The sequence below is a fragment of the Alosa sapidissima genome, chromosome 11, assembly GCF_018492685.1.
Source record: "Alosa sapidissima isolate fAloSap1 chromosome 11, fAloSap1.pri, whole genome shotgun sequence".
In the NCBI taxonomy this organism is placed as follows: Eukaryota; Metazoa; Chordata; class Actinopteri; order Clupeiformes; family Clupeidae; genus Alosa; species Alosa sapidissima.
In genome coordinates this window covers 836,957-981,135 of record NC_055967.1, presented here as the reverse complement: position 1 = coordinate 981,135, position 144,179 = coordinate 836,957, and the positions used below count along the sequence as shown (strand labels likewise).

Here is a 144,179-nt window from a genome sequence, read left to right as displayed (position 1 = left end):
TTTGCGCAGCCTACAGTAAATAACAGACCCACCAGAATGTGCGTTATGATGCTTTTTTACGAGCAAGATGTTTTGGTACCCTACGCACACTGCATGTTCTTAAATAACAATGATCATCAGTAATATTCGACCATTAATTTGGGTAAATGGGCAAGCGTGACCACCTTGATTGGCTGATTGGCTGATGATTGTAACGCGGGCATGATTCCAAACACCTCCCTTACGATGATGAGTGACAGGTCTCAGAATGCGTGCGCTACACAAGGACGGAAGATGATGAATAACTGGGGTCGTAGGCTATTCACAAAGGCTTTTATCTTACTACTAGGAGTAGGCTACTCCTAAATCGCACTTAAAGATTTTAGATTGGAGTTTTCTCTTAAAAGTTATTCACAAAGCCTTTCAGACAACTCCTAAACTAGGAGTGAGTCTTCGTGGCTATGGGTGACGTCATTACTCATGCACGAGCTTGACTGAAGTGACCACCTTGATTGGCTGACGATTGTAACGCGGGAATTCCAAACACCTCTCTTCCGATGATGACTGACAGGTGACAGGTCGGAGAATGCGTGCGCTACACAAGTAGTGCGAAGGACGGAAGATGATTAATAACTGAATAAAAAGGCCTAGCCTAAATGAATAAAGAGTAAGGCAAAACAAATAGCTTAGTAGCCTAATGAAACATAGGCCTATGGATTGATGCAGTAGCCTACCTTTGCAACATTATTAAATGAATCTGTCACCATATCCCTAGGCTACGTTTGCAAAGAGGAGAACATTTTAATTTGATTCACAATGAAACGTTACATTTCATTTACATGTTAACAATGAGTAGTTTTGGTTGTTGTTGGTGGCGTTATTGCATCCCTTTTATGAATGCAAAATTGTCCCTTGCGATTGGAAGCTCCTGTTGCGCATAGGCTATTTCAAAACGTAATCGCAACGTAAACTGCCACAAAAAAGCTGTTTATGAATAGGTCTTAGTGAGTTAGGAGTCCTCTCGACTTAAGCTGTCCCAGACTTAGGTGCTACATTTAGGTCTAAAATGCTTCGTGAATTACTTTTTGTGAAAAATTAGGAGTCCTGAAGTTAAGAGTGACACGCCCATTATTTTTAGGAGTTGCTCCTAAATTCGCCAGTTAGGAGCTACTTTTAGCCTTAAAATTCTTTGTGAATATGGCCCCTGAATAAAAAGGCCTAGCCTAAATGAATCAAGGCAAAACAAATAGCCTAGTAGCCCAATGAAACATACGGATTGATGTAGTATCTTGTAACATTATTAAATTATTCTGTTACTATGCCTACGTTTGCAAAAGAGAACATTTTAATTTGATTCACAATAATGTTACATTTAATTTACATGTTGACAATGACTAGCCTAGTTTTGGTTGTTGTTGGCGGCGTTATTGCATGTTAGTTATGCCTACAATGCAAAATTGCTTCCTCGCGATTGGAAGCTCCTGTAGCTGCATAGGATTTCAAAACCGCAGGTTTGTGAATAGGTCTGTGAGTAAGGAGTCCTCTTGACTTCTTTTAAGCTGTCAGAGGTGGGAAGGTGTGATTTTTTGGGGGAAGGGCCGGATTAACTGGGCACAATTGTCTGATGGCCCCCCTTCCCCCCAGCCAACGTGAATCGGGTGGTTAGTTAATAGGCCTATCTTGAAGATTTTTCCTGCCATCTAGGGCACGAGCGCATCTGTGAGGCCAAGCCTCACCAAGTAGCTCGTTTATTTACAACTAACATTCCATTTAATTAAACTGCTTTATAGGCTATGCCGAAATAGTTTTCAACATTTTGAATATTAGTGTCGGGTGAATTGAAATGTTCTCAAAGTAGCCTTATGGCTGAAAGCTGCTTGGGACACCCTCCCCCCTTCCTGCACTCATTGTTTCAAAAGGAGTAATTTTGGCTTTGTCAGAACTGAAGAGCTGTGGACGGCACGGCACGGTATGCCCAATGAAAATAAATTAACGCAACGCAACACAACACAACACAGACCCCGCTTCTCTCGCGTCAGTCACTGACATGAACGAAACACAGAACCCGCTTCTCTCACGGCAGTCACTGACAGTAACCTAGAATAAATGCATGGGGAAAAACACTTCCCCATGACAAAGACATCGTAAAACACTGAAAGTTAATATTTTGTCACTAGCAACATTCATCTGTCCTTTGTCAAATGTATTATGTTCCAAGTACCCTATGCGTAATTCTGCTTCATAAAGTTGAACCAATACATTTGCTTATTTCACAGAAAAATATAAATAGCCAGTCTACAGTGCAGAGTTGGTAAGTTGTGGTAGGCCAACTTGCAGTGAACATACAAAGAGGGGAAATTATTTCTCTTGCAGCTGAGTAGCCTCAGGTGCGCACGTAGACATAAGGCCGAACATGCAAGCGCCAATGAATCGTGCTCTCACGGCAATCGCGCCGTTAAACTTAAATAGGTTAACATCACTCTAAGTTCGCCTTCAAGCAAGGAAAACGATGATTTGAAGACATCTGTTTCGTTGGAAGGGCAATGGGTAGCAACAGGGCAACACAGAGACAGGCCCGATGGCAGGGCTGTTATGAGAGTATTAAAATATAGGATATTCTACGGGAAAACATTAAAACGGCAAGACAGCGGGGAAAGTTAAAATACGTGATAAACACGGAAAAAGTTGGCATGCATTGTTTCGGTCCCCGTGCACAGGGATTATTTGTCATACTATTAATCACATATGATTATTTGTGAAATTGTGCAAACAGGCGCAACACATTTGAAAAGGAAGGACTGGTAGCATGCAAGCTCACGGGAAAGATTGATTTAAGAATGTTATCACAAAGTGTGTGGTTGTGGCGCGGGCGGAAGACAATTGGCAGGGGAGGGTCATGTCTTTTTTTAACAATTCTGTCGGAGGGTCATTGAACAATTTCTAGCAGGCAAGAGAGGGTCATGCAACTTCCAACTGAAGCACTCAAAATTCCTCCGGTGGCCCCTTCAATAAATAACGATCAGTCCCTAGATTGCTGCTGGGCTATATGTCTTGGTTCTGTTAACAACTTATTGTCAAACGCATAGCCTATCTCGCGGTTGCATCCATTACAAACAAACATGCAATGTGAACGTCTGGGATTGGGGAGAGCACTAAATGCTCTTCTGAATAAGCACGAAGTCAAACCTTTAAATGAAAAACACTCTTTAATAATCCAAAAAAATCGCTAAATGAAGTAAACTTGTGACCATCAAAAATCGTTTATCGCTCGTAACTCCGTGATACCAGGACGTAACAGGAAGGCATTTGGCTGAGCAACAGAGGTTAATACTCTATATTTTGTCCAAATGATGTCTGTCTATCATCGTTGCACTCGGAGAAAACCAGAATGTTTCATTTGTCCTGCGTCTCTACGGCTGCAAACGGGATTCACTCGCAGTTAACCAAATATTTCTTTATTAGGGCAGGCATATTTCTGGCTATTACATTATTTCTAAACCAGTCTGCTAAAGTCTGTAGTGAAGTCTGTGTAGGGTTTTCCAGGCTCCATTTCTTTTTACGAGACACCCTGCTCACTTGAGCCATCTACCGGTTGTTTGGGTTGTTGCAGCGTCTCACTGGAAAAATACAAATTAAAGTCGCGTGATACCGCGTGATCCCACGCGCGGACCGCGAGTGAAGCTGGCCAATTCGAAGCACTGCCCACTGTAGGCCCCCCTACTACTGTTCAGCTCAGGATCAGGCAGAAAATCTGCATTAGCTAAGACTAATTACGGTTTGCGGCCCTTGGGTAACAATGACGTAACAGTGCATACCTTGACAGCTCAACATGCCGGTCTATTAGCTGCGCCATTTTTCTGACCCCATGCTGCACGCACACCCAACCTAGGCTTTGGGTGATTACAAACATTGAAGGGGTCTATAGGACAACTGAAAAAACACAAAATAAACAGGGTAACTTTATTGCCTGTTTCTGGAAATATTCCTGTAGGCTATACTACCTACCTATTCTGGTACATTGAACAACATGAACATACAACATGAACTTAAACTTATTCATTACATTACATTACATTACATTAGGCTGACACATTTTTTACCAAAACGACTAACAACATGGTTGTTTAAGTTTTAAAGCAATTCTCTCAACAATTATAGGACAATTTAAAAAAGGTAGAGTACAGTAAGAACTAGAATTGCGGTTCCGAGGAACTGCAAGAGTGGGTTTGATCAGGGGCATGGAACTCGGCCTCATCCAAGGATTCCAACGGTACCTCATTTATAAAAAAAAATCGGACATACGGGTCAAAAGTTACATGCACACACCTTCATATACACAGACAGCCCAGCCCAGCCCATTAGACATTGCCAGATGGCTTAGAACTCTTCCAGGTGCAAGCTTAAACAATTAGAGCTGTAATGTCATAATCGAAATTAGAATCCTGAACATTCCCCCATTCATTTCAATGGGGCCGAAAAATGCAGAAAAACGAGAATAACGTGAAAACGACAAGGGCCAGCGACACGAAAGTAACAAGCTCCCTACACCGGTTTGGGCCTGAATTTTGGATTTTGAACCGCGTCGATAGCTCAAACGGTCTAGGAGCAGTAGTTAGTACAAAAAGTGGGTGAAAAAGAAGATATAATAAGTAAACTTAAGAAGAACAATAGTGGTCTTGCTGGTTCAAACCCACTAATAAGTGCATCATTGAGTGCTGATTTTAAACAGTTGAGTGACAGTTCTAGACGGGTGGTAAGTAGGATCAGTATGACTATTTGTAAGTAGTGCTATGAGAGATGTTCTCTAAAGAGCTGGGTCTTCAGGAGTTTTTTGAAGATGGAGAGGGATGTCCCTGCCCTTGTAGGAACTTGCAGTGCGTTCCACCAACGAGGAACAACAGATGAGAAAAGTTTGGATTGGCCTGAGTGTACTGGTTGCAGAGCTAGACGTTGTTCGTCTGAGGAGGGCATTCAAGTAGGTGGGAGCAGAACCGGAGACTACTTTGTGGGCAAGCGTTAGAGCCTTGAATTTTATGCGGGCAGCCATAGGTAGCCAGTGTAACTGGATGAGCAGCGGAGTAACATGTGCCCTTTTGGGTTGGTTGTAGACCAGGCTCGCCGCCGCGTTCTGGATCATCTGAAGGGGTTTCACTGTGCAGGCTGGGAGTCCTGTCAGGAAGGCGTTGCAGTAGTCAAGTCCAACTGAACCAGGAGTTATTCCCCACTGTCTTCCAGTAGCCTATTGTATAGGTTATAGCTTAGTTAGCTTGTGCATGAATATGACTTGATGTTTTGTAGCCTACGTTTCCGTCAGTCTTTTATCCCATCTTTACCAAGAAAACCCTTTCGACACCCTACTTTAAGAGACCAACCACCACTCATGCTGTTGATGTTGAATTATGGGTATCTGACAGAAACTGATCAATCTGACCAACAATTAACGTCGATTTGACACTTTTTAGCTGTCCGGGTTTGCAAATCTTTCAATTATAAAACTTAAGTTGCGCTATTTGTTATTATGATCACAGCACGGCCTTACTATGATATCATTACATTATCACAATTAAAAAGTCATCATAATCATCATTGTCAGTATGGTATGTCACACATACTGCCCCATCATTTCTTGTTATCATGTAGACTCAACTAGACTACACTCTCCACCACCTGCTCACTGTCCCTCTGCTCTACATGCTTGCTTACTGTACATCTCCTCGTTCAAATTCAACGAACTTCAACATGGGTCGGCGTTGTAAGTGTCAGATTGTCTGTAGTAGCGCAAGTAGGTAGATAATAGGTTATCATGAAAGCAGTTTAATTTAGTAGGGGTTTGACACCCAGGTGGAGTTAATATTAGGCTATTTAGGTATTTATTTATTTGGTGGCATATTCATGGTCCAGTGCATGTAGCCTACTACAGACAATCTGACACTTCCAATGCAGACACATCGCCAGACACCAGACATAATTTCACTGCATTTCTTACTTCCAGTAACTATATGCATGTGACAATAAACTTCCTTGTATCCTTGTAAACCTTTATGAAAAGTGGAGCATCACAAACATTTCCATTTGAACTGGAGTTAAACAGACAAATCTGTGACCAGGTATTAGAGGCTCAACCATCAGCTGAACACATTTGCAAAAAAAGGGGGCAGTTATGTTAACTTCAGTGCCAAAGTCAGCAGTCCAGCCAATTAACATGACAGCCAAATACCGTATAACACTGGCACCTGCCACAATTTCAACATGTAGGCTACTTCCATTAACTATTTTGTTGCGCTCACATAATCCTGGCTCTGAGTCAAAATGGTAGGGGTGGGGCCTGACAAGAGCTGTTATTAGATCAGTCCAGTGTCAGTATTGAAAATGAACCAATTAGCCGCTGACTGTCCTTCCTTTAGTCCGATCGTTGGCCAAATGAATCATAGCCTATTCTATCGGCCCAAAAGGTGTGTTGGCCCACCGGAAAAATGCTAGAGCCGGTATGCCAGAGCTGTTACACTCTCAGACTATGCCCATTCTGTATATTCGTTTAGAAAGACAGGGCAATAACTTCACAGAATCCCCCTTTGCCCAGTTAAGGACAGCAATAGTACTACAAGGAACAATAGTACTCACCCGAAGAGAAAAGTTTGATCTTGAGTCTATATTTGAAACTAGCTACAGTTGGGGCAACTTTGATGTCATCTGAAAGTTGGTTTCAGAGCTGAACTGCATAGCAACTAAAAGCTGCTTCACCATGTTTAGTTCTAACAGCAGATTTTACTAAGAAATATTTCTCCTGAAACCTGAGAGGTCTGAAAGGTGTGTACTGCTGAAGCGTGTCTGCTAGGTAATTTGGTCCCATTCCATTTAGTAATTTATAAACAAGCAGAAGCGCTTTAAAGTCAATTCTGTGACTTACTGCAAGCCAATGCAGTATTGGAGTAATGTGGTCAGTCTTTTTAGGAAGGCCTGTGAAAAGGCTGTTGCAGTAATATTGGAGATTAATGCATGAATAAGTTTTTCTACATCATGTTTTCACATTAGACCTCTAAGTTTGGTTTTTGAAGTGGTATAAAGAATCAGGGAACTGTCCCTAGTAAATAGGTTACATTTCAAAACTTTATACATATGGTTACCATAAGGGCTGCTATAGACTCCAAATGGAATATAAGCAGAATAATGAGAAAAGCCTGGTAAAGGTAATGAATAATAAGTGCAAAGGGGAGTTAAAAAGCTTTGCTGCTTGGCCGCTAATTAAAGAAAATGGTCATGACATTAGTTAGATGGTAACGATTTTTGACAAACATATAACCAATAAAACAGATAGAATTGAACAAAATGAATGTTATATTTATTACATTTTTACCCTCCCACTAACGTAATAACTTTGTAATTATTAGATGATAATGTAAGAATGATTAGAAATTAAGTTATTGCGTTGGTGGTAGGCAACAGTTATTATGTTTGTAGGAAATTATTACATTGGTTCTAATGTAATAATTATAATAATAATAATAATAATAATAATAATAATAACTAGAAAAGCATTTCCTGAAGGAAATACAGTGCATGAAAATGCAAAAATATGATGTAAAATATCATACAGAGTAAAAACAAACTATATTGGTTGCTAGGTAGATGAGGTTTAAAGGGGTACTTGGCAACTATTTCAACGTAATAAACCCATTTAGAAATCATTTGGATGGTTAAATGACCTGTTCCGGTGAAAATGGTGACTTTTCCCGCTGCCCCTAGCGTCCCCAGGTGAAAAAAACAACCTTGCAACATTGAGACTACCATCCCGGAAAGAGAAGTGAGAAACAAGAAACTCGTGTTTCTTACCTTGTAACATCCACATTGTCTGCCGAACTCATGCTAACCGTTTTGCTAGCTTGTAAACAAATCCATGTGCTTTATCGTTACCTTTTTCCAAAGTTTCAAATAGCATAATGCACAATTTCTCCAGCAGAGGGAGTGCCAAGACTGCCAAGTTTCCCTTTAATATAGTTGGAATGACTGAACAGTTAAATAGGTGGATAGTTTATATGGTTAAATTATTTGCTAGGTAGATGAGGTTTAATATAGTTGGAATGAATGAACAGTTAAATAGGTGGATAGATTAAATGGTTAAATTATTTAGGTAGATAGTTGACGATAACTGACAGTTAACAAAGATAATAATGCTAACCAAGTTAGTTAACTTAGTTAATTTAGCTAATGTTTTCTAGCAGTTTTTTTAAAAATGTTAATAATGTTAATGCTGTTAACTATGTTAACAATGCTAACTATGTGACTTAGCTAACTTTGCTAATGATTTATAATAGTTATGCTAAAATATTAAAAATGCTAACATGCTAACCATATGACTTAGTTAACTTAGCTATTCATTTTTAGCAGTTATGCTAACAATGATAACTATGTTAAAGGAGAATTCCGGTGTGATATTGACCTAAAGTGTATTGAAACATGATACCGAGTGTGAACGTATGTCTCATAGCCCATCTCGGCTTGTCCCCTGCACTCCAAAATCTGGCGCTAGTTAGCCGATGCTACCATTTTTTGAATTTAGTCACGATAAGTCGAGCAACGAGTAAGAATGAACAGGTATGATAAGGGATCAGATTCCAAAAATAATTCAGTGGAAATGCATGGATTCCAGTTGCTGCTACTGGAAGAAACTGGAATCCATGCATTTCCACTGAATTATTTTTGGAATCTGATCCCTTATCATACCTGTTCATTCTTACTCGTTGCTCGACTTATCGTGACTAAATTCAAGATGGCTGCAAACGCTAAACTTCGTGAAGATACTGTCTGTATAAATCGTCTTGTAAGTAAACTACCAGTGCTTTTTCAAAGTTCTCAATGTCTCGTTTTAAATGTCAGGGCCCTCGGAAGTCTACCAATGAAGTGTGGAGATACATTGAGCCTCGTAAATGGGTGTAAAACAGTGATTTATTTGCATGGCTAGCCCGATGCCGAAGCACCACTATTGAAAAAGCTGTTGGTAGCATCGGCTAACTAGCGCCAGATTTTGGAGTGCAGGGGACAAGCCGAGATGGGCTATGAGACATACGTTCACACTCGGCATCATGTTTCAATACACTTTAGGTCAATATCACACCGGAATTCTCCTTTACATTACATTACATTACATTACATTTGGCTGACGCTTTTTTAACCAAAGCGACTAACAACATGGTAAACAGTAAGTTTTAGAACAATTCTCACAATTTTAGGACAGTTTAAAAAAAACACATTAGAGTACAGTAAGAATAAGTGCGTCGGTGAGTGCTGTATTTTAACAGTTACTTGTCAGTTTAACGGCTGGTGAGTGCTAGGATCAGTAAGACTTGTTGTAAGTGTTGCTATGAGAGTAGATGTTCTCTAAAGAGCTGGGTCTTCAGGAGTTTTTTGAAAGTGGAAAAGGATGTCCCTGCCCTTGTAGGAACTGGCAGTGTGTTCCACCAACGAGGAACAACAGATGAGAAAAGTTTGGATTGGCTTGAGCGTACCGGTGGTAGAGCTAGACGTCGTTCGTCAGAGGAGCGCAGCGGTCTGGAGGTAGTGTAAGTCTGTATGAGGGCATTCAAGTAGGTGGGAGCAGAACCGGAGACTACTTTGTAGGCAAGCGTTAGAGACTTGAATTTGATGCGGGCTGCCATAGGTAGCCAGTGTAGCTGGATGAGCAGCGGGGGTAACATGTGCCCTTTTGGGTTGGTTGTAGACCAGGCGCGCCGCCGCGTTCTGGATCATCTGAAGTGGTTTCACTGTGCAGGCTGGGAGACCTGTCAGGAGGGCATTGCAGTAGTCGAGTCGTGAGATGACTATTGACTGAACCAGAAGGTTGGTAGCATCTTGAGTCAAGTAAGTCCTGATTTTCCGTATGTTGTAGAGTGCGAAACGGCATGACCGGGCGACTGAGGCAACATGATCTGAGAAGTTTAGTTGGTTGTCGAGAACAACTCCTAGATTTCTTGCAGTCCTGGTCGGTGAAACAGACAGGGAGTCAAATTTGATGTTGATGTCGTGGTGTATGGTAGGTTTAGCTGGGATGACCAGCAGTTCAGTCTTTGAGAGGTTCAGCTGGAGGTGGTGTGCCTTCATCCATGTAGCCATGTCTGAAAGGCAATCCGAGATCCGTGCTGAAACCAGGGGGTCGTCAGGTGGAAAGGACAGATAGAGCTGTGTGTCGTCTGCATAGCAGTGGTATGAGAAGCCGTGCGAACGGATAATCTGTCCCAAGGAGGTGGTGTAGATAGCAAAGAGGAGGTGGCCCAGCACTGAGCCCTGGGGGACCCCTGTGGTGAGATGGTGAGGTGCAGATAGTTGACCAAGCCATGATACGTTAAACGAGCGTCCTGTGAGGTAGGATTCAAACCAGGAGAGAGCAGCTCCGGAGATTCCCATGTCAGCGAGTATAGAGAGAAGGATACGGTGATTAACCGTGTCAAAGGCAGCCGATAAGTCAAGCAGAATGAGTACTGATGATCGAGCGGTCGCCCTGGCTTCTTTTAAGGCTTCTGTTACAGACAGCAGAGCCGTTTCGGTAGAGTGGCCGCTTTTGAACCCAGACTGATTTGGATCCAGAAGGTTGTTCTGTGAAAGGAAGTCAGAGACCTGTTTGGAGACTGCTCGTTCAATGCCTTTGGATAGGAAAGGCAGTAGTGAGACAGGGCGGTAGTTCTCGACTTGAGCAGGGTTGAGAGAAGCTTTCTTAAGTAACGGTGTTACCCGGGCCATTTTGAACGCTGTTGGAAATGTGCCGGAGGTTAGCGAGGCATTGATCACATGTGTGATAGCTGGAGCGATGGTCGGGCTGATGGACTGAAGTAGGCTCGTAGGTATAGAGTCCAGCGAGCATGTGGTAGGACGGCTGCATGTCAGGAGTCTGGACACTTCACTCTCGGAGAGAGGCGTGAATGCTGAAAAAGATGTTCCAGCAGTCCCTAGAGGTTGTAGGAGTGCGGTATCTGAGTCAGATGCGTTGAGTGGGCATGTAGAGAATTGACTGCTGATTGCCGCCACTTTGTTTGTAAAAAAATGAGGCGAGGGTATCTGCAGTAAGGCTGGATGGAGGAGGAGGCAGCTGAGGGTTGAGTAGCGATTTGAAGGTTGAGAAAAGTTTTCGAGTGTCTGTAGCGCTGTTGATTTTGTCATTGTAGAAAGCAGTCTTAGCAGCAGTGATGCTGGCTGAGAAGGAGGTCAGGAGTGTCTGGTAGTTTTTGAGGTCGTCAGCTAGTTTGGATTTGTGCCATTTCCTCTCCGCGGCTCTGAGTTTGGTGCGCTGTGATTGGAGGGTATCATTTAGCCATGGATGAGAATGTTTGGATCGAGCTGGCCTTGTGGTAAGAGGGCACAGCTCGTCTAGACACGAGGTCAGTGTGGAGCAGAGCGAGTCAGTGGCTTCATTAAGTCAAGCTCTTTGCCAGCTTTGTGAGTCGGTGGGCTTTGAACCAGTTCGAGGTCAAAGGAGTGGACCAGGGCCAAAAAGTCCGCTGAGCCTGGGGCATCTAAGTGGATGTTCATATCACCGAGAACAAGAAGCGGACAGTCATGCTCAGGGATGGAGGATAGCAGAGTGTCAAGTTCGTCAATAAAGTCGCCTAGTTGGCCTGGAGGGCGGTAGATGACCAGCACGTAGAGTTTTGCTGGGGCGATCACTGTGATGGCATGGAATTCGAATGAGACATATTTGTTTGAAGGCAGTAGCGGGGTGAATTTCCATTTGTTGGAGATCAGCAGGCCCGTCCCGCCTCCTCGTCCAGATAGGCGAGGGGTGTGGGATAGTGTAAGGTTAGTGGAGAGTGCAGCCGGGGTGGCAGTGTTCTCTGGTTTGATCCAAGTCTCAGTGAGAGCAAGGAGTTCCAATGAAAGGTGGTTGGCATAGCCAGCTATGAAGTCGGTTTTGTTGACTGCGGATTGACAGTTCCACAAGCCCATGGAGAAGGAGGTTTCTGTCAGTGAGGACCGTTTAAGTTCCTGGAGGTTAAGGCGATTTCTGCCCCTTTTGGCATAATGCTGTTTTCTGCAATGGCCGGTGATAACAGATATGGTGGAACGGCACATTTTGCCTTTGTCGGCGCCTGTGCTCGGTGAACTTGCACAGGTAAACTTGCTTGTCTTGACCGCGTCCGTCTTAAACGATGCTGGCTGCAACGAGGGCTGCCGCTTATGCTGACGCTTCAGCAGCAGCCACTATTTTTATGCTGCTAGGAATTGCATGCAGCTGTCCTCCTGTCTCACTAATGATGCATCAGCGTAGACCGCCCTCTGACGTTCGCACAGCTTAGATTGTTCAAAAGGGTGTTAATTACTGTCACCTGAAAGTCCGCTCGCTCACACCGACCGAAACTCACAGTTTCAAGTAGCCTCCTCCCTCAGCTGTTCCCGAACGCCCAGAGTCCAATTCTAACAATTGGAGAGGATTGGCCAGTAGTAGCCTATGTGTTCTTGCTTTCTCTCTCCCAACTCACTGCAGTTGTTGCCTTTAACTATATTAACCATGTTACTTAGCTAACTTAGCTAATCATTTTTAGTAGTTATGCTAACTATGCTAACCATGTGACTTAGCTAATCATTTTTAGCAGTTATGCTAACTATGCTAACCATATGACTTAGCTAACTTAGCTAATCATTTTTAGCAGTTTTGCTAAAAATGCTAACAATGTTAGCAATGCTAACTAGCTACAGTGGGTAGGAGTCATAGTTGATGACAAGTAACAGTTACAATGGCTGAACAGTTAAAAAGTTCAATAGTTTAAAGGGTTACATTGTTTAACAGTGAAATATAGTGAGGACTTTTATTTTGAAACAGTTTTTTGGCAGAGGAAGCAGTTGAACAGGATGTGTAGTCTTAATAGGGCCAGTTTGTATGCTTAAATATGAACTGAACTGAAAGAATCAACATTGATAATGTGTTGATTATGACAATTAAAAATAAATTACACTAAATTTTTAAAAAAAAAACATCAATACGTAGCCTTTTTTAAGCAACACCAAAATTGTGTTTGTTAGTATTAGAACGCTGCCAGTTTCAAAGTTTCATAGTTAAACTCCCTCGCATCAACAATCTGCCCTGAGACAGTGAACAACTGGCTTCAGGGTGAGTAGAAAGGGACATTGGATTCTGTTTACAGACCCGCTGTGGTTTAGTTACCAGCTAGTAAAAGCATTATTATCGATCTGTGATATCGTCGGAGTCATGGTTTATACTCTCTATGGTCGGAGTGCTAGCTTGTGGAGTTTGACATAAGAGTGTTTCCAAGGTGTTTAGCTGCTAGCCCTTTCCTAGGTTGGATCGTATGGTAGCTTATCTAACACTGGACCTCATCTGAGGCTACTTCGAGATATTATTCCAAAGGGGACAGATAGGCTACTGCACTTAAAACTTTAAACGATTGAACGAACCTTCCCGGACTTTGTAATTGCGACCAGTGACTGCATTGGCTGAACGAAGCCGAAGTTGAAACTTAGGCTCCATGGCACATAGACTGTGGGCTCGCCCTTCTATGAATTGAAAAAGACTACAAGCTGCCCCACCGAGTTTGCGATAAAGTAAGCAAGAAAAGGGTTTTTTAAGTCAGGATATGGCAAGTCAATGGCATTTATTCGTCCAAAGTTACAGACCAGTTTCCATAGTGCACATCTTATCAATAGTTTGAATGTCGTGTGTGTTTCTGCTCATTGACAAAATAGCGTTCAGTATGAACCATGCCCAATTATACCCAAATCATGCCCAATTAATTTCCCCTGTTAAAGTGTTCGCCTTTGTTTCACTAGTTTGCTTTCATTTTGTATGAGATTTTGTGATGTAGGCTAGCCTATGATAAATGGCTTATGGCCAATATGTAACTCAGCTAGGCCTAATGTTAGTTTCCTCAGCCATGTCCGCTAGCCTCAGACTCATTATCTGCTATGGCTGCTAGTGCTAGTGCAGAGTAGCTTACCATGCCAGTGACGTAGCCGATTGTTGAAATCCAACATGGCGGCGCCCGTGTAACAACAACACCACTTTCAACGTACAATTTTATCCCTTTTAATAAATTCAGCCATTTTAATCATTGTACCAATGAGAAGAAATAAAATACATCTGTTATATCACCTTTACTTCAAATTCCAGTTCAGTTCATCTTTAAAGCCTGAGGCTGGCAGTTGATCCAGGTGGCCGGAACACCTGCCATAGGATTCTAATTGCTTAACGGCTCTATTGTGATGTCATCAGCCAATGTTAAGTCTATGGGGAAATTTTGAGTAGTTTTTAATTAATAGTTTAAAAAGTATAAAAGTTACAAAGATGAAAAATACATTGCCTGGGTGTCCTAAGTAAGATCTACGTGACAAAGTTTGAATGAAGTTTCTACGTTAAGCGGTTGAAGCTGCATTAATTGCGTTAGAAGAAGAAGAAGAAGAAGAAGAAGAAGCCTAGGAAGAACAGTACAGTGCATTTTCATGCACTGTAACTAGAGAATGTAATTCCAGGGAATTACGAGTGCATGAAAATTAAGCTAGGACAGACATAGCATAGCTTAATAAAAGTTGATAGTTTAAAAGTAGACTATTTAAAAGCTGAATGTAGATAGTTTAAAAGTTGTTGATAGACAGTAGATAGTTTAAAAGTTGTTGATAGGCAGCTAGTTTAATAGATAGTTTAATGATAGTTTAATAGATAGTTTGAAAGTAGACTGTTTAAAAGTTGAAGGTAAATAGTTTAAAAGTTGTTGACAGACTGGAAGTTTAATGAATGTTGATATTCAAATAGTTTAATGGCTGTGTATAGGTAGATATTTGACGATAACTGAAAGTTGGAATGGCTCTAATGTTTGCTAGTAGTTATGCTAAGATTTTTAACTATGCTAACCATGTTACTTAGCTAATGTTTTATAGCAGTGTTAGCAATGCTAACATGCAAACCATGTTACTTAGCTAACGTTTTCTAGTAGTTTTGCTAAACATGCTAACTATGCTAGCAATGCTACTTAGCTAACTTAACTAATGTTTTCTAGCAGTTTTGCTAAACATGCTAACTATGCTAGCAATGCTACTTAGCTAACTTAACTAATGTTTTCTAGCAGTTTTGTTAAACATGCTAACTATGTTAACAATGCTAACATGCTAACTATGTTAACCATGTGACTTAGCTAACCTAGCTTATCATTTTTAGTAGTTATGCTAACGAGCATGCTAACAATGTTAACATGCTAACTATGCTAATTATGTGACTTAGCTAACCTAGATAATCATTTTTAGTAGTTATGTTAACTATGCTAACTAGCATGCTAACAATGTTAACATACAAGGTACAAGGAAGTTTATTGTCACATGCATATAGTTACTGGAAGTAAGAAATGCAGTGAAATTATGTCTGGTGTCAGCCTATTTGTGCATTAATGGGGGGGGGGGGGGGGGTAAAAAGTGCAGTAGAAGAGGGGTTTAGTAGATTAAGTGGCAAGGGCTGCATAAAAAAGGTGGGGGAGGATTGGGATTGGGTGGGGGGCACCAACAAGGAGCACCCAAGAGCAACAGGGGCAAGGAAAAACTCCCTTACCAAGGAAGAAACCTTGGGCAGATCCACGGCTCAAGGGGCTAACCCAACTGCCAGGGGTCTTGGTGTGTGTGTTGGGGGGATGACAGGGGAGATGGGATAGTGTGCTGTGTATGTGGGGAGAGGGCAGTGTGCAATATGTGCATTGGAGAAGCTTCCTCATGAGACAATGTTCTGTGTATTGGGGGGCAGTGTGCTGTAAGTATGTTGGGGATGTGTGTTGGAGAAGCTTCCTGATGAAATAATGTGCTGTGTATGTGGGGGGGGGGCAGGGACTTACTATTGCAAGCAGAATACTGTATGTAATGTATGTGAGTGATGACAGTGAAGATGAGTGTGTGGGCGGGAGGGGAGTGGAGCAGTGACTGTGTGTGTGTGTGTGTGTGTAGTGTGTAGGTGGGTAGGTGGGGGCAGTGTGCTGTAAGTATGTAGAGGATGTGTGTTGGAGAAGATCCTGAAGACAATGTGCTGTGTATGTGGGGTGGGGGGGGGCAGTGTGCAGCAAGTATGTAGAGGAAGCTTACTGTAGCAAGCAGTGTGCTGTATGTATGTGAAGTGATGACAGTGATGATGTAAGTGTGTGTGTTGGGGGGGGGGGGGGGTGGGCAGAAAGGCTAGGCAATCAAGGACATGGGTAGATGGAGGAGAAATCAAAAATAATAAATAAAAAGTGTGCAAAAGTTGGAGAAAGTCAGATATGTGTGTGTGTGTTTTGACGTGTGATGAAATAAGAAAATAAATAAAAGGTCTGTAGCATAGGGAGAGGGATGTAAAAGTGCTAAAAGTCTTGTAGGTGTGTGTGGGTGTGTGTGGGGGGGGGGGGTCATGAGTGCTGAGGAGTGAATGAGTGCAAAGTCAGTATAGTGTGAGTTCAGAGTTGGGAAATGTTTGAGAGTGCTGAGGAGTGAATGTGTGCAAAGTCAGTATAGTGTGAGTTCAGAGTTCGGATGGCCTGGGGATAAAAACTTCTCCTGAGTCTCTCAGTTCTGGCTTTGTGACTACATAGGCGTCTTCTTGATTTCAGCGGTAGGAATAATCCATTGTTAGGATGAGAAGAGTCCTTCAGAATCTTTTGGGCTCTTAGGAGTACTCTTCTGGAATAGATATCTTGTAGAGCAGGGAGTTGAGTTCTTATAGTACGTTCAGCTGAGCGCACTACTCTCTGCAGAGTACTACAATCTCTAACTGTGGAGTTCCCATACCAGGTGATGATGCTACCAGTTAGAACACTCTCAACCGCTGAAGTGTAGAAGGCCTTCATGATGGATGTAGAAACTTTGAATTTCCTTAGCTGACGAAGGAAGTAGAGTCGTTGTCTGGACTTCTTCAGAACATATTGAGTGTTAACAGTCCATGTTAAGTCTTCAGTAATGTGGACACCAAGGTATTTAAAACTTGTGACTCTCTCTACAGGTTGCCCGCTGATCATTAGTGGGGTGTAACTGTAGTTCTGCTGCTGCCTTCTGTAATCCACTACCATTTCCTTGGTTTTATTGATATTCAGTGTCAAGCTGTTAGATTGACACCACTGTGCCACCTCATCAACCTGATCCAAGTAGAACTGTTCATTGTTGTTACTAATCAGGCCCAAGATCACTGTGTCATCTGCAAACTTGATGATGGAGGTATGACTACTGTTGGCTTTGCAGTCATGTGTGTAGATGTTGTACAGCAGTGGACTCAAAACACAGCCTTGGGGAGCACCAGTGCTGATGGTTAACTTGTGAACGGTTGGTGAGGAAGTCAAATATCCAGTGACACAGGGTGGTGTTCAGTCCTAAGGCCTTCATCTTTGTGACCAAGGTGAGAGGTACTATCGTGTTGAATGCTGAACTAAAGTCAATGAACAGCATCCTCACATAATTCCCATTCCCCTCCTCCAGGTGAGTTAAGGTGGTGTGCATAAGGTTTGAGATGGCATCCTCTGTAGACCTGTTGGCTCTGTAAGCAAATTGGAGGGGGTCGAAGGAGGCAGGGAGGGATGAGCAGATAATGTTTTTCACAAGCTTCTCAAAACACTTCATCACTGTAGATGTCAGGGCTACTGGGCGGTAGTCATTCAGACATGATGGACTTTTGTTTTTCGGTACTGGAACAATAACAGACTGCTTGAGGCAAGTAGGAACTGTCTCTTGAGCCAATGATGTGTTAAAGATATAAGTGAACACAGGAGCTAACTGAGCAGCGCAGGATTTCAAAACCCTGTTAGAAATTCCATCCGGTCCAGTAGCTTTTCTACAATTTACCCTCCTAAAGGCATTGCTCACATCGACCTCAGAGACACAGAAAGGTGCATCCTCATTTGCTTCACATGCTGCAGCTAGTCCAATATAGTCTGTGTTTTTCATGTCAAAGCGAGCATAAAAAGCATTAAGTTCATCAGGGAGGGCTTTACTCACATTCATCATAGGAGGGGACTTTCTTTCAAAGCCAGTAATGGTTCGGAGTCCTTTCCACACTCGTGCTGGATCACCCTCCAAGAAATCAGCTTCAACTCTGTCTCTATAGCGCCGCTTAGCATCTTTAATAGCTCTACGTAAACTATAAGATGCTGCTTTGTAATCCGTCATATCCCCTGAAATAAGCCCAGCATTATAAGTCATGGTGCGTGTCTTTAATGCCGTTCTCACTTCTCTATCCACCCATGGCTTCTGGTTAGGGAAGCTTCGGATCTTTACAGTTGGGATGATGGAATCAGTTAGCATATTGATGTAACTCAATGATACTTCCGTAAACTCATTGATGTCAGCAGAGTTCGTCTTGAACATCTCCCAGTCAACGTTGCTAAGGGCGTCCTGTAGCCTGGCTTCCGATTGGTCAGTCCAGCGCTTGACCTCCTTCGTCACTGGGGGGTCCGTCCGACTTTGTACATAGGCAGTAGGAAAACAGCGGCATGATCTGATTTTCCGAAAGCTGGTAGAGACTTCGCTTTGTAACTGTTCTTGAACTGTGTGTAGCAGTGATCCAGTGTGTTGTCACCACGTGTAGGGAAGTGAATGTGTTGAATAAATTCAGGCATGGACCGGTTCAGATGTACTTGATTGAAATCACCGGCCACAATAAGCGCAGCTTCAGGGTGCGTGTGTTGTTGTCTATTTAACACTTCTTGCAATTCTGAAACCGCAGCATCTGTGTTGGCTTGTGGAGGAATGTAGACAGCGTTGAATATTACCGAAGTAAACTCACGGGGCAGGTAGAAGGGTCGACAGGCGATCGCTAGATGTTCTAGATGAGGCGAGCAGGACTTTGACAGAACGGTGACATTTCTAGGATCACACCACTTGCTGTTCGTCATGATGCAAACACCGCCACCTTTCGATTTTCCAGATTCCTCAGTCCTGTCAGAGCGAGCAGCAGAGAAAAACTCCACCGGAGTGATGGCACTGTCCGGTACAAGTTCAGTTAGCCATGTCTCAGTAAAGCATACAGTGGGCAGTGCTTCGAATTGGCCAGCTTCACTCGCGGTCCGCGCGTGGGATCACGCGGTATCACGCGACTTTAATTTGTATTTTTCCAGTGAGACGCTGCAACAACCCAAACAACCGGTAGATGGCTCAAGTGAGCAGGGTGTCTCGTAAAAAGAAATGGAGCCTGGAAAACCCTACACAGACTTCACTACAGACTTTAGCAGACTGGTTTAGAAATAATGTAATAGCCAGAAATATGCCTGCCCTAATAAAGAAATATTTGGTTAACTGCGAGTGAATCCCGTTTGCAGCCGTAGAGACGCAGGACAAATGAAACATTCTGGTTTTCTCCGAGTGCAACGATGATAGACAGACATCATTTGGACAAAATATAGAGTATTAACCTCCGTTGCTCAGCCAAATGCCTTCCTGTTACGTCCTGTTATCACGGAGTTAGGCCTACAGGCGATAAACGATTTTTGATGGTCACAAGTTAAAGTTGAAGTATCATTAGGGACTGTTCGTTATGTGGTGAACTGAGGGGGCAATGCCTGGAGATAATGAGGGAGCGTTTGATGCCTAATTGCCCTAATTGGACTCACCTGGGTAGGAGACAATATGAGCATGCAGAGGAGCAACGTGCGAGAGAGAGAGTCCAAGGTTGATCTGGAGCGTCCAGGCGAAACGCTGGGGGAGCGTTGGTCAAAACCGGGTACGAATTGTGCTGGTCGCGGTCAGTAGGATCGCCGCCAGTGAAGATAGCTGTAGGGGGGGAGGAAACCTTAGTATAAGCCTTTGTTAAAACCTAGACCAACGCCGCGACTGGCGGGCGAGTTGGACTACTGGACTCGTGAGCCCCTGCACGAACTCCTCAGAACTTTCATACTGGAATTACAGACTAGAACTTTCACACTGGAACTACATACTGGAACTTACACACGGGAATTTACATACTGGAACCTCGCTGGCCACCTGAAAGTTCGATTCGCTGTCCCTTGCCATCAGGCCCCCAGGGGAGGGTCTCAGGGAGCAGGGAAGTCTCCCTTTTAATAACTCTCATTTGACTAATATGTATCTGTGTCTGTTTTTATAATTGAAAGTCGGATAGCTTTTGTGCAACATAATTTATTAGTGACAGGGTGGCGGGGAACCTTTTATTGAGAACACTGGAAAGGTGTGCTGTGATACCCGAATGGAGATGTTTTCCTCTTTGTGGTGTTTATGAATTGCTGTGTTTTATTGGATTGCTGTTTTGCACAGATTGGGAGTGAGGATCCCCCAAATCATGTCAGTTGATTAATTATAATGTCCGGAGCTACCTGGCTGTGCCTGTGGAAATAAATAAAGCTACTTTTGTACTGTCCGTGGTGGTGTGGGGTCTACACATTCTCTGAGTTGTCTACCTGGGGGAAGGGACAAAGGGGGTCGCTAGAGGGGGACCTTTTCCTACCCAGCAGATTTATTACACTGGTGGCAGCGGTGGGATCATGTCTGACTCAGAGAGCGTAGAACCATCGGTACCATCGGGCAGTAATCCAGCAACACGAACATCTCGCCCAGTGTTCATGCCTGAAACTTTCACGGGTACTAGCCGGGAGTGGTCCGACTGGGTGGCACAATTCGAAGTAGCCGCTGAGGTGAATGGGTGGGATGACGCTTTAAAAATGAAGTTTATGTCCCTCCTGTTGTCGGGCCGCGCTAGAGAGCTGTATTCAGGGTTACACTCCACTGCCCGTAATGACTATGTGAGTTTAAAAGAAGCACTGGGTAGATGCTTTGAACCGTGCAATAGCGAAGACTGGAATAGGGCTAACTTTTTGTCTCGTAGACGTTTACCAAACGAGTCAGCCCGAGATTTTGGTACAGCCTTGCGCCGTCTCATTTATAAAGCTTACCCTTTGGCAGATAATGTCACTCGTGATATGTTCGCCCGAGACCACTTTGTTGAACATGTGGGGAGTGGCGATTTGAGAATACACCTCCGTAGTCAAAAACCTAACACATTGGAAGAGGCCATTAATATAGCGGCTGAGTTGGAATTGATAAAGAGTTTGGAAATGTCTCAAATCGGTCATGATACCAGGGTGCGATCAGTGGTTGAAAAATCTCCTAGCGATAAACAAATGGAGCTTTTGCTGGGAGTGGTAGAGGGTTTAAGACAAGAAGTTAAAACCCTTCAGCATAGTGTGGCATCTCTGCAGGCCCCTGTGAGCAATAGAGTGACGCGAAATCGCAACGATGACTTGGGGAGGCGTGGCCAGACTAACATACCTGAACGTGCAACAGCAGCACGGGAGAGGGACGCGTGCTGGGAGTGTGGGTGCACTAGGCACCTGCGTCGTAATTGCCCCTACCTGCAGGGAAACTAGAAGGGGTGGGTGTAATGGGCCACATGCCCGCCCCTTTCTGCAGATCTGCAAGACTGGCCTACAATCATCTGGATAGCCCAGGAATCTACCTCAATGCAAAAATAGGTGGGTGTTTAGTGCATATTTTGGTAGATACTGGGGCTCAAGTCTCCATCATCCCTAAGCACAGGTGGTTACAGATAACAAAGGGGATGGGGGAGTTAACAGGGTATCAGGGGACAGCCTCAGCTGCAAATGGGAGTGATATGTGTGTAGTGGGGAGGTGGCAAACTATCTGTCAATTCGACTCATTGGCTCTGGTCATGGAGTTTTTAGTGGTTGATGTGTCGACTGAGATCTTGCTGGGGATTGATTTCCTGACAAAATATGGGGCTGTAGTCGATCTGGCTAATAAATGTTGCTGTTTGATGGGGAAGAAATTACCACTGATATCTATGAATGAGGCTAGTCAGCCGAAATTGGTGACTGTACAGACTGATACTGTGGTGGGACCACGCTCGGAAGCAATTATTTCAGGGGCGGTAGAGGGACTCTTATCCGGTCGGGCCGTCGGGCTGCTGGAGCCGTCTGATTCCCTGTCCTCCTATTGTGATTTGATGGTGGCGCGGGTGGTTTGTAGAGCTCAGCAGGGGAGGGTACCAGTGAGGGTTATAAATGTGACTGAGGAGCCTTGTATTTTGAAGAAGGGTATGAAGGTGGGCACTATGTATACCGATGTAACTATAGAAGACCATACCGTACCAGCGAATAATGGTTGGTCTGTGGAGACTCTCTTTTCCAAGCTTGGGCTGGTGGAAAAACAGCTCTCTCCAGCAGAGTTAAAATCCGTGCGAGAGTTACTCCAGCGTCATAGTGGGGTTTTTAGCCAAAACGATAACGATTTGGGGAGGACTCATAGGACGCAGCATCAGATCGATACTGGAAATGCTAGACCAATTAAAATGCCCCCGCGCCGGGTACCCCTACACTTACAACAGGAGGTCTCAGATCATATCAAACAGATGCTGGATAATGACATCATACGCCCTTCATGTAGTCCCTGGGCTGCCCCAGTAGTCCCGGTCAGAAAAAAGGACGGTAGTCTGCGCTTCTGCGTGGACTACCGTAAATTGAACGAAGTCACAGTAAAGGATGCTTACCCTCTGCCGAGGATCGACGATGCGTTGGATAGTCTGGCAAATGCTCAATGGTTTTCCACCCTCGACCTGGCCAGTGGCTACTGGCAGGTCGAGGTTGACCCTTGTGATAAACCAAAGACTGCGTTTATTACTAGACAGGGGTTATTTGAGTTTAATGTGCTGAGTTTTGGCCTCTGCAACTCACCCAGCACGTTCCAGCGCTTGATGGACTTGGTGCTGGCTGATTTGCAGTGGTCAACATGTTTAGTCTATTTGGACGATATTATTTGTTTTGGCCGGACATTTGACGAACAGCTGCGCAGACTGGATGAGGTTCTCTCAAAGTTGGGTCAAGCTAATTTAAAGGTGAAGCCTGGTAAATGCAATTTATTTGCGACAGAGGTACGCTATCTGGGGCACGTTATTTCAGCTCAGGGGATTATGGCTGACCCCTCGAAAGTAGAGGCCGTGAGGAGCTGGCCGGTTCCAAAAACTCAAACAGAAATTAAAAGTTTTCTTGGTTTGGCGTCGTATTATCGCCGCTTCATTAAGGATTTTGCCCAGATAGCGAGACCATTACATCAACTTACTGAAAAGGGAAGAAAGTACAAGTGGGACCATTCATGTGAAGAGGCTTTTCGGCAATTAAAAACAAGTCTGATTACGGCCCCAGTTTTAGCATATCCAGATCCCAAAAAAACGTTCATTTTGGATACAGACGCAAGTGATTTTGGTATTGGGGCAGTGTTGTCGCAGGAAGGGGATGGGGGTATGGAGAGGGTAGTGGCATATGCCAGTAGAGCACTAACGAAAGAGGAGAGAAAATATGCGGCCACAAAAAAAGAGTTGTTGAGCATGGTGGTTTTTACTAAACATTTTAAACATTATCTACTAGGCAAAGAATTTATTTTACGTACTGACCATAGCTCACTAAGATGGCTACATAATTTCCAGGGCCTTGAAGGACAATTGGCTCGATGGGTGGAGCAGCTGGCAGCGTTTCACTATAAAATCATACACCGGCCTGGCAAATTACACACCAATGCGGATGCGTTGTCTCGCAGGCCCTTACCTTTATCTGAGACCTGGACTATGACAAGTCTTCCTAGTGGTTCTCTAGAGAAACAGAAAATTCCTACGGAGAATATTTGTACAGTTAGAGTGGAGGCTCAGACCCAGACAGGGAGTGTAGGGCTGAGTCCAGGGGATGAATTGACTCAAGCGCAGAAGGATGACCCGGAAATCACTTTAATTATTAAATTAAAATCGGATCCGCAGGGAGGGGTGGATGTGGGGCAGCATCACCCCGAGCTGCAGAAATATCTGACGGTATGGGATCAGCTTCAAGTACAAGGGCAACGCTTGGTCCGGGTGCCACCTGCATATTCTGATGCAGCCTCCTCAGGTACTCAGGTGGTACTTCCCCGCACGATGGTGCAGGCTGCACTGCAAATGCTGCATAGTAGTGTGTTTGGGGCCCACTTAGGGATTCAAAAACTGCAGGCTAAAGTTAAAGATCGTTTTTATTGGCCTGGATGGTTTGGGGATGTTCGGCAGTTTTGTAGAGCATGCCCGGACTGTGCCTCTCGTAAGTCGCAAGGGCCTTCTCCTAGGGCCCCCTTGAACCCTTCTGCTACATTTCGACCGCTAGAGCGCATTGCAGTGGATATAGTGGGTCCCTTGCCCGAAACTCTAGATAAAAATAAATACATTTTAGTAGTGGGTGACTACTTCTCCAAATGGACCGAAGCTTACGCGCTGCCAAATCAGGAAGCAAAATCTGTGGCACGGGTCCTGGTAGAACAGTGGGTGTGTCGGTTTGGGGCTCCACGCAGCATCCATTCTGATCAAGGGAGAAATTTTGAGTCCATACTGTTCAAAGAGGTTTGTCAATTGCTCTGTATACATAAGACACGAACATCTCCCTACCACCCTGAATCGAATGGGATGGTTGAGAGGTTTAATCGCACCCTTTTGTCCATGTTGGCATTGTTTGTAGAGGACAACCAGTGTAATTGGGATGTATTGTTACCCTATGTGCTCATGGCCTACAGGAGTAGTGTTCACGCCTCCACTGGGTTCACACCGCATAAGGTATTGTTTGGGCGGGAGATAATCCTTCCTGTGGATGTGATGTGGGACACAGGCCATAGGAAAAGGTTCTCTGCAGTGACTGATTATGTGGCGGGGCTTACTGACACATTATCTACAGTGGTTGACGCAGTGAAGAGACATCAAGACAGGGCTTCAGTGCAGCAGAAGGCTGCATTTGATTTCAAAGTCAACCATCAGTACTACACTATCGGGGAGTTGGTGTGGGTCCAAAATAAAGCCAGGAAGAGGGGTCGTTGTCCAAAATTGCAGAGGCGTTATAAAGGCCCATATAAAGTGTTGGGATCCATTTCAAATGTGCTCTATAAGTTGGTTTTGCCTGAAGGGGGTCCTGAAATGATAGTACATTTTAACCGACTGAAACCTTTTGTTCGTCTGTCTGCTTCAGGGGAGCCATCGGAAACCCCAAGGGACAACACAGTACCCAATGACCGACCTGCCTCATCAGCATCCCAGGCCAGTCAGGCCACAGGAGGAATGCAGCCTGATGGGGATGATGCTGAGAGGGATGTGCCATCAAGTACGTCTCCCGTGGCTGGAACGTTGCTGGAGGCGGCAGCGGCTGTAGCTGTGTCAGAGCAGCAAGCACAGGAGGGGAATGGAGGCTGGCCTACCGAGCCAGGTTCTGAAACCAGCGGGCAGGACCCAGAGGGAGCCAGTGAGGTGGGGATGGGTGATGGGGCCCATCCCCCCCTCACGGCACCAGCACGTCCACGTCGGGATAGGCGGCGACCTGCCTGGACTAATGATTTTCAGCTAGGATCAGACTGACTCGGGGACGAGTCTCTTTTCATTAGGGAGGGAGAAGTGTGGTGAACTGAGGGGGCAATGCCTGGAGATAATGAGGGAGCGTTTGATGCCTAATTGCCCTAATTGGACTCACCTGGGTAGGAGACAATATGAGCATGCAGAGGAGCAACGTGCGAGAGAGAGAGTCCAAGGTTGATCTGGAGCGTCCAGGCGAAACGCTGGGGGAGCGTTGGTCAAAACCGGGTACGAATTGTGCTGGTCGCGGTCAGTAGGATCGCCGCCAGTGAAGATAGCTGTAGGGGGGGAGGAAACCTTAGTATAAGCCTTTGTTAAAACCTAGACCAACGCCGCGACTGGCGGGCGAGTTGGACTACTGGACTCGTGAGCCCCTGCACGAACTCCTCAGAACTTTCATACTGGAATTACAGACTAGAACTTTCACACTGGAACTACATACTGGAACTTACACACGGGAATTTACATACTGGAACCTCGCTGGCCACCTGAAAGTTCGATTCGCTGTCCCTTGCCATCAGGCCCCCAGGGGAGGGTCTCAGGGAGCAGGGAAGTCTCCCTTTTAATAACTCTCATTTGACTAATATGTATCTGTGTCTGTTTTTATAATTGAAAGTCGGATAGCTTTTGTGCAACATAATTTATTAGTGACAGGGTGGCGGGGAACCTTTTATTGAGAACACTGGAAAGGTGTGCTGTGATACCCGAATGGAGATGTTTTCCTCTTTGTGGTGTTTATGAATTGCTGTGTTTTATTGGATTGCTGTTTTGCACGGATTGGGAGTGAGGATCCCCCAAATCATGTCAGTTGATTAATTATAATGTCCGGAGCTACCTGGCTGTGCCTGTGGAAATAAATAAAGCTACTTTTGTACTGTCCGTGGTGGTGTGGGGTCTACACATTCTCTGAGTTGTCTACCTGGGGGAAGGGACAAAGGGGGTCGCTAGAGGGGGACCTTTTCCTACCCAGCAGATTTATTACAGTTATTTATTTAAGGGGCTACCGGAGGAGTTTGGGGAGCATTAGTCCAAAAAGACGTGACCCTCCCTCGCCAGCAATACATTTTTCTATGACCCTCCAAAGTGATTATGAAAAAATCACTGTCAACTTTTTCCGGGTTTATCGCCTACTGTATTTTAACGTTTTCACATATTTGGCCATAAGCCGTTTATCATAGGCTATCACGAAACCAAACTACAAAGGCGAACACTTTAACAGGGGGAATTAATTGGGCATGAATCATGCTGAACGCTATTTCGCTACCTTAGAATAATAAGGTTCTATCTGCGTTTTGAGTAGGTACAACCGGGACGATTGAAACGGGGACGAATGAAACATTCCGGTTTTCTCCGAGTGCAACGATGATAGACAGTCATCATTTGGACAAAACATGGAGCATATTAACCTCCGTTGCTCAGCCAAATGCCTTCCTGTTACGTCCTGGTATCACGGAGTTACGAGCGATAAACGATTTTTGATGGTCACAAGTTTACTTCATTAGCGGTTTATTTTTTTGGATTATTAAAGAGTGTTTTTCATTTAAAGGTTTGACTTCGTGCTTATTCAGAAGAGCATTTAGTGCTCTCCCCAATCCCAGACGTTCACATTGCATGTTTGTTTGTAATGGATGCAACCGCGAGATAGGCTATGCGTTTGACAATAAGTTGTTAACAGAACCAAGACATATAGCCCAGCAGCAATCTAGGGACTGATCGTTATTTATTGAAGGGGCCACCGGAGGAATTTTGAGTGCTTCAGTTGGAAGTTGCATGACCCTCTCTTGCCTGCTAGAAATTGTTCAATGACCCTCCGACAGAATTGTTAAAAAAAGACATGACCCTCCCCTGCCAATTGTCTTCCGCCCGCGCCACAACCACACACTTTGTGATAACATTCTTAAATCAATCTTTCCCGTGAGCTTGCATGCTACCAGTCCTTCCTTTTCAAATGTGTTGCGCCTGTTTGCACAATTTCACAAATAATCATATGTGATTAATAGTATGACAAATAATCCCTGTGCACGGGGACTGAAACAATGCATGCCAACTTTTTCCGTGTTTATCACGTATTTTAACTTTCCCCGCTGTCTTGCCGTTTTAATGTTTTCCCGTAGAATATCCTATATTTTAATACTCTCATAACAGCCCTGCCATCGGGCCTGTCTCTGTGTTGCCCTGTTGCTACCCCTTGCCCTTCCAACGAAACAGATGTCTTCAAATCATCGTTTTTCTTGCTTGAAGGCGAACTTAGAGTGATGTTAACCTATTTAAGTTTAACGGCGCGATTGCCGTGAGAGCACGATTCATTGGCGCTTGCATGTTCGGCCTTACATAGGACTTATGTCTACGTGCGCACCTGAGGCTACTCAGCTGCAAGAGAAATAATTTCCCCTCTTTGTATGTTCACTGCAAGTTGGCCTACCATAACTTACCAACTCTGCACTGTAGACTGGCTATTTATATTTTTCTGTGAAATAAGCAAATGTATTTGTTCAACTTTATGAAGCAGAATTACGCATAGGGTACTTGGAACATAATACATTTGACAAAGGACAGATGAATGTTGCTAGTGACAAAATATTAACTTTCAGTGTTTTACGATGTCTTTGTCATGTTAGTTGTAAACAAACGAGCTACTTGGTGAGGCTTGGCCTCTCAGATGCGCTCGTGCCTTAGATGGCAGGAAAAATCTTCACGATAGGCCTATTAACTAACCACCCGATTCACGTTGGCTGGGGGGAAGGGGGGCCATCAGACAATTGTGCCCAGTTAATCCGGCCCTTCCCCCAAAAAATCACACCTTCCCACCTCTGACAGCTTAAAAGAAGTCAAGAGGACTCCTTACTCACAGACCTATTCACAAACCTGCGGTTTTGAAATCCTATGCAGCTACAGGAGCTTCCAATCGCGAGGAAGCAATTTTGCATTGTAGGCATAACTAACATGCAATAACGCCGCCAACAACAACCAAAACTAGGCTAGTCATTGTCAACTTGTAAATTAAATGTAAATGAATCAAATTAAAATGTTCTCTTTTGCAAACGTAGGCATAGTAACAGAATAATTTAATAATGTTACAAGATACTACATCAATCCGTATGTTTCATTGGGCTACTAGGCTATTTGTTTTGCCTTGATTCATTTAGGCTAGGCCTTTTTATTCAGGGGCCATATTCACAAAGAATTTTAAGGCTAAAAGTAGCTCCTAACTGGCGAATTTAGGAGCAACTCCTAAAAATAATGGGCGTGTCACTCCTAACTTTAGGACTCCTAATTTTTTCACAAAAAGTAATTCACGAAGCATTTTAGACCTAAAAGTAGCACCTAAGTCTGGGACAGCTTAAGTCGAGAGGACTCCTAACTCACTAAGACCTATTCATAAACAGCTTTTTTGTGGCATTTTACATTGCGATGTTTTGAAATAGCCTATGCTGCAACAGGAGCTTCCAATTGCGAGGGAACAATTTTGCATTCATAAAAGGGATGCAATAACGCCACCAACAACAACACAAACTACTCATTGTTAACATGGAAATGAAATGTAACGTTTCATTGTGAATCAAATTAAAATGTTCTCCTCTTTGCAAACGTAGCCTAGGGATATGGTGACAGATTAATTTAATAAATGTTGCAAAGGTAGGCTACTGCATCAATCCATAGGCCTGTTTCATTAGGCTACTAAGCTATTTGTTTTGCCTTACTCTTTATTCATTTAGGCTAGGCCTTTTTATTCAGTTATTAATCATCTTCCGTCCTTCACACTACTTGTGTAGCGCACGCATTCTCCGACCTGTCACCTGTCAGTCATCATCGGAAGAGAGGTGTTTGGAATTCCCGCGTTACAATCGTCAGCCAATCAAGGTGGTCACTTCAGTCAAGCTCGTGCATGAGTAATGACGTCATCCATAGCCACGAAGACTCACTCCTAGTTTAGGAGTTGTCTGAAAGGCTTTGTGAATAACTTTTAAGAGAAAACTCCAATCTAAAATCTTTAAGTGCGATTTAGGAGTAGCCTACTCCTAGTAGTAAGATAAAAGCCTTTGTGAATAGCCTACGGCCCCAGTTATTCATCATCTTCCGTCCTTGTGTAGCGCACGCATTCTGAGACCTGTCACTCATCATCGTAAGGGAGGTGTTTGGAATCATGCCCGCGTTACAATCATCAGCCAATCAGCCAATCAAGGTGGTCACGCTTGCCCATTTACCCAAATTAATGGTAGAATATTACTGATGATCATTGTTATTTAAGAACATGCAGTGTGCGTAGGGTACCAAAAACATCTTGCTCGTAAAAAAGCATCATAACGCACATTCTGGCGGGTCTGTTATTTACTGTAGGCTGCGCAAACCACATGCCATATTTTGGGCAAGCCTGCATTCATTCATTCATTCAACCTTTATTTATTCTCGGAGGGTCATTGAGGGAAGCCCTCATTTTCAATGAAGCCGAAATTACAGAAGCGAAGCAAAGCGCTCCACAAACAAGACAACATTCGAGGCCTTCTGTTGAAGAATTTTATATAAAGCCTGCGCTGACAGTAATCCTCCTGCCCCTGATAGGCCTACCACAGCTGTGGATAGTGTGGAATGTTCAAGTAATAACACAATCCAATGTGTCTCAATTGTCCCCCGCTGACCACCTCACACATTTTTCTAGATTTTGCAACGAACTTACATGACACAATGCCATAAAATATGCCAGTTTTAGGACACAGAATAATGTTTGTAATGATACCAGGTAGGCCAGGTATTGTCGAAGGTGCATGGTGAAGTGAAATTCTTACTTTGGAAAACAAACATTTGCCGATATCATCGCCGATCATCAGAATATTGCAATAGATTCTGTGTTCTGGACTGCAGGTAACTTGTTAAGCCAGTGGTTATCAAACTTTTATTTCATTCCCCACTTTGATCAAGGGGCATGACTGATGATAGTGGAGATAACGTGTTATCCCGAGGCTTTTGCAAGTCAGCATCTTCGACGGTAGTCTATTAAAAATTAAAAAAAGTTTTCGATGTCCCAAACGGAGAGCCATACTTTATTGTTTTTAACGATCTCTATGCTACTCACAAAAATGTAGGCATGGGGACATGATGAAGTAGGTTATCCAACTGTCGTGTGTTAAATCATTGTGATTACGAGCCAGTGGTTTTCAAACATTATGTGTGACTCGGACATCTAACTAAATGCAACAGGCTCATATCGTCCTCGCATTCGCAAAATGAGGACAAGTGTTTTGTCAAATTGCAAATAGCTATTCGTTTTAACTATTTTTTTTTTTTATGATAGTAGCCTATACAAAAAGCACTTTATACTATCTTAATATTGGAATATGGGGAGGGAAGTGGCGCGTCTGCAGTCAGCCAAATATGAATGTAATTCTGCGGCATAAAGCAGATGTAATTGTTTACAGAAAAATAAAAATGACATGTCAAGCAGTCAATTGACTACATTGCAGTCAAGAAGTAGGGCAAATTAATTTACGAAACCAAAACGTGGGTCATAGTTGTCTAAGCCTCTATTGCGTAGCCTGTTAAAAACGTCGCCAGATAGTATTAAATCGGCAACAACATTGTTTTCTGCAGAAGCCTACCCAAGGCTACAGATTAATTCTGAACAGTTATTTCTCTACTGGCTCAATTATCACACCACTGTTTTGATTTGCGTAGTTGCGTTAACCCCAACACTGACAATAATGTAGACAGCAAATTTCGATTTCGATTTTCGTGTAGTCAAGCCTTAAGCCATACCCAAGTAGCCTAAATCGAGGTAATGTTTAATTATGCATGATTTATTTTGTTATTGAATTCGTAGGCTGGGATTACTCTCGGCAACAATTATGTAAGGGACGGCAGGCAGAGCGATGTACAGTGGCAGAGCGACGCACAGTGGCTGAAAGTGGTACTAAAGCTTCTCGCAGCTTCACGCCGCGTAATGCGCGAATGAAGTGGTCATTTGAAAGCGATGCCCACTGTAGAATGTTACAGTCCCTGATGTCTCTTTGAAACTGTATCCTCGCTCTTAGTTCATCCATGTTGTTCACAAGAAACTGGACATTGGCTAGGAGAATGCTAGGCAGTGGAGGCCTATGAGCTCTATTCCTCAATCTGTTACGGGCCCCGGCTCGTTTTCCTCTGTGTTTTTTCCTTCTGCGCCGAGATGCGTCTCCATGGTTCCCTGATGCATCTCGGAGAATCTCAGTCGGCCAGGTAGAATCGTCAATTAAAACATCCCGAAACAAAAAAGGCAATTCATTTCCGATGTTTCGGAGTGTAACGCCATCATACGTAATCAGTGCAGTGGAAAAGTGCAAAAAATTAGGGGTTAATAAAAGGTAAAAGAGTAAATATAAGCACAAGTTAGGCGGAGCAACCAAAAAGGCGTCCGAACGCGGCGGCGCCATGGCAACCACTTCTTAACTATGCTAATTATGTGACTTAGCTAACCTAACTAATCAGTTTTAGTAGTTATGCTAACTATCCTAACTAGCATGCTAACATGCTAACTATGCTAACCATGTGACTTAGCTAACCTAGCTAATCATTTTTAGCAGTTATGCTAACTAGCATGCTAACTATGCTAACCATGTTACTTAGCTAACTTAGCTAATCATTTTTAGCAGTTTTGCTAAAAATGTTAACTAACATGCTAACAATGCTAACATGCTAACTAGCTACAGTGGGTAGGAGTCATAGTCGATGACAAGTAACAGTTACAATGGCTGAACAGTTAAAAAGTTCAGTAGTTTAAAGGGTTAAATTGTTTAATAGTGAAATATTGTAGTGAGGACTTTTATTTTGAAACAGTTTTTGGCAGAGGAAGCAGTTGAACAGGATGTGTAGTCTTAATAGGGCCAGTTTGTATGCTTAAAGCCTGAGACTGGCAGTTGAACAGTGGCCTGAACACCTGCCATAGGATTCTAATTGCTTAACGGCCGTCTTATGATGTCACAATCGGCAATGTTAAGTCTATGGGGATTTTAAAAAAGTTTTTCTTTAATAGTTTAAAAAGTATAAAAGTTGAAAAGTCATACCAGCCCAATCTGTTTGAAGACCTACGTTACAAAGTTTGAATGAAGTTTCTAAGTTAAACTGTTCAAGAGAAATTGCGTACGGAAAAAGTGGTAAGCGGAATAATAATAAGTTGTTGAAGTTGCCTAGGAAGAACATTACAGTGCATTTTCATGGGCACAGAAAAACGCTTTGTCATCTCTGGGCCTCTCCCCACCTACAGAAAAGGTGCTGAGAGATGGTCCAGACTGTTCGATCTCCACACCTGGCTCAAACGCTACTGCGCTTCCCTAAGCATCCCCTATGTCAACAACTCTGGGAGAGGCCCAGTATGCTGAAGCGTGATGGTCTCCACCCAAACCAACATGGAGCCAGGCTACTCTCTGACAACATAGTGTCCACACTGAGGCATTGACATTCTGTAGAAAATATTACAGATTCACGCCCCCCAGGTATTGATTCGAATGGCATTATACATGTGGATGGGTCTGAGAATGTTTTCTGCAGGGTAACATACAATACTACTACCATAGATCAAGCTGCGTCATGCAATAGCATGACTTATGCTTATAGTTCTATTCCAATGTTGATTTCTACCCAACGTATAGTAAGTAATAAGAAAAGACAAATTTAAAACTAGAAACCTAACAAATATTCTTTCCATACCTCAGCATATTCCTCAAAAGCCAGAGGCATTTTCAGCTAACATGGGTTTACTAAATATAGGTGCACTTACTACCAAAACCTTTGCAATCAATGATTTTATTAGTGAAAAAAAATTGGATTTTCTGTTTCTTGTTGAAACCTGGCTGACTTCAGACAGCGAAGCTGTTCTTGTTGAGACTTGTCCCCCAAATTATAATTTCTTCCACTCAATTAGACAAGGCAAACGAGGTGGTGGAATTGCCTCCATTCTCTCAAACAAATATAGTTGCACTAGAGTCAACTTTGGCGAATTCGCTTCCTTTGAGTATATTGCCCTCACTCTGAAGGCTGACCCAGCTGTACTTCTATTAACCTTATACCACCCTCCTAAACTATGGACTGGCTTTCTCGACCAGTTTTCTGAACTTATGTCGCTCATCATCACTAGCTATGATCGGATAATTGTAAATGGCGACTTCAATATTCATGTCAATAAGACAACTGATGCTAAAGCCAGTAAGTTCCTTAATGTGTTGGACAGTTTAGAGCTAAAGCAGCATGTTACAGGACCCACCCACAACCTTGGCAACACCCTCGATCTAGTCATTTCTAGAGGGATAGAAGTCACAGACTTATCAGTAAATGATATAAATATGTCTGATCATCATTGTGTATCTTTTAATATAGTACTACATACTCCAAAAATTCATCCCGAAATTGCAATCAAATCGCGACTCTTGGACATTAGAGCAGAACAGCAGTTCATAGCTCTTATAGACTCCATAAATTTAGATATTTTACATCATCCCATTGATCAAATGGTAGAGGCTCTCAATCGTGAATTAGGCGCTCTGCTTGACAGAGTGGCACCCTTAAAGACTAAAAAAAGGCCCTGTAGCAAACGGACACCTTGGATGAACGAAAATATCCATGATCTAAAAAGATCATGTAGAAAAGCTGAGAGAACATGGAGAAAAACTAAGTTACAGGTTCACCGTGCCATTCTAAAAGAAAAAATAGCAAATTATAATAGAGCTATTCGGAATGAGAGGAGGAACCACTTCTCTAAGGTAATTGCTGAAAACAGTGGAAACTCTAGGGTGTTGTTCTCTACCATTGATAGGCTATTGCATCAAACACCTTTTGATACACTCAGTCAGGCATCCTCTCTAAGATGCGAAGAATTTGCAGACTTCTTCAAAAACAAAGTCATTTCTATAAGGGAGGCTATTGGTAACACAAGTAATATGTTTGATAGTACACCCAAAAACAGCCCCCCAAAATTAAGGTCCTTTAGCACTATTACTCAATCTGAGCTTGGTAAAATTATAACTCAAACCGGCTCCTCAACATGTGTTTTAGATCCAATCCCTACTACATTCCTCAAAAAAGTATATGATGGCTTAGCTCCCTTTTTTCTCAAGGTAATAAATACCTCATTAGAAACAGGTATATTTCCAACTGCTTTTAAAACCGCTGTTGTGAAACCTTTACTTAAAAAGTCAAATCTTGACCATACCAATCTGAGAAACTACAGGCCTATATCAAATCTATCGTTTTTGAGCAAAGTACTTGAAAAAGTTGTTTGTAATCAGTTAAATACCTTCCTCAACGAAAACAGTATCCTTGAAAAATTCCAATCAGGTTTTAGATCAAATCACAGCACAGAAACGGCTCTAGTAAAAATAGTCAATGATCTCAGACTAGCTACCGACTCAAACAAAGTCTCAATCCTTATTCTTCTGGATTTGAGTGCGGCATTTGACACCATTGATCATAGCATCCTAATTCACCGCCTTGCGAAGTGGGTGGGTCTCTCTGATAATGCTCTAAACTGGTTTCAAACCTACATTACTGGCAGAGATTTTTATATCAGTCTAGGAGATCATGTATCTGAAAAACATGACTTGCCTTTTGGTGTGGCCCAGGGGAGCTGCCTTGGTCCCCTGCTATTTTCTCTATATATGCTTCCATTGGGAAACGTCATAAGTCAGCATAATGTAAACTTCCACAGCTACGCAGATGATACCCAATTGTATATTTCTGTGGAGCCAACTAACCCAGATGGCCTTTGCTCCCTCACTGCATGCCTAACCTCCATTAATCAGTGGATGAGCAAAAACTTTTTGAAACTAAATGATGACAAAACAGAGGTACTTCTGGTTGGACCAAAACTAAAGCGAGATATTATTCTTAGTAATCTGGGGAACTTGGCACACCAGGTCAAACCAAAAGTAACAAGCCTCGGTGTCATCTTAGATGCAGAGTTAAGTTTTAAGCCCCATATCAGTAAAGATACTCAGACAGCCTATTTCCACTTGAGAAACATTGCCAAAGTGCGGCCCTTTTTAACTCAACAAGATGCAGAAAAACTAATTCACGCCTTTATCACTAGCAGGTTAGACTACTGCAATGCACTTTTCACTGGTCTTCCCAAAAAACATCTAAAGAAATTGGCACTCATACAGAACTCTGCGGCTAGACTGTTAACTAAGACTAAGAAGAGAGAACACATCACCCCTGTGTTGGCTGAACTGCACTGGCTCCCTATTTCCTATAGAATTGATTTTAAGGTTATGTTAATTACTTACAAAGCTCTGAATGGCATAGCACCTAGATTCTAATCTTTTAATCGTACCCAAAGTGCTCCACAAACAAAGTGGAGAAGCTGCGTTTATCCATTATGCCCCCAAACTATGGAACACCCTGCCTCTGTACATCAAGCAGGCGAGTTCAGTAAATATTTTTAAAAAAGATCTGAAAACATACCTGTACAGGAAAGCTTTTAGTTAACTCATCTTATCCTGTAGACTACATTTTCAGATTATTCTACATCTGCTACTATTGGAGGGCGCAGCCAGCCAGAAGCAGATGGGCTCCCCCTATTAAGTCAGGTTCTGCTCAAGGTTTCTTCCTGGAATATGGGAGTTTTTCCTTGCCACAGTTGCCATATGGCGTGCTTGTGGGGGGTAAGAGGGTTAAGGCTGCCAGTCTTAGGACGTCATTTTCTATATTTTTGATATGTTGCTGAGTAGATCATAAACAGCAAAGAAAAGTGATTGATAATGACTGACTGACTATTATTGTGTTACATGCTTCAAATGTAAAGCACTTTGAGCTGCATTCTGTGTATGAAAGGTGCTATACAAATAAAGCTTATTATTATTATTATTATTATTATTACTGTAACTAGAGAATGTAATTCCAGGGAATTACGAGTGCATGAAAATGGCTGCTGAATGAAATATTGTTGAATATTGTCTAAAATATAATCTAAGTAAAAAGATGGAGGTCAGATAGAGAAAAAAGCTGTTGAGTAGTTGAGTAGTTTAAATAGTTAAATTATTTTATAGCGAATTATTGTATTGAGGACTTATTTTGAAGTTGAAGTTGAGGACAGAGGAAACAGTTGGCGGGAGTTGTAGTTGATGACGACTGACAGTTGGAATGGCTGAACAGTTAAATAGTTGGATAGTGAAAATGGTTAGGTTATTTAATAGGGAATTATTGTAGTGAGTACTGTTATTTTGAAACAGTTGTGGGCAGAGGAAACAGTTGGCGGGAGTCATAGTTGATGACAACTGACAGTTTGAAAGGCTGAACAGTTAAATAGTTGGATAGTTAAAATGGTTACATTTTTTAATATAGAATTATTGTAGTGATGACTTTTATTTTGAAACAGTTGTGGGCAGAGGAAACAGTTGAAAGAAGTCAGAGTTGACAACTGACTGTTGCTAGAGTAGTTATGGTGGTTGCTATGCTGGTTGCTAGGTTAATGATGTTGGTTGCTAGGTTTTAACTGTGAATATGGTTGGAATTATTGTAGTGAGGAGTTTTATTTTGACAGTTGTGGGCAGAGGAAACAGTTGACGGGAGTCAAAGTTGATGACAACTGACTGTTGCTAGAGTAGTAGAGTAGTATGGTGGTTGCTATGCTGGTTGCTAGGTTTTAACTGTGAATGTGGTTGCTAGGCTGTTGCTAGGGTACTTGAAGTCGTTGCTAGGTTGTCCATGGTGGCTACTATCAGAAATAAAGGAGTTACTACAGTGGTTTGCTAGTATAATCATATTGGTTGCTATGGAAACTGACATAGATGCTTAATTTCAATGGTTGCTAAATTGGTTGCTAGGTAGGTGGTGGTTTAATATAGTAGGCTAGAGGCTTAGTTGATGATAACTGACAGTTGGAATAGTTGAACCGTTAAATAGTTGGATAGTTTAAATGGTTAAATTGTTTAATATAGAATTATTGTAGTGAGGACTTTTATTTTGAAACAGTTGTGGGCAGAGGAAGCTGTTGAACAGGATCTGTCGTCTTAATAGAGCCATATTGTATACTTAAAGCCTGAGACAGACAGTTGCTGGAGGTGATCGGAACACTTGGCATAGGATTCTAAGTGCCCTACTGTGATGTCATAATCGCCAATGTTAAGTCTATGGGTAAATTTTTGTAGTTTTTAATTAATAGTTTAAAAAGTATAAAAGTTACCAAGTTGAAAAATACATAGCTGAAGTCACCTAAGTAAGACCTACGCAACGCAGTTTGAATGAAGTTTCTATGTTAAACGGTTGAAGCCGCATAAAACGCACAAAAAGCGTCAGCGGAATAATAATAACATATAATAAGAATAAATCGGATAACAGTAGAGTGCATTTTCATGCACTCTAACTAGAAAAGCATTTCCTGAAGGAAATACAGTGCATAAAAATGCAAAAATAGCATGCTAACAATGTTAACAATGTTAACCATGTGACTTAGCTAACCTAGGTAATCATTTTTAGCAGTTATGCTAACTATGTTAACTAGCATGCTAGCAATGCTAACATGTTAACTATGCTAACCATATAACTTAGCTAACTTAGCTAATTTTTTAGTAGTTTTGCTAAAAATGCTAACTAGCATGTTAGTAATGCTAACATGCTAACCATGTGACTTAGCTAACAATTTTTAACAGTTATGCTAACTATACTAATTAGCATGATAACAATGCTAACTATGCTAACAAAGATAATAATGTTAACCAAGTTACTTAACTTAGCTAATGTTTTCATTTTTAGTAGTTATGCTAACTAGCATGTTAACATGTTAACTATGCTAACATGTGACTTAGCTAACCTAGCTAATCATTTTTAATAGCTATGCTAACTAGCATGCTAGCAATGCTAACTATGCTAACCATGTGACTTAGCTAATCATTGTTAGCAGTTATGCTAACTAACATGTTAGCAATGCTAACATGCTAACTATGCTAACCATGTTACTTAGCTAACTTAGCTAATAATTTTGAGCAGTTTTGCTAAAAATGCTAATGATGTTAGCAATGCTAAGATGCTAACCATGCTAACTAGCTACAGTGGGTAGGAGTCATAGTTGATGACAAGTAACAGTTACAATGGCTGAACAGTTAAATAGGTGGATAGTTTAAATTATTAAATTATTTAGGTAGATAGTTGACGATAACTGACAGTTGGAACGGCTCTAATGTTTGCTAGCAAACTTTTTAATGTTAATAATGCTAATGCTGTTAACCATGTTAACAATCCTAACTATGTGACTTAGCTAATCATTTTTAGCAGCTATGCTAACTATGTTAACTAACATGCTAATATGCTAACTGTGCTAACCATGTTACTTAGCTAATCATTTTTAGTAGTTATGCTAACTATGCTAATTAGCATGCAAACAATGCTAACTATGCTAGCCATGTGACAGCTAACCTGGCTAATCATTTTTAGTAGTTATGCTAACTATGCTAACTAGCATGCTAATAACTATGCTAACCATGTGACTTAGCTAACCTAGCTAATCATTTTTAGCAGTTTTGTTAAAAATGCTAACTAGCTACAGTGGTTAGGAGTCATAGTTGATGACAAGTGTTGACATAGTTGATGACAAGTTAAAAGTTGTTGATAGACAGCTAGTTTAATAGATAGTTTAAAAGTAGACTGTTTAAAAGTTGAATGTATATAGTTTAAAAGTTTAAAAGTTGAATGTAGATAGTTTAAAAGTTGTTGATAGACAGCTAGTTTAATAGATAGATAGATAGTAGACCGTTTAAAAGTTGAATGTAAAAAGTTCAGTAGTTTAATGGGTTACATTGTTTAACAGTGGATTATTGTAGTGATTACTTATTTTGAAACAGTTTTGGGCAGAGGAAACAGTTGAATAGGATGTGTAGTCTTAATTGACCCAGATTGTATGCTTAAAGCCTGAGGCTGCAGGTGGCCTGAACACCTGCCATAGGATTCTAATTGCTTAACGGCCGTATTTGGGGGCAGCCATGGCCTACTGGTTAGCACTTCGGACCTGTAACCGGAGGGTTGCTGGTTCGAACCCCGACCAGTAGTCACGGCTGAAGTGCCCTTGAGCAAGGCACCTAACCCCTCACTGCTCCCCGAGCGCCGCTGTTGATGCAGGCAGCTCACTGCGCCGGGATTAGTGTGTGCTTCACCTCACTGTGTGTACACTGTGTGCTGTGTGTTTCACTAATTCACGGATTGGGATAAATGCAGAGACCAAATTTCCCTCACGGGATCAAAAGAGTATATATACTTACTTATATACTTATGATGTCACAATCGGCAATGTTAAGTCTATGGGGATTTTTAAAAAGTTTTTCTTTAATAGTTTAAAAAGTATAAAAGTTTAAAAGTTGAAAAGACATAGCAGCTTGGTCCGTTTGAAGACCTACGTTACAAAGTTTGAAGTTTCTAAGTTAAACTGTTCAAGAGAAATTGCGTACGGAAAAACTGGTAAGCGGAAGAAGTTGTTGTTGAAGTTGCCTAGGAAGAACAGTACAGTGCATTTTCATGCACTGTAATAAGATGAAGCCAGGAGATTTCAAGATAGTGGATGGAATCCACTATAACAATGACAAGCTGGAACCAGTCACTCGTTTTCTATCCCTCTCATGCGCGCTCAGACGCGTTCTCAATTAAATGGAGGAGCATAAGTTCCAGTTTGATCTTAATGGAGAGGACCCAAAAAGTATCATCTTTATGTAACATGCTGTTGGAGCATTTTGACATTGTAAACGTTGCCTACCAAGAGTGAAAAGCAGTTTGCAGTAAAGCTACAAATTATTGGCAAAATGTTGGTCCCTCCTGTCTCTTGGATGCCTATACGCACAGTGCGTGATGCGTGTGGTGGTAGCGGCAGCACTGATCACTGTGCTTTTACATCAGGCAACTTTTTAAACTGAAACTTTTCGCCTACAAGCTCCTCACGGTTCCTCTCCATCTTCAAACTCCATAGACAATAAAATAAACTCTCAGGCTTGCGGCTTCCGTTACATGACATCAGCCCACCACAAAGGAAATAGGTAAACACAATGTGTTAATGTTTTGTAACAAGTTATGTATTTCAAAATTAATCACGGCGATTAAAGTGTTAATTTGGACAGCCCTACTATAAACATCTCCTTAGTCTTGGTAGGAGTAGGTTGCCGTCTTGGCATCAGTTTGAAAGTCTGTCTACCTTATTCAAGTAAGCCTGCTCATTGTTCTTAGAAATGAGACCAACTACTGCGGTCATCAGCAAACTTGACAATGATGTTGGAGTCATGTACTGCCGTAGATCCATGTGTGTAAAGGGAATACAACAGTGGACTTAACACACAGCCCTGTGGTGCTTCAGTGTTGAGGGTAAGGGATGAAGAGGTGTGGTAGACTGTAAAAGTTAGACTGGATATGGGCCTACAGTTGGATGGTGGCATCCAAGTTATTCTTTACAACAGCTGTTTTCAGGGACTTAGGAAATGTGCCGGACAATAATGATGCATTTACAATGTGAAGCACGTCTGTTGCTATGAGGTGAAGAAACAACTGGTACTGTAGATAGAGTGTCTAAGCCACATGTGGAAGAGTTGAGGTTCTGTACAGTTTTTAGAGGAGTTTCATACTAGTCTATCAAACTAAACTCTGACATCAAGTTAGTTTCACTTCCCTTGAAGCTGGCAGTTCCAGGTGTTGAGTTAGCAATTGAGAAGATATGTTTATTCTGATTTTAATTAAAAAAAATCATTGCATTTATTAGTTGAGAGACGTTCTGGTGCTAATTGTGAGGGGCGGGGTTTGTTAACTTCTTGACAGTTGAATGCAAGGCTTACTTGTACTTCTACTGATGATATTTGAGAAAAAGAGACAGTCTTGCTTCTCATATATTTTAAAATTATACATGCGGAGCATGTCTTTATGGATTTCATATAGTGGATCTGAAGTTTGGGGACTCGAGTCTGAAACTCGAACTCAAGTCGGACTTAAAGGGACACCAGGCAAGCCTGATGCTTTTTCTCTACGAAACTCCCCCTCGCTCGGTCTGAAGCTCTTTTCCTTTTCTTTGAGTCTTCCGTCAAGGGTTTTTGCTGCTTCTTCGCCGGCTCTGCCATTATACTTATTACTACAGGCAGTAGGGGCGGGCGAGAGAGCCTTCATTCGCCCCGTAATGAGTCATTTAACCATATACCGACTTACGAAGATGATTAATTAACACAAAAACGTTGCCTGGTGTCCCTTTAAGTTGCAAAAACAGTGACTTCAGACTTGACTTCTCTGGAGTGTACATACACACAGGTGTATGCAAAGTTGTACACAAAGATACATATGGCCCCTAGATTCAAGTAGTCCAGTAAAATAATCATTTTAGACACTTCCTTTCCAATGGTCTTAAAAATGTTATGAAGTAAAATAAAAGTGTTTGCCTGTACATATGACAAAAACATTACTTCCATGTACATTTGTCTGGTTACTGACATTTTATTTCCATATGAACACAACACACATGAATTAGAATATTAAAATCAATTCACATTTCCAGCCTATACTGGTGAGTATCAGTTGGATGCAAACACATTAAACCTTAGCACAACATGAAATGAAAGATTAAAATGTAAGGAACCAATATTTAAAAAAAAAAAAAAATGGTGCCCAGTTAAAACTTCACATTCAGATAAAACAGTGGTCCCTATAATGAAAGTATGAAGACTAAAATGTTGGCTAACAACACAATTATATCATTACCATGGGTCATTTGTGAGGATAAATATCCCGCTGAAGTCACCTCTACAAACCTCTACTCTGAGGCAAGCCTTAATTTGCTAAGCACCATCCACATTTCTGAACCTTCTCTTTACCTTACCATGCAGTGCTTAATGGTTCTAATCTGCAGGAGTTCTGTTTGTGTTCAGATGCCCATGTGTGCTTCTCTCGTTTTGGAGGGAGTGTGTTTCTTTAACATCAGGTGTAGAGAGATGTTCTAGCTCATACCGGCCATTCTGCTCAGCTGGATGGACATCACTGTATATTGTCTTCTGCTTAAGTATTTGCTGAAGCTGGTGCTGTGCATACTCTGGCTTACATGTCAGGGGACACTGAGGTACCTCCATGCCAATAATATCACCTATCATGTAGGGTCTTAACCAACCCACTAAAGGGGTGCTGCCAGGAGTATAATGAGTGTGCCGGTGGTAGAAGAGGAAGCCATCTACCTGAGGGAGAGGGATATCAGTATTAAAAGATGCGGTGTATTTTACACCAGTGAAACCTTCTTAAAATAAGTCCACAGGGTCATATTCTTTACAAAAGGATTCCCACAACAGCCAATATCATTAAAGGTTTGCTGAACAAACTGAATGGATAATCAAAACAGCAGTGACCCGAAAACACATATGCTTCAGAACACTCGATAACAATGTTTTTTTACAGATGCTACAATAATAGTTGGCAGGTACAATGATATAACATAATTTTGTCTGAACTATTCGCTTAAGGGTTTTCTTACATTGAAGGTGTACTTTTTGACAAGTGCTTGCTCAATGGATTCTTTTGTGCACGCAGTGCTCTGAAGGTTCACAAATCGAAACTGTAGAAGGAAATCAAGATATCATGTGGTTAATCCATTATATGTACTGTATCTGACAAGTACTTTATTAGACCTTACATGGAATGATTTATTATAATCTTTAACATTATGGGCCCCATCATACAACCAGCATTTTCTTGTTTGTGACAGGAAAGCGCAATTATAGTTATTCCACCAGGCTCCCACGCTAAGGTGACCCTTGCGCAGCCTTATTGTTGAGGTAGGCCTACTTCTATCGCCTACTCTGGTAGAGTTGCACATACTAGCTACAATGCAATATATATTTAGCCTATATTTAGTCATTCTTAATGGTCCTAAGACGGTTTGTGACCGGTCGAGGCAAACCCTTCGAGCTACTCTCAGATAACGGAACCAACTTTAAAGCTGGAGAACTTGAACTGCGGGAAGCTTTTGCCTCGCTCAGCCCTGACCTATAATTTCAGCTCGCAGCCCAACAAATAAAGTTCACCTTTAACCCCCCAAGTACACATTTAACATGTGTAAATGTTAAATGCGGGGCCTGATGGTCAAGTCAAGGTCATTGAAGTCAAGGTGGGAGATCGCTCCTACACCCATCCAGTGGCAAGGATCATCCATCTCTCCAGCATACCAGATTATGTTGTATGGGCTGTAAACAATGCTTACATAAATGCTAGTGCACTTGAAAGGAGCTAAGTTTAGATATTTTTAATTATGACTTATGCAAGTTCTATTTGGGACATATAACCGTGTTTTGGACAGTTGCTGCTATATATCATGCATGTTGCTTGTGTGCTGCATGTTCTAACCTCATGGCCATTGGCGTTAGCTTAGCACTAACCATGGTAAACTACATGAGTGCCACCTAGTGGACAGATGTTGTAATTGTATCAAGCTGCATATTTAAGTATTTGTTCAACAAAGCAGTGTTGATATAATCTCTTTGTATTTGTACATGACATTACAAAGTAATTACATTGCTGTAATTACTTTCACTATTGATTGACAATGGATGCACTGAATACAACAGGAAAGCCCTGCAGCGCATAGTGAACACAGCTGGAAGGATTATTGGTGCTTCGTTCCCCTCCCTGAAGGACATTTACACCTCCCACCTCACCCGCAAGGCGACCACAATTGTGAGTGATGCAAGTCACCCCGCTCACAATTTGTTTGATCTACTGCCCTCTGGGAAGAGGTACAGAAGCCTGCGCTCACGCACCACCAGACTCACCAACAGCTTCATACACCAGGCTGTTAGGATGCTGAACTCTCTCCCCCCTCCACCCTCAGCTACATAACATCCTGGACTTTGGACCCACAATGGCTGCCTTGCACTACTCCACTTGCACTACTCCACTTGTACACTTTGCAACTTGTTGTTGTCCTGTTGTCCTGAAAACACTTCTGAACACACTTCTGCTGCTCTTACATAACTTGCACCACTATGCCACTTGCATACTTAGGTCAAACAGAACTACCTCAGCCATTTATTGGCCTGACTTTTGCACTATTATATTGACTGTCTACTGTATGCACAATTGCACAATTTCAACCCAAATTTTGCTGCTCTTATTTCTTCATTGTATGTGCCTTCTTATTTTTACTTTTTATATTGTTTACTTGAATGTTATGTTTGTATGTGGACTTAATTGGTAAAATATGTCTTGTCTCCACCGTGGGATAGTGGGAAACGTAATTTCGATCTCTTTGTATGTCTTGACATGTGAAGAAATTGACAATAAAGCAGACTTTGACTTTGACTCTAGACCAGGTATTTTTTGTCTATTGGGCAATCCCTTTCAGCTGCATGATGATAACAGAGCACCAACGATGCGCCACATATTTTATATTTTAACAATGTGCATGCCGAAGAGGAAAATAATAACTCTGTCAGTCACAGACTAGCAAAGACCAGGCTAAATATATCTTGAGAAATGGGACAAGACATACACAGCAATTGTAACTGCTGTCAGGTTTAAAATAGACTATTTTAATAGTGAATGCTATGAAGGATTAATAACAACTTACAGCATTTTGCTTGGTAATTTCCAACAGGCCCCCTTCTTCCTCCATCTTTGACTGAAGCCAGAAAAACCTGAATTCTGTCTGAGAAAAGAAAAATAATACATAATATTCTGGAGCAATCTTTTGCCCGTCACAGCCAACTGAAATAGGTGGCGATGCCGCCAAACAGGAAGTGACCTTATATCTCAACCAATCTTGGGTTGTTTGACATGGAACTTGCTGTGGCTGCTTATAGTTATATGTCTGATGTAACAACATTGAGTTGCCCTGGCAACTCCAGCTTGTCTACTTGGCCCCCTCATTGCTGCTTGCAGCTATATTTATTGTTATAATATTATTTTTGAATGTCATGAGATCTACCAGCACTGCCTTCGAGATCTACTGGTCAATCGTGATCGACGTAGTGGGCACCCCTGTTTTAGAGAACCTTCTTAATTTCTTATAAGGCTACCTTCTGTTTGCAACTGTAGATGTATCCTAAATTCACCAAACAAGCTAAGAATTTTTTTTTTCACATGCAATGCAAGACAAAATGTGTGCAAATTAGTGCATTTTAACGCTTAATTTGCATATTGACATTTACAGTGGGCATTACTTCAAATTGGCCGGCTTCACGCGTGATTCGCACGTGACCTCACGCAGGATCACGTGACTTTAATTTGTATTTCTCCAGTAACGCTGCAACAACCCAAACAACCGCCAGATGGCTCTTGTGAGCAGGGTGTCTCGTATAAAGAAATGGAGCCTGGAAAACCCTACACAGACTTCACTACAGATGTTAGCAGACTGGTTTAGAAATAATTTAATAGCCAGAAATATGCCTGCCGTGCCCTATTAAAGAAATATTTGATTAACTGCGAGTGAATCCCGTTTGCAGCCGTAGAAGAAATGTATACGCCCTGGCTGTCAGTAGACGGAGGAGGAGCGCACAGTCTATGAATGCGCGACGCTGCAGCTCAGCGATTTAAAATGGCTCAAAACCACTTTGTATTAATGACTCAAAAATGACATTTTTTACAATCAGAGAATGAAGAACACGTCAGGTTAATTAAAAAGTATTTTCTATGTGTCAGGAAAGGCTTCAGAGGGTGGGTTACCGTTAACACGATAGTACCCAAATTTCAATAGCCACAGAAAGAACTTCGTTGGGTATGTTTTAGGAATCATTAGCCTACATGCTTTGTCATGTGTACTTCAGCAGATTTCGTTATTTGGAGCTCCTTAAAATAGGCCAATTGTTTTTCATTAGGGTTATAGGTTTTCAGAACAGACAAGTCACATACAAACCACTGGGGCAGGTAAGAGCTAGCATACCCAAAATATACAACCAGATACGGTGGAATTTATATAGGCCCTGACGGTTAAAAATAATAAAGTGTATCGGACAGATCATGTAATGTGCAGTAGCCTATAAGGATAAATCGCGCTGATTTGAAGTGACCTATAATAACTAGTGAGCCGCAGTCTTCACTCTTTGACACTGCAATATGCACACATTAAGTGCGTCCAAATTCACCCATTTTTCTCTGTTGAACTCCTCGAGAAGTAATCACACGTGTCACATGAAAGAGCCTTTTCTCATCTTTTAAACGGTGCTAGCCACTTGCTGTGATAAACGGTTCACGAGGAAAATAAGTTTTCAAGAGATTTAATAATTATTCTCTACGCCCATCTCCACATCCATTCCTCTTGGTGGAATGTGTCACACACTCGCAACACATGACAAACCATATATCAGAGTAAACAGCAGACCTACCGGACACAAAGGTGTAATGCATTCCCGTGTATAGTTAGCCATTCCAGAGTAATCCGGTTTTGAAATAAATTGTAGCAAAATTCAACATGGCCTTTAGGCTTAAAAGCATTTCTTAAAACGGATCTGTGCTTACATCGCCTAGATATCTGTAAATATTAGAATCAGAGAATATACAGCTCATGGTTAAGAGTCTGTCAATGTAGCCTCAATTATTTATTTTACTGAGCTGTGCTTAAATTAGTCAATGCATTATTTCATAACAAAATGCATCAAGTATAATTAATAAATGTGGTTTTCTGTACAACATATAGATAGATAGTCTATCTATCTATATATATCTATCTCTATCTATCTCTAATTAATAAATGTGGTTTTCTGTGCAACATATGCATAGTTTGCTATTGTTCAAACCAGCCTGTTGTCCATAGCCTGTCAAGAGAGTGGCGCCGGAACGATATTTCGCATAGGCTACTCAATGGTGCTATTTCACGCACATTATAGCGACCCTCACTCACCGGGGCTAGGTGGAAGGTGTTAATAGTCGATTGGTGTAGCCTACAGTGGACAGTCACTTGAGATCAGATCTGCATTCTAGAATGTTAAGACGCATCAAGACGCATTGCCTGTTACACACATTGTTACGCACACCTGTTGCGCATTATAATTCGCACTGCTGCGTAAAGAGCATAACTATCTCAGTGACAGGTGTTAATCGTGTTAATTACACGTTAATCACGATGTAGCCTAATCAGTTCTGATAAAACAAAACAACTATTTGTGAACACTACTGAAAAATACGAAATACCAAAAATTTCTACTCAATACATTCAAGCCAGCACCTAGACACGGCTATAGGCCTGTAAGAAAACTCTGACACAAACTGCCTGTCATTTCAATTGTTTTTTAAAACGTGGACGGGTAAATTTTGACAGCTATATGTTGTAATAGGCTTGAACAGAAGTGGCAATCGAATCCCTTTTGCGCTCCGCACAGGTGCGAGAGCGGGTCACAGTCAATAGCCCTTTTCACACAGAGATCACGCAAAATTTGCGGGAAGAGGAGATGTTTTTTTGCCGCATAGTGTGTCTGAAAACGAGGTGAAAATTTGCCGGCCTGCTGATCTGTTCACATGAGGCATTTTGGAGGCAGGACCAGCTAGCAAATTAAAACGTGACGTGCAACAGGGGGCGTGTAGAGTGACACTCGTAGGCCTTATGCGTGCACCATCAGATGCAGCAGGTGTGTGATTTTCAAAACCATGGCGGGAGAACCGTCTGCACTTTGGTTAGCTGCTGCGCATATTTTTAGTAGCCTACCCTATAAATGCAAGTGAAGTTGCTTTGCATTATAGTGCAGTATGTGTTGATGCTTAGAATGTTGGATTCTTGCGATTGCGTCTTTGGACAATAAAAAGTAATTTGGAAGGGAAATTGAAGAAAAGCAGGGGAAATTGAAGAGAAGCAGGGAGCAGTTCAGATGATAGACTCAATGATCCTAAACGCAGTAGACAAAGACGTTTGTCTCTTCTTGGTCAATTTGCGTTGGGATCGCAAAGCGAATTTGATTGAACATAAGAGAGGCCTAGATTAGATACACTATATATGAATTATAGGCATGTTATATTTATGACATAAAAGTGGAATTTACTGAAGCATTTGATCACAGCTGACAAATTAGGACCCATCCCAGTAACTGTCTGTTCAGTTTGTTGAGGTCAGGCAAGCGCTTCTGCAGTTTGATGGCCAAAACTGACAGACTAAGAAAAAGCTATTTCCCTCAGGCCATACGACTCCTCAACATGGACATGCCAACTCTTATTAATACCATGGACTCTATCCCATTTTAATATTATTTATTATTATTATTATTAATTATTCATGTCACTTTACTATTTGATGGAAATATTTATTATTAACTTCTGTTTTTAATTGTATCTGTTTTACTTAAATTCTTTCTATTTTACACAGTCATTAAGCTACCAGGCTTACATTTCACTGCTTGTTATATACTGATATAACTGTGTATATGATGAATAAATCTCTCTGAACTCTGAAAGGAGTGTTGAACTCTGATCTGTCCATTATCATTCATCATGTCGCATGGGCATGAATGAGATATTTCTGTTCAAGGACTATATACACGGAATCGAGTCAAATGCCGTGACTTCTTGGCTAAATGACTCCACTCCAATGTTCACACTATAACCCCTTCTGCCATACATGGGGTTACATTTAGAATGATTATTTCACAATAAATCACTGATTTTATCTGGCAATGTACAGCATTTCTGTTTTTTGCATGTTGTTCCCAGTCACAAAGATGTGAAGATTCTGAGAAGTTAGCACCATAGATATAGCTACAGGGCTGGTTTTGTGAAAGGTTAATTCCCTTGAGCTGGCTAATGATTGGAGCCAAAACAACTGATATCATGCACACAGCTATTACATAGCAATACAGAAGACAAACATTTTAGAATCAATGATGGCATATCCATGAAAAAAAAAACAATAAAAAAAATGTCTCGATTTAAAATATTGTCGTCACACTGTGAACAAAAAATGGCAGGCCTATTTTTTAGATCATCATTTGGGCATTCTTCTTTATAGACAAATTGCAACCAACATTTGGCGCATACAGCCTTCTATTGCAAAGGAGTGTGTCATTTAATCATCTTTGCTTTGCTCTCTTTTTGTTTTACAAGGATTGGCACTTCACACTACATAAAAAGTAGGCTATATAGGCTCAACTGAAAGAGTCACCTCTCTCAGAAAGAATGTTTCTGGACCTCCCACAACTGTCCATTTAGTTTAACATTTCCTCAAAAATGTGCTACCTCAAAAAAAAAGAAAGACATAAAAAATAAATAAATAACAACTCACTGAACAGTCATACACTGGGTGACCTCTCCAACACATTACATCCAGGATGTAGTAGGTCCTGTCAACTTCACTGAAAATGCAGTCAAGGATGGTATAATCTACAAGGAAAAACACACACAATAATAACACAATTAAATTGTTACTCTTTTAGAAGTGAAAATGTAGTGTGTGTGTGAGTGAGTGAGTGATTGAGAGTGTGTGTGTAAAAAATTATGAAATGATATGTAAGGATTTTAAGGTGAAAAAAAGCCCTAGAGACCAAACGAGGTCAGAGGAATACAGGATAATGTGTTGTAGCTTGTTGTAGAGACATCTTATGGATGACTTGTTTGTAATTAGGTAAATAGCTTATGCAATTATGAGCCACTAAATTGTCATTTCACTTTTTCTCGATTGCCAAGACACATTTCTTGAAATTATCCTCAATTTCATAAAACTTTAAAGACATACACTACACTCCCCAAACCAAGTTTGGACTTCAGTGGAATCAGACATAGCAAGGTTATTTGCACATGTTGAACTTTGCCTTGTTTAGTTATGCATTCAGTTTATTGAAATCCAAGAGGAAATCCATTAACCTGGCAATAGCCAGATGAATTTCGCTCCGCCTAGCTCCACTCATCCATCTGGAACCGATCCATTGAAGTGTTGCTTCAGAAGGCTGGGCCTAATAAAAAAATGCTTGCATATGATTGAATAAGCCACTTGTCCGTCATCTATTGACGCGCTACTTCAACCACTCACATCGAAGCCAACCCGTGGCACTAATAACAGACTCACAGTCGCTTCTACGCTATGTCACATCTATGAAACTCCCGCCCTGCGTCCTGATTGGCTAAACCATAAAGTTGGTTGGAGAAATCACTCTCAATGGAAGAGGTCCCAGATGGATGTGAGTGAAGCTAGGCGGAGCTAAGCGGAACGACATTCATCTGGCTAGGGTCAGGTTAGAAATCCATAGCCTAAATAGCCAAATGTGTAACTTCTCACTAGCTTCATTTACATATACAAAACTGACTGACTGACTGATATTTGTAGTGATTCTTCATTTCAGTCATCTGAACCATGCATGAGGGAGTGTTCCTATCAATCATTTTCCCTTGCCGAAATACAGCCAATATTTGGAGCGTTATTTGAACCCATTCCCAACAAGCTAGCTTGTAATGGTTGGTAACAATGAATTCCTTGACGTCTTGTGAATTTATGTGATGTCTGCATACAATAGGAGTACAATAACCTCTGAAAGACACTGAACCAAAATCGCAGGGTTCTACATTTACATTTACTCATTTGGCGGACACATTTGTCCAAAGTGACTTACAGCAATGGAATAACATTTGGGGTATTAACATTTAAGCATTTTCAGATTTTTAACTCTGAAAAATAATCCAAGATGGCATAACTAACTCAAACGCAGTATTTCTGTATTAACAAATAACTTCAGCGTTTGTGCCCTTATATCTGTAAAAGTTAGCGAGAAATCTGAAAACAATCTGAGGTGATATACAATACATCTTCCAGCCACCTACGTTACACTAGCATGTTAGCAAACAACTACCTGCAAAGCACAGCCTTGTTTACAAACTCGTAACACCCACTCTACTCCGAGTTGCTCTGTCTCTTGTAGTCTCTAGGGTGAAATTTCCTAGCAGATTCCTCTTGGTTGGAAGAAGGCAGTAGGCCAGGGCTATTCAATTAGTTTGTAATGGGGGCCAGTTCATGAAAAGCATCACAACTGAGGGGCCGGAGAAGTGCGGCTTGAAATAAGAATAATCACATTAACAGCTGTAGATACAATGAAGTACAACAGCAGCAATATGGGTGTTCAAGTGTTGTATTTTGTACATGCATAACAACATCATTAGCCGGTTGTTGGTGGCTAATATGGAATGAAATCTGTGATAACAGATAACAGTAATGGAATCTGAGCTTTGCGCAGTAACTGCTAGGTCCAAGATTTCCAGTGAGTACAAACAGGATTCAAACACTGTTAAGGTTAATTAAATGTGTAATCAGTCGCATATGTAGCTATTCTGACTTATAGGCCTACTTGTTACATTTGACGTTCCCACCATTTAAATGACATGACCGTGACCTCTAGATTTTTTTAGCAGTGGGGGCAGGCCAGTCATAATAGCCTAATAATAATAATAATAATAATAATAATAAACACGGGGGTCTGGGGGTGTCTCCCCCGGGATTTGTTTCTTTTCTGGTTGCTAATCACACTATTTTAACATGTTTTGAGAGGGACAGGCCCATCTTTTTTCTGACACACGTCACGTTACCCCATGTATTAAACCAAATGTCACTGCTTCAATATGGTGGGAACGTCAAATGTAACAAGTAGGCCTCACCCTTGAATAAATGAAAAACATAGCCTACTGAACATGGGCATCGTCATAGTTCACGATGACAATGAAAACGTTTAGCCTACTTGGTTTCTTTTTTTTTTTTTTTGTGCCAACATATTGTAGAAACACAACCACAGCCTTTATTTGGTAAACGGAGGTGCAAAGCATCTCCTTTAGGCTACTTTCTTTGGTTATTATAGCCTAGTCTACGATTCACTTTAACCACAAAAAGTTTTGCCGTCGCCACATTTACAAATATGCAATTTATCTTTGTTAGGCCATCAGTGATACTTTTTGCTTCGAATCGCAATTGAGTGCGCATTTAATGTAACATGCCACATGATTTCCAACAGGCCTTTAGACAGGCTCATTTCTGACTTCACTAGACTATTATTGCATTTGTTTATGTTGTAAGACATGAGGAATAGCCTAGGCTACGCACAAATTCATCATTCACTAAGGGGACACAGAGAGACTCCAAGTTTTTCTTTCGCTATCGTTGCGAAAAACATAGCCATGCTACTATATAGAAATACTTTGAAATTCCCTTTGAGTCGGATCTGCTCCACCTTTCCACCAAGTTTTGCAGAAATTGTGCCCGTGTTGTTTTGGGATATTGTTGACAGAAACTATTTGTGTGGTGCAACCTGTTAAATATTAGTAGTTCATAAACTCCAATGTAGTGCCTAAAGCGAACGAGAGATGGAAGAGTGGAGAACAGCTCATCCACTTGCTAGAGATTACATTTTTTTAAAAGGGCCAGTACAAATGACCTCCGCCAATTAAAGAGCCCTGCAGTAGGCTTTCAGTAGAAAAGCCTACTGATTGCAGTCTTTTTTCTTCTCATTTCTTGTTGATGAGAGGTAAGAAGCTATGAGGTAAGGATTCAGGCTCCTCAGATTCCCCTTAACATTGACTGAGATTGCAAACTTAATTCAGAGACTGTTCGTTATTTATAAAAGGGGCCACCGGAGGGATTTTGGGTGCTTCAGACAAAAGTTGCATGACCCTCCCTTGCATGCAATACATTTTTCCATGACCCTCCAACTGAATTTCAATAAAAGACATGACCCTCCCTGGCCAATTGTCAATGTATTCCGCCCGCGCTCCTTAACGCTTAGCAAACACGCTGACATAGGCTAACGTTACAAGCTCAACCTGCTTTCTGATCTTACACATCACACTCCACCAAGATAGTGGCCATTTCAGTAGATTTACTCACTAACATTGTTGTGGAAACACAATAAGCATGGAAACTAAATGCACACTTCCTGCATAACTGCATTAGCCTACTTGAAATAAGTTACTTCTCTAGTAAATAGTATTCACATGAAATAAAACAATAAAACATTGAGACCATTCAACAAAGGACTCTGGGTAATAACAAATTCAACACATGAACTGGTTGCTGTGGACTCATCTCTAGGCTTCCTCTCAGTCATTGTAAAGCTGCCGAAGCTGACATTATCCAAAGCTCCATTTCTCCGACGAGCGTCAATTTGGGAGCTTGCATGCGACTCCTTCCTTCTCAAATGACTTGAAAAGGCTGTTTGCACAATTTCACAAATAATCACAGGGACCAAAACATACCTAACATGCCAACTTTTTCCGGGTTTATCACATATTTTAACTTTTCCCCCGCTGTCTTGCCGTTTTAATATTTTCCCGTAGAATATGCCATAATACTCTCATAACATTAGTCCTGCCATCTGGCCTGTCTCTGTGTTGTCCTGTTGTTACCCCCCTTGCCCTTCCAGCGATGGGCAGAAATCAACAATCAAACAAGCCACTTTGATTTTTTGCTGTTTTCATGAATACAAAAGTTGGGTGACCCCCCCCCCCCCAGACAAAAAAAAGTTGGGTGACCCTCCCCTCAACAAAGAATAAAAAGACATGACCCTCCCCTATTTTCCTCCGGTGGCCCCTTCAATAAATAACGAACAGTCCCTAACTTCATATTTTTACTTATGTCGTTTCATTACATATAAAATAAATAGAAAACAAAAACATCAACCCACGAACACACAAATCTGGATTGCCTTATCATTACAATTTCTTCCTGTGACATACTGTATCAGTACTCATCATGTCATTGGCATATAAATACGGTCCACTTTCCCCATTTTTTTCACATTGTTCCTTCAACCATTCAATTATATATTTTTCACTCACTATTTTTCAGCCATTTGTCTCGTGTTGGTGGATCTGGTTTGTACCATCTTTTTGCAATGGCCTTTTTACAAGCTGCTAACAAGATCTTAAACAAGTATGTCTTCTTTTGATACAATATTCCCCGTCATATTACCAGAATACAGCACTGTACATGACCGGTATATTTTGACATTAACCAAGTGAACATACTCCCAAAACTGAATAATGCCAGGGCAGAGCCAAAAGACATGTGAACGGTTTACATCTACCGCTTCACATTGTCTGCAACATGGTTGGGTACTGACCGAAATTTGCTCTTAATTTTGGGGGTTACACTTAAAAATAAAAACATCTTATTAAATTCTTCCAAATACTTTGTATTTCCTTGAATTGTTGTTCCTATTATAGTTCTAATTATTCCATTTTTGTCCAAGTTTACATTTGGTTATTACAATACTTCCTTCACATACAAACATTTTAAGTAATCCTGGTTGCACAATGTTTAGTTTTGAGTCATATCTTCACTCATGAACACTCAATTCTCATCCTTTGTTACTGTGCACAGTGCTGTCATTCCACTCTGTATCCATTGTTTGAATCTCTGGTCTGAAGTATTTGGGGTGAAATGTTTGTCATAAACTACCCATCTAATTAGTCTGAGATCTGCCTCTGATTGTATTTTATTATTCTATACCTTAGATTTATTCATTTGGCAGACACTTTTATCCAAAGTGACTTACAGCAATAAAATAAAATTTAAGCTACAGTTACAGCTACCACAATAGAATAACATTTAAGCTACAGTGCAGAGGAAACCTTAGCTAGGAATTACCACTGCATCTGTAGTACTAGAGGATAGGAGTAGAAGAGGAGGTAGAGGAGGGAAGTGGAGAGGATGGAGGTAGAGGGAAGAAAGGGAAGAGCATGGTAAGTGTGTATCAGGTGTCTGAGGTTGTCAGAACCGCTAGGAGAGGAGGTATTCTTGGGAGAGCAGTGTCTTCAAGAGTTTTTTTTAACACCGAGAGGGACGCCCAGCTCTGGTTGGACTTGGCAGATTGTTCCACCATCATTGTTCCACCATCAGGGCCCACAGATTTTTTTTAAAAAGTCTGGATTGCCGTGGGTGTGGAAATTTATATATTTTTGTAGTACTATACCATACTACAATAGCAAAAATAAGATTGGCAGAATAGGCAGTGACTGAAACAGGTAGGACTTGTGTAAGAATATTCATTCGTGAACTAAAGTACAATGAAAGGAAACTTCAACTCTATTTAAATCTATCAACTCGATTATATTAATGAAAACTTAAACATAGAATAGAATAGAATAGAAACTTTAATAAATGTCACATCATACAGCGGGCAGTGCTTCGACTTGGCCAGCTTCACTCGCGGTCCGCGCGTGGGATCACGCGGTATCACGGGACATTAATTTGTATTTTCCCAGTGTGACGCTGCAACAACCCAAACAACCGGTAGATGGCTCAAGTGAGCAGGGTGTCTCGTAAAAAGAAATGGAGCCTGGAAAACCCTACACAGACTTCACTACAAACTTTAGCAGACTGATTTAGAAATAATTTAATAGCCAGAAATATGCCTGCCCTGCCCTAATAAAGAAATATTTGGTTAACTGCGAGTGAATCCCGTTTGCAGCCGTAGAAGAAACACAGGACAAATTAAACATTCTGGTTTTCTCCGAGTGCAACGATGATAGACATCATTTGGACAAAATATTCCTGTTACGTCCTGTTATCACGGAGTTACAGGCGATAAACGATTTTTGATGGTCACAAGTTTACTTCATTAGCGGTTTATTTTTTTGATTATTAAAGAGTGTTTTTCATTTAAAGGTTTGACTTCGTGCTTATTCAGTAGAGCATTTAGTGCTCTTCCCAATCCCAGACGTTCACATTGCATGTTTGTTTGTAATGGATGCAACCGCGAGATACGCTTGTCATAGGCGCCGATACCGTGGATGCTCCGTCTCTCGGCACTGAAAACATCGAGCACCCACGTGTGACAGCTTACAGTCCCGGCTAAATTTACATTCATTTAAAATCAAACATCGCAGTTTATGTTAAATTCAGCATCTCTCATAATGTGATTGGATATGTTGCTGTCAATTCCCTACTTCATATACTAACCACCAATGAGAGCGTCTCTCGTATGAAAATTCCTGACACTTCCCACCTGAAGAATTAACGCAAGGCTTTGTCGGGTCTTCAGCCCCGAATGTTTAAAATGTATATAGCCCTGAATATCATTTTAAAAGTAGTCTGACAAAGCTTATTGTTTTGTGACACAGCTAAACATTGGTACCTCATAGAACGTCTATAACATAGCCTAGGTGGTCGCAACTCACAAAAGTAAGCAGATAGAAAGAACTCACGCAAATCTAGCCTACAACACGCAGACAGCTTTATGCGCAGGGGAGAGAGCGCGCGCTCACTGTGCTTTATGATTGTTGCCTTCTGATGGTATCTTGCTAATTCACTGAACTGCATTAGGTGACACAAATGGTATTGCCTTTATCTTATAACTCCTTGTCTGAGCGACTACCAGGACTATGTTTTTTAAAAGTCAGATGTTCCCTGACAAAGACATTCGAAAATTAAGAATGTTTATTAACTTGAAAAATACACTAATTTTTGCAAACTCCCTTCATTCAACCCTTGAAGACATTGCGGTCTGGTGCGCTATGTAGATCGTTTCTCTTACCATTTAATTTCTCAGAATTTAGGTCTACTAGGCCTACAATAACGTCATCACCAAATACATCTTTTATTTTTAGTTGATCAACCACAAAGAGTAGCATAGGCCTACTGTGCACAGTGGACTGACGACTGTAGCAGCCCAACGTAACCAGTTGTTGTAGATGAGAGGCAACCCCTTGTTTCAGATAGCCTGGACAACATGTTACCTGGGTGTTACCTACATTATTAATTAATGGTAGCCTACAATAGTTAATTGATTCGCGTAACATATTAGTTGGCTCAAAGAGTAGGGAATCAGGATGGAGAGTGTCACGCGTGTGTTGCTTTTGCGGAATCGAATCCAGTTTAATGCAAGTTTTCAAAACATATATTTTTTACATGTCTTTTGTCCGAGTGGCTGTAATGTAGCCGAGCGCTCATGGCGTATGAAAAGCGACTTCAAACCGCCTAAAACAACTTGTTTGTGAATGTCTGACAACTGCTGCAGCGCATGCACGCGCAAGGAAACCAGTAGGTGGAGAAACCAGAAGGCACACAACACCGGAACGATTTTAAGGCTATTTCGCATAGGCTACTCAATGGTGCTATTTCACACGCATTATAGCGACCCCCACTCACCGGGGTTAGTGGAAGGTGTTAATAGACGATTGGCGTAGCCTAGAGTGGACTAGGGCGGTCAAAATTGCTCAAAAATGACGTTCGAATATCCCCTCTAAAATAAACACATGCATTCGAATATATTGGAATATCTAGGCTATATTATTTGCGCATTATGTCAGTGATTTTAACTTTTTGTATGGTTATTGCTTGACAGGGGGGATCCCAAGCAGCTTTCAGCCATAAGGCATTTCCTAATTCACCTGACACTGATATTCAAAATGTTGAAACTATTTCGGCATAGCCTATAATCAGTTTAATTAAATGTAATGTTAGTTCTAAACAAACGGGCTACTTGGTGAGGCTTGGCCTCACAGATGCGCTCGTGCCTTAAATGGCAATACAAATCTTCACGATAGGCCTATTAACTGACCGCCCGATTCACGTTGGCTGGGGGGCAGGGGGGGGCATCAGACATTTGTTCCCAAGGGTCTATGAATTGTTAACCCGTCCCTGCCCCCAACGAACGCAACTTTCCACCTCTGAGATAGCTGAAAAGAAGTCTAGAGGACTCCTAACTCACTAGACCTACTTACTGTAGGCTGCGCAAACCACAAGCCTGCATTCGAGGCAGGCCTTCTGTTGAAGAATTTTATATAAATCCTTCGCTAACAGTAATCCTCCTACCCCCGCTACCACAGCTGTGGATAGTGTGGCATGCTCACGCTTTATGTCTCCTTCTTGCAAACTAGGCCTATAGCCCAACCATTTACGTCTTCAAAAAATAACAACTTGCCAGAGATGCCTTCATAAATTTGGGCTTAATTCAGCATTTTGTTCTTCCACTGGAAATGACTCTTCTACATTTGCTGCCTGCTGCATCCTTTCTGTTTGTATTGTTTAGAAAATGTTTGACGTCTTGAGTTAATACATTAAACATTGTTTGCTGGTAACCAGCCACAAATAGCCTACAGATTCTTGCGTGCGTTCTCTCCAAAATGTGCCCATCCTATAGGCTATCCAAGTGCATAATTCTGCGGCATAAAGCAGATGTATTTGTGTATTGTACAGAAAAATAAAAATAACCTGTCAAGCAGTCAATTGACTACATTGCAGTCAATAAGTAGTGCAAATTATGAAACCTGGGTCATAGTTGTCTAAGCCTCTGCTGTGAGGCCAAACCCATGAATAAAGACGTTTGGCGAAACAAGCTCACAGCCGAACAAGTCATACTGAAGGGAGAGGCAACTGGCATGTGATCTCCCCACAGGCCAATGGATGTACAAGTTTTAACGAATTTTTATGATAGTACCCTATACAAAAAGTACTTCATACTATCTTAATTGCTTTATACTCAATACTTGACCAATGGCTATTGCATCTGTCTGTTGAAAGTGAGAATGTGGCATGTGATATACTGTGTAGGCTTCATAAAATGAAATAAACAGATTGCTAATGGCCTACAAGCTGATCTGGGGGGCGTTTCCCGTACAACTACGGAGGTTATAGCTATAGCTTTTTACTAACAGGATGCATCGTTCAACTAACCAACATGTAAGTTACGACTGTTTCCCAAAACTGTCGCACTTACATAGTACTGTAAGTTTGGACCACGATAGTTTCCAAACTTCAGTAGTCTGGACTAAGGTGGTTAATGACGTTTATTAGCACGTGAACGGGCACCTGCACATACTTCTGTGGCGCATTGCGTTAAGGCCGGCAGATGACAGCCGCCGTTGCACAGCAGTTGCAGTCCCCTGTCCAAGAGTTCGAATCTGGGTTAAGACGTTGACAACAATATTGACATCGTTGTTTACCTAAGTTTATCTTTTGTGCAGATCATATTATCAAAATCAGAATCAGCCTTCTTGGCTTGGTTTGCGTAAACTAACAAGGACCCCCCCTCTCCATGAAAATCAAAGGCTACATATTCTCAGCTGACTCGTCAAAAAGTGCGCACCACCTTATTATTATCTGCAAGTGTGTGACTTTTACTTACGTGCACATGGCTGCAAATTGACTTTTAATTTATGTATTTTCTGCCTTGGGCATTTTAAAATATGGATGTATGGTGGTGAAGGAGAAATTTTGGATTACTAACATTTTTATGTATTAGAAGTGATTATTAATAATTTTACATGTATTAGAAGTGAATACTAATTTACATTTATTACATAGAAGTGATTAACATTTCATTTTGTTATATTCTTTGTATGCTTTCTATACATTCAATACTGTGCATCAACTTTGCTTTGTCTGTCATTTGTTCTCTCCATGTCATGATTTTCTAATAAAGGTCATGCGACCCCTTTTGTCACGAGTTAAGGGTATTCTGCCTTAGGCAGTAATATTAGGAATATCCCGACAGGAACTAGACTATGGCAAGAGAATGCTGAAGGATGTATATGTATTGTATTGACCAATTATCTACTTACTTGGAGTAGCCCCATGACTTGCGTATGGCGCATGGATCACATGCTATGTCCAAGAAGTGTATACAGTATGCATTGTTGTATTTCTGTATGTATGAGGATTTTTTGGAAACGACCATTGTACTCATGTGATTTGTATTACCAATGTAATTAACATGTATAAGATGGGGCTTCGCCCTAGAGAACTTTGAGTTGTGTTACTGGAACATGCTGTTGCTAGTGACCTGCTCCCGGTATCGGGAATAAACCTGCAGTGGTTCCTCACACCTGAGTGTTGCCTGGATATTTTTGACCACATTTTGGTGGCAGCGGTGGGATACCTAACTCCGAGAAGCAGCGATAAAACCTGGAAGGCGTAGGACCCGGATAAAGTCGACTGACGGGAGATCTCTTTGTGATCTTGGGACAATACCGTGGAAAAAAGGCAATATCGCCCGCGGGACCCATCCTTGCCGGAAGGGAGTCATCCTGTGTCTCGGATACGGTATTACCGTATTGTGGTCACAGGCACCTAGGTGGTGAGTGGGAAGCGATTTTTTTCTACCGCTTTGTAGTTAAAAGTTGGCTTGTGTGCCGGGGTGCCACCGAAGCAATCTGCTCTACTTGTAGGAAGGTAGAAAGGTTGGCTTGTGAGCACAGCCGAAGAGCAATCGATAAAGGATCTGCTAAGAGAAGCAATCGGTAGGATTGGCTTAAAGCGCTTGATACGGGGATTGGATTGATTGATAACATTGCTATTGTACTCTGATAGTTTGCTCTGTTTTAGGCGTGAGGTAATTTGGCTAATAAAAATATATTAAAGGGACACTGCTATGGGGACTAGTAATAGTAAAACTGTTAAATTGCCCAAAGGTATACATAATCCTGGATGTTTAAAAGATATGTATAAGAAATATGGACCTGAATGTGTAGATGAATGTTTATTGAATAAGTGGAGTAGATGGACTGAAGGAAAATTTCCTTTAGATGGTACGTTGAGTTTGGAAAGGTTAACTGAATGTAGGGCTATGATGGAAAGGAAGGCTAGGCCTTTTAAGCATGATTTGTTTGAAAAGTGGGAAAGAGAAGCGAGGGAAAGATAGGAGAAGAGAAAAGTTATGCAACAGAAAGAGCAGGGCCAGAGAGAGAGAGAGAAGGTTTGTGCGGAGCTATGGACATTTCAACTGAAGTCTATGTGTAGACGAGTGAACCTGACCTCCAGCCTTAGTCCGTAAATCTCCACCACCATTCCCTTCAGCACCCCCTGCACCACAACCAGCTGTGGCTGTTCCTGCTCCTAAGCCCCTGCAAGTATTCACCTACTGAAGATTGGACTAAAATGGCTATTTCTCAGCTTACAACAGACTGCTAGAGAATTCTTGGGAAGAGTGACTTCAGCAGTTAACAAACTTTGTGGAGGAAGGGGAGCAGCAGGATTTAGGAGGACTGAAAGAGATGGTTGCTGGAATTGTGGAGACGTAGAACACATAGCGAGATATTGTCCGAAGCAGGGTGATTGGAGACAAGACGGGGATAAATCATCACAACGACGCCCTCAGGGTCCGGTCTGGACACAGAATGGAAATTCGGAATAGGACAGGGAGGACTCTGAACAGGGGACTCCGGGACCCCTCACCAACACTTCTGTATCACCCTATGAACTTTATCCCCAACTGACTTTGAATGCTGCCGCACAACCTAAGCTAACTCTTTCTCTGAATGGTAATGATGCATCTTTTTTAGTTGATACAGGAGCGGATGTTAGTACACTTGGAAGGAAAGATAGTTGTAAGTTTGTAACATTAAAAAGCAATAGAGTTATATATGTAACAGGAGCTTCAGGCCAATCAGTGGCAGAACCAGTTTCTACCCCTTTAGTGGTTCAATATGAACATCAGACAGTAGAACATTCTTTTCTCTTGAGCAGTGTTTGCCCTGAAAATTTACAAGGCCGAGATCTAATGTGTAAATTAAATCTTACACTTTTTCTTTCTCCTGAAGGAGTAGGTCTAGAAGGGCCCATTTATCTGTATTGTCAGAAAGTTAACCCCACATGGATAGGATATGAGTGTAAAGACATTAGTTTAGCATTAAAATCTCCGATCTCGGTTCTAGAAAAGACAGAAACCCCTGAGCAATTTCAGTGTACAATCGCATGTTTTCAAGGCTCTCCAGATCAGCTGTATGTGAAAGAGTGGTCCCAGATAGGAAATAGTATTGAGACTATTGATGTAGCCGGCATATTGACCTCTAAAATCTACTCTGCAGTAGTAGTAGACCTGTCTCCAGGTCTGAAATATTTGTTTGCAAACCCAAATTCTTATACACATGTTGCATTGGTAAAAGCCCAAGAAAATTGGATTGATTTAGGGCCGTTTGTGAAAGCGTGTGTGAATGCTAAAGATTGGACAGTGGTCCGAGATACCCCAAATTTGTTTTATTCACCATCGCAAGATGCATATTTTTTCCAACAATGGTGTTCTTTGAAAGTTACTCCTGTGCAGAAAGAGCTCTCTGCATGTTTAATACCCTCATTAACCCAACCCGATGAATGGAGGGTTCTCTCTTTAAAAGAGAAAGCAGATCTGTTAGCCGCGGTTCCAGATAATCTCTGGGCAGCTGATAGTTATGACTTTGGGACTCTATCTACTGCTCAACCATTAAAAATATGCGCAAAAACATTGCATTACCCGTCGAAAGCCCAATATCCGTTGTCGAAAGAGGCTGAGCAGGGGATAGAGCCCGTATTCAAATCATTATTGGACAGGGGAGCTATTGTGCGTTGCAGTTCCTCCCCAGTTAACACACCAATTTTGCCCGTTAAGAAGTCTGATGGCACTTGGAGATTTGTGCAAGATTTAAGACTTGTTAACGACGCTATTCACCCGAGGCATCCTATTGTGCCAAATCCTTGCACAATTCTCTCTAGTCTGCCATCCACTGCGAAGTTTTATTCTGTAATTGATATTAAAAATGTGTTTTTTACGATAAGAGTACATCCTGCCTCTCAATTCTGGTTTGCCTTCACCTTTAAAGGTCAAAGGTATACTTGGAGTCGTTTGCCTATGGGATACACAGAATCACCTTCAGTGTTTAATGAGGCATTAGTGGCCTGTTTGACACAATTTACTCCACTGGCAGGAAGTACTGTTATTTCTTATGTTGATGATGTTTTATTAGGAAGTCCATCAAAAGAATCATGCCTGATTGACACTGTGGCATTGCTGAAATACCTGGCCAGGGTGGGACTTAAAGTCTCTAAAGAAAAGTTGCAACTCTGCCAAGAGCAAGTTAAGTACTTGGGTCATATACTTACTCCTGGCTGTAGGGCCCTGGATGCGTCACGCATCACTGCAATTACTGGTTGTCCGAGACCCAGGACAAAGCAGCAATTGTTAAGCTTCTTAGGAATGATTGGTTATTGTCGTGCTTGGATTTTAGACTTCTCGGAGAAGGCACAACCTCTCCGAGCATGCGCAAATGCTTGTAAGAGTTTGACTGACATTGTAACTTGGACTGACGACTGTGAGACTGCTTTTGTGATTTTGAAACAAGCTTTAGTTTCAGCTCCAGCTTTGGGATTGCCTAATTATGATCTTGATTTTCATTTGTTTGTGTGTGAAAAAGGAGGTTACATGTCTGGGGTATTATGTCAGTTGCATGGTGGACAGTATAGACCAATAGCCTATTTGTCAAAGAGACTGGATCCGGTAGCAAGAGGCTGGGTGCCTTGTTTGAAGTCTGTTGCAGCTGCTTCAAATGCAGTAATGGCTTGTGCGGATCTAGTATTAATGCATCCTTTGATTGTTCATGTTCCACATGATGTGCATGCATTGCTTTTACAAGCAAAGACATCACATCTGACAACTGCCCGCCTCCTCTCGTACCAACATGTGTTATTGACTCTAGCACATGTCACACTTGTACGTTGTACCACCCTCAACCCATCGACATTATTACCAACCGCCGAAGATGGTGAAAGCCATGATTGCTGTGATGTCATAACAATTTGTACTAAACCTCGTCCTGATATATCTGAGGAACCCCTTACTAACCCTGACTTACAGTAATTTTTTATGTCGATGGTTCCTCATTACGCTTGGAATCTGGAGAGGTAGGGAGTGGCTACGCTGTGGTGAATCAATTTGAAGTGGTTGAATCTTACTCGCTCCCTCCAACTTTTTCTGCCCAATCTGCTGAGTTGATAGGACTTTTTCGAGCTTGTGTGTTGGCAGCTGGAAAATCTGTTTGCATATACACTGATAGTCGTTATTGCTGGGAAATTGTTCATGACCATGGAGCAATATGGAAAGAAAGAGGTTTTCTTACAGCTACTGGTAAACCTGTACAACATAAAGAGTTCATTGTATTGTTGCTGGAGGCAATTCAGCTTCCTTCTGCTGTAGCAGTAATTAAGTGTGCAGCGCATACTAGAGGCGCTGATGAGGTCAGCCTTGGTAATGAGAGGGCTGACTCGGCTGCTAAAAGTGCCGCGAAGGGGGGAGTTGAGAGGAGGATACCACCAGAGTTTTTAAGACTTTCGAACAAAACACAATTGTTTTTGAATTTGAATTTGCATATACCAGATATAGTGACATCAGGTCAAGCTTTAAAAGAAGCACAAAAAATCAGCAGACACAAAAGAAAAAAGAAAATGGAAAAATTGTAAAAAGAATAATGATGATTTGTGGCTACATACTCCAACAGGCAAGCCTGTTTTACCAAAATCATGTTTTCATATAGTTGCTAAAGTTACTCATGGTTTAGATCATGCGAGTGCAACAGCTATGGTAAAAACAATAGAACAACTTTATTTTGCACCAGGATTCACCACCGCGGCAGCTGCTTACTGTGATAGGTGCATTACCTGTCTTAAAAATAACACCGCACCCACAGTGAGAACCCAAGGAGCGCATCACCCACCACCATCAGGCCCATTTGAATATATTATAATGGATTTTATTCAATTGATCAATTAACAAAATGCAAAAGTTATGAATATTGCCTTGTAATTGTGGATATGTTTTCAAAATGGCCAGAATGTTAATGGAATGTTGAAAGATAAATTGACTACAACTGGGATGGATTGGGTGACTGCTCTGCCTTTGGCTCTCCTCTACCTCAGAGGCCGTGCATCAAGATCAAAAGGTTTAAGCCCATTTGAGATTTTGACTGCCCGTCCCATACCAATTCCAGGTTTACCTAATCCTAACCTAATGTAGTTGGTACCTTGTCTGGTTACATGCAAGAACTGATTGCTGCTCTATCTTTTGTTTCTTAACAGGTGCAGTTGACTTTGCCTCAAAGTTTTCTGGATACATACCCAGTGGAACCAGGCTCTTGGGTGCTTGTTAAGGACTTTCGAAGAAAACGCTGGAATGAAGAACGGTGGCGCGGACCATATCAAGTTCTGTTGTCTACACCTACTGCAGTGAGAATTGCAGAAAGAGACTCTTGGATTCATCTGTCACACTGCAGAGTGGTGAAAGAACCGGAACATTATCTCAACGGATTGTGACTTTATGCTTGAGGTTGACCAGTGGAGGTTTTGGCAAACTTCGCCAGTAGGCCTTTGGATATATGTTCCATCGGGGATAAGGGAAGTGTTGCAAGACCCTGTTGTTTTAATCATCGCTGGACAGTGACCTGGGGAGGGCCTAAAAACCCAAGCCAGCTCTGCTGTTGAAGATAGAATAGAGTGTTTGTTGTTTTATAACTGGGAGTAAAATGGGGCTAGTGTTGTTATTCTGCGTGTTCATACTGATTATGCCCACTTCTCCAGAGGAGGAGATCTGTGGTACTAATAAAGCCTGTCAACTGGCTTTCCAAGCTAGAACAACTGTGGCAGGGACGAATGAGACCTGCTGGGTGTGCCAAGAAAAGTATTTTCAAATGCGTGTTTTTCCCTACAGGACTTCGTACGATTCTGCATGCTCTGCATCTCGACTGTGTACTAGTAAAGATTGCCTTAACATAGTAGGTGTGACAGGGATAGAACAATTTTTAGGTGGTTCGTCCTTGAATATTATGTTAACATGAATGGATTCTGTTTGGATAAATAGAACTGGACAAAAGATTTGATAGAATGATATTGAAATGTGAAATGAGTTTTACCCTGATATGATGACCCGGAAATGTTTTTGGATGATGTTATTGGAAATTGGATTTTTTTATTTCTTTTTGATTACTAAAATTTCTTTGTGGCCTTAAGCCCCAAAGGGGGGAAATGAAGGAGAAATTTTGGATTACTAACATTTTTATGTATTAGAAGTGATTATTAATAATTTTACATGTATTAGAAGTGAATACTAATTTACATTTATTACATAGAAGTGATTAACATTTCATTTTGTTATATTCTTTGTATGCTTTCTATACATTCAATACTGTGCATCAACTTTGCTTTGTCTGTCATTTGTTCTCTCCATGTCATGATTTTCTAATAAAGGTCATGCGACCCCTTTTGTCACGAGTTAAGGGTATTCTGCCTTAGGCAGTAATATTAGGAATATCCCGACAGGAACTAGACTATGGCAAGAGAATGCTGAAGGATGTATATGTATTGTATTGACCAATTATCTACTTACTTGGAGTAGCCCCATGACTTGCGTATGGCGCATGGATCACATGCTATGTCCAAGAAGTGTATACAGTATGCATTGTTGTATTTCTGTATGTATGAGGATTTTTTGGAAACGACCATTGTACTCATGTGATTTGTATTACCAATGTAATTAACATGTATTGTATTGACCAATGGGGCTTCGCCCTAGAGAACTTTGAGTTGTGTTACTGGAACATGCTGTTGCTAGTGACCTGCTCCCGGTATCGTGAATAAACCTGCAGTGGTTCCTCACACCTGAGTGTTGCCTGGATATTTTTGACCACAGTGGTTAGAAGTGTAAATATCAATTAGAAACCTAAACATATTTATAATTATTAATTTGCAAACAAATAACTGGCGTCAGTGACGTCTTTGACATGAAGATCCCTGGAACTATGCTTCTAGCATTCTACCACAGGTTGATAGTGGTTGCGAACGTTCGTTGCTACTATGGTTTTGGGAAACACTAACATAGTGGAACGATGCATTGGACTATGTAAGTTCCAAATATGAATGTAATTCTGCGGCATAAAGCAGATGTATTTGTTTATTGTACAGAAAAATAAAAATGACATGTCAAGCAGTCAATTGACTACATTGCAGTCAAGAAGTAGGGCAAATTAATTTACGAAACCAAAACGTGGGTCATAGTTGTCTAAGCCTCTATTGCGTAGCCTGTTAAAAACGTGGCCAGATAGTATTAAATCGGCAACAACATTGTTTTCTGCAGAAGCCTACCCAAGGCTACAGAATAATTCTGAATAGTTATTTCTCTACTGGCTCAATTATCACACCACTGTTTTGATTTGCGTAGTTGCGTTAACCCCAACACTGACAATAATGTAGACAGCAAATTTCGATTTCGATTTTCGTTACCACCGTGTAGTCAAGCCTTAAGCCATACCCAAGTAGCCTAAATCGAGGTAATGTTTAATTATGCATGATTTATTTTGTTATTGAATTCGTAGGCTGGGATTACTCTCGGCAACAATTATGTTTAATGGTAGATCCTGCTTTTTCAGAAGGGACCGCAGGCAGAGCGATGTACAGTGGTAGAGCGACGCACAGTGGCTGAAAGTGGTACTAAAGCTTCACACAGCTTCACGCCGCGTAATGCGCGAATGAAGTGGTCATTTGAAAGCAATGCCCACTGTAGGCTTTCTGGCGATATGATTGGTTAAAGGATTTGTGCCGCTAATTTCTTTTACTACATGAAAGACAAATCAAGAGTTGACGTCTCATTCCACTGGAGGAGAAACAGCAAGAAGCACTATGCACCGTTCATATTCACATTGTCTGAAAGGGAAACTGCTGGATCTACTAAGGTAAAAACAAGTTTTTTATGCTATTAAGTATAAGTATATATACACTCTTTTGATCCCGTGAGGGAAATTTGGTCTCTGCAATTATCCCAATCCGTGAATTAGTGAAACACACACAGCACACAGTGCACAGTGAGGTGAAGCACACACTAATCCCGGCGCAGTGAGCTGCCTACATCAACAGCGGCGCTCGGGGAGCAGTGAGGGGTTAGGTGCCTTGCTCAAGGGCACTTCAGCCGTGCCTACTAGTCGGGGTTCGAACCGGCAACCCTCCGGTTACAGGTCCGAAGTGCTAACCAGTAGGCCACGGCTGCCCAACTACTTGTAGTGTTAATTTAGTCAGACAAGACGAGAGGAAATATGTTCGTCAACGACCTTTTTTTTCATGACTAAGACGAGACGATGAGGAGACTGTGCTAATGTCCTGAAACACTGACTATAGGCGCGTCAATATAGGGTTCAACGTCAAAAAAATTGATACAAAAGGTTTTTTCATGGATTCTGGTACTGTTGGACATGCTAAATAACATACTAAAAATCTAGTGAAATCTGACCTTGGGAAAGGGGTCATTTTCAAAATGGCCACCAAAATGGCTGTCAAGAGGTTAACATGGCTATATCTCAATTACTATTCAGCCTACAGGGGTGAAGTTGATGTCAAATTGTGGTCATATTAAACAAGAATATGATTTTAAATGGTAATATTGAAAATGTTTCAATGCTCTACCTTTTTCAGTCATATATTAAAATCAATGCGTTTTAATACAGAGCAAATGGAATACAGGATTATGAACCATCTCCATGGCATGGAGGAAGATAAGACATGTCTTAACTGGTGTTATACCTCATCTAGAGGTTATATGCTTTTAGAAAATATATAGTTTTGGGTGTTTAATCTGTTTTGCCTGGACAATATAGGCTAAAACGTATCCCCTTTACACTAGATTCACCTATACAGAATAGAGGGCAATGCATTGTTCATGGCATGGAGGAAGATGGGACATGTCTTAACTGGTGTTTTCTCTCATCTACAGGTTATATGCGTTCAAAAAATATATAGTTTAGGGTGTTTGATCTGATTTCCCTAGACAATATAGGCCAACATGTATGCACTCTACACTAGATTTGCCTATACAGAATAGAGGGCAATGTATTATTCATGGCATGGAGGAAAATGGGACATGTCTTATCAGGTGTTCTCATCTGCAGGTTATATGCTTTCAGAAAATCATTGTTTAGGGTGTTTAATTTGTTTCCCCTGGACTGTACATACCAAAATGTATCAGCTGCACACCAGATCTGCCTATACAGAATAGAGTATGTATTATGCAAAGTGTGGTAGAAGATGGGAACATAAGTTGATTGATGTTATATTTCATGTACAGGGTATACGCTTTTAGAATATATATAGTTCTGGCTGTTCTATGACTTTAGAACCATAACCCATGCATAGGCATGCATATATTTGTGTGCATCAAATACATGTTGGCATCTATCATAAGGGGGGAGCTAATTACACTTAATATTAAACTATATTTATTAGTATATCAGAAATAATTACTATATCATTATTCATCATCATCATCATCATCAATCATCCTCCAGTCCTCTGAAAGGAAGTTGTACAGATTGTCACATTGTTCATTTTGATATGTTTCACAGGCAGCAGTGATGCGTAATCCATATCTACATTAACAGAAGAGTGTCACACAGTTACAGTGGATAACTTTCAAAAGCTGTGAAGCTTACTAGCAGATTCAGTTGGAGGGAGACGTTCTGGAGTCACAAATAATGACGCAAGGACAACCTTCCTACTCAGGGTGTTGTGCCGTAATGTTGTAAGAGAGTCTGTGGACTTCCCACCAAAATGTACAGCCATCACTTGGCATCTTAATTCACCAATCACCTCTGTTGTTTGATTGGGAGTAGTGAAGGCATTGGCACATGACTGAAGGACAAAATCTCCTCTTCTGGAATGCTGTATTTTGCTGACACCAAAGATCCTAGAGATTAAAGTTGACATGATATTTCAACTTTATTCTCAAAATGTTGTGTTTCATGTTGACATGCCGACTTTAAACAACATGTTGGGTTTGGCTTCTCATCATGGCAAAAATATTTGTTTTCTTCATGTGTGGCCCTAATAGTCTGTCGTATGTATGTGACTGACCTGACAGAAAGTCGTGAAAAAAAAGGAGAATGAAATGATGTCTATCGTTCTCTATGCTTTAAGTAGACTGAATTGGCAGCATGGTTGGAAAGTTGTGGAAAAGGAGGGACTAATTACAATTCAATAGATTATAATTAATTCATGACCTCTTGTTATGCCACAACCATATTTTTAGGGTGCCATGATTTAATGAAGGATTGTGTGACATATGATTCAGTTGTAACAAGCTCAGCTCGAGTTGTCACCAAATTAACGTAATCGGTTCATTAAAACGCACATTCAAAGATAATCTCTAGCAGCTTAGATTTATTGAAGTGTTTTGGTGAGGGTGAGAACGTGAAAGAGAGAGAGGGAGATAAGCCCATAGGCCAGAGTCTATAATTGTCCAAACACCGCCGATGCGGCACAACAAAAAAGGAGAAAAAACGCGCAACCAGCGCTGTTTCAGTCCATTAAACAGAACGAAAAAGGTAACGAAAAAAACTGTATTTTCAATGTCAATCAGTCCAAAAATGAAAATAATCTACAGCAATAATAATCCATAAATCCGAGGATGTGTTAAGACAGTCCTTGAAACTCCGCAAGCACAAAAAAAAGGAAAAAGGATAGATCTCACCTCGAAATCATCTCCAGGATACGCGGAAAAAACAGTCAATTATTCCTTATATCGGGCGTGAAGAAGAGGATCAATCCAGTGTGAAAAGTAGGCTAAAGGAGGTTATCAGAAGCGCCGATCGCCTTCTACCCCTGTCCATTCATTCATTCTTTCTGGCTTTCTTCCCGCGTCCCATTTAAAAAACAAACGTGATTCTCCGAGAGCGCAGCCATAGGGCCAGAACAGGAAAAGTGGGTGAGAGTGAGCGTGGAAGGGTGTGACAGTTCTAGACCCTATCGTCTGTTTTGACTATACTCGCCCTGGATCACTGACTTACGCCCATAGTCATCAGGATAGTTAGCAAACTATAAAGATGGTTAGAGAGAAACGGAGCTTATAGAGCTCAATACTACCTGGCCAGGTTTTTTTTAAACAGTACATTAAAAGGAAACTTTTACAGTGAGAGAGTTAGGCCTATTCCACATGAAGAAACAGTTAACAAATCTGTTATATTTTACAAAAATAAATAAGACTTGTTTTATATTATAATATGGCCATTTATGTGGCGGATGCTACACAGTGACCTCTAAATCTGATTAAACACAGATATATCTGCTTCAGATATAGCCAAAATTAGCTTGTGGTGGCCATCTTTGGTGCCATCTTGAAAATGACAAGTCTTTGAAAATGATGAACTGATACTTTAGTGTGACATATATGATTCAGTGACCGCTAAATCTGATTAAACATGAAAAACACTTTCCTAAGCTGAATAATGCGTCAGATATAGCCAAAATTAGCTTCTGGTGGCCATCTTGGACGCCATCTTGAAAATGATGGACTGATACTTTAGTCTGACATATATGAATCAGTGACCTCTAAATCTGATTAAACACGAAAAACACTTTCCTAGGCTGAATAATGCTTCAGATATCCCAAATTAGCTTCTGGTAGCCATCTTGGACGGCATCTTGAAAATGACCCCTTTACTGGGGTCAGATTTTACTAGATTTTCAATGTTATTAAGTACATCTAAAGGCATCATAATCAGTTGAAAAACCTTTTGTATCAATTTTTTTGAGGTTAGGTGTTTTTTCTTTTTCATATATTGACCCGCCTACTAAGACTATCTTAAGATGCATTATTGTTGACAAAAAAAGACGAGACTAAAATGTTTTGCATGAAATAAAAACTAAGATAAAATCTCTCTTCATTTTCGTCTACAAAATGAGAAGACAGAATATCTAGCTACGTTTTCAAAATATTCCGAATGAGTTTAAGTGCAGCAGCTTTCCTGTAGGCTAGTCTACGTGCTGTTGCTGCAACCCTGTGGCTGCAACACGAAACTACATGGAACAGGAACACTGGAGATTTCTGCCAGAGTTAAGCAAGCTAACTACCTAAGCTTTATGCCACAACTCTACATACCAGTGCTTCCCCTACAATGTATTCATCAGCGGCGCAGCGCCGCTCCTGGAATTCAAGCGCCACTGCAAAAAGAGTTGCCTAATTAAAAAAAAAAATAGACGCAAGTGAACTTCAGGAACAGCTGCCGTTCGTTCAGGTTTCATGTCAACAAATAATAGTAGGCTAACGTTGAAGGCGCAGTCAGGGATTCCACAGGAGATCATGCTTGTTTGTGTTTATGTTTAAGTTTATTAGCAGACGCAATTTTGTGCAAAAAAACGTAGCCTACATTATGTTAACCAAGGAACCAAATTAAACACGCCAGCGAGATAGCTCGCCCCTACCTTCAGTAGCCTATTCCCAGATAAATCCACGCATTGTTTCGTTTTTGTTTGTGATACAGGCAATGCTTTCAAGCCCTGTGTTGCTAACATACCTAGGCTGTGAAACTAAGGTCTAGCTAGCCTATTGGTGGGTTTAATTGAATTTGAGTAATATGTACGCAAGCATTTACATCTGAGATAGTTTGTAATTCCTGTAGAGCTCATCAAAATTATAGATATAATACAAGACACTTATCTGCTATAATCCAAGTGAATTTTCTTCGAATTTTTGACCATTTATTTTACCAAATGACATGGGAAACATAATTAATTTCATCCACATATTCTTATGCACCATGCACAACAACGTAGCTTAAAACCGTGAGAATCAAGCTAGCGTGACGGGCCGTCACGGCATTAAAGTGACAGGCACTCAATTCGACTTGCACAGCACCAATACAGTGTACTGGCATGAAAGAGAAGTCTATATAGTTTATACAGTGCTGTGCAAAAGTTAAGACACCCATGCTGAAATTGACTAAAGGGAGGAATAAAAACATATTTTGCCTTTTGTCTTAATGCCTTAATTAAAAAAGAAATAGGACATCAATTATTTTTAATGCATCATGTATCGTAAATAAATACATTATATATAAATGTCTTATATATAAATGTCTGTCCATTTCTTTCACAAAATCCACCAGAAGTCACAATTTAAGGAGTAATTTTTTCAAATGTTTCTCTTTTTTTTTGGGGGGGGGGCTTCCTACGATCAACAGCACCGCTGCTGGAAAAAATTCTAGGGGAAACACTGCATACCCATAACTTCATAAGTTGAAGCTTCTCTCTTACATATACAAATTAATCAACTATTTCTATAACTATTATCTAACTAGTTACACTGATGATGCAGTTTGCTAGCAAATAAGCTAATATGGAAGGTTTGCTAGCAAGTTAGCTAAGATGGAGAGTTTGTGTTGCGTTTGGGCGCATATCGCCATCTAGCGTGACGGAGTAAAACATTAATACTTGGGTCTACGTACAGTGTTTCTCAAACTTTTTCAGAAGGACCACTTAACTAACCAATACAAAAGAAACGCATGGACCACCTAGCTAAAAAAAAAAAAAAAAAATACACCTACTTCAACAGTATATTAGCCTACACAATAGGCCTACTCACCTTGCTTATTGTCTTTGCACTTTTCTTATTGTGTCATATGATTTAAGCTGGCATATCTTACATAGACAGTGTTGCAGAACTGTTTGGATTTACATACAAGTTGGTTCAATATTGCAAACAACTCATCTATATTATATTTTACCACGTCTGCTCGCGGACCACTTGGGATAGCTTGCAGACCACACTTCAAGAAACACTGGTCTACGAAGATCATGACAGTGGTCCAGTCAAATCTTTTACCGTCTATGGTCAAATACCAGCCGAGCTATAACTGTAGCTCGACTTACCTGTGCATGTAAACATATTGACTGACAAAAGATCAGAATAAGTAATTATAACAGACGAGTAGCACTTAGGACACACAATATTGTTGGAAAATTGAGATGTGTGAAACACTATTTGACTGAAATGGTAATCAGAAATAATTTGTTACTAAAACGTTTTGACTAAAAATGACTAAGACTAAGATACCTTTAGTTTTCTTTTGACTAAAACTCGACTAAAATGACGAGACTTAGTTGACTAAAACGTGACTAACAAAAATGATATTTGAATGACTAAATATGACAAAGACTAAAAAGCACATTTTGTCACAAGACTAAGACTAAGACTAAATTAAAAATAGGTGACAAAATTAACACTAATTACTTGTTATCCATGTGTTTGTTTCAAAATAGTTTTTGCCGTAATAATGATAGCTGGTGAGGCCACCCCACGTTGAGGGAGGTGCACCACTGGATTAGGTGGTGTCGAGGGAAGGAGGTGGCAGGAGACAGCAGTTCATTACAAAAATATACTGCAGAGATTTATTATGTCCATAAACAAACAGGCAGATCCAGGAAGCACCATTGGGATCCAAACATGAAATCCAGGGATCTTTAGTCCACAAACAAACATGTAAACTTGCCCTTAAACTAGGCAACAGGAACCTACTCTTTGCTCCCTGTCCAAACAAGGCGACCTTGTAACTTTGGACCAACTCCCCCTTGCCTCACAGCAAGCAGGGGTTAACTTCACATTAAACGAACAAACATTAAACTCTATGACTTCCCTGATTTCTGGATCTCTAGTTTTCCATGTGTCTTCCTGGTTCTCCTGTGTTTCCAGTCTATTGTGTCCCTGCCTGTGTGAAATAAGTCTGCCTTTAAATAGGCTAGGTAATTACCCAATTAAGTATTGGGCTAAACCATTATAGGGCGTGCATGTGTGTGTGTGTGTGTGTGTGTGTGTGGGGGGGGGGGGGGGGTGGGGGTCTGTTCCATTAACCCAATCATCAGCTTAATACAGACACATAAATACACAATACAAACTCATACACAGCCATAAACCTGGAACTGAGTGCAGGTGAGTGCGTTTGGTTGCAGTCCATGCAGGTGTGGCACAAGGGGGTAGATAGGACTAACAAGAATGTGACACTTGCTTCAACTCCAAGCTGTTAATATATCAGCCACTTGTTAACAGTATCACAAACCTGGGATTCCAGTGCAATATAATTGTCCTTGTGTTTGGGAGTCTTGGACATGTGCACAAACTTGAGCTAGGACGTGAGCTAAGGAAGCCACATTTACAACAAAAAAAAAGGTGAAAAACTTCAAGCAATTTCTCAATACCTTTTCCTACTGCTGAATTATGTTTGTTTCCACCTGGAAGTACAGAGGCGAAGCGGTTGACACAGTAGCCACTCTTTGTATAAGCAGCTGTCGATCCCTGAAAGAGAAGTATTCAAATTAGTGTGGGGTAAGAAACTTTTGTTTTATACAGATTGATATAGATTGCTTTATTGAAAAAGATTATTTATTCTGATGGTACCATTGCTACATGAATAATTATTATTGGTTGCAATCATTTGTAATGTTCTGTGTATCCTTTGTGTAAATTTAAGATTAATCAATATTTCCAAACCTTGGAGGCAATGACAAGAGATCGCTTTCCGACTGGACAGACCACCAACAACCAGTCTGAGTCCAGTTCTGCAGGCACTTCTACTAACCATTCTGATAACATCAGCTAAAAAAAAAAGTCATGCAGAGACAATTAATAACAAAAACAATGTGACAAACTAAATTATTGCATTAACATGCATGTCCAAATATCTCACTTTGAATGGCTATTCAAATTGCTAGGGATGTGGATAATAATCATTTACACGATGCATTGTGATGCGAAAGTAAACTCGAGCCAGCTGCATCATGTTATATTTTGTTTTACAACGGAATTTACATTGAGGGCCTCATTAGGTTTAATGTGAAAGTAATTGTGAGTTATAGCCTATTTATAATGCAAGAGGCAACACAATATTAAGTATAGACATAGGCCTCCTTGATAATCCTTGAAAAAGGAGAAAGCTTATTATGTAGTGTTTCTCACCTTTTAATAACTTCCAAAGGAAAATTAGATGAAATCTGTAGGTGAAGATTACACCTCTAACGGAACTGTAGCCATGTGCAGTAATATAGAAAATTGAGGATGTGACTAATTGTGATGGATCGTGATGCATCGTGAAATTAAATTGAATCGTTGACAGGATAATCATAATGGAACCGAATTCTGAGACCAGTGAAGATTCACACCCCTACAACTACAAAAAGAAAAAAAATAAATGTCAGGTTTGGAAACTTGTAATGGAAACCTGGTTAGCGTAATGCTTGGGCAACTTTTTTATCCTCTGGATCTCCATGTTCTGATCTTCGGCATCCTCCTGAGACCCCTGTGGTTTCATGTCCATCTCTGCAGTCTCCTCCTCTTCACTGTCTGCTCCAGTCCAGTCCCCATCTGCCAAATGTCGGGCATGGTTGACATAGTTCAGCCTTTTCCTATGAATAAGAAAACATGCACATCAATTTATCTTTCATCAGGATGTGCCAGTTAAGTCAGCCTTTGTATTGAACCAGAGTTACAGCACAAGGTTAGGGGTGATAAAATGGATCAAAAATCTACATCTACTGGACAAATTTTGCATGCCAGTGCTCTTACGGATAAGTGATATGTAATGTGATCTATTGGAAGAGGAGTTTCAAGCGTATTTGTGCTAAAGGTCAAGGTTTACTGTTTAGGCTCTATGCTGTATGCACCATAAAGGAGGGCCTTAACGGATCCCCGGTACAGCATGCAGCACATTTGCTGTTGTTGTATCCCACTAGTGCCTGTTCAAAACATGCTATTCCTGTAGAAAACCCGTAGCTTAATTAGATGCCCACAGGTAGGCCTGCTTTAACCCATTCCCACTGGATGCTGCACGACGCAACATTCTATCTTCCGCCGGTTGCTGCATAGCGCAACATTGAATCTCCCGCTGGTTGCTGCGTAGTGCAGCATGCTTTTTATTTCATGTTTCTAGGTGTACAGAGGCTTACATATTAAGGTTTTGGTAGATGTTGACAATTCTTAGTATTTTTTCAGAAAACCCTCAGGAAATAAGGTTATTTAGTCTAGAATGCCATAGGATTCTATAGGTGTTTCTAGCAGGCATTTTAGGAGTAAATGGGTTAATGACTCAAAAAACTGGTAATTGGTAAAAACTAGGGGTGTGAATCTCTCATGTAAAAGACAATACGATTCGCATCTAGATACATGGACACGATTCGATACAAGAAAAGATACATGTTCATAAAAAACGATTCAGTACGATTCGATGCAATTCAAGAATGGAAAGGATTCTGAAAGATTTTTTATCATTTTCTCAAGGTGCGCATTCATTTTATGTTATCAATTATCATGGTCATGGTTGTCAATTAGGCAAAAAAAATGTTTTTTATCTAAACTGAGGTTTGTATCATATACTGTATTGAAATGAAAAAAGAATAGTCTACATTTCAGTCAGACACAGCAGCCAAATACAACATAAAAATACTTTATAGACTTTATAGATTTTATAGAGTTATATCTGATCGTTTTCAAGGAGCTGCAGCCTTGTTGAGGTGAGACAATACCGAAATAAAATAAAACCGTGCTTAAGACACTCTTGGCCTTTTCTCATATAGCCTACAAGAATAAAATAGGCCTACATATCAATGAACTGGGCTTATTTTGTTCCAACGGTGCAGAAACCTATAATGCCACAAGTCTAGGTGAATATGAACAAAATAATTGGCTAATAATTTGTGCATCGTTTTACCAGCAAGGGCCAAATTATTATTTAACATTAAGGAAATCCCTTCATCAAACGTAAGGCTACTCTACAGACTATGGTTGCTGTGTTTAATTTCGTGCTGGATTTTGAAACAACGACCGAGTGAGAGTTGTCACGTGCTTAATTTGCAGTAGATGTATGGGTAATGAGGTCCTTTGACAACTTTGGGCAATGAATGTAGCCAAAAACGAACTGCATTACCCACAAATTCGTGCCACGTGTAGTTTCAAAACCGGAAGTGGGATGAACGCGCTATTTGGAACGTAAATGAGGGTCTGAGAGAGCAGAAAAGGTTGTGAACCAATTTGTAACAAGTAAATCGATATAACGACCGGTTCATTTCAGTTTTATTCCGATACGGGGCTTCACATTTCGATGTAGCCGTATCTTACAGGTTAAAAATGGATACCGATACGTATCGGTTAATCTTTACACCCCTAGTAAAAACAGTAACAGTGACATCATGCTCTGTCTGCCACTCGTTGCCTGTAGCTAGACATGCTTTGCATGGGTGGCATTCTGAACCATCCTTAAATTCAGGACCATTATCGCTCGTTTCGTTTGTTGCAAAATTCGCAGAATCATTTTATGCAAGCAAACTGTATAAAGAGGCATTCTTTATTGTTGGAGGTCAGACACGATAATCATCCAAACATCTTGAATCTTGACTACCCATGCTGTGCACGGACTCAGTGCTACCAAGTGCTACCCTCTTTTCCTCTGGTCCTGCGCTGTGCTGTGTGAGAGGGGGAGTGGCCAGCTGCTGAGGCTCTCCATTACTGCCAGGTAGCGGGGATCCTGCGCCGGAGACGATATGTGCATCGCGGCCTTGGCCGTTTCCGAGGTGGGATTACCAGGTCAACTACATGGCCTGCCTTGAACAGTGCCAGTTCATTGCAACAATCTGGAGACATCTTGGACGAGGTCAATCGGAATCCGGATGATGCCATCACAGCCTGGTCCGCAACACTTCATGCTGGGCCACCGCATCTAACAACGCAGTGCATTGTTAGATGCGGTGACCACATCTAACGCGAGCACATCTCTACGCGACCACAACTCAGCAAGAGAGTGCCGAAAAAGGGGAAAGCTCCTGCTCTCGAATATTCAACATCCAACAAAGTCGACAGCGCAGCCAAGACTCCCATCAAAGTAGCACTTGTCAATGCTAGATCCCTAGCTAATAACATTTATTCTGAATGACTTTTTTACCAGCCATAACCTACACCTCCTCTGTATTACGAGTGTTGCTGAGTCCAGCCCTTTCTCTGAGATATTACCAACTAACTGTACCTACTTCAACTCCCCGAGAACAACTGGGAGAGGAGGTGGAGTAGCAACTATTTTCAAAAATAGCTACAAATGTAGACAATTACCACCGACGCTTTATTCCAGTTTCGAACTGAATATGTTTGTGTTTAACCGGACTCACCCACTGCTGTTTGCGGTAATCTACCGACCTCCTAAATACAACAAGTACTTCATTAATGATTTTACGGATTTTCTGGCTGAAATAATGCTAAAATATAACCGGGTACTTATTGTCTGGGATTTTAATATCCATGTTTGCTGCCAGGCTAAGCCAATGGGTAAATATTTTTTAAATGTCATTGATTCGTTTAATCTGATACAATCTGATACAAAACGGGCCCTACACATTTAAGGGCCATACACTAGACCTGGTACGGTCATGTGGTATTCCCGTCTATAACCTCGATATATGCCATACTATTTTCTCTAATCATATGCCCATTGTGTTTGAGTTTACTCTACCATGTATTAAACTGTGCACTTCAACACATTGTTGTCGCACGCTAAAACCCTTTACAGCCACTGATTTTTCAGCAGCTTTCAAAATTCTCATCAAAACTCACCACTTAACGGCAACACAGAGGAATTAACAAATTGGTGTGGCCTGCCCCCACTGCTAGTTCTGCCCTACGGTCTGCCCCCACTGAAGTTCAGAGTGTGTTGCAAACTATTTGTTTCTCAGCAAAAGCCACAATGAAACTGTAACAAACAAATGTAGAGACATATCATGTGGAGTTTATTTTTTTTGTTTTGGCAAATAGCCGTATAATAAGCAGGATAATGTAAAGAACGCCTTTACGAAGGGCGTTCTTTACATTACATTACGAAGGGCGAAGCAAGACCAAAAATGTAAAATGTAGTTAGCTATTACGTTATTGGCGTACACCATAGGCACACACAGGCTAACACGCAAACTCGGGTCAAGTCAGGTCAGATCAGTTCGTGTCACATATGGAGCGCAGAAAGGTCATTTTTCATCACTAAATAAAAAAATGGCATTTATTTCCGTAAATCACACACCACATATTTTTGTAAATTGCTCAGCCCCAGAGTATACCTCCAACATGATAATTATATTGCCCGATTCAGGACAGTCTGCCCTACACAGACACACGAAATGCATGTAGAGCTATGAGCTTGCTGTGGTGAGATACATGTCAAAATATACGATTTTTTATAATACGCTTTTTATATTTTAATTCTTTAAAAATCAAAATAAAATCGATGCTAGTACTAATACATGAAATGATGGCAGATCTGGATAGCCTAACTGCTGAAACTGCTGAAAAAAACAATATATAATATGTGTGTGTGTGGCACTTACAATGACCAGAATAAATCCTTATGAATAAAGGTAGTGAAAATGCCCTAAAAACAGCTTAGGGTTCTAAGGGTTAATAATGTAGCTGATAACGTAATAATCGTCAATAACATAATAATTTTGGCCGTTTTTAATGTAATAAAACCCATAAGGTAATAAATTGGCAATAATGTAATAAACGTTCTGAACCAATAACCAATATTGTAATAAGTCATGTTATTGGCGGGGGGTGGGGGTCCTTTAATAATGTAATAACTGGAGCCAATAATGTAATAATACACTAATATCACTCTCTATTGGATATAAAGTGTCACACTTCCATGACACATTTACCCTTACCCTACTGTCTCTTTCAAATACCTGCTTTAAGACCTGACCACACACACACAAACATTTACATGTATTCATTTGGCAGACACTGTGACTTACATATGTCAACTATATCACAAGGGATTACATTGTCCCTGGAGTAACTTGGGGTTAGGTGCCTTGGTCAAGGGCACAGGGTAAAATCACGATTACTACATTAATACCTTGGCGAGTCAGCGTCTGCGCCTTGAGTTTGTGATGTTTTGCCTGGTGCGTGAACTCCAAAGGTTGAGTACAGTAGTAAAAAAAAGGCAGAGGCGCACTCAAGGGCTTGATTCTAATACAAATTTGTATTGAGAGCCGAGGTATTTTCAACAAGTCTACAGACAAAAAACTGGGAAACAAACGTTTCGGGCTTAGCCCTTTATCAATGTCTCCATTATGAAATGAGTCACGGGGCGTTCAGGTTTTTTATTTTTATTTATTTTATTTTTCTATTAGTTTTTCCTAAGTATTGTTTGTTACATGGACATGTGATTAAATAGACCACATTACTAGTAGAGCAAGTAGTGAACTGCTTGATTGTGTAACTTTTTCCTGTCGTAGAACACACAAATGATGTTAAGCTAGCCAACTATGCTACTTTGTTTACAATATTTCCAGACTTCAACCAGACAGCTGAATTAAAGAGGTAGAGTTGTAATAAAAAAATAGTAGGCCTAGGCTATGGGCTAATCTGCATAAAGTGTGCCGTCATAAGTATCAGACATAGTAGTACCCTGATATAAAAAGATTTTACTGAATATTATTACTTTTATACTTTACTTTTATTATTTTTATATCAGGATACTTCCATATTATTACCTTTATTATTATTATATTATAGAAATCCTCTGGTCTTCTAATGTTATTTAATAAAATGTCTAGCGCCCCCCCCCCCCCGCCCAAACAAAAACAGAAAAATCGAGGTTCGTATCGAACCGTGCATCAAAAATCGTGATACAAACCGAATCGTGAGGTTGGTGTATCGTTACAGCCCTACTAGTGGGTCACAACGTTGTCACACGCACACCTAATGTTTATTTTGTGCAGCGAGAGTAGCCTACTTTTGATTTTATGCGGCTACTTCTGTTCAAGTAGCATTGATGAGACGGTCGTGTTTTTCCTACACGGTATTACATGGAGAGAAAACATTAGCCTTTGAGTATTTTAATAGTCAGTTGTAAACAAAGAACTAATCTCATGTAACTCTTTTTTAAATGGACTGAAGTTCGCTCTAAATATCTACGGTTACCGATTATGCTAACCGTTAGCATCTCTATGGGATTACTCATATACATTAGCCATAAGCTAACGCATTAGTTTCTATTCTGTAACTTGGAATGCTAGCACTGTAGTTTTACAGTGAATGCTATGCAAAGGTTTGAAAGGAACTTCAGCTTCAGACTTTCTCTTGGGAAACTGTTAGGCCTATTCATCCTCTCTAATGTAGCTGGCTAGACCATGTCATTGCCACACACACAAGTGGGGGCAGAACTGGAAATGTGTCAATGCATTGGTTGATTTGGTTAAAAAGTCACAGGTTAGGTTATTGGTTATTATTGTAATGATGCTATTCATAAATAATGAGCTGTAAAGTAACTCAGACTTTAACAAAATATTTTTTTTAAAGGATATCGACTAATTATCATTATCGTCAAAAATCACAAAAAATATCGAGATATTATTTTTTGTCCATATCGCCCACCCCTACTCTACACACATCATTGCAGACCTAAAAGATAAAATAAAGCTGCCCCAAACGATTATTTTATAAATGATTAATCTAACGATAATTGTTTCGATTAGTCGACTAATCTAACTATTATTTTTTCGATTAATCTAATGATTAATTTGTCCATTTTCCATTCCCAAATATCAGAAAGTTTCTTATTAACATTTCAATCATTTTTTGCATTAACCTTTTTTATGTTTCATGTATGAGGCTATGACGGCTAGTTATTTTAGGGTCCAGCATCAGCATGGCATATCAGACAGAATAGCCTGACATGAGATATGTGTGATACCAGGGTTGTATGTTAACATTTTTGGCAGTAAGAGCATCTAAATATAAATATAGTGTGTAAGCACCTGTAAAATTTGACGTTTTACTACCCTTTTGTTACTGTATGAATTTACTCCATGTACCAGAATGCTTTGTAATTTACTTGCTTCTGTGATTTACGACATTCTATACATGTGAACCAATCAAATGTCTTTGTTTGTTTTGCGTTTAATTTGAATTGTTTAAGCAGCCAATCATTATCTGTTATTTGTTTATGCCCGCGAAATCGCGGGTAATGTGAAGGTTCCATCTCCTCAGTGAGGAGAAGGCTCGTGAGTCCAGGCCTAGAGTGTACAGAGAGACGGTGCTGTCGGTTAGCTGGTTTTGGGGAGACCATTGAACGGTTGTTCATAGGCCCTCATCTCCTTAGCTCAACGCCTTAGGTGATCTCCTGTGGTGGAGAGGGACTCGCTAGTTTCCTCCGGTGCTGAGCCCACCGGCGGACCGACCCTTTGAGAGGGACGCGATCGTTTTGCCTCCACTGCTGGACCCAGCGGAGCCACCCGATGCCTGTTATCTCCTGCTGCTCTTCGTCGACGACGGACTCGATTGTGTTCCGGTACTGGGCCCACCGGAGCAACACAGAGGACGACAAGTTTGCGCTCTGGTGCTGAGCCCACCGTAGCTACCCGATCTGCGAGCTCCCAAGGAGCAGAGTTTGCCTCCGGTGCTGGACCCACCGTAGCTACCCGAGCTACACCTCCCCCAGAACGACTGCTTTTCCACCGGTGCTGAGCCCACCGGAGGACCAACCGCCCTGCTAGTGCTGGTGTCGCTAGCTACGTTGGCTAGCTCAAGGCAGCTGCTTGCCTCCCGTCTGCGCCTGGATAACGGTCGTTGGTTTGGCTGAGTGGAGTGAAACTGTCCGTTCGTGAGTACACTTACACCGACACACACACACACACACTCGGTCTTTGCCACGAGCGACTGGCGAGTTGGACGGGCATTGTGGCGGTTGCTACCCTGCCTTCAGCTAATAGAGCTGACTTCAGTGCACCAACGAGCTCCAACGGCCAGCGCTTGGGTTGGGTTATTGCATTATATGATATATGATACTATTTTGTGATTTGTATATTGTTGTGATTGAATGAGAGGTGTATTGTATTGTTGTCTGTCTTTCACACTGGGAACTGTTTAGCTTAAGCTAACAGTGTATTTAACCTTACTGTGAACGTTAACATTAGGGTTCACCCTGTTCCACTCAGAGTGAATTGTTCACTCGCTAACGTTTGTCTATTTGTCAGGGTGTTGATTCCTTGTTGCTTCTATTGAAGTTTCTTATAAATGACATTCCTTTCATTATTATTAGTGAATAAATGTTGTATTGTTATATTTCATTATACTTCTGGGTGTATTGGCAATTCATTTGTATGCATTCACCACTAGTGTAATTACTTACACATACATTATATACACTTTTAAATTCTGTAAGACTACATCATACACAAGCTTTAAGGTAAGTGTAGTATTTTTACAGTGGAGGCACCGCACTATTTAATTCTTTGATTGTTTTTAATTGTTTAAGAGCCTACTGGTATTCAGGAATTGTCAGCCAACTCGCCATTCAACCGCTGAGACCTTAGGATCCTGTTGCGCCACTGTTTTATAGTTTATGTATTGTAGCAAGTGCCTGTGCACACCCGTTAAAAAGGGGTTACATGTGTACTATTTTATTGTCATTACTTGTGTGTGATGTACTTGTGTGCGCCTAAATAATACTATGAATCTTAAGGCAACCACAACACAGAATACAGGCTGGGACGCTATGTAAAATGTATATAAAACGTAATCCTATCAGATATACTCATCTAAATGAACATGATACTCTAGGAAATTTACAAGATATAAAGTTACATCAAATTTCCAGATCCAGATAACCCTTTTTATGCCATTACTCTATTTACTGAGGTTTGCTCACTTACGTTTTCTGAAAATCCAAGAATCTCCGTCGGCGTTCTCCCTGCTCCAGTACACTGTATTTACTTTTATATTGACACAGCCGTGGATGGGGTGCTGATATATTGTTGTGGTCTTGGGATACAGTAAAACTAACAGACAGAGCTTTGGTCAGATCATCCATCTTGGCCCTGTACAATCAAAAGACAGCTTATGATTAATGTACAGTAGGAACTCAACAAAGTACAGTGTTTCCCATACATTGACTAATCTGTGCCAGGCCACCACAAGATCAACACTGTACAAAAGTAGCCTAATGTAAGGTGTTAATCCCCATAGAGAGTAAAGAAGTAATGCAATAGATGAAGCTGACATTTTTGTTTACAGTAGCGAGTAACGTGGGCCTAATACATTACTTTTTTGAGTAACGACCCCAACACTGAGTAGCCACCTGCAGGCGCCAATGGCTACAGACGCTAATAATTTTAAAACGCATTTGCCAGGGGTTCAGCCCCGCATGTAATTTAAAAGTAGACAGACAAAGCCTATGCTATTTGAAGTAAAAAAAAAACATACCGTATTTGAGTGCGGTTCATGACGCTGCTTATCAAAGAATATGCAGCAGGTCTCTTTCAAAATGTCCTGTTACAATTGCAGCTGCTTCCGATTATGTTGAATATTTAGAAAGTAGCCTACATGACGGCATTTTTGAGCTAGTGAGAGAGTCAGATTTTTGGCTTCTGGTAGTAACTTGCTAATTAACTAAAGCAAGACTTGAGTGATATCACACAAGGTGCACAGCAGTGAATTAAATGAAATAGGTTAACATGCTTTATTACAGTGCATGAAAATGCACTGTACTGTTCTTCCTAGGCTTCTTATTATTCTTCCACTGACTGCTTTTTCTGTGCGCAATTCAGCATGAACCATTTAACTTAGAAACTTCATTCGAACTTTGTAACGTAGGTCTTTTAAAGGACACAGCTGCTATGTACTTTTCATCTTTGTAACTTTTATACTTTTTAAACTATTAAATAAAAACTATTAAAAATATCCCCATAGACTTAACATTAGCGATCATGACATCGGCCGCTTGTAGAAACTGTCTGTCTCAGGCTTTAAAGTGGAAATGAAGCAGTGAGAACTGTCAGGGCCAAGTACCCCTGGCTGCAGCTTGCAGATCGGGGCTGGACTCAATGTGGGGCGGAGCGCAACGTTGAGCTCAGCCCCAAATCAGCTCGTCATTCCCCGTCCTCTCTGTGTCCGTCTATTTACCCGGACTCGGAGTTCAATTTTTCAAGGAAGAATGCTTCATTAAAGCGTATCCTCCTTGAACTACTGCCCTCCCTTCCCCCCTAGCCTTCTAGAATCTGTACACCATCGGCGTTTCTTGGGTAATCTAAGTAGGCTACACTATAAAGATCATTACATCCAGTCTGCATACAGGCCTATATGGCAATAACATTATCAATGCATTTTATCTCTAGCATATCGGTATTTTCTTTAATAGTTTAGTAGCCTGTGCGAGTCCCAAAGGGAACATACAACAATAATATAATATAATAACATAATATTGGCCTCTATATAGCCAGTGTTATGATAGCTCTTTATGCTTATTTTGGTCCACTTGATAAAACCAGTAAATATAGTTGATAAACTGCTTATTTCTTACATGTCTGAAGCATTTGGTCAAACAGTGATATTTCAAGTTGCTCTGTTAACTTTAATTGGGTGTGATCGCGTTATTCTTCTTCTTCTAACGCATTTAATGCAGCTTCAACCGTTTAACGTAGAAACTTCATTCAAACTATGTTAGGTTAGCTAAGTAACATGGTTAACATAGTTAGCATGCTAATTAAAATAGTTAGCATAACTGCTAAAAATGATTAGCTAAGTTAGCTAAGTCACATGGTTAACATAGTTAACATGTTAGCATGTTAGTTAGCATAGTAAGCATAACTACTAAAATGATTAGCTAGGTTAGCGAAGTCACATGGTTACCATAGTTAACATTTTAACATTGTTAACATGCTAGTTAGCATAGCAACTTGGTTAGCATTATTATCTTTGTTAACATAGTTAGCATAACTACTAGCAAACATTAGAGCCATTCCAAGTGTCAGTTATCGTCAACTATCTACCTAAATAATTTAACCATTTAAAGTATCCACCTATTTAACTGTTCAGTCATTCCAACTATATCAAACCTCATCTACCTAGCAGCCAATATAGTTTGTTTTTACTCTGTATGATATTTTACATCATATTTTTGCATTTTCATGCACTGTATTTCCTTCAGGAAATGCTTTTCTAGTTATATTCTAACGCAGTTAATGCAGCTTCAACCGTTTAACGTAGAAACTTGGTACACAGGTCTTACTTAAGACATGGGTGCTTTGTACATTTCATCTTTGTAACTTTTATACTTTTTAAACTATTAATTAAAAACTACTGAAAATTTCCCCATAGACTTAACATTGGCATTTATGACATCACAGCAATTAGAATCTTATGCCAGGTGGCCAGGCCACCTGCATCAACTGTCAGTTTCTCAGGCTTTAAGCATACAACCTCATTCTCTTAAGACAACACATCCTGTTCAACTGTTTCCTCTGTCCACAATTGTTTCAAAATAAAAGTCCTATTACATAATTCCCTATTATATAATTTAACCATTTAAACTATTCACCTATTTAACTGTTCAGTCATTCCAACTATATTAAACCTCATCTACCTAGCAACAGTCTAGCAACCACCTCAAGTACCCTAGCAACAGCCTAGCAACCATGTAAAATACCCTAGCAACAGCCTAGCAACCACTTCCACAGTTACAACCTAGCAACCAACATAGCAACAAACAAGTTTAACCTAGCAACCAGCATAGCAACCACCACAACTAACGTAGCAACAGCCCAGCAACCACCTCATGTACACTAGCAACAGCCTAGCAACCATGTCAAATATCCTAGCAACAGCTTAGCAACCACTTCCACAGTTACAGCTTAGCAACCAACATAGCAACGAATGAGTTTAACCTAGCAACCACTACAACTAACCTAGCATCAGCCTAGCAACCACCTCAAGTACCATAGCAACAGCCTAGCAACCATGTCTAATACCCTAGCAACAGCCTAGCAACCACTTCCACCAAGGATTAAAGTTCTCCGTCGTACAACGGATTTCCTTCAATTTGATTTTAGAAATGTCTTATTTGAGATCGATGCAGATCCGATGAGAAAAAAAATAGGAGGGGAGGGGGCCATCACCTTTTCTTTTCCTTTTTTTAAGGCAACTTCAGATGTCAGACCTCAAGGCAGCATGGGAAAACCCAGGCTAAAGGCAACTACAAATATTAGATCCGATGAATTAATGTGTGTGATGGTAAATGTTTAAAGACCTAATAGTGTTCTTGAGAATTTTCTGTGTCTCAATCAGTGACTGCTCAAGAAGATATGTCAGCCATGAGTTTCGCTTTGTTTATGTTGTAGCTACGCGCTTGTCTCATTGGCCTGGGGCGTTTGCTTAAAAAAAAAAGAACACGTCTGGAGGACGGTCTAAAAGTTGGATTATAGTGACACAATCGAGACAGCTGATGAGGTTCCCAATCCGTTTAACTTTTTTGGAGATGATATTGTGAGCTCGTATATGTGCGAATTCGGAGAAGAAGCGTAGATTGTGTTCTTTCCGTGCATCAATGTAGACAATTTCTTACTACCGCGAACTCTTGTCAAGGGAGTTCATTCATTTTGGGTGTCACCTATGACTTCAACAGATAGCCTGCTATGCCACCCGATGTAGGCCTACTATTATTGTTTTTAAATCAATGCAACTAACATTATGTGTAAAGCAACGCAATATAAATCGTAGCCTATGCAATTTATTATCCCGTCTGTTATGACATGTACAACAATGTTTTTCACAATTTGCGACGGAAGGTTTTGACAGAGCGCGTTAACGTAAAATAATAATAATATTGTCATCATCGCGAACTGTTGAGTAAGGGCGTCAGTCGTGTTTGTGACGCACAGACAACCTTGTAGCCTATTTTGCTTAGGCCTCACTTTTAACGACAGTAGGTTGTGAGTGTATGTTGACAAAAAATAACCATGCAATTAAAATAGTCAACTTAAAACTTGCCATTCATAGCACAAAACCATAACCAGTAGGCCTACCAGAACCTCGCATGTTAGCGTCATGGTTTGTGTGCGTCTATTTGGCAAGGCCAGCGGTCATGGATGCGTTGTTGCTAAAGGAAGGCACAGGTGTCAAAAATTTTACTTGGTGTTGAATTGCATAACAAGAAAAAAATCTCCCCTTTAAACACTTTTGGCCTGAAGTAATTAAATAAGAGTGTAAGTTAAAGCCTTTTTACAATATTGCTGCAGTAGAAAAGAACTGCAATGGCTAATCAGCAATGGTCAGGGATGGTACTGAAATATTGTTTTGTTCATCAGGAAAACTCAATCTCAATCAAGAACACTCTCAATTCGCCTTATTTACATGGCGGCCATTGGCGACTAAAACGAGGCTACAGTGGACACAAACCATAGGATTGTTATGTTCTATGCATTCACCTGTAGGTGGCATTAATTATATAGTAACTACTCGTGTACCCTGTAGCCTCGTTTTGGTTTAAACAATGGCCGCCGTGTGAATAAGGCGAATACACCCTTTACTTTGCTGTCTGCATCTTTTTGTACATTAAAAAACAATAGGTCGCGACCGCAAAAGGGGTGCTATCTCTATAGGTAGACAGGGCTCTACAGTGCGCTCATTTCACTCGCACATGCGAGTAAAAATGATGCCGTGCGAGTGCAAAAAAATATTTAGGCGCACTGGTGCGAATGACTTCTAACCATGTCAATGTTTGTCTACAAAATACACCGCAACATCGAGAAACATTACTGGTGCAAACCATAGAATCACGTCGCGAATGCAGCATAAAAACTACACATCCCATCAACGTTAGCAGTTTTGCGTTGTGACTCGCTAGTAGTCGCTTCTATCAAATCCATGAGCACGCAGAAAAAGCGGAAAGTTAGACTAGCCAGCCAAGATGCAAAGATTGAAGACATTAGTTCTTCTATCCACCGAATTCATTGGATATCGGAGGAACAGGATGAGATTCTGAGAATGCAGTGAGAGAAGGAAAGGTAACCTAACATGCCTTTTAGCCCAGTTGACGTATTGGCTGCAATATGCAAAATATAGCTGTAGCGAACCGGCACAAAAGTAGCCTCCCGTAATAATCCCATTTTATTCAAAGGTAGAACGCTACTGACAACTCCAGGCTTCCACGCATGCTTGTTTGTTTACACCGAATACAAGCTGAAGTGCAAAACGAAAAGTAGGCCTAACGTTTGCCTACTGCCCCTATCAATGCAGATATTTCAAATAAAAACTAAAAGTATATAACATATATCCTTGATTAGCCTATGTTGGGTTTTGTGGAAGAGAAAATTGACTGTTTTAGTAGTATTAGGCAGTATGCAGTCATTCTTAATATTCACAATTGGTGCACTGGCATGTTTAACTGTTAGCTGCAGTATAATGTTAGATTATGTGTAAGTTAAATACAGAACTGACTGTGCGCCCAAATTTTTGTCTGTGCTCCTAAATTTTTTAACTTGGGCGCACAAGTGCTCCTGAAAAAAATGTTAGTGTAGAGCCCTGGTAGATATGAACAACATATGACTTATGGCCTGAAAAAAGTTCAGTCAAATGATTGTTTTTTTCACTTTAATCCCTGACTTCCACAGTTACAACCTAGCAACCAATATAACAACCAATGAGTTTAACCTAACAACCAGCATAGCAACCACCACAACTAACCTAGGGAACAGCCTAGCAACCACTTTAAGTACCCTAGCAACAGCATAGCAACCACCATTACTACCCTAGCAACAGCCGAGCAACCACCACAACTTCAAACTAGCAACCAGCATAGTAACCACTTATTTTGGCATAACAACCAACATATGTACCCTAGCAACACTATTGCAACTTTATCTGCATTATTTGTTTTTACTCTGTACGATATTTTACGTCATATTTTGCATTTTCATGCACTGTATTTCCTTCAGGAAATGCTTTTCTAGTTGCATTTGATATGACAATATAAATGGCACTCATGTTAACTTGAAACAGAAGGACTGAAGATGTCAATGACATGTGATTGAACTCCACACGCTCAAATTTCACGAAGCAAATTTAAACAGTTTAAACAAATTTTGCACAAAAAGAATGCTGCACCTTTTTATCTCTGGTCGTATTAAGTAGACCATTCATGTTTGGATGGCTGTAAGATTATACATAATTACATGCTATGATCTTTCCGTACACCATATCTTGAGAATAAAACATTGTTACATGTGTACCGCTGTTACAATTGTAGGCTACCAGTTCTCCCCTACGTAGCTACCCTACCCAGTAAGCAACTGTTAGCCTAAGAAGCATCTAACCTCCGTGTTATTTTCTCTTGAAGTTGAGAAAATGCCTTTATATATTTAAGCATTCTTCTTAGAGATTATGTTGAGAAATATAACTTGTAGGAAACCAGGTAGGCCCTACGGACATGGTCAACGTGAGAAGACGTGCTGAAGGTGGGCTGAGCTCAACGTTGCGCTCCGCCCCACATTGAGCCCAGCCCCGATCTGCAAGCTGCAGCCAGGGGCTTCTGAAATGTGACCATTTTTTGGTTGCTTTTTCATTTTTGAAGATGTATGGATTTTCCTTAAAGCAAAACCAAAGAGTTTTTTTGTACCTTAAAATAATGTTTCCCAAATCGTTTCAGTGGTTCATCAACTTGTAACAGAGTGAATGGCACTTTCTGCATTCGCTTCGCGGCCCTCTATCAGCTATAACCGCACTATGCAAGTTTGCCGGATCAGGTAGCGGATCTGTAGTTCAATGGAATGAGACATGAGAAACTACAAATTTGATTTGCATCTGATGTTGCAAAACATCACACTTCATCATCAAAATTATGCAACATATTCTACCTTGTCTGTGGACATTATTTGCGAAGCCGGTGCTGGATAAACAAATAGTGCGTGCGACAGAGGGAACGTTTTGTGGTGTTGCTTCAAACCTGAAATTCAAGTAGTTTCACTGGAAAATGACATGTCAATAACGATTTTTGCCACTAGGGCGCAGCCATGTTTTAAAAATGCAGGTGCTACGTCATCAGAATGGTTAGCGTTTGTTCGTGGATGTTTTGTCCATTAGCGGACGTTCACTATTTCAATATGCCTACGCAAATTCTGTTGATGTTTGTTTTTGTGTTTGTACAAGAACAAGGGCCGCTGTAATGTAGCCTGTAGGCCTATCAGAGACAGTACTTAATTAGATTTAACTTCAGTCGCAATAATGTGTTTGGATGTTCTCGCACAACTTGTGGATTACCGCGACCTGAAAATGCAGTTGCATCGTTGATGAATTGGTGAATAAACTCGGGGGAGCGAACTTCTCATGTGTGAGTAAGAGGTTTCTTTTTGTAATTGAGTAGTATCGATGATTGCATTTGTTTCGCTCAAGTAGTAGTGGAAACTATATGCAGAGACTTGCGAACCTGGTGAGAACCTGTTGTGAGTACGCTAGCCTACAGTGGGCATCGCTTTCAAATGGCCACTTCAGTCGCGCATTACGAGGCGTGAAGCTGCGTGAAGCTTTAGTACCACTTTCAGCCACTGTGCGTCGCTCTGTCAGTAGCCTGACTGCCGCCCCTTCTGAAAAAGCAGGAGGCTACCTTTAAACATAATTGTTACTGAGAGGAATCCCAGCCTATGAATTCCATAACAAAATAAATCATGCATAATTAAACATTACCTCGATTAAGGCTACTTGGGTATGGCTTAAGGCTTGACTACACGGTGGTAGCAAAAATCGAAATCTGCTTTTGATAGCCTATCGGTGCCTCTCCACAAAACGAAAAAATATCTTAATTTGCCGTCTACGTTATTGTCAGTGTTGGGGGATAACACAACTACGCAAATCAAAACAGTGTCTTAATTTGCCCTACTTCTTGACTGCAATGTAGTTAATTGACTGCTTGACATGTCATTTTTATTTTTCTGTACAATAAACGAATACATCTGCTTTATGCCGCAGAATTACATTCATACTTGGCTGACTGCAGACGCGCCACTTCCCTCCCCATATTCCAAGATTAAGACAGTAGCCTATACAAAACGCACTTCATACCATCATAAAAATTCGTTAAAACGAATAGCTATTTGCAATTTGACAAAACACTGGTCCTCATTTTGCGAATGCGAGGACGATATGAGCCTGTTGCATTTAGTTAGATGTCCGAGTCACGCATAATGTTTGAAAACCACTGGCTCGTAATCACAATAATTTAACACACGACAGTTGGATAGCCTCCTTCATCATGTCCCCATGCCTACATTTTTGTGAGTAGCATAGAGATCGTTAAAAACAATAAAGTATGGCTCTCCGTTTGGGACATCGAAAACTTTTATTTTGAATATAGGGTAGACTACCGTCAGAGATGCTGACTTGGTAAGGCCTCGGAATAACACGTTATCTCCACTATCATCAGACATGCCCCTTGATCAAAGTGGGGAATGAAATAAAAGTTTGAGAACCACTGGCTTAACAAGTTACCTGCAGTCCAGAACACACAGAATCTGTTGCAATATTCTGATGATATCGGCGATGATATCGGCAAATGTTTGTTTTCCAAAGTAAGAATTTCACTTCACCATGCACCTTCGACAATGAATAGCTCATTATACTTGTTACTGTTAAACGTAGGCCTAACTGGCATCATTACAAACATTATTCTGTGTCCTAAAACTGGCATATTTTATGGCATTGTGTCATGTAAGTTTGTTGCAAAATCTAGAGAAATGTGTGAGGTGGTCAGCGGGGGACAATTGAGACACACATTGGATTGTGTTATTACTTGAACATTCCACACTATCCACAGCTGTGGTATCAGGGGCAGGAGGATTACCGGTACTGTTAGTACAGGCTTTATATAAAATTCTTCAACAGAAGGCCTCGAATGCAGGCTTGCCCAAAATAAAGGCCTGTGGTTTGCGCAGCCTACAGTAAATAGCAGACCCGCCACAATGTGCGGTATGATGCTTTTTTACAAGCAAGATGTTTTTGGTGCCCTACGCACACTACATGTTCTTAAATAACAATGATCATCAGTAATATTCAACCATTAATTTGTGTAAATGGGCAAGCATGACCACCTTGATTGGCTGATTGGCTGATGATTGTAACACGGGCATGATTCCAAACACCTCCATTCCGATGATGAGCGACGTGACAGGTCGGAGAATGCGTGCGCTACACAAGTAGTGCGAAGGACGGAAGATGATTAATAACTGAATAAAAAGGGCTAGACTAAATGAATAAAGAGTAAGGCAAAACAAATAGCCTAGTAGCCTAATGAAACATAGGCCTATGGATTGATGCAGTACCTTTGCAACATTATTAAATTAATCTGTCACCATATGCCTAGGCTACGTTTGCAAAGAGGAGAACATTTTAATTTGATTCACAATGAAACGTTACATTTAATTTACATGTTAACAATGAGTAGTTTTGGTTGTTGTTGGTGGCGTTATTGCATCCCTTTTATGAATGCAAAATTGTTCCCTCGCGATTGGAAGCTCCAGTTGCCACATAGGCTACGCATTTCAAAACAACGTAAAATGCCACAAAAAGCTGTTTATGAATAGGTCTTAGTGAGTTAGGAGTCCTTTCGACACTTCTTTTAAGTTGTCCCAGACTTAGGTGCTACTTTTAGGTCTAAAATGCTTCGTGAATTAGTTTTTGTGGAAAAAATTAGGAGTCCTAAAGTTAGACACGCCCATTATTTTTAGGAGTTGCTCCTAAATTCGCCAGTTAGGAGCTACTTTTAGCCTTAAAATTCTTTGTGAATACGGCCCCTGAATAAAAAGTCCTAACCTAAATGAATCAAGAGTAAGGCAAAACAAATAGCTCAGTAGCCTAATGAAACATACGGATTGATGTAGTATCTTTGTAACATTATTAAATTATTCTGTTACTATGCCTACGTTTGCAAAAGAGAACGTTTTAATTTGATTCACAAAAATGTTACATTTAATTTACATGTTGACAATGATTAGCCTAGTTTTGGTTGTTGTTGGTGGCGTTATTGCATGTTAGTTATGCCTACAATGCAAAATTGCTTCCTCACGATTGGAAGCTCCTGTAGCTGCATAGGATTTCAAAACACGGCAAAAAGCCGCAGGTTTGTGAATAGGTCTGTGAGTTAGGAGTCCTCTCGACTTCTTTTAAGCTGTCACAGAGGTGGGAAGGTGTGATTTGTTGGGGGCAGGGCAGGATTAACTGGGCACAAATGTCTGATGGCCTCCCTTCCCCCCAGCCAACGTGAATCGGGTGGTCAGTTAATAGGCCTATATCGTGAAGATTTTTTTTTTCCTGCCATCTAAGGCACGAGCGCATCTGTGAGGCCAAGCCTCACCAAGTAGCTTGTTTGTTTACAACTAACATTCCATTTAATTAAATTGCTTTATAGGCTATGCCGAAATAGTTTTCAACATTTTGAATATTAGTGTCGGGTGAATTGAAATGTTCTCAAAGTAGCCTTATGGCTGAAAGCTTTTACATTACATTACATTACATTACATTTGGCTGACGTTCTTTTAGCCAAAGCGACTAACAACATGGTAAACAGTTTAAGTTTTAGAGCAATTCTCAACAATTTTAGGACAATTTAAAAACATTAGAGTACAGTAAGAATAAGTGCATCAGTGAGTGCTGTTTTTAACAGTTACTTGTCAGTTTAAGACGGCTGGTGAGTGCTAGGATCAATAAGACTTGTTGTAAGTGTTGCTATGAGAGGAGATGTTCTCTAAAGAGCTGGGTCTTCAGGAGTTTTTTGAAAATGGAGAAGGATGTCCCTGCCCTTGTAGGAACTGGCAGTGTGTTCCACCAATGAGGAACAACAGATGAGAAAAGTTTGGATTGGCTTGAGCGTACCGGTGGTAGAGCTAGACGTCGTTCGTCTGAGGAGTGCAGCGGTCTGGAGGTAGCGTATGTCTGTATGAGGGCATTCAAGTAGGTGGGAGCAGAACCGGAGACTACCTTGTAGGCAAGCGTTAGAGCCTTGAATTTGATGCGGGCCGCCATAGGTAGCCAGTGTAGCTGGATGAGCAGCGGGGTAACATGTGCCCTTTTGGGTTGGTTGTAGACCAGGCGCGCCGCCGCGTTCTGGATCATCTGAAGTGGTTTCACTGCGCAGGCTGGGAGACCTGTCAGGAGGGCATTGCAGTAGTCGAGTCGTGAGATGACTATTGCCTGAACCAGAAGTTGGGTAGCATCTTGAGTCAAGTAAGTCCTGATTTTCCGTATGTTGTAGAGTGCAAAACGGCATGACCGGGCGACTGAGGCAACATGATCTGAGAAGTTTAGTTGGTTGTCGAGAATAACTCCTAGATTTCTTGCAGTCCTGGTAGGTGAAACAGACAGGGAGTCAAATTTGATGTTGATGTCGTGGTGTATGGTAGGTTTAGCTGGGAGGACCAGCAGTTCAGTCTTTGAGAGGTTCAGCTGGAGGTGGTGTGCCTTCATCCATGTAGCTATGTCTGAGAGGCAATCCGAGATCCGTGCTGAAACCAAGGGGTCATCAGGTGGAAAGGACAGATAGAGCTGTGTGTCGTCTGCATAGCAGTGGTATGAGAAGCCATGCGAACGGATAATCTGTCCCAAGGAGGTGGTGTAGATAGCAAAGAGAAGGGGGCCCAGCACTGAGCCCTAGGGGACCCCTGTGGTGAGATGGTGAGGTGCAGATAGCTGACCAAGCCATGATACATTAAGGAAAGCTGCTTGGGATCCCCCGTCAAGCAATATAACCATACAAACGCGCTTTCTGCACTCATTGTTTCAAAAGGAGTAATTTCGGCTTTGTCAGAACTGAAGAGCTGTGGAAAATAAATTAACGCAATGCAACACAACACAGACCCTGCTTCTTTCGCGTCAGTCACTGACATGAACGAAACACAGAACCCGTTTCTCTCACGGCAGTCACTGACAGTAGCCTAGAATAAATGCATGGGGAAAAACACTTCCCCATGACAAAGACATCGTAAAACACTGAAAGTTAATATTTTGTCACTAGCAACATACAAAACGCGCTTCCTGCACTCATTACAGAATTACGCATAGGCTACTTGGAACATAACACATTTGACAAAGAACAGCTTTGTCAAATGTGTTATGTTCCAAGTAGCCTATGCGTAATTCTGCTTCATAAAGTTGAACAAATACATTTGCTTATTTCACAGAAAAATATAAATAGCCAGTTAGGGTCTACAGTCTAGAGTTGGTAAGTTATGGTAGGCCAACTTGGAGTGAACATACAAACAGGGGAAATTCTTTCTCTAGTAGCTGAGTAGCCTGATGATACAACAATTCTGTCGGACGGTCATTGAACAATTTCTAGCAGGCAAGGGAGGGTCATGCAACTTTTGACTGAAGCACTCAAAATTCCTCCGGTGGCCCCTTCAATAAATAATGAACAGTCCCTAGATTGCTGCTGGGCTATATGTCTTGGTTCATGTCTGTTAACAACTCATTGCCGTCAAACGCCTATTTCACTGTTGCATCCATTACAAACAAACATGCAATGGATTGGGAAGAGCACAAAATGCTCTACTGAATAAGCACGAAGTCAAACCTTTAAATGAAAAACACTCTTTAATAATCAAAAAAAATAAACTGCTGCTGAAGTAAACTTGTGACCATCAAAAATCGTTTATCGCCTGTAACTCCGTGATAACAGGACGTAACAGGAAGGCATTTGGCTGAGCAACGGAGGTTAATATGCTCTATATTTTGTCCAAATGATGTCTTTATCATCGTTGCACTCGGAGAAAACCAGAATGTTTAATTTGTCCTGCGTTTCTTCTACGGCTGCAAACGGGATTCACTCGCAGTTAACCAAATATTTCTTTATTAGGGCAGGGCAGGCATATTTCTGGCTATTAAATTATTTCTAAACCAGTCTGCTAAAGTTTGTAGTGAAGTCTGTGTAGGATTTTCCAGGCTCCATTTCTTTTTACGAGACACCCTGCTCACTTGAGACATCTGCCAGTTGTTTGGGTCGTTGCAGCGTCACTGAAAAAATCCAAATTAAAGTTCCGTGATTCCGCGCGCGGACCGCGAGTGAAGCTGGCCAAGTCGAAGCACTGCCCACTGTACGTCTGACTTGTGTAGGCTACTCTGTAGTAGCCTAGGTCTGTGATTGTGACAGGCATGGTGTTGTGGGTAGACGTTGTTTATGGACTGTAGGCTAGGCGTCTGAGTTTTTATTTGTTTATGTAAGCGGACATAAAATAACATGCTGTTCACTTTAAGTAAATAAATGCACGAATGTGCCGCTTGTAGCAACCAAAGATTTTAGGGTTCATGCTATGCTAGTTACAGCTTGTTATGTTATGCTAGTACTGTATCGCAGCTTCTACCATGATAATACATTGCAGAACAACTGAGTATATGTAAAGATTAGTGTAGTCCCAGTGTTTCAGCTCGGATGTCCCTCAGCGACTAAATTGCGAACTCCAACGTCTCGCTCTAATGACAGCATTTGGCACGTAGGATTGGACGTGATGTATCTTATTTTGGATGAGATGTCCCAGGTTCATTTCCTGGCAGCAGACACTCTCCATGTGTGCCATGTCAAACCCCACATAAGCACCACTGATTGTTTTCTGTACCCTCAGATACACCTCTCTCTCGATCATCTATTTCTCCTCCAGTCAGGCTCTGTGGGGGGCACTAAAACTCCCACTGCTCTTACTGGCTCAAAAGCATAGGCAATTGGATGCCTGCCCTCATTGGTGGGTCTATTCCATTCGTCCATATCCATTTTTTTGAGGCAGTAAGCCAACTGTGAGGCTATGACCGCCGCTATGTAAACAGCATAGAATGTTGTACCAACCATTCTTGTGATGTCATCATTTTCTGAAAACAAAGATGCCGGCGCACAGCTGAAATTAATGCAACTTGTTTGTGCTTTATTCTGAATAACAGGTCATATTTCTGACTTTATTTGTATTTATGGTATATTTAAATATTTAACTAGTGCTATAGACATCTGTTTTATTTGACTGCTTCATTTCCACTTTAAGCATACAATCTGGCTCTCTTAAGACTACACATCCTGTTCAACTGTTTCCTCTACCCACAACTGTTTCAAAATAAAAGTCCCCACTATATAAATTCCCTAACCCTAACTATTTAACTGTTCAGCTATTCCAACTGTCAGTTATCATCAACTATGCCTCCAGCCTACTATATTAAACCACCAACATAGCAACCATTGAAATTAAGCATCTATGTCAGTTTCCGTAGCAACCAACATGATTATACTAGCATACCACTGTAACTTTTTTATTTCTGATAGTAGCCCCCATGGACACCCTAGCAACAACCTAGCAATGACCTCAAGTACCCTAGCAACAGCCTAGCAACCATTCACAGTTAAAACCTAGCAACCAACATAGCAACCAACATATCTACTCTAGCAACAGTCAGTTGTCATCAACTTTGACTCCCGCCAACTGTTTCCTCTGCCCACAACTGTTTCAAAATAAAAGTCCTCACTACAATAGTTTACATTTAAATAATTTAGCTATTTAAACTATCCAACTATTTAACTGTTCAGCCATTCCAACTTGTCAGTTGTCGTCACCTATGACTCCTGCCAACTGTTTCCTCTTCCCACAACTGTTTCAAAATAAAAATCCTCACTACAATAATTCACTATTAAATAATTTAACTATTTAAATTACTCAACTATTTAACTGTTCAGCTAATCCAACTGTCAGTTATCACCCGCTATGCCTCCAGCCAACTATATTAAACCACCACCTACCTAGCAACCAACATAGCAACCATTGAAATAAAGCATCTAAACTTATGTCAGTTTCCACTGCAACAAACATGATTACCCTAGCAACCGTCAAAGAAACAGCTTTATTTAGCATTGCAACAACCAGCCTACCTAACCAAAACCATTGTAACTATCTCTACATTATCTGTTTTAACTTTGTATTTTACATCATATGTTCTGCATTTTCATGCACTGGTAATTTCCTAGAAATTACATTTTCTAGTTTGAACATTGCAATACCCACCCAACAAACCCAGAGAAGGCTTGGTAGATGTTTTGGATAGATGACAGCACCTTGTAACCGATTAATAGCCCAATTCTCAGTTGTGCAATAAAAGCAGTATCATCATAGCAGTATTATCATACCATCGATAATCGTTCACATTTTACTATAGGCCAGTGGTCGCCAACCCGTCGATCGGCCTGTATCTTTAGGACTTGCCCATTAGATCCCGAGAATAACAGGAAAAATAAAAGCACAGTCACCAAATTCCCACATGTTCGCCAACGTTTACAGGGCCTAGATTTCAGCGCGGGATTGCGGGTATAGCGCAGGATTTATTCAAGACCCGCAACTCTAGCCACCATAAAGCCTACTACATACTCGCCGCACCCGACCGGTAGCGCGACAATGTGACGTCAAAATGACGTAGATCTCTCAGGCGCGCTAGGATTTTGGCCGGGTAGCGCACGGTAGCGCACCACTCTATTTTTTTCAGCTGAGCGCGACAAACCGTTAGATGGACTAGTTCAAGGGCAAGCGAGAGTTGCAGTGTTTTGTTACAGTTGCAAATTAATAGTTTACTGGATAAGTTAACAAAGTTACCAGCGAGAGTTGCAACACATGGAATTAAGAGGAAAGAATAGAAACAATTTATTTTAAACCAAAGGATATCTACTAAGACCTGAACAAAATCTCTTTCCACTTTAGGAAATTACACAAACGCAGCCAGCTGCTAGCTAGCTAGCCAGCTAACTAAAATGTTTAAATTATTAAAATTTCCCTCGGGATGACTAAAGCATCTAACTATATATCCATCTATCTATCTATCTATCTATCTATCTATCTACCTGCACACACCTTGGAAACCAGATGATAACTTAATGATGATGGTAGTTGTGAATAGCAGCAACCAAAGTCTGAAGTACCATCAGGCTACACTCTCAAAAATAGGGGTACGGTTGGGGTACATTTTTGTTCTTTTAGGTACAACTTTTGACCCTGTACCTTAAAGGGAACAAAATTGAGCCCCTAAAGTACTAATATGTACCGTTCCTGGATCATTAATGTACCTTTTCGCAAAGGGACCATATTTGTACCTAAGGGTACAAAAAGTGCATGGCCTGTCACTCAAAAGTTGTTGGGGGAGGAGATTCGGGACGGGAGCAACCGTTATTTTTCCCCTTAACTTTGTTCATTTCACACACCAAGAAATGGAGCAACTTTCAGTGAGGAGCTTGGTGTGAGAAAACACATGTGCAGGATGGAATAATCTTTGTGGAAGAGGAGGCAAAGCTATTCATAGGTAAGGTGTAGTTGCAATTTATCGAAATTCGGTTTGTAAATTGTAAATAGCCTACTGTTACAGTAATGGAGTCAGATTGTTGGCTTAAAGGCTAACATTAGCATTCGCTAGCAACTTAGCCTAGGTTAGCTATGAATTCAGATATTTTTAAATGGAGTTCAAACTCCTTCAATAACACATGTGTATCCATGTCAAAGTTTTTGTGGAAGCCAACTAGCAATCATTATCCTAACTAGCTTAGCCCATAGATATATGAGCATATCCTAGCACTGTTAGCCATACATACTTGCTAACTTCCCTGAAAGGCTGGTTTAATATCAACGGTAGTGCAGGTGAAAGAAGCCTGGTATGTGCATACATGCAGTAAGCATGATAACTCTCAACACTGTCGTTTTGTTTAGGTGAAAATGAATTAGTTGAGTTGCCTATGTTCACCAGAACATCCTGTTTGTCATTGCTTATCTAGTTAGAAGCTAGAGGGAGCAACTCAGAACCATTCTATAATGTTATAAAGTTACTCAGAGCTTGATAATGGTCTAACGTAAATCTAACGTTAATCCTTCTCACAGATACCCACCAAGGCAGAATATGGCCACTTGGAATTAAGTTTACCTTTCCTAAAGGATCTAATGGCTACGTAAGTTACCCAACTTGGTGTTTTTTTGTAATGGTATTTTTCTTATTGATGTTAAATACATATAGAAAAGTATTGCATAATAAATTATGCAAATTATAATAATACAGACAACTTTTATATATATTTTTTGTCCAATAGCAATTTATACAGTATATTGGTTTAGATTATCTTTGTGCTATTTCATTGTTGTGTCATTTTGTTTAATTATATTATTCTATTGCATGGCATTTGTCTCTCAAACACATAGTGGATTAGGCAGCTTTCGTTCATGAAGATACGGTGAAAAGGAGTAAGGAGAAGTTTGGGAGAGTCAGCCGGTCCATGGAACTTGTAATGACTCAGCGCTGATCTATGCCAGGTGAGCAGATTGATATAGTTACTGACATGTATTAGACAAGGTATTTTACACAATCTGTCTGAGGCTATTTATTTGTGTGGTTGAAAAAAATCTTATTCTGAGGTTTGTGTTTGCATTTTGCTGCCAACAGATGTAAAACCCCTGCTGTCATTGGTGAGGCTACCACTGCTATTGAAAATATGTGTACGTCCTGTAGATCAAGTAAGGTTCCAGTCTAAGTCAAAGTGGATATATGCAGAGGAACAGAAGTTGAAGAGGGGAAAACAGCAGCCTCCACTGCTGTTGACCTTTACTTAGCACACTCTCCTGAAGAATATGTTGGATTTCTGCCAGTTTTTGAAATTGAACTTTGGTGCCTTTTGAGACTCTTGCCTTTTTAATGGCTCGCCTCATGATTGGAAGGATTGGAGTGTATTTTCTGATTGATTGATTGATTTATTGGTGAGGTAATGAACATTGTAACAATATATTGTACATTTTTACAGGCTTGCTAATATTTCCCAAAGGCTTGCACATTGTTTTCTGAGATACTACTCTAAAATGTCGCTATATGACTCATTACATCACACATATCGTTCACTCAATTCTATGGTGTATGCACTGTGAATGAGATCTAAGATCATAGCTACTAAATTACTGCAAGGACTTTGTTAATTTTGCAACGTGTAATGGTTATGGCAAGCAGATACTGTATTTTCATCACTTACACGAGTATTAACATGAACTTGAAAGCATACAAGGTTTGTTGGAGTAATTACTAACTCAAATATTGGTATTTTATAGATCATATAAAGGTGTTATTAGTGCTATCGTGCAAATTAATATATTTTTTTCCTTCTGCGTATAAACACCATGTGGCTACTCAGGCAAAATATTGTAAACCAAAGTGTTTTATTATTTACACTTACATTAAGAGTCATAACATGTTTTACATGAATATGTATATTGATATGGATATAAGATACTTTGATGTTTTGATATGAATGTGTTTTTAATATGAACATGTTAACATTTATTGTACCTGTATTTATGTGAAGTATTGTGTGTAATATCCCCCCAGAATAAACATTTAAATGTACTTATTGGTTTTGCATATATTTTAGTTATACCACCTTAAATTTTCACTAGGGTTGTACCCTTGAAGTACAGAATAGTGCCTTTTAAGGGTACTATGTGATAATGATATATACAGGTACATTTTAGTCATTGCAGGTACACAAGTGTACCTTGATGGGTACAGATGGCTAGGGTACACAAATGTACCTGCATTCATGGGTACAGTATTGTACTTCAAAAGGGTACTGCCCCAGCGACAAGCATTTGTACCGACTTAGGTACACACTGGTACTTCCATTTCTTAGAGTGTAGCTAGTGTTTCTTATGTTTCTTACTGCAGCTTCTTCTACTGTGTAACGTAGTTAGCGTTAGCCTTTTCACAACAGCGACACCTCTGTTCAGGAGAATGTTGCAACTAGTGTCGCGACCACCACGCGCGAGTATAAATGGTTACGCCGCTACCGTGACGTCACATTGTTGCGCTACAGGTCGGGAACGGCGAGTATGTAGGGCGCTTAATGCGAAAAAATTCCTGCATACATTTTAGAGCGCTGTCTGATAACGTTAATCTAATAATGGAGCGGCGTGAATGCAGGACCGGACGGACCAACTTCTGACTTGAACCGAACGTAACCCCATGCAGACACACTTTGCAGGTGCGCGCTCTCTCGCTCTCTCTCTCGCAACATGACTCATCACCGCTGAAGTCAAATTATGCTAGGTGCTTCTACATCAACTGCTAACTGACAGAAAATAAAAACGAAAGTTTAGCGATCAGGAACTGTCAGGAATTTGTTCTCCATGTGAAGAATGTAATCGATTGCAGACATGCACAGACAGCTACAGACACGGAGCGCATTGTAGACCTAGACTTAGGTTACTTTCACTTTCTAGAGTGCACATTCATTATGTGAAAGATGCTTCATACTAAAACAGCGATCAAACATTATCAAATTAATCATGACATGTTGTCACAAACACTTACTCCAATTAGAAAATCAAAACCAAAATAATGTAAAGACTATTTTAAGTGTTGTTATCTCATTGACGCCTGTATAAGGGGGTGGAGGATGTGATATTTTTGACCTGATACATTTGCCTAAATAAAACGTCTTAAATTGGAAGTATTTTAGCTTTGATTCTCTTTTGATGCTTCAAGGTAGATCTTGCCTTTGTTCAGGGCAAGGTCAGGGATCTTGGGCTCAAAAAGGTTGTTGACCACTGCTATAGGCTAATAACAACCACTGCCCCTCAGCTGGAGTTGCAGAGGAGTCTCCAAAGTACAGGGAGACAGAACGCGAATGACTTGAGTATGAAGATCACAATTTTTGAAAAGGGGGAAAAAAGATGAAGACAATGAGTAAAGGGCGATGCTAGAGTTGGAGGAATTGTGTCTTGGTGCTGTAAAGGAGAACGCGAGAATGACTGCTGCTGACTCACGTAGGCTCACAAGTAAGAAGTATAAATCAGCCTTAAAGGAAAACTATGCAGTATTGGCAATTTCCTTACTGGTTTTTTCTTCGGTTTTTGCTTATTTTTCGCTTGCTCCGTCATGACGAATGTCTGAGAAACTCCATCGCTACCTTTTTCTAGCCGGTGCCTGGTGTGTATGTGTATTTGAATGCAGTAAAGCAATCCGTTACACTCGTTATACTTCCTGACACTGAGGCCGTCGGCCCGCCGGCCCACAATTGCAAGGGTGGTTTTTCCACCCACAGGTGCTAGGGGGAAGCGAGACGGCCACCATTCAACCCAAAAAAAGTAATATAACCATTCCAATGACTCTGAAGCTGGTAAATGAAGGTAAATCAAGCTAAAAAAACTTGCATATTAAGCTAAAAAACCTGCATAGTGTGCCTTAACTTAACTCAACTTAACTGCATTAAGATGTCCACACGAAATGCAGCCTCATTTTTGTCAGAAGTTCGTATCAGCAAATGTGGTTTGGGAAACGGGGACACAGAAGTGAAATAGGTTAACCTGGTCTATTTGAACATTGCTGGTAATCTTAAGTGATATCATACAAACCTTGCGAAGAATGTTTCTGATCTATCACGTTGCGCATGATATTAATTGAATCTCAATGTCGCGCAATAGGCTAAATGTGGTTATCCAATAAGCTTAGATTCATAACTTCAATAATTGTCATTAGCCTATATTAATTGTAACAAACCGCTGCCTCTGGAAAATAAACGAACAGTAGGCCGCAGATACATTGAAAGCACCATTTGAAGCCATCCCGAGGTGACGGGGAGCTGTAGAGTTGGAGTCTCCGATGCACAGGAGGACATTACGCTTAACTCAGGAACTTTACAATACAATCAATCATACCAAACCAGAATAAAATGTTATCAGATTCTGCTACAATTTAAATCCATCCCTCCACACATGTTGCATTGATTGAGAATGAACGCTCCCTGGGGGTGTAGCCTGGGCGCTCTGCTGGTTTTGACCCATGTGCAGAAAGTTTAAGGTTTTTCAACAGTGACGCTGCACAAATAGCTTTAGGCTATATTAGATGCGGGCTACTACCGCTTTAATGGTTAACACCTCTCTCCGTGTCCTGAATACACTGTAAAAAAACGCGATCTCTGTGGACAGCCTAGGCTCCAAAAACGGCAACAAAAACAACCAGCTAATCACAGCAGAGATGCGCGTTTAGAAGAGTTTCAATTGCACGGGAGCAGCGGGGGAGGAAGTAGCGAGCTAGCTCTCTGTTTTGTTTGAAAGTCAACAGAAGTGACGTTACCCAGCATCGCTTAGAGCACCCTTTAAAACGCCAAACTTAGATTTTTGCTACCCAAGAGCTAACTTGCAATACAACCTGCCATCTCCTTATATGGGCAAAGATGGCAGCTTTTTTGTAACTTCAGAGGTCTATAATTCTCAAGGGGGCAGGCGAATTCCCAGAAGTAGAAGAATCGACGTAGGCTGGAGGGACCACCTCTCTGCTAACTCCCATAGAAGCCCATTCATTCTAGGATTTTTTTGAAATACCATAACTTCATATAACATATATCCTGTGCCGATATTGTAGCTTCTGTGTAATCCACATAAACACTACAAAGGCAAAACAGACTCCACTACCTCGTCCGTAACGTTGGTTACCCGTAAGAAAAATGGTTAGCTTGTTCGGTTGGAGGGAAGCTAGCTTTGACGTAATCTCTCTTTCGCGCTGTAGGGAGATAACCGTATTGTTTGGATAAGAAGCTCAGTCCACCTTACTGTCTATGACGGTAACTCATAAGCAAAACCTAGCATACACGACCGTATGTTAAGGTAAAGCATTACACAGAGTCAACCTAATAATAATAAAAAAGTAAACCTAATTTAAAAAAAAAAAAACGGCACTAATCATTTCAGAGGTTTTCGATGGATTGACCGTAGGTCGGAAAAGTGGAAAGAAGATTAGCTTCAAGGCTATAACTTTTTTGTTTTGTTTTAGCATGACTGTTTTTGAAGATGATCATGTATGGTAGCTTTACATTAACACGACTTGGTGAGGATGATATTAATAATAATACATAAATAAATGTTTAACTTTGATGATTTTGAAGGCGAAGGAAGTGTGAGAAGAATTTCTGTGTCTATCATATGAGTTACAAGATTCAGTTCTATGGCTAACGTCACGAAGTTAAGTGTGAGTCTGCGCAGTACTGGGGGGACCAACTGAAAAATCATTCTATTTGATTCAGTGCCCTCCCATTGAAAACGACGGAGTCTGTTCGTCCATAGGGAGGGAAAGTAATCTCATCGCCATCTAGTGGTTGCGTTCCTAGAGTTTAGCGGAGTGGATGGGGTTTTTTTTTAGAAAAAATATATCTCGGTGCACATTGGGATCTTAATTTAATGCCTTCCATATGTTAGGCACTGGGGTCACCTCTATTGCTTCAAGTGGTCATACCTTATTTTTAGGATCAGTTGAATTGTTTTGAGTTTTTGTCGTAACATGGTGATAAGGAACTACAGCTGCATGTGACATCACATGTTTGGGCGCTTAATCTCTAACTGATCAATATGCAATTTGCTTAACTGGCTTAACATATTTTTGTAATAACGGAATGTGATGTAAACCGCGTGGTGATAACCTTTATGTCAGGACAACTGGTGTTGTGCTTCTACTCACATGAAGAGCTAGCTGTAAGTGTTAAGTGTCAATGCTAACCAGGCTAATAAACAAACCATGCTACCGTGAGTAACGTTGAAGGGTAAAGGTCACGTGACTTCTTTTGTAGTTCGTTTATGAAACAAAAGGAGCAATTTCGATTTTCTTAAATAAGGCAAAATAGGGTCTGACATTTTCACAGTTAGAATATTATTACTGTATAGACACTGAAAAATATTTTTGGTGGATAACATCGCTGATTTGGCTTCACAATATTTTTTTTTAAAATAGGTCTATGGGACTTAACATTGGAGCTGCTCTTCGATAGGAACGCAACCACTTGGGGCGCTGGTTTTCACTTTCCCTCCCTATTTCTTTTACTGTCTATTATAATTCTACTCTCAACTTTGGACGAATGAGGTGGCGACACATCATCTATGATGACGTAATCGTGTATATCTGGTAAGTCATGCAGATCTAGTTGTATTGTTGCCATGGGAACTCATTTGTTTACATACATTGTCCAAGCTAATACGTTAGACCGGCACATCCGGGAACTTGACTCGTGACAAACGTTCCCGCCCCTTTCGGGGGGAAAACAAACAACCCCTCTCATTAACTCCAACGCAAATTAGGGTCAATAAACGTAATTCGTACAGAAATCGCAGGAGTAAATAATAACAAAAAATACCACAAATCAATATGACCACTCAATACATAACCACTTTGCCGGTCGTTGACCGTGAAAGATACCTACAAAAGCTTAATTCAATTAATATAAAAACATGTCCCTTCAGTCTCCCGAGTACGAAGTGGTGCAACAACCCCACTCAGTGACCAGAAGTGTTATACGGTCTTCTCTTCTTATGGCTTGTAGCCATAATTTTCTTCTGTCAGGATTTTTTTTGAGGACATGGTAGGCAAAAGAAACTCAGGGAGGGGTTCTTAGCTGTGTGGTTGGTACATGTCTACCGGTTCACTCTGACTTGTTCTGAGGGAATGTTTTCCCCTCAAAAGGGGCATGGCGCAAACAACCTGCTCTGTGTGACGCGGGTCCGGTTGTAAGAATATCACAGTGTTGCTGCTCCGTCTGAGAATATGTAACAAGAGAAGCCTAATGTAAAACGAAGGTTTAGTAGATGTAACATGTTTCACGCATTTTGGGATAAACAAGACCCTCGTCAACATCAACAGATGTTAGCATAATCAACACCCCACCTCAGCTAAAACCGCCAAGCAAACAACCAAACAAACCAACCAAATGTTTTAGCGCCCTAGCTTCTAGAATCTTTGCACACAACCAACAACGTTTGTTTTGGGCACGGCAATCAACCAACACACCAAAACAAAAGAACTAATGCTAGTTCTACTGATTAGGCTTTGTGGTCCACTGAAAATGTGCCTCACTGTTAGGTCCATCTTCAGTGATCATGCATAATGTAATGTTTATTGTTGTGCTAAAATGATTAATAGAAACTAGGCTAGAACGTTAGGCCTACTTTGGCCAGAGTTGCATCATGCAAACTTTTTCAAAGTCACAAAATGTGATGATGATTAAGTTAGCGTTTTCAAGCTAATGAAGCTAACGTAGGATGTTAGCTATCGATACTAGACAAAATGTGTACCAGGATACTGCGGGAGAAATAAAGTGGTAAGGTAAATTGGACAGTTAAGTAAAACCATTGACAGCATTGTGTTCAGAAACAAGCAACCCCATCTACATTTTGGATCCAGTGTTATGCTCTTGGCGTTAAGTTAGCGCTATGAATAGTCTTTCCTATGTGCTAACGTTAACGTTATTTAAGTCTCGCAGCCAGAAAACAAACTGTTGAGAAGCAATACATATAGAAGCTATGCTGGCCTAGTATTACTAGTGTTACTAACCGAACAATACGTTTGCGTTCTCCTCAGAAGTCCTAGCTCCACAGGACTCACCAGAATCAGAGAATGTCTGCCAGAATAGCAGCGTGAAACTAGCGACAGTAAAGAAAATTCCAATATGACAGCCATTCGCTAATCCTTCAAAATAAAAGTCAGACCCTATTCATTACTTTTTCTATTCATGAAGAAGAAATGTATTCATTTAAAACTTTATCGTGTTACCAAAGGTAGAGTAAAGTTTGAAAATAAGTAAATAAGACATTTAAATCGAAAATACAGTGCTATATTACTTAAGGTTGACAAGCACTATTGAATTTCAAATTGTGTGGCTGTGAAAACAATATTGTGCATTTTTAAAAGGGGGTGAAATGGAATCCGTATAACATGTCCTTTCAGGAAATATATAGATATATATACCAAATTCGCTTTTGTAGGTACCAGGCCATTCTAAGTTTGTACAGAGTCAATTGACAAACAATGTTGAACTTCAAATTGTGTGGCTGTGAAAACAATAAGTTGTGCATATTTAAAAGGGGGTGAAATGAATAAAAATTAAAAATAAAAAAACCTCCCGTTTTTCACGTCAGTTTGCGCCCCACCTGGCATGTCTCCGCGACCCACAGTTTGAGAAACGCTGTTTTACCCTCTCTGTCTCCACTCTGGAATATTTTGTTAATGCGGAGAAAATACGTTTTTAATGTGCAGTGCAAATGCAGAAGTTAAGTTACCAACGTGGGATAGAGAAAACGTTTGAAAAAGCATATGACTTAGATCTTTTTTTCGCGTACCCCCTGAAATCAGTCCACGTACCCCTGGGGGTACGCGTACCCCAGTTTGACAACTGTGGCATTAAAGCATAGCCGAGATGTTAGCCCACTTCCTGTTTGGTGGCTTCATCGCCATATTTGATTGGCTGTCACAGGCCAACAAAAATGAAATTAAAAGATCTGACAAGTATCGTTTGTACGGCTCGGTCTGAAGATCATCTCCGACAAGTTCTGTGAAAATTGGATGAAATTTGTAACCGCTGAAACTTTTCGTAGAGTTTGGACTAAATCCAATATGGCGGAGGTCCAATATGGCGGAAAGTGATAGGATAGGGGTCATTGAACTCTGTATGGTCCAAGGATTCAGACACTACCTCAATTGTGAAAATCAGACAAAAGAGTCAAGGATCACGCGCATGAACGCATGTCCAGCATTGAACTGGTGGTGGCGCTATTCAATGTATATGCATATAAATTGACAGCCAATCAAATATGGCGATGAAGCGCCAATAGGAAGTGGACTAACATCTCTGTGGCACTTTGAGTTAACATAACAAAACTTTGCTGCTTGGCCCCCAATAATTATGTAGGAAGTTTAGAAGTTTCAACACAAATTCAACACAAATGACTCAATACACTTGGAGGAGGCCTGCGTCTTTTCTTTTCCAGATATTTTAAGATTTGGATATCGTTTCAGTATCAAGTATCAAGATATTTATGTCAGGTATTGTATCGAAGTCATAATTTTGGTATCGTGACAACACTATGTCGGAGCCACTCTGTTTTCTAGATGCCGAGGATCGGAGGCTCTACCACCAACAAGTGATGCTGCTCAATGGCATATTAGAAGAGAACATTATCAAGCTCTAGTATGGAGGCAGGCACACATCCCAAATCCAGTGTTACTAGAAGTAAAATGTTTTTTACTTGTCGGTTGTTGCTGACGGTAGATGCAGTTCTGCATTAGGCTTATTCCCGCTATCTAAGTTCATATGTACTGTAGGATATATTCTGAGTTGAAGGTTATCTGTGCAACTTGTTATTGTGATGAAATGCATTAAACACCACATGAGTGACTCACTATGTTATAGCAATAAAAAATATGGTTGTGTTTTGATTCCGAGTTAGAATTTCCGAGTTTATTAAATGTTAACTGTAATCATGTTCATAAATACGACACCTCCAGCTTATATATATATAGTGCATCTAAAACGTACAAGTTAGTTTGTTGTACAAGAGAAACACAGCGAGTAGCCTATTGCTCGCTGTGCAGCGTTGTGATCTCTTTTCATATATTTATAAGCTTTTCTACATCTTCCTGCCAGGTACGCTTTCAAACTCCCTTTTCTTTTCCTCACCTTTTAGTAACTTTATTTTTCATTCAGATATATAATAGGGTCTCATAGCAATGCTTGTTAACTGTTTAGGTAACATAGCTAAGTCTAAGTCTGTTAACTTTTTGAGACTCAAGTTAGTTCGTTGTACAAGAGAAACGCAACAAGTAGCCCATTGCTCGCTGTGCAGCGTTGTGATCTCTTTTAATATATTTATAAGCTTTTCTACATCTTACTGCCAGGCATTTTTCCAACTGTTAGGCTAACGGTTTTAAATCTGATGCCATTGCTACTGTGTGGTGTGTGTGTGCCCAAGTCCAACTGTCTCCTCCTGGAATCTCCTGGTGTGGTCTGCGTGCCTGGGTTCTAGAAGCCAACAACCAACAGCTCCTTCTGGAACTCTGTCAGGGATGGATTACTGCACGGGCCTACCGGGCCCAGGCCCAAGGGGTCAGGGGGCCCTGAAGCCCAAGCCTTTGCATGGAATCATTGTCTCAATATCAACAAATCAGGATGTAGGCTATGAATCTGATTGAATTAAAGTATTGGCCATCCCCAAAATGCACCAGAATACAGGAAATCACATCAAACAAATTAAAAATGTTCTGGGGGAGGACCCCCAAACCCCCCTCCCACATATGCGACAATTAGTGTGGGGCCCTTAAGACATCTGGGCCAAGGGGCCCGAAAGCTCATAATCCATCCATGAACTCTGTGCCTTGGTGGTCGTCACCCCAGCATTTGAGTATGCGTCTGTAGAGCCGGCCGCGAGTCACAGGATAACAACGGTTTGAGTACCAACTGCGAGTCACAGGATAACACTGGTGGGTCATTCCGTGTCAAATCACCCAGTGGCTGGCAGGTCACCCTCTCCCAAAAAATCTGAAAAACATCACAGGTGTTTGTAGACCAAACCCATGCATAAATCTTAAATAGTATATCTGTATCACTAATGGTTCCAAAACTACAGCCCTTTGAAGTTTCAAGTCATTTTAAGCATCGTGGTGAACAATCCTTTTTGTTCAACTTCCAACATTATTGGCTCTTTTGGTATTTCACACACATTAGTGAAACTATGTGAATAGAAGTACATTTTCCTGTTGAATTAAACAATCCAATCAAATCAGGTGTATCTTGTGTAATTCCCCCTCTGCAAAGCTCTGAAAATGGCTATAAATTCATTATGTTAAAAAACATCACCACCTTTGAGGGCTTGTCATTCAAAAAGTATGTGACACAATTTCATCAGATTTTTTTCCCACTCATGTATGGATTATAAGGTCATGTCCATGCATTAACTTTGGTTGTGCCAACCCATGCCGACTGAAATGGAGTGTTTATGCTGTGCAGAGTGGGATAAAATACTGCCATCGATGGTGGGCAACGCTCCCGAAGAGGAGCGTGACCGCACTTGTGTCACTGCTACGACGACTTCTCAGCAATGATCCATCCTGCAGTCCTCAGTTTTTTTTCCACACTCCACACCACCAGTTTGTGTTTGCTCTCGTTCTCTCATCCGACTCGCCTTGACTAGTCGCAACATCCTCTCTTCCCAGATCCAAAGCTCGCAACTCCTCTTCAGTGAACTCAGGTTCGAAAAGGTAGGGTCTTGGATCTTGGTAGTCGCAGGCCCGTCACTAGAAGGCAAGCAAAATTGCTTGGGGCCCCGAGCTGGCCAGGGGCCCCAAGACAACGACTGGTTAAGAATAAAATGCAACGACAAACTGTGAGCGCCCCTTTGATAGTCAATGCTGTAAAGTGCATTCGCCCCTCTCAGTATTAGCTGACAGCAGCCAGCCAGCCAGGTTTGTGGTCTCTGCTGCTGCCGCGAAAATATAAAACCTTGGCAGTCATAATGAAGCGGAGTTATGCGTCCGGAAGCCAGAAGAGAAAGGAAGAGGATGACAAGAAAAAACAAGATAGTGGTAAGTGATAAATTACACTGGATAAAATAGCTCTACTTGTCTTGTACAAATGGTGTAATGTCGCAGCAGGAAGGCTAGCCTAGCAAAAAAATTTTATGTTAACTACCTGCCTGACGGCCCATGCTGCTTGTAACAAACTAGAACAGTTAGCGCTTTTTTTTCCCGAACGGACGGAATATGGTTACATACTGTAATATGTTTATTAACGGGATAAGGAAGACGCAGATCTGTTCCAGAATCACTGTTTATCATATTTAATGACATATAGCTTTGTAATAGGTTTTGATGAAAGTGGCATAGCTTCTCTGCTATAGGCCTACTAACTATTCGACCGTGATCATCTATTTACCAAATGGGGGTTAGGAAAACCACACGATAAATTCCGTGCATCAAAGCAGACTGGAACTTTCATGTCTAGTAGTATTCATACACGCCAGCTGTTTACTGTCTTTAAAGCACCAGGTGCGTCTGTCTAATTCTCAAACAGCAGAATGCTTAAATGCTATGTTAAGCTACAAGTAGGCCTAGGTCAATGTATAACATTAGCTTGGGATGTTTTTACAGTAAGCATTGGTAGTTGTGAAAGCAGCTGCATCCCTTCTAAATATCAAAATATGGAAATGCTAACATATCTTTTCTTTCTCTCTCAAGGTGCTTTGCTTAAATTTCTCAGCCCTCAGGCTCTTCCTAAGGATACCTCCACTGATGAAGATGGCCTGAAAGGTTAATCTTATGTGTGTGACTGTGTGTGTACTTGTATTTATGTTGGATTTTTAAATTGCTATACAACCTGCACTTTTTATAGTTTGAACAATGCATCCTTTTTCTGCATAAGATGGCAGTGTTTTATTTTCTCACTTTGTGAGAACTGAAAAATGTTAATGTGAGTGTGTGTGTGTGTTTAAGTATGTTGGATTTAGTTATTGTGCACTTTTTTACATTTATATTGGATTTTATGGTACGGTGGTGTTTTTGCAAATGTTCAAAATGTTCAAAACTAATGCACCGTATATATATGCAAGTGCAGTATTTGCACTGTCAAAATTTTGTATTTATATAAACTGTGGGTGAACTTAAACTGTATGGCTATGCGGTGGTTCCTGTAGGCTTTGCGTGCAGTGGGGGGAGGGCCTCCATGTCCATTTTGCTTGGGGCCCCCAAATTCCTTGAAACGGCCCTGGGTAGTCGAAGTCATCATCTTCGTCTATCGTGTAATCTTCCATATTCATCGCCATCACGCTGGTGTATTGCCGGAAGTTGAGGGTTTACAGATGCTGCGTGATGTCTTTGCGCCTGGCAGCGGTGCTTTGCCGGTGCTATGCCCGAAAATAGTTCCAAATCTAAATTGGTCTAGTAAATCCCTTCGTGTTAATTTTTTTTATATTTTTTGGGCTTTTTATGCCTTTAATTTGATAGAACAGTGGAGAATGACAGGAAGTGAGTGGGAGAGAGAGAGTCGGGGTGGGATCCGGGAAGGACCACGGGGCGGGAATCGAACCCGGGTCGCCGGCGTACGGTGCAGGTGCCCCAGCCAGTTGCGCCACAGCTGGGGCCCCCTTCGTATGAATTTGCATTGATATTTGTACTCGATGTGAATGTACAGGTTACGAGAAATAATTATAAAAAATCTTGAGTTATTTGATTCACTTTTGCAACGACATGCTAGCTGGAATCTCCGGATTACAGCGACTACGCTAAGATAAAGATAACCAGGCCGTTTCTAGATTAGGACAATGGCTGGGTCGGCTATAAAACGCTTTGGCTCTCTCATCCAACTCTAGGGACTGCGGGGAGTGACCCAATTTTACCTAGGGGTGGCGTATTCCTTTAATAATGTAAAAACACAGCTGGGTCTCGCGGACACTACCCCCCCCGAATAAAAAAATGTGCCCCCTTGGTAACCGCAAATGCCCCCTCTGTCACTGCAGCTGGGTCTGAGTGAAGCCGACTATACTCTGGTCCATTCTTTTTAATTATCATTATAATTAATTGTAGTGGATTAATGCAGTATACCCTATCAAAACTCTATGGCTCTATGAGCCGACCTTAAATTCTAGCACATAGAGGTTACAGAAACCCTCAGATTTTATTCTATTTTTCGCAAAATAGATATGGATTATCAATCAAAAGTGAAATAATCCGGGAGTCATGTCCTTTCGTTTTCTTACAGGTTGGGTCGTTGTTGCCCATAACACGCTAGCATTGTGCTAATGAATGCCGTCATTGACATGTTTGAAAGGCTTTTTAGAACAATTAAGTGACTTATAAGTAAAAATATAATACTAAACCAAGTGTATTTTCTTTGCCTCCCCTTTCGAATACAATATTCAAATTACTTGAAAATAAAATTATATCCCGAGAAAAGTGGATTTTGAAGGGTACAGCTCCATAAACCTCCATTCATTCTGGACTCATCTGCGAGCGCCCTCATGTGGAACCACAGAAGGAACTGCAACCAGTTCAGAAACCGGAAGTTTTCCGAGAGTGGAAGTTAAGTCATTGGAGAGGGAGTTAAGTCATTTAGAGACGAGTGACCGTCGCAGGAAGTGCATCATAACAAAGGGACGCCAGACCCTCTTGTAACAGCTGTTTTACTCGGTGATACTGCAGACTCGCAAAATTAGTTAGAACATAAGGCAGAAAAACGACAAGTTTCCTCATGCTGCTTCCTTATGTTGGAATGTGCAAAAATGTACAAACAATCAAGAGGATGCCTTCTTGTATGTGATTTCTGCAACAGTGATACTGCAAACGTGTTGATAGCCTATTGTTGATTTTATGCTGTAGTGTAAAGCATGTCACACAGTAGCCTAGCCTAAACACTTAATTGATGTGATATAATGATACCTTGTTAAATGTATGCCTACAATGGTTTATTAAACATCATAGTCATTTATTTCGTCAGTCATCATGTTCATGTTAATGAATAGGAAGGACATTTAAACCATAGCCATAAACCAAAATTTCCTAGTCCCTATGCGTGAGTCACGAGCTCCTCCCAGCTGACTCTGGCAGATCACGTGGACAGTCAGTCGCGATTGGTTATTTAAAGGGACACCAGGCAAGCCTGATGCTTTTTCTCTACGAAACTCCCCCTCGCTCGGTCTGAAGCTCTTTTCCTTTTCTTTGCATCTTCCGTCAAGGGTTTTCGCTGCTTCTTCGCCGGCTCTGCCATTATACACACGTTTGCAACAATCGCAACAATCGCTCCCTCTGTGCTGTGGATGCAGGATGGAAACTGAAACTGCTTCGGTCGCCGGGTACGATACACTGAACTTGCAAGCGGGATATTCTTCCTACAGGCAGTAGGGGCGGGTGAGAGAGTCTTCATTCGCCCTGTAATGAGTCATTTAACCATATGAAGACTTACGAAGATGAGTAATTAACACGAAAATGTTGCCTGGTGTCCCTTTAATAAATAAATGTGAATTACGAATAATAATAAAAAGCTTCTACCTAATGTGACTATTTTTTATATAAACTGTAAAAGAAAATACGCGTTTTTCCGCTGTATACTCCATAAGGAGTAAAGTAAATTATGTACTTATTTCTGGAATTGACGTCACTTCCTGGACTCGTCGGGGTCATCCCTATGTTCCCCGGGTCCTATATGTTCCCCGCTCGGGGTTAGGGTTATGGTTATGGTTAGGGTTTTAAAAAAGGGTCCTATGATCCCATACAAAGCGGGGAACATAGGACCCGGGGGACATAGGTATGCTCCCGACTCGTCTGAGGCTGGTCTGTATGGGTCTGAGGTCTCTCAATGACGTAACCCCTACTGAGTTCTCCCCTTTAGACATTCTCTGATATACTGTAGCTCATCTCGGCTTGTCCCCTGCACTCTGAAATCTGGCGCTAGTTAGCCGATGCTACCAACAGGTTTTCAAAGGGGGTGCCTCGGGCATTGGCCTAGCCATGCAAATAAATCACTGTTTTACACCATTTACGAGGCTTAAAGTAGCTCCACACTTCATTGGTAGACTTCCGAGGGCCCTGACATTTAAAACGAGACATTGAGAACTTTGAAAAAGCACTGGTAGTTTATTTACAAGACCTTCAGGAAGTTTACCGTTCGCCGCAATCTTGAATTTAGTCACGATAAGTCGAGCAACAAGTACGAATGAACAGGTATGACAAGGGATCAGATTCCAAAAATAATCCAGTTGCTTCCAGTAGCAGCAAATGGGTCCATGTAGGTCCGTGTATCATTCGTTCATTTGATATTCAATTGTACGGAGCCCCGGATATGTCATGGGGGAAAAAAATAATAAGTTGTGGCTACGAAATAGCAATTCGTTCCCACAAAGTACTAATTTGTGGCCACGAAATATTAATTCGTTCCCACGAAATAGGTAATTTGTGGCCACAAAATATTAATTCGTTCCCACGAAATAGTAATTTGTGGCCACGAAATAGGTAGGCCTATAGGCTGTGCACTGGACAGCTGGATGAGCAAATCAAGCGCAACTCCTCAAACAGGAACAGCTGCTGTCACACAATGGACAGGGATAGTATGGTAGAGTGCTATTTTAGGCTGGGAATGAAATACAAAGACATTTTGAAAAGCCTGGCATTGGAGGGATTCATTATTAGCGAGAGGCATCTCCACAGACTATTAAGAGCCAGGTCGCTGCACCGGCGTAGGTACAACTTGAACGTGTCTCTCTCGTTTGCGTTTTTTTATAAGGCGGCCGTGAACATTTCCATTAAAACATGCATCAGATAGCTGGAGGTGAATCTTCATTCCCCCCCTCTCCTCACTCTCACTTTTCCCCCATAGTCCGGCAGCCAAATGCCATAATTTAGGTGAACCTGGTTTTGTCGGTTAAAGTTTTTTTTTTTGCTGTTTCTTGCTGTCAAGGGGTAACTCAATAAGATTAGAGAGGGTGCCCGGCATGGGCGTAGATTTAGGGTGGGACGCTCATGACTAGTCCTAACCAATATTTTAAGATGACAAAATTGTCCCCACCAATATTTTAGCGAACTCATTTGTGCTGCTGATCATTTCGACAGCCAGCACGACAGTACAAGAAACGTCGTCATTTGATTGGCTGAAAACCCGAGGGGGAGGGGGAAGGGTATCTGACACGCATGCTGCACAAACATACTGTAAGCCTATCTCATCTAAAAATGGCGTCTCTTCCGTTTTGCTACTTTAAGACGGATCGCTACTTCCGGTCATTCGGAACACCTTTCACGGTGAATGGCAATTGCACAGATGATTTGCACAAGGCGGTATTATGTACCTCTGTGTACCAACAGCAGATAAAAACAACCATATTTGAGCTTTCATAATTTTCCCCGCAATGTGGACCATCGAAGAAAATGGATTCAAGCCATCAGGAGAGAGGAAGGCCCACTGTTTAACGTCTCTAATAGCACAGTCGTTTCTAGTATGCATTTCCATAGCAGTGACCTGTACAAAACACCTAGTGGTTTTAACAAACCAGAGTTAAACAAGACGCGGTACCTTTTGTTTTTTCATGGGTCTCTGACACAACCCAAGCCAGGAAGTCTGTTTTTGAGAGGACAACTGAAAGACTGGGGTTTGATGTTCATGAAGTCCAACAACCTTGTGGAAACGAAGTTGGTGTTGCTAGCTAGCTAAGCTACGGACCACGACTACGACGCACGACCATCCCCTGGTAAGATTTGATCTGAGTAGATGAACTGGCAAGGAGATAAATAGTCAGGTGTACATTTGCATATACATTATGTTTATTTGGAGGATTTTACTGGCTCTGTGCACTAGATAATGAGTACTTAAATTGTACCAAAAACGTAAGAAATAACGTTACAATGTGCAAAAGCTTCTTAAAACCACGGGTGACTGATTAGCCCTGATGTGTGCCAGTCTGCTCGGTTTCAAGTTGATATTTAAACACAAATTTAGCTTCCACCTTTTTCCTAAATACACCAGCCTACGGCATGATATGAAAGACGAACTTCGTGTTTGTGTTATGGTGGGTGAACGGCACACGTTTCTCGCTCGTTGTAATCGCTTTTAAAAAGCACCTAAAGATGAATGCTTCAGTTGTGCCAAAATGTATGAAATACAATGTATGCAAGTGTTTTACGCTTCTTAAACCCGTGGGCAGCTCCATGAAGCACTGCTGTGTGCCAGTCTGCTCGGTTTCAAGTAGATATTTAAACGCAATTTTAGCTTCCACCTTTTTCCTAAATACACCAGCCTACGGCATGACATGAAAGATAGTGTTAATTTTGTCACCTATTTTTAATTTAGTCTTAGTCTTAGTCTTGTGATGAAATTTCCTTTTTAGTCTTTGTCATATTTAGTCATTCAAATATCATTTTTGTTAGTCAAGTTTTAGTCGACTAGAGGTCTCGTCATTTTAGTCTAGTTTTAGTCAAAAGAAAACTAAAGGTATCTTAGTCTTAGTCAGTTTTAGTTAACACATTTTAGTCTCTTTTTTTATAACAAATTATTTCTGATTACCATTTGAGTCAAATAGTGTTTCACACATCTCAATTTTCCAACAATATTGTGTGTCCACAGGGCTACTCGTCTGTTATAATTACTCATTCTGATTTTTTGTCAGTCAGTATGTTTACATGCACAGGTAAGTCGAGCTACAGTTATAGCTCAGCTGGGATTTGACCATAGACAGTAAAAGATTTGACTGGACCACTGTCATATTCGTAGACCAGTGTTTCTCAAAGTGTGGTCCGGGGATCACTGGTGGTCCGCAAGCTATCCCAAGTGGTCCGTGAGCAGACGTGGTAAAATATAATATAGATGAGTTGTTTGCAATATTGAACCAACTTGTATGTAAAAACAGTTCTGCAACACTGTCTATGTAAGATATGCCAGTTTAAATCATACAGTATAAATCCACACAATAAGAAAAGTGCAAAGACAATAAGCAAGGTGGTTCAGTGAGTAGGCCTATTGTGTAGACTAATTATAGGCTACTGTTGAAGTAGGTCTAATCTTTTTTTTTTTTTAGCTAGGGTTAGTTATGTGGTCCTGAAACTGAAAAAGTTTGAGAAACACTGTCGTAGGCCAAAGTATTAATGTTTTACTCCGCCTCGCTAGATGGCGATATGCGCCCAAACACAACACATTCCCCAAACAGACTCTCCATCTTAGCCATAGCTAACTTGCTAGCGAACTTTCCATATTAGCTTACTTGCTAGCAAACTTTGCATCATCAGTCTAACTAGTTAAATAGTTGACATTACATGATGAACATTTTCGTATGGACATTCTGGGGGATGTTAATTTGTATGAGAGAAGCTTCAACTTCTGGGTATGTAGCTTTGTGGCATAAAGCTTAGGTAGTTAGCTTGCTAACTCTGGCAGAAATCTCCAGTGTTCTTGTTCCATGTAGTTTCGTGTTGCAGCCACAGGGTTGCAGCAACAGCATGTAGACCAGCCTACAGGAAAGCTGTTGCGTATGAACTCATTCGGAATATTTTGAAAACGTAACAGCTAGATATTCTGTCTTCTCATTTTGTAGACGAAAATGAAGAGAGATTTTATCTTAGTTTTTATTTCATGCAAAACATTTTAGTCTCGTCTTTTTTCGTCAACGATAATGCATCTTAAGATAGTCTTAGTCAGTGTTTCAGGACATTACTGCCGTCTCATCATCGTCTCGTCTTAGTCATGAAAAAAAAGGTCGTTGACGAACATATTTCCTCTCGTCTCGTCTGACGAAATTAACACTAATGAAAGACGAACTTTGTGTTTGTGTTATGGTGGGTGAACGGCACACGTTTCTCGCTCGTTGTAATCGCTTTTAAAAAACACCTAAAGATGAATGCTTCAGTTGCTGTAAGTGTTTCACGCTTCTTAAACCCGTGGGCAGCTCCAAGGAGCACTACTGTGTGCCAGTCTGCTCTGTTTCAAGTAGATATTTACGTGATTTTAGCTTCCATCCGCCTACATGCACTACGTGGAGTTTGTCTCTAGTGCTGCACAGAGCCAATAGCCCTAGGTAACAAAGCAAAGATATATAGATAGTAATGTTAGCTAGGTTTAGACAGCAAATTGTGTTAGTGTGTCTGTTTTAAACTAAACGAGAGATTATTTCATACATTTATATTTCATACACCTTTTACTGAAAAACAGATTATTGGGATGTTATTTTGTGTCACAGCACTCATAACTTACTACAGTATGTCATCATTGCACACTACAGTAATTGTAGTGTACCGTAATTAATTAATAAGCATTGTTGTTTACAGTTTAGCAGGATGTCAGCATCAGGAAAATAAGCTATTCTTGATATGGACTGAGTTTAAAGAGGTGCTGTGATCCGTTTCATTATTTCTCTACTTTTTCTCTACTTGTCTATTTGTTTACATCAGGTAGGTGCATTGGATGCAGCTCACACGAGGATAGTGGAACTGGAGGTGCTGGTGTTGTCACGTGAGTATTTTCACTAAACTTAATTGTAAAACTGCTCTTATATATGCATACGCACGCACCCATACACTCCCACATGCTAAGTTGTTAGTAATAATCACTGAATCCGAAATCAAGAAAACACATCGAGAAATATGTCACACACACATGCACGCCCACATGCTGATCAACAGAATAATTGTAAAACAGACAAATTGAAAATTGAACAAAGCACGCACGCATGCACACACACACACACTTATGTCTTGTCTCCACCGTGGGATAGTAGGAAACGCAATTTCGATCTCTTTGTATGTCTTGACGTGAAGAAATTGACAATAAAGCAGACTTTGACTTTGACTTTGACTTTTGACACACACATACACATATACTATTGAAGAAATACGTCCATAAATGTGGAACGATAAAAAATATCTAATTTGTCTTTCAGAACTTCAATGAAGGACTCATCTCACCAAATCCTCTCCTCTACACGGAAATGTCTGACTTGGTGTCAGTGACTGTCACACCAGGGAAGGCCAGTGACCACAAGCTGACCTTGCACCTGGGTGAAATTCCGGTGACTCATTTTTAGTTGATGTTTCTCCCCAACGAACTTGATGTGAGGTGCCTCGTGATGCTGGTGATGTCTGGCCATTTCACCTCCATTAGTACAAAGTGGGGAACCTGCAAAGGATCAACCACCTGACAATCTAGGCTTGCACCCAGATGTATCATAACGATGCTGCAGTGGGTAGACCTTGACCTACCAGAGATCCACGTAGTGGTGGAGCACTTCTGGCTCCAGCCCCTGCCGCATATCTGCGGTTTGCCACGTTCCCTTGAGGATCCTCCCTGCCAACCACTTGTTCCTTTATTTATTATATATATATATATATATAATTGGTTTATAGTTTGTTCATTGTGTTCATTTTGGGTGTTCATGTATTGTTCCATGTTGTGTATTTCTATGATGTCCACAAGTTTTTCAATAAAATGTTTCTTGTTTACTTGTTACTTTGACACTAACCTTTTATAGGGCATATATAATGTGGATTTTACTCTGCAGCGTCCCGATGTTTTTGTTTTTTTAATGACCAACTGGTTAGGTTACGTTTACCTGAGTGCGTGGCATGTGCAACAATGTGATTACAGAGTCCTCTACCAACACACAAAACAACATATCCCCGCAGTCTTGCTGGCCGAAGTAGTGTTAGTAATAGCACGGTGAGTGGAACATATTAGCAAAAGTTTCTGAACCTTAACTTGTGGAACAACAACTAAAACTTTTAGGAAAGAAATAAGAGCTTTGTCTTCCATAGTGTTGCAACAATTTGCTACTTATGTGTGTTTCTATGGGGAAATGTTTTGGATATCATAGAAATGATGGTCATATGAAGGACACATACACACAAGGCATTTAATCAATGATATACCAGCTTGGCTTTTTATGTAAGATTGCCTTTTACAATGTACCTACATAAAAGGCAAGCTTACATAAAAAGCCAAGCTGGTATACTGTATCATTGATTAAATGCCTCGTGTGTATATCTGTCCTTCATATGACCATCATTTCTATGATATCCAAAACATTTCCCCATAAAACACACCTAACTTTCACAAGTTTGGCTCCTAACTGTAGTCTTACACAGGAAGGTGCATTTGTTATTAACATTGCAAGATGCTCAAACATCGCCCAGGTCTCAGACATCGACACTGTTGCAAGTAAGATGTCATCCTTCAGTCAACTAGGCTTCAGTGACGTTTACGAAAAACAGGGTAGGTCCCAACTAACACAGTTACGTCGCTGTTACGTGGCGGTTACGTAACTTTATTACCGAACATACGTTGCCGCCACGTAAGTTCTAACGTTGCCGATACGTGCGGGTGAAAGACGCGATTACGTTGCCGCAACATATCTTGGCAACGTTTCTCGCACGTAACCTCCACGTAACCGCCACGTCGCGGCAACCAAAAGACATACTGGCGACATTGTAGCAACCTTCCTGAGAAAGGTTGCCATAATGTCGCCAGCATGTTAGGGCGGATCTGCATGTGCAGTCCTCATTTGCCCATATGTAACCGGCAGACTAACTGCTGTACCAAGTTTGTCCTCCTGTTCTCACCGTAGCTCCTCTCCTATCGGTCACGCCCATAGACATAATATACATAGACGCCGCATCGACCGCTACTCCTTACTAGCACTGACGAGATTTGGAGCCGCCATCTTGGACCGGTCATCCACTCCACTCAGTGTAATCTGTTTGGCCGGTGAGATGAGCTGTCAGCGCACTTAATTAATCATATCTCACTGAATACCGAACAGATTCTCACGCGTTTTTTGTTGCTGCAAAGGTCATACATGTAGCTATGATACAGGACACATGATTTAGCGTATTTTAATATTCATAGTGGGTTTAACAGTAATAGAATATTCTGATATATGATATAAAGTGACCTGACGTCCGATATCAAAACTGGGAACATAATCCATGTTTGACAGCATAGACAAAACTAGTTTGATACAAGTTTAATGAGTTAAATATACTTCACAGTTGACAGAAAAGTTCCATCAACAGCATTATTCACAGTCCACAGAAAGGTTCCATAAACATTTAAGTGAGACCAGTGCCATTCAGACATCTGAGGGGTATTCCAAGTAGGCCTATGTGGTTTAGTGACAAACTTGGGTAAATTGACTCAGAATAAGCTGTAAACCTCCCAGTAGAAAAGCTGTATGATACAGGAAACACGGTTGTGTGTATTTTAATATTCATAGTGGGCTTAACAGTAATAGAATATTCAGATATATGATATATTATAAAGTGATGACATCCAATATAAAAACTGGGAACATAACTAATCCACGTTTGACAGCATAGACAAAAACTGGTTTGATACAAGTTTTAATGAGTTAAATTTACAGAAAAAAATTAAAATTTTCAGTTCAGTGCCATCAAAAATAAAGTGATGAACAGACATTGGTGTGGCATAAAGGAAATGGAGTAACTGGGTTCAATATCAACAGCATTTGTTAGACAAGTTCCATAAATATTGTAAAGTGCAAGTTTGTTTCTGATCCTTAAAAAACAGACATTGGTTTGGCATAGTAAGTGGAACAGTTCATCAATTCAAGACAAAAAGGTGACTTGTCACTTGTACAGTGTCAATGGGTTCATCAACAGCATCTGTTATTTACAGTTCACAGAAAGGTTCCAGCCCCAATGAAGAGATTAAATAAAAAGGAATTAAGAAACATTTTAGAAACTGCTAAGATCAACCCGTTCATTGCAATCAGTAAAGAATCAGGGAGTGTCTTCACAGGCTCAGTGAGACAGAGTTACCGTGATGAAGTTGGTTCTATGATTTCGACAACTGGTGCATGTCATTTTGTATGTTCCCACCTTGCTAAAATTGCTTGGGTACACTTTGGCTGAGAACAAAAGTGCTTCAGACAGCAGGTGGGCAAATAAGATGGCATAGTAAACTGGGTACTCCATAAAAGAGGACTGAGTCAACCAGACGATGGGAAAATGGGACACAGAGTGGCGAATGCAGGTGATGAAGGTGGAGCTCATAAATCAAACATTCAGTCACAGTGTAGCAGATGCCCTGCAGTACTGCAGTGAAGAGCTGCACCTTCCTCAGTTCCAGGGGTGTGAGGAGACCGTTCAGTTAATTCACAGTCTTCTTGAACAAGGCAGTTGTTCTGAAGAGATACAAAATAATAAATAAATGAATGAAAAGGAATTTGAGAGGCATCTTATTCTTGTTAGGGTAAATGACATGTGAATAATACAGTGTTGGGCAAGCTACTTCGAAATTTTAGTGAGCTAAACTATCAGTTACTCTGCCATGAATAAAACACTACACAAAACTACCACCCAGTCAAATGTATTAGTAGCCTAACACAAACACAGCAGTAGGCTAGTTCACTACATAGGAAGCTACTTTAAATTGTGCTAATTTCACATGACAAGAAAAGTGTAGCTTGTCTGGCTAAGCTACTTGATAAATAAAGAAGTTGAGCTATTGAAAAGTTACTTTATTCAGGAAATAGTGAGGCTACCACCAACACACTTATGCTACAAGTAGCAGCTAGCGATTGCCCAATAGGCTAGTCTGTGCCACTTGTGTAAAATTTGCCAGCCAAATCTAGTATGATTTATTTCTACAATAGCCTTCTTGTGTCAGTTGTAATCTAAGTCAGTGTTATGGAATATGACTTATCAAGTCTCAGTTCATAGCCGGGTGAACACCGAGTAAACATAGCCTAGCTAGATGGCTACGATTTTCATACAGTAATATCAAAGATTGCTCCTTCTCAGCTCTCTGGTAATATTCTATTCACAAAATACAACCAATAGTACGGTTATGTTAAATCTTACTTGTGAAAAGTAAATCCCCCGAGTATGGTCCGCCGATTTGAGAAGGAACATGCTGCACAGTGCTGTCATCTTGTGTCTTCTGCTGCAACGCAACGAGGAGTATGACCGGTCCAAGATGGCGGCCGCATTTCTTGTTTCCAGCAGCCAATGCGGCGTCTATGTATATTATGTCTATGGTCACGCCCTCCAGTTAGCTTGCAGGTGGCTATGTACTCATTAGCGTCAATGGCACTTTCTATAAGACCGGCACCGGAGGTGGGCTAGTAAGTGATCCCTAGGCTCCGTACGTCCTCCCTACACTGTGTTCGCTGTGCTGTCACCTATGAAAGGTATGTGCCAATGCTCCTTTTTCACTGCAAACATGTTATTTTAGCCAGATGTTTTTAAAGTGCAACTGTTTGACAACAGGTATTTGGCTGTGTACCAGACGCTTCCGGGTAGTGTTTTGTTGATCTACCGAAGGTATTTACAAGCACTCTACACCGTAGATGATTGAACTGTATGGTCCTTTGGTAAATGCCTTCACGCACATTGTCTTTAACGTAGGTCTTGACTGAAAAGACGCCGTGTACGCGCAGGTTGCACTGTCTATTGGGAGATGCGTTAAGGTAACATTGGCTGTATAGCTTAGTAAGGTTTGCCATGTAATGTGTGTGTGTGTGTGTGTGTGTGTGTGTGTGTGTGTGTGTGTGTGTGTGTACATATGTATGTTTATATGCATGTTTACAGTAACTGGATCTACTATAAGGTGTCATGTTTCGCTGTAAGTCCTTGTGATTTAACTAGCCAATAACCTTTTATTATGTTGTATGTGAGCTATGCTTGTGTGTGATTTTATGTAGGTTTGCGTACTGGAGAGATACCAGGGAGTCCCATTTCCATTCATGTTGAGTGGTGTATTACCACTCCAATACCATAAACAATGGATTTTAACTGTGTTTGTTTACTCCTTTAGAAAGATTGCCACTGCTGCTTTGCCTCCTGTAGATTTAAGTAATTGTAGCTCTTGCCTCATTTTGTTTTCTTTATTTTGTTTTGTTTGTCCGATTGATTTGGCCTAAACATAGGCGTGGCTGGTTTCATTTATCTGCCCTCCGTCGTGGTGTGTCGGCAACAGGTGTGGTATTGGCTGCCCCAGTATTTTGCTGTGGTAATGTGTGATGGTAGTAATGCTAACATCTAGCTTTCTTGACCCAGCCAGTTATTGCCAATAGCCACCATATCTTCCCTTCTCCCCTCCAGAGAAACAGAGTGTTGCAGCTGTTCCGCGGGGCAGGTCGCCGGATCTGAGTCCTCCTCTTCGTGTACTTCACACAGTATTTGTAGTGGTAACGTGCACCTCACTATTTGCAGTGATCACTCTTTGTAGTACCTGTGCCTATGCGAGCGTGTGTGTGTCTGTGAATAGGCAACAGAATCCGCAGCACGGGTGGTGTGTCGGTCTCACTCCTCTTCCAGGACAGGTAACCTCTCCCGAACAGCTGATCAAATTAACCCTACTTGATTACATGTAATATTCCTGGTGGCAGCCACTACCTTCCTCTTGCTGGCCTATTGGGCCTAATATGTACTGCACTCCATCCTGAGAATCAAACCCAAGACTGACTTTTTACTGAATTGCTTGTGAATAAATATTGTTTATTTTTTCATTGAAATACCACGTCTCTGTCATTACTTGCTTATCTGTGTGCGAGAGCCCTCTTGTCTAAATCAAGGTGTTGGAGGTCTAGCTAAAATACATCTTGGTGTGAAAGGCCCCAAGTGGCGTAGTCGAGCACTCTAGAGTCAAGACTCTTGTCATCTGACTCCCGTGGTCACACATAGAATCCACAAAATCTAGTCACATTCATATACCTGCATTCTGGCTGGTGGCTGTTGCTAATGTTGACCCCAAGCCTATTCAAGACCGCTGCACTAACAAGTATCAATTTATGACTGCCACGCACAAAATCTAGTTGAGAGAGCCTAGACAAGCCACATTCATATTTTACCTGCATTTTGACTGGCTGTTGCTAATGTTGAGCCTATTCAAAAGAAAAGACAACTGTACACTAACATTATATTTTATTTAAAATAATGTGGAAATTCAATTTTGTGGTCTTCCACCTGCTGTTCCATCCGACCCTGTGAAGAACAAATAAAAGAGAACAGGTGAGTGCATTTATATTAATTTTACATTCAGTCAAAACTTAAATAGGATATGCCAATAGCTGGTTACGCTAGACTTTTTTGCTGCTGCTGGGTCATTCCTTCGCCCTTGCACTTGTAGCCTAGATCAAGTGTGAGGATGCCGGCGCCGAAGGTAGGCTACCAAGTCGCGGGAATAACGGAGCAGTGGACTGGAGATGCGGATGGTGTTTCTGTATTATTAATATTATTATTATAACTGTGCGTTCAGATAGCCTACCCGGCCGTAAGTATTGATACTGCTCCTTAAGTTTAGTTCAAACTGTTATCAGTCTGTGCTCGTTAGAAGCATTATTGAGTATTGCAAATGCGTTGATATAACGTGAGAGTGAAATGGTCGCGGTATGATCCGGTATATGGTATGCACATTTAATGTACGACGTCTGACAGTTACTTTATAAAGATGGAGATAATCTTGTGTTGATTCACCAGCATATTGCAGCTAAACTGTAGGCCTACAGTTTACATTGCTGCTATAGCTGTAATGTTAGTGAACCATGATTTCATGCGTTTTTGGCTATAAGCTTAATTGTTTTGGAGTTTTGTAGCTTGTTGCACAAAGATGTCTCGCCTAGAATTGGGCTATGTCTACACAAAACCATCGGGTGTATTTCCTCTTACCGCCTTCACACCTTTAACGATAGGCCTACCGGTAAGGAAAAAACTTGCATGCACACAGAGGTGAAAGCGGCTAAAAGTACAGTAGTGCATATGCCAGACCAGTCGATGGCGCCGTGCAGAGGCTTCACATTTAGGCCTAATTCGCGTAGAAGACAAAACATTGTTGAAACGGTTTGTTAAGCTGTCACTTGAAAAAAGGAGACTACATGCAATTTGGTTTTCAATTCAGCTGTTAAAGCACTAAAGTTCATTTTCAAGGTATGTGACTTATGTGGAATTTCAAATGCTTAGGCCTACATATTGCATTAGGTCTGAGCACTATTGGAGAAAACATTAGCATGCGTCAGTCATAGGTTGTAGTAAGCTTAGCTAATGTTTAACTAAGTTAAGCTAATGGTGTGCTTCAGTAACTTGGCTACAAAAGGCTGATACTTTGTGCACATAAATCATGACAGGGGAAAATAAAAAATAATTCACTTCCTACTTCAGCTGCCGTGATAAAGGCCTATTGTTCCCTAATAGTCGGCATGTTCGTATAATTGATTTAAAGGGATATTTGCCTCTCTCGTTTCAACTCACCTTAAACTTTTGGTGTGGGCTGCAGGGGCATGTTTTAAGACCTCAGCTATCAGGAGCTCCACCTCCTCTTCTAGCCCTGGCTTCCATTTCATGATCGCTTCTGTAATAAGATTGAATTTGTGATCAAATTTCAGGCAAACGCTTACAGATATTAGACACTTTATTTTTCTGAAAGCATACGAGTCCATAAACCACAGGACAGGCCCAAAAATGGGCGTGTCACCAACACTCAGGGAGAGATGAAGCTCACAGCTAGCATCTAACTGTCTGTATCATAGAAAGAAAACTGAAACTCACCTGCACAACAGGCCATAAAAGTAAATAAAACACTTAGTAAATAACGTTAGTACATGCCATTTCCCTCGCCACTGACTGTATCGCCATGGCAACACCAAACTGTCTCACAAAACGCTAAATTAACGTAACGTTATTTAACCGTAAAATAATCCACGAAATGTCAAAAGATAGGGAAATGTGTTTAAGATTATTCCCTTTCTAACATAAAAACATCAGAAAACAATAAAAACACTTACAGAACTGAGCTGTATTTGGGTAATGGTGATGGTTTTATACAGTTAGCAGCTAGCATGTTCTGTAATATCTTCATTGAACTCTACACCTAACTCTACACCTACACTTTAGGAAATAGAGTGAAACTCACCAAAACAGTCATACTTTTGAAAGCACCACGAAATTGTCGCTTAGATGTGATGGAACAGACTCGGTTTGGTGATAGAAAAGACGTGAAAGTTGTTTAATTCCTATATAGTTCGGTGCTGTATGTTGTCCCATGATGAATGATTTTGCGTCTTTTCGTTTTTTCCGTTAGGTGAACTTGCTCGCGTCTAACTCATACTAGCTCGTGGCTAGGAAGGCGTCTTAAAGGGGCAGTAACATTAATTTAAAAGTGGTGATCATACAAATTATTAAAGTTGAAGGCTTTTGGTAACACGTGTATTTATTAAGAAATGTCTTACAAATTAATATATAGTAATAAATATATATGTTAATTTAGTCTGTTTTATTATTCTATTTTGAACCATTCAGTTGTGACCAAGCATGGAGATTACTTGGTCACACTTATCTGTGAGCTACAGGCATAAAAACAAGACCAATTTGTCAAACCCAGCTAGTTAGACACAATTGTTCTTTTATAGCTGCCCTCGCACACTTTTTCATTTCGCTGGATATTTTATTCAACTGTTTCTCAGCATAATGTATGTATGTGAACAGAAAGTAAGACATTCTTACCTTTTTTTTCCTTTTCCAGGAACCGAACTGAAGATGCTGGGATCCACCATTTTAAAGACGACTTGAGGCAAAAGGACATCTTGACAACCCTCAGCTGCAACAGCAGAACCAGCCCCTCTGCAGCTTAAAGGCCGTGTTGCAGGGTTCATTTTCCAACGAATTTGCACAATTTGCTTGTTGATAATAAACATTTAAACTGTTATCCATTGTATTTGATGTTGTTGGGTATCACAAAACGGAATATAATACGAAAAAGCAGGTAATATTTCACAGCATTTGAAGTGATTCTCCTTTCCCCCACAATGCATTGCATTACGTCACCTTGGGGAGACTACAGACCAAAGCCCACCTTGAGACCCTTGAGAATAACGAGAGAGGAGTAAAGAGAGACGAGTAAGGTATTGTTCAGCAGTAGATAGCGCAGATTATAGATAAATATATAGGCTATAGATAGCCTAGATATGTATATAGACAGATAGATAGCTAGATAGATCATGTCATTATGCTGGTCACAGGGGAGCTCCTCGACCAGCGGCCAAAATGCACTCGCTTCCCTAGTTACTGCAGCTCTCCACCACAGTTTCCATCGGGACGGCACAGCCCACACAAGCACCTGCAAAACTGCGACTTGCCCATATTATCTCCCTCTTTGGTAAGCCGTACCCTGACGATGTCAATGGCAATCAATCACGAGCAGTAGTTATCGAAAATATTCATGCTGAAGACACGACCAGCCTAATTGGCGGCGGCTAGAAGCTAAGTAACTGGGGTGGCTCACAGGTGGGACTAAAAAGTTAGCCCAGCTAGCTATCATGATGCTTCATATTCTGATCTTCTGACTAAGTTTGCCCAGTAGCCTACTTATCTGAACTAACGACATGATCACTATCACTAGATATAAAGAACATGTTGACTTTCATTCGGTGCTGTTCACTGACAGTAACAAAAAAAGTGTCGTAATGTTATAAGCATAATACATTGAACTGAATAGGTGCATTATAGCCTCATAACGAGGCCTCTCAAATTCAGAAAATTGCATTAAACTAAAATCGGAAGACATTGTTATCTTTGTTAGACCATAGGGTCGTTGTCATATAAATGCTGTAACGAAATTCGAAGTGTAAATATACAAACTTTATGTTGAAAGTGTAACCGCGACCGTTTCCCATAGGAATGAATGTAAAACATATACCCTCCAAAACGAGACCTCCCGAAATTCTGAAAAAATACTAAATTGATATCAGGCACCGTTATTACCATTGGTAGATCATAGGGTAGCTGTGATATAAATGCTGTGACGAAATTCGAAGTGTAAATATACAAACTTTATGTTGAAAGTGTAACCGCGATGTCCATTGAAATGCATTGAAATGAATGAAGCACAGATCAAGTAGTCCCCAAAGTGACGTCATCACCGAATTGCGTACAAAAAACCCGCTAATGCTAAAAACAACAAAAACTGGCATTTAACACCATTTGGAGACATTTTTAAAATGATATACATATATTGAGTGCTTTATGTACCCATTAATCAACAGTGGTGTTTAACCTGCAACACAGGCTTTAAGGACAACGTCAGCTTGATAGAAAACTGGGGGGCAGTTACCTTTGGGGTCTAGTGTTTCCCTGTCCCTTATATGCCTTGTGAATCACTGTTTTAAATCGGAGATGCCGACCACAGTCTTTGTTTGTTGTTTCCGATAGTATTTTGAAATAGCCTCTTATATAGTTCTGTTAATTGGGCAAAATGTCCTGCGTGAGAGTGTGATTAGTAAATAATATACCCATGGCTGTATTACATTTGTGCTGCACCTCAAGCCTTGTCCATACAGCACCAGCTTGTTCAACGCATTTCTTGTCAGGCCATTATTCCTAGTCTACCTGTTCAAGTGGAAGCATTTGATGGGTTTACTTTCTTTCTATGTAGTGCTACTCTGTGTGCTACTTTGTGTGTTTTGTTGGAAGGTCTGTGGAAAATTGTGTTTATAAGGCTTAGCTTGACCTAGGACCTTGGACCATGGCGAGTTTTAGGGTGTGCAAGTGAGTTTATGCTGTGTAGTCATCTTTTTTTGGTGGTCTTGGTCCTTTGTAAAATAGAAACTTTTATGTTGCCCTCTGTGTGGGGTTGTTGAGGTGCCAATAGCTGTCCTCTGAAATGGAAAACAAAAACAAACAAAAAACCCTCACAACAGCATTGGTGTTTTGCAGAACTTGCATAGAATTTGTGACCTGATTAACATAAAGGTTTTTAGCATGTATTCAACAGTAGTCGGAGTACTAAAATTCAAGATCAATGACTGTACTTTGTTTCAGTCACCTCAAAACAATCAAGATTCCTGTTCATGGCCATTCTTCATGACATTGCAGTACTGTATGTTGTCATTTGTGCTCTCATCAGAGTATTATCATTGCAATTTTTCATACAGATGCAATATTTTTTACTGTAATTTCTGTTTGATTACAAAATTAGTATTGTGGAGTTTTTGGGAGAAAGGACTGTTATTGTGGCCAGTAATTGGATAACAAAAGGGAGATCTTAGTCAAAACTGCACTAGACAGCATTAACATTAGGATTGGATTCTGATTAGCAGTCAACTGTTTTAGCTACTCTCCACCTCAGCCGCTCCAAGGCCTTCATGCTCTGTACTGGTTGACTAATGCCTACCCTGCAATGTGGTTTGTTAGTACATCAATTCAATCTGTGAATTTGACTTCAAATGTTGTTTTAATAGAAATAATTGTCGTTGTGATTTATTTATGTGGTCCCTGTATATGCATTTAAAATAAATGCTTCATCAATTCAGTATCTGAATATATGTCATTGCTATTTTTTCAACTGGGTCAGAGTTTGTGGAACTGAGAATTGTTATGTAGTTCTGGATTAATCCTAGTTGAGCACAAATAGTTTCTGTGGGAATTGAGTCATCCCTAGGTAGTGAATAAACAATGCAAACCAGTGGTTAATTTTTCCGGCTCGAAGATAGTTTGACTTAGAAAAAAATCTGTTATTTTGTAGCATGTTAGCCTATGGGTTTTGCTTTGCTGTCTGAAGGTGAGCCCTTTATTGTCACTATAAAATGGAAATACAAATTCTAAACTAGAAATTGTCATACATATCCAGCATAGCATTCAAACCTAATCTTTGTGCTGGACATGGAAACAACCTTTAATACTCGTATGGTGTAATTCTGAACTTTGACGTATCACGGTAAGTAAATGACCACAACACTATGTCGCCGCAACATTACTTGCGTTACCAAGTGGCAACGTTATCAAAATTACCAAGCCACTACGTTGCGGCAACGTAATTTGTTTACTTAATGGCAACTTCCTGTAGGCAACGTTGTGGCAACGTCACTCACAGTACCAAGAGGCAACGTTATCAAAATTACCAAGCCACTACGTTGCGGCAACGTAATTTGTTTACTTAATGGCAACTTCCTGTAGGCAACGTTGTGGCAACGTAATTTGTTTACTTAATGGCAACTTCCTGTAGGCAACGTTGTGGCAACGTCACTTACGCTACCAAGAGGCAACGTTATCAAAATTACCAAGCCACTACGTTGCGGCAACGTAATTTGTTTACTTAATGGCAACTTCCTGTAGGCAACGTTGTGGCAATGTTGCCACAACGTTGCCAGAAAGTAATGTCGCCATGACCAAATGGCAACTTATAGGCAACGTTGCCATTTGGTCGTGTGTTAGCTGGGGTAGCGTTTGTTTGTCAATTATTGATGCATACTCTAGACAACGTTTTTGTTGACAAACCATAGCCATTTGTGTTGAATCTTTTTAATATTATTTGCCCAACGCACCCCCTTCAAAAAGACTGTTGTAAACAATAGCTATTTCGGCGTATTTGTTCATTTTGCCCCTAACAGATTCAATGTTCACTACACCTCGTTTGTGCGGCTCCTCGTTTTTTCTAAGAGATTGGTAGCACAGTGAGCTCACAACGACACTACCATCTAGGCCTACTACGTTGGAGACTATACAAAAACAACATGCATGTAATAATTTCAAAATAAAATACTGGATAATTTCTTTACACAGCTTTATTGAAGTGCATTTACAAGCTGTTTGGATCTGATGTTAGCCACCTAGCTAGCTGACATCAACATTACCTTCACAAAACATAAACTGTTCATGGAACAATCTTTATCTACAATCCAATTCTGATGGTTTAGTAGAAGTAGGCTACAGGATAATTTTGTTACACTGCTTTATTGAAGTGCATTTAAAAGCTGTTGTGTCTTATCTAGTATTATCCATCTAGTTATCTGGTATTAGCCATCTAGCTAGCTGACTTGACTTTACCTTCATATTTATAAACTAAGCGATCCTAACTGGATTCCATGAACAATTTATATCCCTGCTTAGTTTTCGTGTGATGTTACACAATATCTGCCACCTGTGACCGATTAGTATTTGGCAGATGCCGCAAATTCCTTGTAAACTTGTAGATAGCTCCGATAACATTAGTTTCTCCAGAGAAGAATGTCTAATAGGAAGAGAATTGGCACTGTCTGGTTACTTCCGGTTTCTGGACTGGTTGCAGTTCCTCCTCAGATTCCACTTGAGGGCGCTCGCAGGCGAGTGCAGAATGCATGGAGGTCTATGGAGCTTTACCCTTCAATATCCACTTTTCTCTGTATATAATTTTTTGAGTAGTAATTTGAATGTTGCATTCGCTAGGAGAGGCAAAGAAAATACACACTGTTGATTCTTATATTTTTTGAAGTCACGTAAGTCTTCTAAAAAGTCTTTCAAATATGTCAGTGACATCATTCATTAGCACAATGCTAGCGTGATATAGGTAGGGAAAGTGAAAACCAGTGCCCCAAGTGGTTGCGTTCCTATCGAAGAGCAGCTCCAATGTTAAGTCCCATAGACCTATTTTTTTTTTTTTTTAAATACTGTGAAGCCAAATCAGCGATCTTATCCACCAAAAATATTTTTCAGTGTCTATACAGTAATAATCTTCTAACTGTGAAAATGTCAGACCATATTTTGCCTTATTTAAAAAAATCGAAATTGCTCCTTTTGTTTCATAAACGAACTACAAAAGAAGTCACGTGACTTTACCCTTCGACGTTACTCACGGTAGCATGGTTTGTTTATTAGCCTGGTTAGCATTGCCACTTAACACTTACTGCCAGCTCTTCATGTGAGTAGAAGCACAACACCAGTTATCCAGACATAAAGGTTATCACCACGCGGTTTACATCACCTTCCGTTATTACAAAAATATGTAAGCCAGTTAAGCAAATTGCTGTATTGATCAGTTAGAGATTAAGCGCCCAAACCTGTGACGTCACATGCAACTGTAGTTTGTTATCACCATGTTACGACAAAAACTCAAAACAATTCAACTGATCCTAAAAATAAGGTATGACCACTTGAAGCAATAGAGGTGACCCCAGTGCCTAACATATGGAAGGCATTAAATTAAGATCCCAATGTGCACCGAGATATATTTAAAAAAAAAAAATCCCATCCCCTCCGCTAAACTCTAGGAACGCAACCACTAGATGGCGATGAGATTACTTTCCCTCCCTATGGGCAACAATGACCCAACCTGTAAGAAATGAAAAGGACATAAGTACTCGTTCATTCAACTTTTGATCTAAAATCTATATTGAACTTGCATAAACTACAATAAAATCTACGATTCTTCCACGACAAGCAGGTGAAAGAGATACATTTAGCCGTCTAGCTCCATAGACCCCCATTCAACCTGCACTCGCCCGCGATCACCCCCAGTGGAATTCTAATGGAACTGCAACCAATTTCCATACAATGGGGCTTAATAGGAAGTGCCAAGGCTAGACGGGCTCTGGTTTCTCCATAAGACATTGTTAACCGGAAGTGGGTTTACGGCTTATCGATATTGAAAATGGCGGCGTGAAATAGGCGAATTGCTTTATTCTTGCACTGGTAGTCAAGCGAGCGGGTGTGTCAACGACAATGGTAAGTTACCAGTTGTCAATACATAGGCCTACCCCATAAAAGGCCAGAGTGAAACATTTTAATATTCCCTTTCCCCTTCAGCATACATACAAACCTCTTTTTGTGGTGTGTAGATCTATGCCACCCAAGAAGAAGAAAGGGGACATACGAAGCTTTTTCATAAAGCAGAGTGTAACTAAGCAAAATAACTAGCCACACAAGCTAGCAGTGGTAGTGACCAGGCTTTCAAATTATGCAGATTCTATTATGTGGAAAAATAGTATTGGTAACTGGTGATAGCATATGTTACCCAGGATATTGTTAAAGATAAACCTAGCTTCTGTAATCTTTCAACCAAGGTCAGGAGTATTGATTAGGGGTGTGCAGCACGGTATCATAGAAGTCACGTTATTAGATGTTATTACCAAGTCACTGAATGTTAATTAGCCTTAGTTAGAATCTTGGAAGTCACAATAAACATTGGATCTGGACATTTTTCGTTTCTATTCTGTTTATGTTATGTATTTCTGAGTGTAGCCTACACAATGCAGAGAAATAAAAGGGAGACCCAAATTCGTTTGAAGGACTGTCATTGCATTGTTATGACACATGCTGTAAAAACGTGTTAGCAATGTGAATAAGTTAACACTGTTGGTTATTCAAATATAATGAATCATTATTTGATAAATAATATCCAAATAACACTATCATATACAATATGGTAGGAGGGTTAAACTCGCTAGCCAAAGGATAGGCTACAAAATGAATTAACCACTTTGTATGCAGGAAAGACAGCATCAAACCACTACAGATGGATGGCAGGTTGAGGAAACAGCATCAGGGCTTCAGGTGAGGTTCTAATTATTAGCCTATGTCAAATTGTCAATTCAGTTGGAGTCAATTTCTGGAGTCTCAATATAATGAGATGGAGTAGATTCACTTCTGTATTGTGATATTCTGTATTGCCAACAGTCTGAAATAACAAAGGAAATCGCCATTAAAGGAGAATTCCGGTGTGATATTGACCTAAAGTGTATTGAAACATGATACCGAGTGTGAACGTATGTCTCATAGCCCATCTCTGCTTGTCCCCTGCACTCCAAAATCTGGCGCTAGTTAGCCGATGCTACCAACAGCCAAAAATAATTCAGTGGAAATGCATGGATTCCAGTTTCTTCCAGTAGCAGCAACTGGAATCCATGCATTTCCACTGAATTATTTTTGGAATCTGATCCCTTATCATACCTGTTCATTCTTACTCGTTGCTCGACTTATCGTGACTAAATTCAAGATGGCTGCAAACGCTAAACTTCGTGAAGATACTGTCTGTATAAATCGTCTTGTAAGTAAACTACCAGTGCTTTTTCAAAGTTCTCAATGTCTCGTTTTAAATGTCAGGGCCCTCGGAAGTCTACCAATGAAGTGTGGAGATGGATACATTGAGCCTCGTAAATGGGTGTAAAACAGTGATTTATTTGCATGGCTAGCCCGATGCCGAAGCACCACTATTGAAAAAGCTGTTGGTAGCATCGGCTAACTAGCGCCAGTTTTTTGAGTGCAGGGGACAAGCCGAGATGGGCTATGAGACATACGTTCACACTCGGTATCATGTTTCAATACACTTTAGGTCAATATCACACCGGAATTCTCCTTTAAGGCACTGGTATCTTACAGCAAAAGAATTCCAATTACAGTTAAGCAAATACAAATATAATTTAGAGTCGCATAAATTCATAGACATATTCAATCCTAAACTATGGTGCATTTCCATACTCAGTAACATAAATAAAATACTATATATATATATATATATATACTATATTATATTATGACTATATAATCTGGGCAAATTTAAAATTTAAGATATGCTTAGCTTCTGTTATCTGAGAAACAAAATTGGCATCTAGTGGTCAAACATTTATTTACGTTTAAACAATTGTTTTCGTCTGCACATATTTCTCTCCAGTCGGAGATGCTAGTTTAACTTTAGAGTACTATAAATAATGAAAGAGGCTATTGTCTATTGACAGCAGTCTGACTCTTGTCAGTAAAAGTTAACTTTTCAGCCGGGGGGGGGGGGGGGGGGGGGGGGGGATTGGGGGATTGGGGGATTGGATGTCCCCACCAAAGCTGAGACCAAAGCTGATATCCATTGGGCAATTCTCGATATTAAGCCTTTCTTGTCAGGTGAATAGGGTAAAAAAATTAACTAGCAGATATCACTATGAAACTTTCCCATTTGATTACTTACATTAATATGGAAAAGAAATGTATTACAAGTTATCTGTAATATAAAGTTTAAATATGCAAATTAAGCATAATCTAATTAAATATGTGCTGATTTGCATAAACAAAAAAAAACTAAATCGGAACATTGGATGATGCCAGGTTCAAAATTACTTTTTCATTGTGTTGACATATTAGATGAAAAGTCTTTTACACAGGGAATTTTAGATATCTCTTTTATTTATTCCGTAAATCAGAAAATACTGCCAATAGCCTTTAAAAAAATACATTTTCGCCATGTTTTTAGGAATAAAATGTAATATAAAAAGGCTAGGAATAACATATCAACAAACCCCTCTGTAGAAGCCTTCTAAATATAGTTAGGTATAAGACTGGAAAGTTTGGTGTATGTAGGTGCTTCTGAAGTGCCGATTTCATTCTCAGAGTGGGAGAGGAAACTAATCCACGGGTGCTACGTGCTAGCATCTCTCAATAGCACGTCTCTTAGGTGTGGATGGAGGTTTACCAAAGACTTTCTAATGAGGAGTCACAACACTCAAAAAATCCTCCATAGAAATGCATGGGGTTAGTTTGTAACGCCAATATGGCAGTTGTCTACACATATCCGACCCCTTTCATGTGTTGTGATCTCACTGCTGGAGCAAGGTTGGTGTTGTGAAGTCTTGCGCACGCCGAAATAGATGCCCGATAAGTGCCCAAAAAGTGCTTCAATATGGCTGCTGAGTGGAAGGACTTACTGCATGTATGCTATGTAAATGATTACTGTTAGCCTAAACTGCCCTCTTTTAGCTGATTTCTACAGGGTGTCTGTTCTACTGTTCTAATCCTATGTATAAAATATACATTTATTTTTATTCTTTATTGCAGTAGTAGTCTATGCTCAGAGCCTAAACTCGTCATTCAAAAAGAGAATATTCATTTTTAAGTAGGCTATTGAAGTATATGGAGCCTGAAGCGAAGGAATACTTCAGTTGGAAATTCAACTGCCATTTGAAGAAAGATTCATTGATTCGTTACTAAGCCCAACCAGTCTACCAGAAAATGTCAAACTTGCACCAAACTACATTTTGGAGATGATCAGATGTGGCTGCAAGAGTGAAAATCCTTGTAGCTCTAACAGATGCAGTTGCCAGGTCAATGGTGCCTTGCACAATATTCTCTGTGTGTTTTAGGGTAGGATGAGCCAGAACTGGACAATTATCAGAACTAATACTAGGAAAAGTGTACATATTCAGAATTATTACAGGCAATATCTGAAATTATAAATTCATTATTTGACATAGAAAAGGGTTACATTTTCCCAATTTGAATGCATGAAGTATTGTCTGAATAACTACCACACTGCAAACTGTATTTTAGTACATTCTATTTGAGTTGATTATTTGCTTTTCCTATTTTTTTTTCTTCATGATTTCGGCACATATGGCTTTAATGGTTAATGTAGGACATTTCATATTTAAACATTAAATTACAGAAAACTTGTAATACAAATTTCCTGTGTAAAAGACTTTTCATCTAATATGTAAACACAATGAAAAAGTAATTTTGAACCCGGCTTCATCTAATGTTCAGATTTTTTCTTTTTAAACTTTATGCAAATCAGCACATATTTAATTAGATTGTGCCTAATTTGCATATTCAAACATTAAATTTCAGATAACTTGTAATACATTTTTTTTCCATATTAATGTAAGTAATAAACTGGGGAAGTTTCATAGTGATATCTGTTAGTTATTTTTTTTACCCTATTCACCTATAGTGTCTTACCTTGTATTCAATACATTGAACAAGAAAGGGTTAATATACAAAATTGCCCAAGGGATATCACTGGGCACCCTCCTAAATCTTAAAGAGATACCCCTGGTCTACAAGATTCTGCAAAAAAACTTTAACCGACAAAACCAGGTCTGACCCCATGGCTGCCGGACTACCATCCTCATCTCATCTCATGCCTTCTACCCACACACCCATCACTGTTCCATTTCTTTGTTATTATTTGCATACGCCGCGTGCTGATGAAATCATATCTCGGGCACTTCTATCTTTTGTAAAACGTCGCGTCGCAGAGGTGCGCTGACCCGAGGATCTGTGCCTAGATGGACGGTCAGGAGCAACGCCGAGGCTGATGGAGAACCGGGACAAATTAAACACTTTTTAATGAAACGTAATTTACAAAGACATTGTAAAACACTGAAAGTTAATATTTTGTCACTAGCAACCTACATCTGTCCTCTGTCAAATACAGTTGCATTTACAGCTCTGAACAAAATCGTTCAAGAGTTATTTAAGGAGAAGTCGAACGTGCGTTATGTTTCATTCGTCCATCCTGGCTGGGACAAATGAAACAGCATGGGGGACGAATGAAACATACAGCTTAAATTATGTAAACTTCCCACAACTTAAATATTTGACAACATACCATGAATGGTACTTCAAGTATGTGTTATTTTAGATAGATTGCTGCTGGGCTATATGTCTTGGTTCATGTCTGTTAACAACTCATTGCTGTCATGGTGATGCGCGTATTTCGCGATTATGGAAATAGCATGCACTATGGCATTAATATAGCTAGAATAATGCATGCTTCGAATTATATGATGTTTCTATAGTACAAAATGTTATTTTACTCTGTTTTTATGTGGTTAAAGCCACCACACATCCAAATAAGTGCCCTTCATGACCCACAGGCCGTCAGTCTCCATAGGTTAACATGGCAAAACTCGACCCCCTACCTGATAGCCCCAAATATATTTGCATCTTTCTAAAACTGCTTTTCCATGTCTCACCTGCATAAAATATAGTATAAACACAGATACGTGTGCATTGACTTAGAATAAATGGGGTTTACTGCCTGGTCGGGACAAATGAAATAGGTGTTTCAATCGTCCCCACATAGACATTTAGCATTATAGGCTGTTTTGCATCCATTACAAACAAACATGCAATGTGAACGTCTGGGATTGAGAGCACTAAATGCTCTACTGAATAAGCATGAAGTCAAACCTTTAAATGAAAAACACTCTTTAATAATCAAAAAAAGAAATCGTTTATCGCCTGTAACTCTGTGATAACAGGACGTAACAGGATGGCATTTGGCTGAGCAACGGAGGTTAATATGCTCTATGTTTGAGAGAAATTCTATGAGAAATTGGGCAACTTGCGCAACGATGGCAAACTCGGTTTCGTTGAATCGACAGAAAATCATCTCCCTTCTCATGCCTGTTTAGTTTATGAACATCGCGTTCGCCCAAAGCGTTGCCCCATGATTATAGAAGTAATGACTGGCCTAGGCTATGTAGTATCAGCCCATGTTAGGGAAGTAGGCCTAGATGTTAGATCTATCAGCTCAGATCGTCATTTGTCGCCAACGTCATTGGAAGGTAGCCAGCTGCCGTAGCCTTCTGGTGAGATTACACCAAAGACCGTAGCTATGACAGGGAAACTAGGGACACACATCGTTCAACAATCACATTGATCAAAGGAAAGAGGGGCTAGAACTTCATTCACAAACAGAGCAAATAATTCAAATCGAGCCATAGGCATAGTCACAGGCGGGCCTAGGCCCATCTACTTGTCAGTTTTGCCCGTCCAATTACGTTCACCATCTAAAAAAGATGCGCAAGTCAGCTCTGAGAGCTCAAGAATCAGTCAAATCGCGAACAGGCGGCAGTTCCGTTTACCATAAAACTTCAAATAATCGCTGAGTCCCTAAGAGACGCCTGTCTCTTTTAAACGCCTGGCGTGGCTACAGGTTTGGGTTAAAGGCCGGTCTCCAGTAGAGGCCTGGTCTGTTTTTTAGTTTCGGGTTGTATTTAATCTTCTAAAACCCGTCAGATCGTCTGTTTAAAGATTCGCAATGACACGAAACCGTTACAGAAAGGAGGTTACAGCAGTGTGAATTAGATGTTGCACGTCGTTGCAAGCCGTCGCAAAGCATTCACCTTGTCTGGTCACAGTTGCAAGGTTTTAGAATGTTGCATCAAGTTGCTGCTCATCTCGTCACGAATCTTGGGTGTGATTTGGCCTTAAGTATGGCGCAGACTGCGCACGTTATGATTATGGCATTAAAAGACTGCGGTGGGGAAAAGCTAGAGTTCCAAATTGTATAATAATAATAATAATAATAATAAGCTTTATTTGTATAGCACCTTTCATACACAGAATGCAGCTCAAAGTGCTTTACATTTGAAGCATGTAACACAATAATAGTCAGTCAGTCATTATCAATCACTTTTCTTTATTGCTAGGGGCCGTTTATGATCCACTCGGCAACATATCAAAATATAGAAAATGACATGTCATAAGACTGGCAGCCTTAACTCTCTTACCCCCCCAGGGCTCTACAGTGCGCCCATTTCACTCGCACATGCGAGTAAAAATATTTAGGCGCACTGTTGCGAATGACTTCTAACCATGTCAATGTTTGTCTACAAAATACACCGCAACATCGAGAAACATTACTGGTGCAAACCATAGAATCACGTCGCGAATGCAGCATAAAAACTACACCTCCCATCAACGTTAGCAGTTTCGTGTTGTGACTCGCTAGTAGTCGCTTCTATCAAATCCAAGAGCGCGCAGAAAAAGGGGAAAGTTAGACTAGCCAGCCAAGATGCAAAGATGGAAGAAATTAGTTCTTCTATCCACCGAATTCATTGGATATAAGAGGAACAGGATGAGATTCTGAGAATGCAGTGAGAGAAGGAAAGGTAACCTAACATGCCTTTTAGCCCAGTTGACGTATTGGCTGCAATATGCAAAATATAGCTGTAGCGAACGAACCGGCACAAAAGTACCCTCCCGTAATACTCCCATTTTATTCAAAGATAGAACGCTACTGACAACTCCAGGCTTCCATGCATGTATGTTTGTTTACACCGAATACAAGCTGAAGTGCAAAACGACTAACGTTTGCCTACTGCCCCCATCAATGCAGATATTAAAAATAAAAACTAAAAGTATAAAACATATATCCTTGATTAGCCTATGTTTATGCTTGATGTACAGAGGCAGGGTGTTCCATAGTTTGGGGGCATAATGGATAAAAGCAGCTTCTCCACTTTGTTTGTGGAGCACTTTGGGTACGTAGCCTGGGTGTTCCCATGCTGCCTTGCGCGCGATTTGATTCACGCTGCTAAAGCAGCGTGGAGACCATGGAGCAAATTTTCGCCTGAGATAGGGAACCAATCACAGAACAGGGGGGAAAGCAAGACGATGATGAGCTATGCACAGACGCATTTGATAGACATCCGTGGCACCCAATAAACGGATCTGGGCATTTTTTTCAAATACGAGAAAATTAACGTTTGGTTCCCAGACCACGTCTCATTGAGAAGTGGTGGCGCTAGCCAGGCTAACTAGAAACGATGTAAAATATATATTACCTCAGTTTATCCAGCTGTGTGGTTTCCAGTCGAGGTAAACTCCAACGAAGTGCAGGTGGCATCTGGCGGTCCATGTTAAAATGTACGACTGAAGTGAAAAGTTTTTTTCACGACTCATCTTCAAGTATCCAAAACATTTCGCGCCATAAACCCCTTAACCAATCATATCAAATTGAAGCTTATGCTGTCAGCATTACGGGGAAGATTTCAGAAATAAAATCAGTCATTGGACAGCTGAGATATTAGATGATTGGTCATCGTTAAAATTTTAACGAAATTAGAACGGTCGGGTTTGTAAGGGTTAACTGCTGAATACCTGATCTCAGGCAAGCAGGTTCATAGAAATACAACAAA

General features: G+C 40.8%; 1 protein-coding gene and 4 long non-coding RNA genes across 9 annotated transcripts; 3 read left to right on the top strand and 2 right to left on the bottom strand.

The window, feature by feature from the left end:
* Positions 1-41,661: 41,661 nt before the first annotated feature.
* On the bottom strand, positions 41,662-108,947 carry snupn (snurportin 1). 4 transcript variants are annotated; one of them, XM_042110188.1, is made up of 9 exons: positions 108,826-108,947; positions 84,366-84,530; positions 75,899-76,082; positions 75,172-75,276; positions 74,880-74,976; positions 49,440-49,537; positions 44,808-44,885; positions 42,717-42,797; positions 41,662-42,423 (listed from the first exon to the last, which is right to left on the bottom strand). In XM_042110188.1, exons 2-9 carry the CDS (start codon positions 84,521-84,523, stop codon positions 42,094-42,096), a joined length of 1,131 nt encoding a protein of 376 aa, XP_041966122.1. In that variant the 5' UTR covers positions 84,524-84,530; positions 108,826-108,947; the 3' UTR covers positions 41,662-42,093. The 4 variants fall into 4 exon arrangements, with proteins under 4 accessions (XP_041966122.1, XP_041966123.1, XP_041966121.1 ...); XM_042110189.1 differs by having other exon boundaries at positions 108,877-108,895; XM_042110187.1 differs by lacking the exon at positions 108,826-108,947 and adding an exon at positions 84,916-85,157.
* On the top strand, positions 101,389-101,953 carry LOC121723946. 2 transcript variants are annotated; one of them, XR_006035098.1, is made up of 3 exons: positions 101,389-101,422; positions 101,670-101,780; positions 101,911-101,953. It is a non-coding gene; the product is annotated as an uncharacterized LOC121723946 (long non-coding RNA). The 2 variants fall into 2 exon arrangements; XR_006035097.1 differs by lacking the exon at positions 101,389-101,422 and having other exon boundaries at positions 101,586-101,780.
* Positions 108,948-118,020: 9,073 nt separating the features above from the next.
* Positions 118,021-121,731, top strand: LOC121724262. Its single transcript, XR_006035172.1, has 3 exons — positions 118,021-118,493; positions 121,183-121,243; positions 121,671-121,731. It is a non-coding gene; the product is annotated as an uncharacterized LOC121724262 (long non-coding RNA).
* Positions 121,732-125,788: 4,057 nt separating this feature from the next.
* LOC121724579 lies at positions 125,789-127,919 on the top strand. The gene is made up of 4 exons (XR_006035240.1): positions 125,789-125,936; positions 126,016-126,069; positions 126,154-126,215; positions 126,450-127,919. It is a non-coding gene; the product is annotated as an uncharacterized LOC121724579 (long non-coding RNA).
* LOC121724580 lies at positions 127,655-129,939 on the bottom strand. The gene is made up of 3 exons (XR_006035241.1): positions 129,656-129,939; positions 128,995-129,094; positions 127,655-127,731 (listed from the first exon to the last, which is right to left on the bottom strand). It is a non-coding gene; the product is annotated as an uncharacterized LOC121724580 (long non-coding RNA).
* Positions 129,940-144,179: the final 14,240 nt, after the last annotated feature.

Bases quoted from the DNA above. Each gene is read 5' to 3' on its own strand.
- snupn (XM_042110187.1), bottom strand. From the start codon at position 84,935: ATGAACCGCACTCAAATACG. The intron at 74,977-75,171 runs GTTTGGAAATAT...CTTCTCTTTCAG, and splicing joins CTCTTGTCATTGCCTCCAAG to GGATCGACAGCTGCTTATAC. The intron at 42,424-42,716 runs GTAAGAAAACCC...CCTCTCCCTCAG, and splicing joins TCAAAAAGTACACCTTCAAT to GTAGATGGCTTCCTCTTCTA.